This window comes from Aythya marila (assembly GCF_965140915.1).
Source record: "Aythya marila genome assembly, chromosome: 6".
In the NCBI taxonomy this organism is placed as follows: Eukaryota; Metazoa; Chordata; class Aves; order Anseriformes; family Anatidae; genus Aythya; species Aythya marila.
In genome coordinates this window covers 10,247,973-10,392,151 of record NC_139047.1, presented here as the reverse complement: position 1 = coordinate 10,392,151, position 144,179 = coordinate 10,247,973, and the positions used below count along the sequence as shown (strand labels likewise).

General features: G+C 42.1%; 5 protein-coding genes across 12 annotated transcripts; 3 read left to right on the top strand and 2 right to left on the bottom strand.

The window, feature by feature from the left end:
• Positions 1–12,421: 12,421 nt before the first annotated feature.
• On the bottom strand, positions 12,422–54,884 carry TRAF3IP1 (TRAF3 interacting protein 1). 2 transcript variants are annotated; one of them, XM_082762857.1, is made up of 15 exons: positions 54,724–54,884; positions 53,505–53,573; positions 50,000–50,161; positions 48,733–48,873; positions 48,127–48,591; positions 46,910–46,987; positions 39,580–39,655; positions 33,569–33,667; positions 28,533–28,623; positions 27,775–27,861; positions 27,021–27,141; positions 26,835–26,871; positions 26,146–26,222; positions 15,685–15,908; positions 12,422–13,129 (listed from the first exon to the last, which is right to left on the bottom strand). In XM_082762857.1, the coding sequence occupies exons 1-15, from the start codon at positions 54,844–54,846 to the stop codon at positions 12,964–12,966; spliced, it is 2,016 nt and encodes a 671-aa protein (XP_082618983.1). In that variant the 5' UTR covers positions 54,847–54,884; the 3' UTR covers positions 12,422–12,963. The 2 variants fall into 2 exon arrangements, with proteins under 2 accessions (XP_082618983.1, XP_082618984.1); XM_082762858.1 differs by lacking the exon at positions 46,910–46,987.
• Positions 54,885–60,942: 6,058 nt separating this feature from the next.
• LOC309879752 (anterior gradient protein 3-like) lies at positions 60,943–65,142 on the top strand (the record flags this gene model as incomplete). Its single annotated transcript, XM_082763924.1, has 7 exons — positions 60,943–61,081; positions 61,972–62,035; positions 62,370–62,422; positions 62,761–62,837; positions 63,298–63,361; positions 63,927–64,010; positions 65,093–65,142. The coding sequence occupies 7 exons, from the start codon at positions 60,943–60,945 to the stop codon at positions 65,140–65,142; spliced, it is 531 nt and encodes a 176-aa protein (XP_082620050.1).
• A 3,080-nt stretch (positions 65,143–68,222) lies between these two features.
• Positions 68,223–101,779, bottom strand: USP40 (ubiquitin specific peptidase 40). 2 transcript variants are annotated; one of them, XM_082763638.1, is made up of 32 exons: positions 101,695–101,779; positions 99,511–99,727; positions 98,915–98,982; positions 97,840–97,953; positions 97,126–97,290; positions 96,419–96,565; positions 93,513–93,656; positions 92,638–92,766; positions 91,974–92,075; positions 91,531–91,638; positions 90,261–90,582; positions 89,714–89,795; positions 88,455–88,626; positions 87,445–87,529; positions 86,374–86,444; positions 84,993–85,312; positions 83,940–84,066; positions 83,164–83,221; positions 82,655–82,708; positions 81,367–81,455; positions 80,621–80,707; positions 79,303–79,339; positions 77,990–78,054; positions 77,363–77,437; positions 76,145–76,271; positions 75,155–75,249; positions 73,924–74,042; positions 73,467–73,532; positions 73,020–73,230; positions 72,133–72,228; positions 71,233–71,327; positions 68,223–70,824 (listed from the first exon to the last, which is right to left on the bottom strand). In XM_082763638.1, exons 2-32 carry the CDS (start codon positions 99,707–99,709, stop codon positions 70,716–70,718), a joined length of 3,738 nt encoding a protein of 1,245 aa, XP_082619764.1. In that variant the 5' UTR covers positions 99,710–99,727; positions 101,695–101,779; the 3' UTR covers positions 68,223–70,715. The 2 variants fall into 2 exon arrangements, with proteins under 2 accessions (XP_082619764.1, XP_082619763.1); XM_082763637.1 differs by lacking the exon at positions 101,695–101,779 and adding an exon at positions 100,474–100,568.
• Positions 101,780–103,594: 1,815 nt separating this feature from the next.
• LOC309879650 (UDP-glucuronosyltransferase 1A1-like) lies at positions 103,595–139,214 on the top strand. Of its 6 annotated transcripts, none has more exons than XM_082763590.1 (5): positions 103,595–104,496; positions 136,181–136,312; positions 136,580–136,667; positions 137,073–137,292; positions 138,185–139,214. In XM_082763590.1, the coding sequence occupies exons 1-5, from the start codon at positions 103,642–103,644 to the stop codon at positions 138,480–138,482; spliced, it is 1,593 nt and encodes a 530-aa protein (XP_082619716.1). In that variant the 5' UTR covers positions 103,595–103,641; the 3' UTR covers positions 138,483–139,214. The 6 variants fall into 6 exon arrangements, with proteins under 6 accessions (XP_082619716.1, XP_082619718.1, XP_082619715.1 ...); XM_082763592.1 differs by lacking the exon at positions 103,595–104,496 and adding an exon at positions 114,723–115,564; XM_082763589.1 differs by lacking the exon at positions 103,595–104,496 and adding an exon at positions 122,527–123,421.
• LOC309879471 (UDP-glucuronosyltransferase 1A1-like) lies at positions 121,261–122,385 on the top strand (the record flags this gene model as incomplete). Its single annotated transcript, XM_082763204.1, has 1 exon — positions 121,261–122,385. Exon 1 carries the CDS (start codon positions 121,288–121,290, stop codon positions 122,383–122,385), a length of 1,098 nt encoding a protein of 365 aa, XP_082619330.1. The 5' UTR covers positions 121,261–121,287.
• Positions 139,215–144,179: the final 4,965 nt, after the last annotated feature.

Sequence of the window (144,179 nt, the reverse complement as noted above, 5' to 3'; positions counted from 1 at the left end):
CCTCCTGTATGGCACAGGAAAAAGAAGTTAAGGATTTATCTCCTGTCACCCAAGCCAGTCTCTGGCTTGCCTCTCCCTTGCGAGCCACCCTGCATCAGCACTGGGAGTTGGGTTGTTTTCCTCCCCTCCTTCTCTCCAAGGGGTTTTAATTAGCATTGCCATTGGACTCCTTAAGTTGACTGTATTCCTGGCATCCAGTTTAAGTCCTCCCCCCACCTTTTTCTTTTTTTTTTTTTTTTTCTTGTTAGGAGCCCTTTAAGACACAGCTGTAAAACTCTGCAGACCATACATCATAACACTTCATAATCTCACTTACATTTGAGTAACACGAACAGCAATCAGCTCATTCCTAGCGACCCAGAGAGCCCGAAAAGCAGTACGCCACTTAATAACGGAGCTGGGAGCAAGGCGTCAAGCTGGAGCACCACTGCCCGCGGCCACCATCCCCGGTGGCCCTTTGGGAGGGCCCTGGTGAGCCAAGGCTGAACCCAAGGGAGCCAGGCAGCGGGGAACAGGACACCTCATTCCCTGCAGAGCCTCTGCATGAGGGCAGATGCCTTCCGGCACATTTTATCAGTGGGGCTCAATGGAAATCACCCCATCAGCTGGAAAACACTGCTACCCCTTTTCTGTGCAGACCAAGATCAGCACAGGACAGGGTCCCTCTCCGGTCCTAGAGCACTTAGCACAGCAAAGCCCCAGTGTAATTAGCCCCTTAAACTGTAATTACACCAATAACAGCTGCCAGACCTTCCCCTCCTGATCTTTCACAGCTGCAGCTTCCACCTCATCACAACCTCGTTCTCCCCAGGACCATTTCCACCAGTACATCCCCTAGTTTTCATGGCAAAGGGCAATGCAGTTCCAGCCCTTACCAGCCCCTCCTTTACCCCGCAACGTGCTGCAGCACACTGCTTGGGTGTTTTTATTCCTGGCTGCATGTTTAAGGCCCTGATCCAACGCTCTGAGAAGCTTGCAGCGCACTTGCCACTGACTCGAGCAGGTTTTGGATCAGGTGCCGCATGTAAAATTTGTCCCGGCCAGATATCAGCCACTAGGGTGTCGTTTTTGAGGCTGAGTTTATACACTGAAGCCTGGGCCTGGACTTGGCTCCTTTGCTGACCTTTCAGAAAGCCTCTTCTCATTTTGCTTGGCTTCTTTGCTGGTTCTGGAGCCGCCTGTGGGTTTGGTAGTGGTTCAGGTTACTTGCTGATGGCCTGTTCTTCTACCTCTGCCTTTCAAGAAGAGTTCACTCCAGGATTTATAACAAGTTTTTGGTAGCACCCTCTGTACTTAAATCTGTAAAACCATTTCAGTTTAACCACCTGTTTTCACACGCTTATAATTTCACAAAGCATCCACCTTTTGGGATAAAATTTTCCATGCTTCAGCTCTTGCCCAAGGCGCTATTATTTCTTTAAACAAAATTCCAAAAAGAAAAAAAAAAAGTTTGATCCAAATCCTTTCCACATTTCTACACTTGGCCTGAGGCAAGCAACTTTCCCCCATTGAGAAAAAAAAACTTGTAACCACACTCGTTGTTGAAGCCAAAGGGGAAAAGGTGATGCTTGGGAGCTGCCACAAACACCCTAGGAAGACAACTGGAGCCCCGTGGGCTGCCTGGCATGGGGAGGTGACAGCTGATGACCATGACCTTGGGCCTTCTTCTGCTGTTTCCAGCTCACAGAACTGTGAGGGATCTCACCAAGCCTCTTGGGGCCTGGCCTGGCGTCTTGTGGAGCCAGGGGGAGCTTTTCTTACCAAAATGGCCTTTTGGTCAAGCTTGCAACTGCACCGCCGCAGGGGAGGCTGAAGAAGTCAGTGGGAGCCTTTCCAGCGACCTCAGCTATCTGAGCAGCTGGGGTTCAAAGGGTTGAGGGGGTCTGTGGGAGAAGCCAGCACAGCTTGTAAAATACATGCCAGGTTTTATTTTAGTTTGCACTCCCTGCTCTTCGGGACGTCTTAGGAAATGAAATGCAAAGAAATAACACCAGGGCAATACTCGGGCTGTAAGATCAAGCAGTTAAAGTAATCAGGAAATTGTTTAAAAAAAAACTCACGTTGCTCCAGAAATGTTGTCTCAGCTTCACTGAGCCACTTCTGTTTTCCCCAGTGTTAAAGGTAACATATCACTTGTCTTGTTCGAATCTCTCCTCCTTCCTATTTCCACAGTGCTCGGGTCCCAGGCTGTCCCCAGGGCCTGACTGGGGCAGCCTGCCTTCCTGTAGTGTGCTTACAAGAGACACAAGGGCCTTGCCCCCAGCAAAAGCTGCTCTCAGCAATCAGTAAGCAGCTTCATTTCAAGCAACCATGCTGTTCTGGATGCCATTTCTGCCAAGCAAGGCAGTGTCCATTGACCAGCCTCTTCTACACTTTCTAAGGATGGCTTGGGATTTCCTCCTCATGAGTCCAGTAATAAGCCCTGAATCCTTAGATTCTGGCTGCCTGCTTTCGGATGTTTGCAGAGATGCTGATCTTCCTGGCCAGATAAAGCCTAGCATCACATTCAACACCTTTCTGCTCCACGGTACAGCAAAAAAAGCCTCAAGAACCCGAGGCAACCACCTCCACAGGAGTCTGAGCCAATTACATATAAATGTGCCGTGGCTGATTAATGCCTGCTTTTGAGTCTGGGAACACACTTGGGAGGCTCTATTTCCATCTCCCAAAGCATAGGAGAAGACAGCTCAGACGAGCTTAGACAGCTTCAGCAACATCACACTTTTCTGGAGGTCTTTACCTCCCAGAGACTTCAGTGCAAGAACCAGGACTGTCACCAAGTGGTCAGATCAGTGGTTGAGCTGCTCCTCCAACAAAAACTCCTGCTTGACCTTGTAGCTTTCCCAATCAAACATGTCTGCAGCTTTGACAATGAGCGCAAGGGTGTACAACAGGGAGTCAAGCTCCAGGAGACGGCCAGAGTAAGCACTGCAAGTATATGAAGGTGTGGGGGTCCGAAGTAGGAGAGATGTAGAGCCAAAGGGGCAGCAGAAATGTAAATTAAATACCTGACCACGAAGCCTCCCATTCACCTGCCTTTTTCTGCAGAAACACCAGCAAGTGACTGGGACTCAGCCCTGCCACAAAGCCACCCTGCCTGCGTGAACCTGTGCAGGACTTCACCCCAGGCAGAGGGGCTCCTTCCCCCTCCAGGCTCACCTTCTCCCCGGGGAGACACCCTCTCCCTGCAGCACACTGGGGTTTTCCCTCTGAGTGGAAGTTTGTGCGTGCCTTTTATTGTGGGCTGCCATCCCCCCGCCGCGGCACGGCGCTGGAAGCAGCTGGACGTCTCGGGGTGGTCCCGTGCTCTGGTTGCATACTGCGAGCCCGCAAGCCCCGTGCAAACACAGCACATGATACCTGAGAAAGTGACATTTTAACGTAATAACACGTTTAACGCGCGTTCCCACACGGCTTCCGAGCGCTCCTACCAGCAGGTATAAAACGCAGCACAATAGCACAGTATTGAGCTGCAGGAGACCCTGGTCTCTCACCCTCCGTTTTGGCTCCTAAAGACAAGTATCCTATTAACGTGGGCTCTGAGTTTACAGCCCCCAGTCTAACAGAGCTAACCATAAAACCAGCCTTTTCTTGACACTTCTGCGGACGGGAATGAAAAGCTGACACCCAGGGAACACTAAAAGTGGAGGAGAACACCTCTCCTTCCTCCCAAATTACCTGACTGGCACAGGGCTACACGCAGACCACAGCCACTGTGTGGGCCACGCATTCCTCCTGGCTCCAGGGCTGGTCTCTGGCAGGTCCTCAGCTGCCCCTACAGCCACCAGCCCCCATGGGATGCTGAGGCCACCCAGGGGGCATTTTCTGCTCTCCTCTGCTTTGTCCCACTCTATCCAAGCTCCCCTGCATCCAGGCTGCTCAGAACCAGGCACCACTGGGTGTCACTTGAAAACTAGGTCTCTTGGGGCATCCTCCAGCACACCGATCCCTTTGCTCTCCTGTCAGGATCTTCTTGTTTGGACCCATTAGCTGTTCACAGAAGGCACAGAGCATGGAGACAGAGAGGCACTTTTACTCAGCTCCCACCCTGCCAGGAGCAACAAGAAGCATGAATAAAACTCTTAGCGTGACTAGAACAAATAAACCTTCCTGCTACATCAAGCTGCACGCCACGGGAAGGGCTATGCATCTTCGGCCAAGCTAAATATCATCTATCCCTCCTTGCAGCCCTCTTCTCCTCCCTTCTCCAAGAGCAACGTTCACAGAGGAGAATGGCCTGCAAGAGAAAGTGACACGTGCAGAGGATGCTAAACGGAGGCCAGGAAGAAAATCCCTCCTGCAAGAACTGAAGAGGAAAATCCAAACGCAGTTGTACAGCAAAACATCTTGACAAAACAACAAGACATCTTGAAAGAAAGACGAGCTCCACATCAGCTGCAAAAGAATTACGGTCCTTTGCTGATATGTAAAAGGGAGCAATATTTTCCCTTCCTGCTCTCTTTCTCCTTCTCCCAAATCTCCGGAGAGACAATGCACAAAGAGCCAGGTGAGTCTGCAGTAATAAACCCAAAGAGCTTTGGCAGTGCAGGTGTTCACGCTGCTGCACCAAGCACTGCGTCGGCCAGGAGGGGATCATGGGCAACCAAGAACCAATATGGTTATAAACCCCGAGCAAGAAGAAATGAGGTCTCAGCTTGCTCCAGTAAATGCTGGAGTTAGATATGCCAGCTGAGCCAGGTATGTCATTAGACCTACTTGACTCCAGAGCCATTTACCTGATGTCCATTCATCAGACTTTCAAGACACTTCCCGATGTTGATGGAGTCATTCCTTGTTCTCTGCACCCTCAGACATTGTTGTAACTGAGAACTATTAAACCAGCTTGTGTTCCTTTCCCATCTCTGCTCACAAGGAGAACTACTTCGTGGTGATGCATTACTGGGGTGGTCAGGGGAATAATTCGGGTGCTGTAGAGAGGAGTATCTCAGTCTCTCTCTTCCTGCTACCTCTCCAGAAAATAAATAAATAAACAAACAAATAAATATATTATATATATATATAGTTTAAGGGTGTTTGTCTGTCTTTAGGAGGATGTGAAGAGAAAGCCCAGCATACCTGCTCACTCAATCTGTCAGAGTCACTTCTGGTTCCTACCTGCCTGCTCCTGTGCTCCGTGCACTGATGCTGACCCAGGACCTACCTCGGGTTGATTCCAGCCTCCAGCTCTGTAACGTGCACTGCAAGTACCACCGAAATTATTTGAATTGGACAGAAAGACTTCCCTTCTCTCTCAGTTAAAGCCAGAGCAGCTTGGAGCCTCCTGCTCAAAGCAACTGCTTCTTATCCAAACAACTCCTCCTTCCCAGACAGCTCTGCACTACGCCGTGTATCCCCAGCTCCTCCCAAGCACAGCCGACGCTTGGTCTCCAGCATCAGCAGACACTGTTCCAAAAAAGCAGAGAAACCTGAAAGTACAGAAGAAATTAAGCACTTCTAATCCAATGTCAAGCTGTTAGCCAGAAAACAGTCCCTGTGGCTAGGCTGCCAGCCCAGGAGCTGAGAGATACTGTGCAGCTCCTTCACGCTGCCTGCCTGTACCATTTCCCATCCATTTCCTTCTAGACCAAGTCAGTCTTCCGAAACAAAAAGAGCTCTGTTAAAATATGCCTTTTCCATTAAATCAGTACAAGTCCTTTCGGTTTGTATCTCGGTCAGCTGGAACTGGCTCTTCTGGCCTTTTTGGGGAGGGAGGAAGGAATTTATGTCCATAATTAGCCTTTCACACAAAAGCAGTTACACCGGATGGAAACCAAGGGGCTTTCCCTTCCAGGGCAATGCAGCATGAGACCTTGCTAGACATGGTTCAGCAGGAGACCGAGAAAGCAGGTTCTGGTATACCTGGGCACACAGTCTGTATCTGGTATTCTTCACAGGAAAACAACATTCCTCATGCGTGTCTCAGGTTTTGGGGTTGAATCAGTTCTTTCAGGTATTTAAGCAGATTGTACAGATTCTCTTCTTTTTGTTATTAGCATTGTTGACCTTCAGGAGATCTCACAGTAAAGATGGGTGTATGAGCCTGCCGAGCTGGACTCATCTGTTCTTCCATTTGTTACCTACACAGCATCCTCTTGGGATGCCTGGCCCTGTCCCTCTGCAAAGCAAGCACAACTGGAAGTATTTACAGTGCAGAAAAGGCCAGGAATCACAGGGCGAAAAAAAAAAAAAAGAAAAAAAAAATTTTAAAGAGGTGAGAGAAATAAATAAATAGCCATTTCCCCTACTTTTCTTTAAAAGAAATTTCCACTCCTTCAAAAGCTGAAAAAAAAAAAAAAAAAAAGATTTAAAACCCAGCAGAAAGGAGACTTTTCTTTCTTACGAGACTTTTCACTGCGTGGAGACACCAGTTTTCCTTGGAGAAGGTGACCCATGTGCAGAACATGTCTGTTTTCTCTCTTGCTTCAAGGAAAAGGCTGTCATCATCCATGTACGGGGGCTGCTTTTCCTGTAAAGCCACAGACAGCTTTTCCACAAGTGCCTTTGGTTCCGCCACCTTATCCAGTGCAAGGCAGTGAGAGTAAAGTAACACAGCACACGTAGTCCCCATCCTTAATGGCTGGATGCATTTTCAGAAGCTGCCCTGTTTCACAACCCTAAACGTAACCCTAACCGTAACACTAAGCCTAACCCTAATTACGACCCTAAAAAACACGTAAGGCGACACTTTCTCCCATAAAACAACCCTAAGCATGCCCTTCATTTTATGTCCCCCAGTCCATTTCCTATTTCAGGGAAAAGTACCAGGCCAGGCAATGGCTGGGCACCCTCTTTCCACGTATCCTGGGTGTCCCTAGTGCCATACCCAGACAGAATGCCTTGAGCACACTTGCCACCAAGCAGAGACACCATGACAGGATCCAAGGCTTTCTAGGATTCATTTAATCTCACCTCACGTGCCTCCTAGCCAATCCATTTAGATCTTGCCACGTTGATTCTCAAACTTTTGGCTAATGGGGGAGGTGAGCTCCATCCCAGTCCCAGCTCTGATCAGTTTTCCCCTCAGTGCAGAAACAAGGTATGAGTAAGACAAAAGGAGGAAGATGCCCTGTGTCACCTCTCGCCTCTGAGAAAGATAAATGGCCCTACTACTGCTGTTACCCAGAGCCATAAATCTTCCTGGTTCTGCTGAAGTCTCGAGATGGGCAAGGATACCCTAGAGGTCACATCTGGGCAAAGACACCAGGATTGAGAGCAGAAAGCTCCCTTGCATCGACCTACACCATGAGACTGAATGATCCCAAAGGAAGAAGCCTTCTGGGTTCCTCCCCCAAACAGGGAGAGTCCTGTTCTGAGCCCCTCAATCCAAATAAACGTCAAAAAAGGGAAACAGCCTGGGAGGGAGAACCCCACTTTGCAGGGCCAAACATGTGCTCCTTGCCTGTTTGAACACACACTTTGCTGTGTGTACAAAACCAAGAGACCCAGTGGCCCGAAATAGCACCTGAGCACACAAGTGACCTGTGAAGGCAGCCAACAAAATCAGTTCTCAGCCCATTCCCGGGCACACAACAAAGTCAAGTCTGTGGGACCCAGGGCAACATAAAATAACGCTAACCCATGCAACCTCTGCTTCACAAGTCGTAAATCTGGAGTGGAATTTCTCTCTTTTTTCTTCTGGGTAAGCGTTTCCCTCCTGTGGCTGTCGGACGCAATTCGAGGCCGGGCTGCCATCATCGCAGGTTGGGATTTGGGCAGAAGGGGGAGGGAGCCGATCCTTTTTTCATCACATTAAATTAAACTATAAACCATGCCTTTTAATTCCTTCTAATTAAGTTTCTCGCTGGAAAACGGAAATATTATATCTTCATATTTTCTCACAAAACACGTCGGGAAGCATTTTGGAAGGGGCATGCCTCAGCCCTGCAGGCAGCTCCCTGGGGCACAGTGGGACACGCCAGGAGCTCAGGGCTGAAGCTCTCCATGCCTGGCTGCTCCGTGGTCCTCTGTGGCACATTCGGACTCTGGGATAAGCACAAATTCAGCTGAATCTCTCTGCAGCCACCTAGCCCAGCCCCTCGGACTCCACCAGCAGAGAGTGATGCGTTCCCTAAAGCCCTCGAAACTGCCACACAGCCCTGCAGCTGCTGGGCTCCACGCGTTTGTCCTGCCCTTTGCTTCTGCAACTGCAACAGCAACGTCAGGCAGCGGTGGTTGCTTCCTCAGAGGATGGATCCAAGGCGTGTCAGGGAAAAAAGAAAAAAAAAAATCACAGGCACTTTTTCATTTTTAAAGTGAAGCTGCTTGGGAGCCCATTTTCAATTAGCTTTCAATGGGCTGCATCCCCTAAATCACGTAGGGGCTGGCTGGCTTACAAACGCCCGGCTTTTCTCTACAGACACAGGATGCCAGAGCTTTGCAGTCCTAAAGCATTTAAAAGTAATTGGCATTTTCCCCCTTACGTTCCAAGATGTGCTCAAGAGAAGTAACCCAAGAGGCAAGAGACTGTCTTTGAGGCCTCTAAACTAGTCTGACTTCATGAAGGAAGAAACCCAATACAGCAAATTGCAGCGAGGAGACAGCCGAAAGCAAGGGCATGCTCCGAAAGCAGCAACAACGTGTCCCGCTCCCGGTCCTCCTGGCTTAGCAAGCACAGCCAGGACTCTGTGCCAGAAGGAGTTTCCATCTGGGCTTCAGATCTCCGACAGCACCTCAGCACTGCTGAGCCAAGTCAGAGGCAGCTGGAGCCAGGTCGGGCACCGGGTCAAGGGAAGAGAGGAACCCGGACCTGACTCCGGGACGTGTGCTCCTCGGCTCTTTTGGAGATGGGATGTCCTGCGTCACACACACGTGACCAGGAATTTCAGATTTCTAAGCAAACAATATTAATCATCATCATAATGGTGTTCCTTTTTAGATAGCAGGCAGCCTGGAGCCCCAGTTCAGAAGAGATAAACCCCAGAGCACATCGTACCTCCAAGCCTGAAACTCAAGCACTCAAGTGCCACCTCCAGCAAGAGCTGCTCATTTGCAAACCTGTTAATTCCACACCTGCATGCCTCCAAGCAGGACAAAGTGCCATCAGGGCACAAACAGGACTGAGCTCTGCCCTTGAGCAAGCTGGCTGAAGCAGAAAAGCTCTCTCCATGTGGAAGATACCAGTGGGGACTGAGAATCTGGGGGATAAGGGGCACACAGAGCCTGCTACCCAGAGCATCTACCTTCATGGTGGGTGAAAAACCCTGTAGATAGCCCCCACTACATGGGAAGAGACCTGATCTGATGATAGCTAAGGTGCAGGGTTTAAGACTGAAGGACTCCTAACTTATGGGTAGGTGAGGCAAATCTCAAAGGTCAGACACCAATGACCCTACCTGCAGCTCAAGCCCCCAGCACCAGCAGGACATGGGGCTGTGGGAGCAGGGCCAGAGGAGGCCACGAGGATGGGCAGAGGCTGGAGCACCTCTCCTACAGAGCCAGGCTGAGGGGTCAGCATGTGGAGGAGAAGGCTCTGGGGAGACCTTGTAGTGGCCTTTCAGTGCTTAAAGGGGATACAGGAGAGCTAGGGAGGGACCCATTGTCGGGGTGTGGTGACAGGAAAAGGGGTAGCAATTTTAAGGTAAAAGGGGGTAGATTTAGAGTAGGTTTGTGGCAGAAATTCTTCTCTGTGAGGGCAGTGAGGCCCTGTCCCAGGCTGCCCCGAGGAGCTGTGGGTGCCCCATCCCTGGCAGTGCCCAAGGCCAGGCTGGATGGGGCCTGCTCTGCTTGAGGGGTGGCACTGGGGGGGCTTTGAGGTCTCCTCCAAACCAAAGCTTTCCGTGCTTCTGTGAAGTGAACAGCTCTATCTTAGCTTCTTTGCCCAATGCTACATTACAGACATGCAGAGAACTGGGCGTTTCTAGGGAGCCCTGTGTTGTTTTACCTCAGCCTGCCATGAGGTGAATTGAAGAATTTTCAATAAATATACTGAATGTAGTAGGCCAGCACATTTGGACTCAGGACTGTCACTAGTGACTCTGGTGTTGAGGGGACCTCCACAACCACAGCTTTACACCCTTGGGGCTTCAGGATCCTTTCCTCAGCCCTGGCCGACCCCATTTCACACCCCTCAGCCCTTCAGGCCCCCCTTCCCCTGCACTGCTGAACACAGAGCTAATCCTCTTCCATCGCCACCCTAGGGAACAGCCTCTGATGCCCTCAGACGAAGGGCATCCAGTGCCCACCTCAGCTGCAATCCCCCACCTCAGCTCGCCCAGTTTGTCCCCTCCCGGCCTCCTCTGTCCCCGAGTCCCACTGACCTGGGGAGGTCCCATCCCTCCGGACCCCCGGTGTCCCTTGCTGGCTAGCAGCTGTGTTTCAGGGTCCTGCCAAGAGCTGTACTTTTTCGGATGACAAACACTCCTGGACCCTAGACCAAAGGGGTTGGCAGCCACCTCCCGACCTAAACAAGAGGGAGGAATGTCAGGCACATCACGAAACACAAGGCCAGCTTCCCAGAACTGTCAGGCTCCATTAGCCCTAAAGGGGGCTGACAACGAAAGGGTTTTAAACCCCAAACCACCGCTCTAAGTGAGCTCTCCCTTGCTAATGAACCACCCACAAGCTGAAATGCAGGCTCAAGGCACAGGCACGGCGACGGGCGCAAGAGCCGCAGGCAGACACGGCCGCTGCTCTGTCTGCTCCCCCAGAGGCTCTTTTCCCCTTCACGAGGCACAGATGTTTATTTGCTTTTCGCAGTGCTGCATCCTCAGCCTGCCTTTATAACTGAACAGGGCTCAGCTCATCAGCAGTAGCTTCGTTCCACCGTACTGGAAAACAGATCTAGACAAAGAGCAAGCGACGACTGAAGGAGAGGAGACATGTAATTAAGCCCTAACACTGAGGGATTCTTGTTTGAAGTGATATCTGATGCAGAAAGCAAGCAGCGGTCTAGGGACACACGCCAATGCATTATTACTGCTTATTATCTCTGCCAGCCAGGGGCTGGGATCCTCTCTGACAGCAGCCCACGGAGAACAAAAAGGTGTCTCTGGTCCAGACAGCTTCTTCCTCCCTCCCTTTCTCTTGCCTCGTGAATTTTATGCTTATAGTCCCCACCGGGAATGTATCTGGGCTGACGGTGAGGCTGGGCAGGATTCCCACCTCCCTCTTCGTTAAGGGAAAACGCCTGCATAAAGATGCCAGGAGCCATCCCTAAGGTCTCCCAAAAGATGTGGCAAGCAAGGAACCGTATCAGTGCCTCCCACCCCATGTTCACATGGGCGCTAGGCTTTCCACCCCATTCCAGGGGACAGTCACGTCTAATACAAGGCTCACACCACCACACAAAGGGCATGCAGCATCCTTCAGAAGGGGGAGACAAGGAGAGCAGGCCTGGAGAAGGGAACTTCACGAAACGCAGCAACTAAAGGAAAGGAAAAGTCATGATTTAAACCCTGCTTGACCCAGAGAAGAGCTGAAATCACTTTGTGTCCCTGGAGAACATCTGAAACACCCCGTTAACAGGTAAAAACAGGTCTCCTTTTCTCTCTTCTTTCACAAACCCCTGCTTCCTCTCCACCCCCACCAAAATGCTGTGCAGCAAAGCATCCTGCCCTTATGGTGACCAAAGCTAGAATGCAACTCCTAGATACAATGTACTGTTCATTCCTTTGAGCTCAGAAAATGAATCACTTTACACCAACAAAATATTGAATATCTGTCACACTCCCAAGTTCTGGGGTAACTACCTTTAGGCCTAACCCTAGATCACTACACAGCAAAGAAAATAAAAGAAGTATCTTCCCCACTTATTCATTATAACAAACACACAAACCCCTTTAAAACGTCCACATTTGCATGTTAAATACTCACGCTATCTGGTGATTATCCTTTTGGTAGATTTTTTTGAGGTCCAGATACCAGAGGAGGAAAAAAAAAAAAAAAAAAAGGAAAGAGAAAAAAAAAAAAACACAGAAACAGATTTGCCAACCAAAGAAGAAAGAAGAGAGGACACTGCCACTTCATAAATAATCCAAACAACATGGGAGTAGATGTACTCGCACGTTATAAAAATCTTGAGAGAATAGCCTTGCAGAGGACTAAAGCCTCCTGTGCTCAGTGCAGTGTCATATAGTTGTGTCTATGCTAACACGCTTTGCAGATTTAGTAAAGCTGGACTCTAACGTGCAGTACACTCAAGAGGTCATTAAGAAAACAGTACAGACATCTGCAGCTAACTAAAAAAATCAGTGGAATTATTCACATACAAAAAGTTACGGGAACATGCATTTGGGAGGAAACAGGTACTTAAATTAATCCTTTCCAAATGAACATATGCAATAAAAATGGAATTAACACCTGTGCAGATAAAATACTTCTGCTCCCTTACATGGTGATGCTTGTATTGCATTTTCAGTCCTTCCTAATAAGACTCCCGATAGCCCTGAAAACATGACATCATCTCTGTAATGATGCAAAGAACTGCAAGTTACACAAGGCTTTGCTTCTTGATCTTGGGGGACTTTTTATAGCTAACTTTGCAAGAGCTGTACATGATGAACGGGATTCAGGAACATTCTGACCTGCAGAAATTTGGAACATTTTTCTTTAAAAAGGGGCAAAAAAACATCTCGTGCCCATTTTTCGCAGCCACGCGTCCAGAAGTAACCTCAGTGGATACAAAGAGAGGAAGGGGATGCACGGAGGACTGGGTCAGAAACTTTGCTCAACGGCTCACAGACGGAAAGAGGGCAGTGAAGACTTGTTAAGTAATAGCAGTACACATCTAAATAAACAAGTTATTTTAATAACTCTGCAACTTGAGCATTCAAGCGAATATAATTTTATCCTGGATAATATCAACATCTGAAGATCAGTGTAATAATGGGATTTTATATAATTTTTAGGCTTCTGGTCCATAACCATTTTACATCTAAACAGGGCATATCTTGACTTTTCTCCACTATTTTATTTGGTACGAATGTCAGTCAGTCCCAAGGTTTTTCTTTGTTTGTTTCTCCTTCTTCACCTTCTTGAAGACAAGTTTATGCTGAGAACCATCCTCCGGATTTTTTCCTCGTTTTTTAAAATATTAGCTTTTACAGCACAGATCTTGTCTTGCTGGTCTTTAATCAACTGTTCCAGTTCAGCCAGTTCAGCTTTTAGTGGTTCTACAGCACTGTCTGTGATGCTGAAAGAGACACAAAGAGCATAATGTTATTGGAAACATTACGCTGCTTCAGGTTACTTAAGCCTCCAAGAACGTACATTCAATACTTGAAAGCTTGCAAAGAATTTCAGTGGTGCCCACCCTTCCTGAACGAAAGTTCAGAATAAGAAGCACAAAGGCAAAGCTAACAACGTGGACAGAGAAGAATATTGTTCAGGAAAGATCACCCGCAATTCAAAGTGAACAGTATCGTCTTGGTAATGTAGCTTTTCTGCTAAAATCTCCGTGCTTTGCAGTTATTTCACCCCACCTTACACGTGTGTCAAGCACTGCTTTCACTTTACCCAGCCAAGAACTGCAACTGCCTCGCCCAGGGAGGAAGCAACCTGACTCTGCAGGGCAGAACAAAGCAGGAACACCCACCTTTTACTGGGGCCCCTGTTTGTTACCATGGTGTATGTGGTGACAGCGAGCCCTCCGGGCCTCACCGCGAGAGTTTAAGGGAGAGAAGCACATTGCAGAGCAAGAAATTCAACTGCTGTGGGGGTTGCTGGCCTGCTACCTGCTATTTCCTACAAGAAACCAGCAAGCCAGTAGCAAGACACCAGTGGCTGCCAGCAGCACCAAATGACAGCAGGTAGACATCTGATAAGAGGTGAGGTACATGAAAACTGACCCATCGCTAGCTGCTGACAAGGGCAGGCAATCCTACACTAATAGGAAATTTAATAAAAGGGAATTATATGCTTATAAACCACAAGCACAATGGCAAATCTTAAGTGAATGGGGCTGTTTGGCTTTAAAAGCAACGTGCCCCTCTCTGTGATGCTTAGCTGATCTACAGGAATGCTTAACAGCTCAGGAATCAATGGACCAAACCAGCCCGCTGTCATTCTGAATTACCCAGTCACTTTAAGGACTCATTAGCTAAAGTCTGCATCTCATAATCATTTAGTTTTCTCCTCCGTTCTACACCATCAGCATAAATCACAGAAAAAAAATCACCAGAAATTGCACTACCATTCCCCCAGTGGAATCCTTCAATTGTCTTTCACAGAAGCAAAAAAAAAGAAAAAAAAAACAAAGACACGCATCCAAATTCCACTACATATGGGAAGCATTGACTTCTTCATGTCTGATACTGGGTAATTCTTCACGAAGGATTTGACATGCCATAGCACTGCGCTGATCTGATTAGGATCTAATACTGATCTTCATGAAGTGCTGCAATTTGCTGTGGCAGTCCTGGCTCATGAAAGAGAACTGAGTGGCTGTGCTGAAGAGATGCTAACTTGCACGAAACAGCTGTCCATCATAAAGTTTGGGTTGACATCAACCTGCAAACAAAGTCAGGGTGCCAGTTCCTTCCTCCTCTCCTTCGGCATCGATATGAAGGTGAAAGCTTTGTCTGAGGTACAATCTACCAGGGAACTTAGTGGGCAGAAAAAGCCAGTTAAGCACACCTGGAAACTACACTGGGAAACCAACTGAAGCACAGATGACTTGTTTGGCCACAGTGGACCCACCGAGTGAGCACGTGCTTGGAGAATGGTGCGAGACTTGCTCCCTATCCCTAACTCTGGTTTGAGCTGTCTGGCAAAGGGGAGTGGGTTGATGCCTCAGTTTCTCCAACAGAAAAATAAAGTCAAATGCCATTTCCTTTCTCTTTGCAGAGGTGGTGCATTCCGAGGCCAACCACAGTTTAAAACTCTGCCAAGGTTCCTGGATAGAAGGTGCTATGTAAGTGCAAGGAATTAACATCATTACACTTTATATGTGAACCAAAGCCCTAATTCCCACCCCAGTCCGTGGACTAAGCCAGCAGCTATAAAACTTCCAACATTTAACACATTGCTACTTACCAAGATGGGGCTTAGCTAAGAATACCACTCAGAGGCATAGTTGCTTCTACAGGAATTAAGCATAGCGATTCAGGGAAGAGCAAATTTATCTAGTCTCATTATGAATCCAAGAAGATAAAATTCATCATAAACACTTAAGATCATTTTTAAAATCAGAGGACACAGTTGGCATGGTAGTTCTGTTTCCAAGGAGAATAAAAAGATGTATCGGTCAGGCGAGTGAGGCCAAGAAACTCTTTCTAGGCTTGACCTCCTTGACTCTATCGGGCATGCCACCTTTCCTCTCCTTGCTTTCTGATGTTGTTTTTAGACCATACACAGACAATCACCACTGTTATTACCACTGCTGCAGAATACAGTCTTTGATGGCACACAGAAAGCTGTTTGTGATTTGGGAATCTGATGCTTGTCCCAGTTCACAACCCAGTTTGCTCCTTAAATATTCGTGAAGGAAAAAAAGCAAAAACATTAAGCCCTCTCATCTCACATAAATGTCTGCATCTCTGCTGTCATGTACATCGTGTGAAATTGAGCTGAAAAGACCTTCAGACTTTAACACTTCAAAAACCAATTTGGACTGCAAAAAAAATTCCCCAAACCACAAAAGTGACTGATGACAAATTCGCTTTTAAGAGCGAGTAAAACTCTCCCTTCTCCTAGAAACTCAAGAATCTGCCTTGAGAGATAAATCAAACTTTCCCTGACCACACTGACCTTTGCTCTTTCTGCAGAGCTTCTGCATGCTGTCTGTTCTCATGCCGCCACATCTGCAGCTCATTCTTCATGGCATCCATGTCTTCCTGAATGTAATCCATGATCCTGCCAAGTGTGAGGGCACTCCGGCACAGTGTCTGAATGGAGACCTGAAACTTCTCGATTTCTTTGGCTACCAGGTCTCTCTCCTTCTTCCTAGCTGCTTCTGATACAAGAGGCTTCTCCTAACAAAGAGGAATGAATAAGAAAGAAAACATCAAAATTAGGAAAAACGTTTGTTGTACACGAAGTATCGAATGATGAAGGCTTTAGAGACCACCGACTGAAGTATCTGGAGAAATTTTTATGACAGCTTGCAATGAAAGGGAAGAAATGAAGCAATAGTCTAGAAACAGATGAGCAGAAAGTCTACCACATCCAAGTCTCACTGCTAGGGAGAGCTGCTACAGAACTCTGCAATAACATCAGCAATATTAAATTGCTTTTGGGTCAGAAAGCACACAACATTAAAATTAGTGTTTGATCCCATGAATGACCTCATTGATGTTCTTGACATGATCTTTCCCAGAGCAGTGGGGGGGGAGGTGTTGGGGGAGACCACCTCATTTGGTCATGTTTGACTGAATACCTTCAGCTCAACGTATTTTGATGTTAAAAGGCAAGCTTCTGGGGCTTACTGTGGCATCATTACACAGAATCTCTCAACACACACGTAATGCTGAACAACACATTTGCTAGTGATCTGCTGCTGCCACTCTAAATCACACGTCCATCTGTCTGTCCATCCATCCATCTGTCCGTCCATCCTTCCCCTGCACGCCTGGGGGCTGCCCAGCACAAGGGCTTCATGGATTGACGTTCACTCAATACTACTGCAAGTTACAATACAACCACACCAAAAAAAAGGTCACGTTCAACTCCAGAAGACCGTGATCATAGCTTCTGAGGGGCAGTATTTTGGGAGAAGCAGAAGCGTCCCTGCTTATGCTGACAGGGTACCACACCACAAACATTCACTGGACCTGCTCAAGGCACTGTTTTGGGAGCTGCATTGGATGCTCAAGACTACAGCCACCTTGCAGCACATCATTTAGTTCTCCAAATCGCTCCCTTCAAGATGCTTTTCTCTTTCCACCGGCTGTATCTGCAGTTCCACCTCCTAATGCTGGTCCCAATAATAGCACCGCATGCTGCACAGCTGAAATAGGTGGTGGTTATTCCCTTCCTTGTAGTTCTGTTAACAGTGTTTGTAAAGCCATGCCGGCTGCAGATGTGGCCTCAATAAACTGCACTACTCAAAAATAATTTGGGCTTGTGCATGCTTTCCTCGTGAGCAGCCAGCAGACTCTCTGTGGTCAGTCTCTGAAGCCTCACTGCAAGTTAAATACAGGGAAAGCGTGTGCTAAAACGGCAGTCACAAAGAGCAAAATGATGCCCTAAAAAGAGCAAAATGATGCCACATGACGAACACTTTGTCATTATGAACACTTTATTCCAGGAAAGCCCTCCCTGAAAACAATCACCATGGAAGAAAAGCCCATGGTTTTTCACCCCCCAAGAAAAACAGCCAAATTTCTCTTTCTATCCCAGAGCCCTAAATGTCTAAATTCCCAAGCCGAGTTTTTCTTTAAGACACGCAAGGCTTTAAGCAAAGTTTATTTAAAGTAATTTCAGTCATTTAATGCATGCCGGAAAACGAGAAAGGTCTTTCTTTACCACCCCAACCACAGGATCAACCCATTACGAAGCACAGTTCCTCGCGGCTATATAAACACCGGGGTGGCAGCGTGCTGCTCCTTTGCAGGGACACGATATCTACCACACTGTCCCCTCCTGCCCTCCTACCCAATTGGCCTGCCTTCCTGTGCGAGCTGTGGGCTGTTTGTTCAGCTGTGTTTGGAGGCAGCAGGGACTACTGCCAAGCACATTTCAGCAGCCCTTGGCTTGCTGATGAACTCAGATATATATTTTAGAAAAATACTTCTAAAGATTTGAAGGCTGAGATTTACTTACGTCTGATGCTTGTGTTTTACCACACACACGGCGCACGAAAACTGTGGGACTTCTGAGCTGTGATTTTATAACGTTGAAGTTGTTTAATTAGCAACTGGGCTGAAGTGACAAATGCTGCTGAACTCGTGACCTTCGCTTCCTAAGTCAATTCATGAGTGCTGGCTAAACTGTTAAAAACAACACTCATCTTAATTCCTTCTCACTCGACCTGTGCCTCTCTGACAGAAGCAGGTGTTTCATTATGCTACATCACATAAAACACGTTATTCAGATACTTTCCGGAGGCATCCATGTGTTTGCTCTCCTTTACGACGCAAAGATGAAAGCGCTGCTTTTTGACCCATTTCATCCCCCAGGAGCTGGTGAGCACCCACGTTCAGAGCACAGCTTCTTAGGGTCGAGCAGATATTCTCCCCTGGGTCTCCTCCTCGGCAAACCTTGGGAACCACAGCCAGTGGCATCCCCATTGACTTCATCATGTTGTGCTCCACCAAGGCCATCTACAAGGCTTAATCCATGGTACCAGAGTTTCCACGTGTAACTGGGAGGTTAACTATAAGCAAAATCACCTTCAGTCCAACAGTGGAGCAAGGCTGTACCATAATCAACAGCTTCCCAGGAAAACAGTCCTGCTGCCTTGTTTTTCCTCCTACGTGCACCAAACCCTCACCACTTTCCTCTGCCTGCATTGTAAAAATCCATAGCCAGGAGGTAAGGAATTTGATTCAAATACCATTATCTCAAAAGCAAGAAGACTCAATCAGTACTTTATCCAAGGACACATCTGTGTGCGTGTGTGTGTATTAAAAATGAAGTATTATTCTTCATGTTTTGTTTTCGGAGTTCAATATTTTACATTTTTCTAGAGCTGCATGACCTCCCTGATGCCTACACACTCCAAGCAGCCACACCTCTCAACTCCAGCAAACGTGGTATAAAAATGAAAAATAAAAAATGAATGAAGATCCCACAATTTAGTAAATGAGCAAAGCAGAATTGTATAATTTTAAAGCATGGATCCAGCTAACAATTTGAAATATTCCATATTAAAATACGCAGCTGCTCAAAAAGCTCAAGTGGAAATAAAACAGAGTGGAATATTTTCTATTAATCACGAAGATGCCCTTAAAGTATGTTAGAAAATATTAAAAAATAATTTTACTGTCCCTGTAACTTCAGGACATTTTATGTAGCTCAATTCTTCAAAACTAACATAAAAAGCACAAAGTATCATCCTATCTAAAGTAATTTCGAGTAATGAAATATAAAAACATTATAAATCTATTAAATATTCTACAGACTTTAAAATGTCCATCAACAGGGTTGTTAGAAGCTCAGTGTCTTCGAAACACAAAACTGCACAATTTAAGTGGTGTAAGAGCACAAGAGCTTTTTAATGTATCCTTCTTTAAAAGAGAAGCACTTAAATTTCAAGCTCCCAAGACAGATTTCCCAACACCTGAAGGCACAGTCCCTCCTCGAGTTAAAAAATAACAATCAATCCTTTCTTTCTTTCCGCTCAGACTTCTACTCCAAGATGCCACATTACACGTCCTGCAGTCCACAGAAAGCTGAGCTCAGGGCCCAGAATTACCATCAAGCTTCACCAGCTATTGCTGATTATAAGCAACTAAGGGAAGAAAAAAAAAATACAACCACCGTACTGTCTGTTCTCGGTTTCACAGGTACAGCTATGGGTTAAAGCCTGCATGGGTCACTCTTAAATTACTAAGAATTATGGCAGATGGTTTATTACAACAAGCAACGTGGGTGGTAAGAGTCCTGAATGCCACCTTTGCTCATTCTGCACAAACATGTAACAGGATATATTCATTTTTAAGAAAAACGCCAGAATCAGAATTGTTCCAGTCTATTTAATTAGGTCATACACCTCAATGAACTCTCCTTTCACAAAAGCCCAAGAATCAATAAATTATCCCCATATAACAGACTATATCACTTCTGTAGGCCCAACACGCTTCCTTTCCTTCATGTTTTTCATAAGGCACCAAGATAAATGTTTATTTTGGATTCCTGGGAAAAAGTCTGCCTTTCCCATTACCTCAATCCGAACAGAACACAACGTGGACTCAAATGCAGGGACCTCAGAAATTAAAAAGCAGAAATTTTCTTTTTAATCAATACAGGGGATATTATCAACAGGCTTCCAGAAACCACCAGAATTTACCCTCGCTAAAGCAATTATTATAAATATTACAGCGTGCACAGCTCCATAAAAAGGATCATTCACAGGACATCCATTCCCAATATCCATACTGTTGAGGGCATTGGAAATGCCTAACGTCTACTGCGTTAAAGAGGTGGCATGATTTTTTTTCCCCACAGTGTTTGAAAAGTTCATTTCTAGAAACAGGATTTGATTGCTTTTATATAGCTTCTCCTTTGTTTCCACGTTTAAAATTAACAGTTTTTAAATATGAAACAAATTAGAGCAAGCATCCATCAAGCAGCTAATAGTTTCTACAGCCCCTTTTAACAATTGTGTTATGTCCCATTATGGAAACAGACCCAAGTAATCACAGTTTTATTGAGCAGTACCATTTCCCTCCCAGCTCTTTCTATGGCTAGGACAGGACAGAAACTTCATTTTGGACAAGTAATTTTGATACATTCGATGCAAAAACAACAACGTGGGCTTTTTTATTGTACAAAATATTTTCTGATCATAAAGGGTGTTTTCTTTTCCTGGTTTTTACAGAGTCTGCATTTTAAGCAGATTGTAACTATCCACCAGGGATCACCATAAGAAACTCTTTCACAGAAACAGAGGGGAAAATGGTAAATGTTAAATCACTTCAAATGAACAGGATGCTTTTTCTGCTTATGCCAGGTACTGAGTTCAGTAGCAGGCCAAGGCAGAGACATGATGTTCTTTGCTGCTAGACTCACCAGAGTTAGGCTGACCTCTTTCACACTTGGAAGACACCAAAAGACCAAAAAAAAAAAAAAAAAAAAAAAAGGTTGCTCTTTTTAGGGCAGGGAGCTGGAGATTCCACACACACACACCCTTCAGTTCACATTTGACACCTCTAAAAAAGAGCTGGAATTTTCAGACGTGGGTAAACATCCCACCTCAGCCCCCTGAGCCAGCTTGCCTTCCTTCCCGGTAACTTTGTGCTGTGGAGAATAAAACCTCACGTATTTGGAGCAACGTTCAGCACGCTAAGCAGAATCCTGTGAGCCTGACCACACACACACACACCACGAGACAACTCTAGCAGTAATTAATGAGAGCAGATAGCTTTAACTCAGCTATAAGGGCATAACGGGTGCCAGTCCTGTCCCACTTTCCTTTTCTTCCTACACTGTCGAAACTGTGGGTCCGCAACCTCCTTTTCTCTTGAAACAGCAGCCTGTTTCCTGTCCAAAATTTGCAATCCTCATGCTCCTTGTGTAAACCAACTGCTTCCACACCAGTCTGTGCCCCAGGAGAATATCCTAGCCGGATCAGTTGATAAGCTTCTTGAAATACACGAAAATCACCTGCACTGTCTCCTACACCACACAATTGCTACACCACTGATAGGCTGCATCCTTTCCTGGGGTTGGAAACCACAGCTGCCTCGCTGCACTTTTGTACATGCTTTCTGTTTAACATATCCATCTGCTGTCTCACGTTGTATTTATATTATATCCACAGGAGAGAACATTTGTGTTTTTGTGTGCGAAGGCCACAGCAAAGGAGCCATGACACCAGGAATATCACAAGAGTGACAAAAATCCCATTCCTGCGTTCACAGCTTTTAACACACTTACTTGAGGGCCACATTTCTTTTCTGAGAGTTGTTACTAAGAAGCTAAGAAGCTGTGGTCTTCAACCGTGAGCCTCTTCAAGACACCTAAATGGTGGGACACACGAATACATATGGTTAACACGTCACACTGCTAATTGCATTGGCTGGAGGGGACGCACAACGCTGCCCAGCTGATGGATTAATGTAAAAATCAATGTCCTGAAGAACTTTAAACAAACAGAATCAGCAACGATTCTGTTTGTTCTAAGCTCAGAAGTACCTACTTAATTTACAACATCTGTAATTAGGGTTAATATGGTCCAGGTGCTAAGCCATTTTAATATCACTTGTTCCTAGCACAAACCTCAAAGCTGCTTTTCTGAAGCCTACGAACTGCATTTGGTAGTGTAAAGATGGGAATTCCGTGATCCCACTTGCTTAAACTATTTAATAACCTGCCTATATTTTCCACACATCAAATAAATGAAGTGGAATACAAAAGGTACCATCTGTTTCTTTCTCTGTTTAACATAAGAGGATTACATTCTAAACAAATACATTTAGGAATTCTTTTTAGGAATTTGTTAAGCTGAACACAGCTAATCAAGGCAGCAAAAATCTTGTGTATTTCCAGAATGACCTCTTTGTTTGACCTGAAAATTGTGTATATTATTTTAAGTTTCTGCACATGCAAAATCTATGTGATGAAAGTCCCACTCTTTTTTTTTTTTTTTTTTCTTTTTTTTTTCCTCCCTCTTCGTTTTCTTTATTAAAGTTTCTTAAAAAGCAAACGTATGTTTGGGAAACTCAGCACAGCAAAGGTTTGAGATGAATGTTTTTAACACAAATAAGTTCTCTTCTGCAATCAGCAGTTAGAAGCAAAGGGGTGAAACATGCCCAGGAGTGCTACACTTTGATTAAGTATCAAGTCAGCAGCTTCACCTAATTTCTAATTGACTAATCCACAATAAATCAGGTAGATCCACTGATCAGTTGAATGCTGAATATTGGACTTAATAAAGCATCAGCCAAAGAATCCAGAGCTCAGAATACAGATATGTCCTCTTCTCCCTTCATTTTCTCAACTTGCAGAAAAACAAGGTTTTAAAGACTAATGAATATAACTGGGAAAACATTTAATTTCTTTTATACGTATTGAATAGTTTAAGAAAACCATGGAAGATAAACATTCTTACTGACAGACATGAGGATAACCTTCAGCTATAATTTCCCAAAGCAAGTATTCTTTCTAGTTTTCACTGGAATTTAGTTACCTTACTCCAAAATGCAGAAGTAGAATCACATTTTACTCTTCCATGCATAATACATTTTGGAATCCTGTTGCATACTGATGTAGAAGATATTTCTTCTGGAGAGTTTGATGGAAAACAAATTAAACAAAAGAGCTGACAGTCTGGGGAGAAATGGTCAAATCTCAGACTGATACTGTTCCCAGCAGACTGCAGAGCTAGACCTGGCACAGAACATACGGCTATTTAACACAACACGCTGGCCAGAGTTCGCTGACCCATTCTCACAGTCCCAGCAACTTAACGGGACTTGGTTCCACTTGCCTGCCTGGAGCACTTGGCAGGAATACACCACTTGAAACTCTTCTTTCTTTTTAATTACTTTTGCTGCCTCTCCCCAAAGAGATTCCACAGACCACTAACTATCCTTCCCAAAACCGCTGCTCTGCTCTCTCACAGGAATAACTCCCGTCGCTGTCTTCTTGGGATCTCAGGAACGTCTAGGTCACGCACAAGCACGCCAGACCCATACCTGCTACACGCTGCATGTTGGGCCCCTGAAAGACTCCTAGAGACAACATCACATTGGAAATGTTTTTTTTTTTGTTTTTTTTTTTTTGTTTTGTTTTACATTTACTTTATCCCGCATCACAGCATCTCTATCCTCCAAAATAAATCCCCAGAACTCAGTATTCTCTCCAGCTCATGTTTTCTGAGCTATATCTGTCAAGTCCCAGGCACCAGCTCTGAGCATTTTTAATCACCTTGTGCACTGATTTTCCCTCTGCTGTCAGGAAAACTATGCTTCTCCTCTCTCGATCACGACAACTTCTTCAACATAATTTGAAAAGCAGTAGCAGCAAGGAAACCTAACGCAGCAGCAGCCAGCTGCTTGGATATGAGATCAGATGATATTCCAGGAGCTTACTGCTGTATGTTGCACGTGACAGACCAGGAAGTCAGCAGGTTTTTTTTTCCAGAATTAGTCGTCCATTATCAATGCTGCTAACGCAGATCAGTGCTTCAAAAAATGCAACAAAAGACAAACGAGGACTGAATGAATGTTTTAGAGACTGAAACTAGGCAATGGGACTAAACAATGATTGTACGTGGACGCAATTGTCCACGTGCATTTAAAAAAATCTAAGGGGTTAACAGTGAGTCATTTTAGTTAATAAAAATAGGGGGGAAAAAAAAGAGAAAAAAAGTTCAGTACAATCACCAGAGGAAGCTTCCCGAGCATGAAATCCATGAGGTTTTGTAAATCCTCCCCATTGTCCCTTTCTACGTCCAGTGCTCAACCTGACAGGACACAATACAGAACAACACAGCCTTCAGTACAGTTCTGTAGTGGCAGGAAAAATCATGAAATCAACTACTACTGCCGTCCCAAAACTTAGCCTGGAGATTGATGATGGAACAGCACCACCTAGTTATAAAACCAGGAACAGGAACAGCTGCATCTCGTGTTCTCACAAGTGCCAGCTCAACATACACTCCAGTAATGAGCTTTAGAGCTACTGCATAAACACAGCAATATCACCTTTAAACCCTTCTTTTCTCCAAACAGCTATATAAAGACAGAACTTACTCAGCAGGCAAATTTTCACATCAGACATTCATTAGAAATAGCCAACAGCACTTAAATGATCAGTACGTAGGCAATACAGGCTGCATGTTTATAATAAATGGTACATAATTCAGCAACTTAGGCTAAGCTGTGTCAATTTATAATGTAACATGACCAAAGGTGTTTTCCTATATTAAAGAAGAAAATTAATTCTTCCTAATCTCAGCCCTTGCAATACGTGAAAGGGATTTTTGTCAGCCAGGCAGGCCTGGATCTCAGACAGTCTCAAACTTCAGATAGGAAGATAACCCACAGCTCTGATCTACCTCCCTGTTTTTCTCAGCATGTTGGGGATGGCATGAAAAAGGCTGGTTTGTAGGACAGCATAACCTACTACTACTAAACAAGAAAGCATACAGGAATGTCTCTATATAAGAGAAGTGTTGATTTTACCCTCCCAAAACTGCAACCCTAAAAAGTTATGGCTGTGTCCCTTCTGCTGCAGATTGCTAGAAGCAATTATGAAGTAATTGCTTCTGAAGAATGAAGAACAAGATCTAGATAAAAATATTTTTTTAAACAGCCTACTGTCTACCACACTTTTGGTCCCTCAGGGACTTTTTTTTTTCCAGCTGTGCATTTTACTCATTGCCAAATAACTATATTTGATAAAATGAAAAGAGGCAGTGAAATGGTCAAGGCTTCAAAAAGTCACTACTGATTTCAGAGAACTATTTGAAAGAGCTTGATACTCAGCACTGTGAGAAGCTTAACTCTTGAGGTCTGAGTCATGGCACCTTATCAAACTGCAGCATGCCAAATCATGGATTATTCCCCCCCAGAAAAAGAATATGGTTGGTAAAAAAACTACAATACTGAATTAACATTAAAAGAGATGTGCAACTGAAAATATAAGAGTTCTTGAAAAGTATTTGCCTTTCCAAAATGTGGTGTATGTCTGTATTTTTATAACAGCATTCTGAACTGCACTTCTCGGCGTCTCCTCATCAGCACAACAAACTACCTCATTGATTTAAAAATCTGCCAAAGGGTCAATGGACCAAAAAACTCAATCTAAAAATGCCCCCCTACCTTTTGCTGCTTCTTGCAACATGAGCTTTACAAAGCTAAAAGGGCAAAAGCTTTCCAGTTGTGACAAGAAGACATTAAAATCTTGGTGTTTCAACCATTTGCCTTTTTTTTTTTTGACCACTGCTAGACCTTTTCTAGATCCTTTTTAAGCTGTCAATCCCCTCCCTCCCAAGGGGGAAAAAAAACAAAACAAAAACAAAAAATCATAAAAGCCATACACACCTAGTTCTTTCCCTTTCCCAACTGCTGGCTGGGGAAATAAAATAAAATCACTTCATAGATTCAGAGTGTAACATTGGGGTGTGCTAGATGTTACTAAGGTAACATCCAGCGATATGAAAACACTCTATATGGTTAACTGCACCAGAGGTCTTATTTTTTTAGGCAATGATAACAGTTGTCGGGCAACAGGACACTGTTCTTCATATGCCTAGAGGACAATTAAGATTGAAATAATAATGCTGCAGCTGTACAAATGTAAAGTATGTCCTACTACATCTAGGGCAAGGCTGAAATCAGCAGACTTTGTTCCGGAAAAAGAACAGGCTAAAGACTACCTGAAAAAGTTCTGGATTTTATTCAGCGTTTCAGTAAACACAAGAAGTCAAGTTGAGAAAGAGCACAACGCAGAGAATGTAAAGGACTGAAGGAGGAAAACAGTGGTAACATGTGAGGGAGGTAAGTTTGGTCAAAAATAGGAAAAAAAATCAGTAAGGGAGAGAAAAGGTCACTATTACAATATTTAATATTCATTATTCTTTAAAGGCCGTTACCATCTTACCCTCTCTGTTGTCTTCGATGATTTTGGTGATGATTCATAATCTTTCTTTGTTTCTAAGATCTTTTTTACAAGCCCACCTGGTGAAAATCAGTACATTTCTCAGCATTGGTTGACACTATAATATTATCCAGAATATTCAGACAACAACATTAAAACCAACAAGAACAGCATTCTGTTATGTATTTTAATTACTCAGATACAAGGTATTTTTTGATCTATTTTCTCCAGTATCTTTTTATATACACATACATATACATATTCCTTTGATAGGATTTTTTTGATACAGATAAATACACCTGCCTAAGTTACATCTGATTTAACCATAATGAATCAAAGCCTCTGAATCAGAGATCACAAGAAAGCATAACTATTTTAAAGAACCAGCATATGAATTTTTCTAGAAGCTTTTCCATAACCTGCATTCAACAACCAATCCCATCTTGTCTCTCTGAGAGATGTAAACAGTGACACTGCATTTGACATCAGCTGTAAATCCTGCTGCTCAGCTAACAAGGTGGTATTTGATAAATATTTCCTGGTTGTCTTGCAAAAGTTGCAAGCTACTGTCCCTTCAAGAAGTTATCTTGCTACTGTATTCAGCCTATTTTGCGCTCAGCACTTGGTTTAAAATTGTGGTTTTATTCTATACATTTATGTATACAAATATATATAAAAGCAAACAAACATACCGTGCTTTTCATCCTCGACCAGTTCCACTTCTGGCTCCTACACATGCAGGAAAGAAAGCTTTAGTTGCAAAAAGTTAACATTGCTGTAACATACAACTAGTCAAAGAAACATTTAGCTAGAAGCTACTTTAAAAAAGAAAGCTACAAAGCGTGGAAAAAGGTGCTATAATTGCAACATTAACAGACCGTTTCCATCTCTGGCATTTCAGGCACTGGTGGGGCTGCCTCCACCACAAACTGGTCATCATCATCATTAGAAATCTGCTGGTCTGTGATCACATTTGGGACTGTTTTACCACTACCACTCCTGAAAGAGACAAAACAAAAATGAAAATCTATTAAGATCTGTCCAATCCCATTAAGATCTACTCAGAATAAAGGAGACAGCAGCTCTCTCCCTTCCTCCCATAACATAAAGCAGCACGTAAAGTTCTGTCATTTCCAGTCACAATCCAATTCTGAAAACAGTCAGTCATCCTCCTCTCACAACAGGACATTACTCTCCTTCTGGACACACTGCTTTAGTGCTCAGCATTTAATAGAGGTCACCCATAAGCCATTTGGGCCATCATTTCAAGTGGCTGTTTCAGCCTTCTGGAGCATGCAATATTCACTGTATGTTTTACAGAACTCTTCTAGTAGTAGCTTAATGTTCTAGCCTTACCTGTTTCAGAGTTCCCAAAGGCAAAAATAAATAAATAAATAAATAAAATGTATCTTTGAACTTGCAGATGCGGCTACTAACTGTAACTTTTAGATAATGCACTGGATTTGGAGAAACAGTAAACAAATAAAGCAGGCTTGAATTTTCTAATCTGAATCAATGAGCAGTAAGGTGATCCCCCGGTAATGCTATACAGGGGCAGGGGCTAGACAGAAAATATAATACTGTGGCACGAGAGCTAGCAAAGTCTGCTCTGCCACCTCTCACGCTCCTTACCTTTCTGGAAGTAAGGCCTCTGTGCTTTCTTGACGTTTTACTATTCGAGGCGGTGCTGGTCTCGCACTGCTGGGACGGGGAATACGTCTGCAAGAACAGAGATCTTTCCATTTATATTTTAAAAGGAAGCCTCATGTGTCCCCCAGAGAGACAGACATGCATATACAGATGAACTCAGTAATTTAGTTGATGCATAAAAACACTCAAAACATTCACAGCATATAATCCAATATAGTAATACCTTCTATCCTAGTGGGAGTCTAGGAAAAATCAAAATCTAGGAAGTGTGACCTTAAAGAAAAAGATTACGATTTTGCGTAGAACCACCTCTTGATTTGTATCCAGGTTATTTTTTTTTAGTGAGACAACAGTAATTTAGAATTAACAACAAATTTAGCATTAGAAATACATGCTGCGTTGCAAAAGGAAAAAAGCGATACAATTGCAATAGCCTTTCTTTGGGCAAAGAAAAAGTAAATTGGCATTTGAAAGTCAAGTTCATCTTACCCTTAACACAATACTTTGGAAATGCATCTGCATAATGCAATGTTCTTCTCAATAGACACTCCACACATCCCTCTTACTTTAATAAGATTGCATCAAAGCACTTCATGGATTATGAAAATAAGTCCAAAACACTTCAAAATGCTAGTTTTGTTTGTAGAAGGAAAGGAAAATGAACAAAATTTCAAATTGACTGAATTACCTCCTGACACCATCACAGCTTCATTCAGACAGAATAAAGAAAAGAAACAAACCTTTGGATAGCCTGAGGAGGAAGATCATCGGGTACTTCACCATTTTCAGACACTGCAGGCTTTTCAGGAGCAATGTTCTCTGCTTCTTCTTCTATTAAATGAAAAAAAAAAAAAAAAAAAGCGTAATTTTGGCTTAGTTGTCAAAGTTGCAAAGAAAAATCTAACTTTTCTTTACAACAGTACTTCAAATCTCATCAGCACTATAATTTATGCTAATGAAATACATCATATGACAAACTTTATAAATAAAACTCTATTCGCTTATATAAAAGTTAAATATCTTACGAATTTCTAGTTCTTAGACACCTCAGAGTATTCACAATTCAAAAGAGACACAGCAAAAACGTTTAAACTTTCATTTTTTATTTGTTTCTTAATATCGTGAAATTCCCTCATATGTTTAAATGACATCATCTCACTTGGTTCTTTCATAATTTCACGGCAATGTCTGCAGTATTTCAAGCTGCTCATTCTACAAAGTCACGAGAGAAAAAAAAAAAAAAGGTTTTAAAACTGTATCTCTACATTGATTTTTTAAAACCTTGATTTTATTTACATTAATTTAACTCCTTATTTTCCGTTACTGTTGGTCTTAGTTGACCCTGACCTGAACAGGGCTGAAATGGAGCAGCTGACCTCCAAAAACCCCTTCCAACCTGAAGGATCCTATGGCTGGAGGATGAGTGTGTATTCTATCATTCCTCCACTCTGATGCTCTCTGTAGGGCTGACCCATTTGCTGTTGAAACCAGACAGACGATGCAGCTGACAACGTGACCCCGCACCTTCCAAGCTCAGGTTGGACCACCCTCCACAACACAGAGAAGATAAATGGCCTTTTTGCCCTGACAATCTAACTGAGCAGGCATCGTTCACCACTTTCTGCCTTAATGTTGCTACAAAATAATTTTGGTAGGTAAAAAGCATTTGATGTCCTTCAATTCCATCTAGAAAACTTGCTCAGATGAACTACCTGTCAGTAAGCATTGCTCCTGTGTAATGCCACACACACAAAAGACATCTCTTAACACTATTTCTTCCACCCTAGCATCTCTCAGCTCTGAAATCACCAATGAATGGCACCAAAGGCCAAGCCACACTGACTTTTACAGACCCAAATCTAGGTAAAGAAAGAGTTTCCTTTCTCAGAGTCTTGTATTCCACCTCCCTAATGTGTTTGTGTATTCTCTGAACAGCCATTTCACTTGTAGGACCTTCACACTTAAAACTACTAAGTAGTTTGATACAGTATTTTGAAGAAACTTTATCTTTAAACAGTGTATTAATCCTACACATAGTCTACTGGAGAACATATGGAAGATACATAAATACCCTTACCTTAGAAAGCACTAGATGCACTTAACTAGTAAGCACTATGGTTAGTTTTCCCTCACTCTTACTAGTATGGGGAAAGACAACTGTGCCTCACACAAGTGCTCCCTGCAGTAAGACACCAGGCCTGAATCCAAAGGGTTTGCCCAGTTGCTGGCTGTATCATAAACTTCCTATACTTCCCAGGGTGGCTCAATTAGCACAGCTGCCTAATGGGTGTGATAGGGGTTTCCAAATCCTCCTTCTGCACGGCAAAAGGCATTTTAGCACACGATGGAGATCACGAAACAACTACTAATGGCACAGCTTTACTTCTCGTTCCAAAACACCACCACGCATCCTAGACACAGCTGGTTCCTGCCGCTCTGTGGGAAGCTCCTGCAGTCCCCTCGTGCCTCTATACACACCTGACCCCAAGAAAAAATGCCTACAAGGATCCCTATTTCTGTTTTCAAGTCAACAGCTACCATCAAGCAAGGAGTGCACACTGCTAAATAATTTAGCTTTTGGAACAGCAGCAGCTGTACCCAGGGCTTCTGCTGATTTCTTGCTCTCGCTGCACCTTGACACGTATCACGCTGGCTTCACACAGACAGAAAGCCGATGGCTGACAAGAATCCTTCAAGAAATCAGCTACTCTGTGTTAAAAACCTCACTCCCCTGGTTCATCCCAGCTCCGACGATGCCTCAGCACGATGCTGCGACGTGCACAGAGCCGAGCCAGGGAGGCCCTGGGGCTGCCAGGGGATTTCTACACTCACCCTTTGTTACTGGCCCAATTCTCCAGCAGTTGTAGGGGAGTTTTGTTGGAATAAAACTTTCAGCTCTAATCCAAACAGAAGCCACAAACACAAGTAACAGAGCACAGCAATGTCCCGCACTGACATTAAGAAAATGGAAAGTGCACATTTTATTGAACTGGTTATTAATAATAATGACCTGTAACACATTGCAAGAAGCTCCTCACAATACCTGCTTATTGTCAAGCTAAAAACCATAAAGTGCTCATAAACCATTACTTTTTTTTTTCCTTAGCAAAGCACTTAACTGAAGCACAAAAGCACTTTCATAGATGGCTTTTTGCTATTCTTTTAACTAAAAACTACTTGAATAAAGTCTACTCAAAGTATGCAAACACAAATTGTATTTTTATTCAGTTTTTAAAAAAATCTTTAATGTATACCATTAGAGGTTAAGAGTCCCACAGAAGTGCTTTATTTATCAAAAAGCACCGCTTTATTTCTACCAGAAGTTTTTAGCTATCGTTGGTATGCTCACTGCTGGTCTTTTGTCACTCACTATAAGCTCAACTGATCCTGAGTCACTGGCAAATCCACCTGGAAATACCAAACATGCCGATTTTTCAGAGAAGCTATATGTAATCCTTAAAAATAATCTGACCAAATGAGACACGAAAAATACACACTCAACTACAACCAGCTTCGGACTCGAGATCTACTGCCAGAGCCAGGAGAACGGGGACAAACACAAGGGATTGTTTCCAGCAACTTGCACCGCAGTGCTACAGACATCAGTGTTCTTCTGGTCATTAAGCAGATCAAACATCAGAAACAAAACGTTTTTAAGAAGCCAAAAGACAGTGGAGGATCAAAACAATTGCGTGGATAGAATATCTGAGCAGACAGTCCTGAAAGTTAAAGGAGCTGTGCAAAAAGGTACAACGGATGATTAAAGGGGCAAAGCCATGCCAACCTACCTTGCACTGCTACAAGCACAGGGATTGCTTTCCTTCAAGGAGCAGTTTACACAGCCCCAAACATAAATTAAAGGTCCAGAGGAAATTCAGAAACAGCTCACAAATTTATTTATTTATTTAGTAGCCACAAGTACTGTGCACGCTCTTGAAAACCCCATAGGAGAATGGAGTTCAGCTCCTCCCTGACTAACCTCCAAAGGCACAGCTGCTGGGGAAGGACACCAACTGTGGTTTTCAAGCAGTCTCAACACCCAGCTCCCATTTAACTCCACTGGAGTATAAATCTAATGCATAGTTAATCAACCTAAATGCTAACATGGCCCAGCTGCACAAGCAACAGATGCAGTGTTTAAACATCTTGCAAGGACTGATGGATGGCATGCTTTGACAAACAGAGCCAAGTTTCAGTAGCTTCCTAAATGCTTTTACAAGTGTAAACTGGCACTGCCACCAAAAAAATCCTGCTTCCATGCTTCCCACTCCTTCCTGTTAACACACACGTTCACACACTGCTTAAAGAATGGCCTCGACATGACTTGGTGTAAGGCGCTGCCCTCCCAGCGTCTGTGGAAAGGAGGTTCACATTTTGTATGGGTCAGGTGAGTGGCAGGAGCTGTGGTGGCTCAGCTGAAGGTCCCGGCGCCTCCTGAAGCTCCCCAAGGAGGAGCCCCCCCAGGCTCTGGGCAGCCTGTGCCAGGGCTGCGGCACCCGCCCAGCACAGCAGTGCTGCCTGGTGCTCAGAGGGAGCCTCCTGGGCTCCAGGCTGTGCCCAGGGCCTCTCAGCCTGGTGCTGGGCACTACTGGATGGAGCCTGGCTCCTCCTTCATTGCATCCTTTGGAAACTTTCATTTGCAGTTACAAGAATAATACAGAAAGAAGGAACAGGTCACTTCTGACGTATGCTGATTGCTGAAAAAATATGCACTCAACTTAGCTATCTGCAATGACTGCTGTTATAAATTGTTGTAAGTGATTTTGCATTCCAATTGGGAAAGCAATTTAATGTGTGAAAGAAATTTTCATTCCTGTAAGAACTTACAGAAAATTAAGGTTCACTAATGTACCAGTACTTTACACTCTTACTGAACAAAGCTGAAAATACAACTTGTATTTTATACCACCTGAAAATCTGATCCAAATCAATAATGAACCTGGGGGTATTTCTCTCACACACATTCAAATTGGAAATACAGAAATATAAAATTGTATTCCATAGCAGATGCATTCCAATGGACAAGACAGCTCCAAAAGATAAAAGGAATTACCATAGAAGTTCTCCCAGTTGTGTAAAGTCACGCAAGTGTCTTGGCCAACTGTCTACATTTCGTTGGACTGACCCAGCTATGGGGCCCTAAAGGCCACAGGTGGACTGGGAAACAGCCTTTGACCTCCCACATACATGGCATCAACTCTCCTAACTAGGTCAAGCATCTGGATCTGGAGAAAATAAAAACACAGCTTTTTGCTTAAATGTCAGTTCTTTCTCCTACATTTTGGTTCTATTACTCCATGTGTACTGTATCTGGATACAAATAACTCATTAACAATGGATGCCTTGGGAGCCATACACAACTTTAAAAAAAAATGGAGAAGTAGGAATGCAGAGATGGAATTTGCCTCTAAAATCCTGTAAAATGCAAACACTGAGCGAGACTCCCAAACATTTGGGCAAAAAGGCAACATGCAGTGATTCACTTCTTACAAAGAACAAGTCCCCAAGGGATTCAGGTGCATTTTTCCTTGGGACGGTGTAAACTCTGAGAACTTGCATAAGGGTAAGAAAGGATAGAAGGATACAAGACTAGCTTGTTTATCAGGGAACACACGTTTATCCAGCCAGGACATTAATCACAACATTTGATTAAAATACAAGGGAGCAGTTGGATTGAGTCATTTAACTTAAATCATTTTAACTGCATGGATTCAAGCTTGACCCCAAAGCACTGTAGTTAGACTTTCAAAGGCAGGCAAGCTTTTATTCTTCCTACCATTCTGTTTGACTGCAAGTCCTGGTTCAGCTTTCTCTTGCAGTTTAGCAACATTGTCCTCTGAAATCCCATCTGCCACACTCTTCATCTCTATAGTTCCTAAAAGAAAACAGTTTACAGTTAAATGAAACCACAGATACAACAACAATTTTAAATAAAAAGCCCTGCTAAAGAACTAGTAAGTCTAACAGGTATTTAAGAGCTACCCCACTTTAATAAAACATCTTGAATGCAAATAAATAATATCTAAAGTTCACAAAGGCTTTTTACATGACCACTGATTAAACTCCTTATGTTACTGCAAATTGAAGGCAATTTCTTCAACTGAGAACTGATTTAGAGGTATTTATTAGCCAAATAGCCAGTCACACAATACTGCATTCACCTAACAAAGACTAAGTAATTACTACAATATGCAATGTTGTTTGTGCACTACGTGCAATGCACAACGCACTTCTGTTTGTTTCAAAGGGTTTTGCTTTAAATGCATTTCATACTAAAGCCATTAAGAAATTTCAAGCAAGAAAAGCTTATTTCCAGTATATTAATTCCACAACTTGCTGGTAATGCTATAGAAGAATCTAATTCATCACTTTTGATGCTACCTAAAGTGGTTATTTTCACTAAAAATATGTAAGACTCTTATTTACCAATTCTCTTAAGTTAATTCTCCCAGTTGCAACAGAATAATGTTGACAAAAGCAAGGTAACAGGAACTGGAAGAAGAAAGCTGAAGTGCAGGTATACTGGTGATTTCTAAGTTATGTGACAAAGGAAAAAGAAAGATTTGGGGCAGAGGAAGACAAAGGAGGAATGATTCAGCACCATTTGTACGTGATTCCTGAAAACACAGCTGAGTGTTTAATGTGGAAAAAAAAAAAAAACAAAAACGAACACCATATAGTTGGTCACAATACCTACTGAATGGGTAGAATATTCAGCTTTGGTCGAATCAGAATAAATTCAGAAAGAGGAAGATAGAGGAATATATCTGCAGATACAGAGAGAGGGGTACCCAAAGTGCTGCCCAAGAGTTGAACTGAGCATTTCTAAGTCACCTTGTCTGCAAACAAGTAACTGTAACACAAGGGTAAAGGACAGACTCACTGTGCCCCTATCCTCAGGCCACATTTCCACCACCAGAACAAATCAGCAAACAGTGCTGAGTGCTCAGGAAAAGATTTGCCGGACAGAGGCCTGCCTAACACTTAAGGTCGAAGTCTCCAACGCTTCCAAAACAGTGATGCAAGTACCACAAGCAGCATAAAGCTGACGCTTTCAGGACATACAGATCGATAGCAGAGGATCTACCCATGCATCCATAACGCTACATAGCCTGTTGCAGCAGCAATGTTGAGTTCTGCTTGCTTATGATAGAAGTAATACACAGCAGCAAATGGCCAACAGCCCTTTCGTTTACCTGTGCTGACAAAGGCCAGGGTGAGGCACCACTTAATAAATCTGAAACAAGCATTTAAAAAAAAAAAAAATCCTCTCCAGCCTATAGAGCTGTGCCACAAAGCACCCATGAGGTCTGGAGCTTTGCAGAAAAGCCATCCCAACAGTGGAAAGTGAAGTCCTCCACTCCATCAGAAAGGCAGGGTTTAATTCAGAAACTTATTACGTCATGCCATACATTAAAACAATTCCCAAGGCATCTGTTGTTGAAGATACTAACCTGCCACTGATAAACAGCTACTGGCAGAACGGGTACAGACTGTCAGAGAGATGTTGTGGGCTAGACAGATGACTAATGTGATTTCCCAGGGCAGTTCACACGTTTCCTTCTGACAGTCTCCAATTATCCAGACAACTAGACCTGACATGACAAGCACTGCTTTCCCTTACTTGTAGAGCTGGCTCAGCTCTCTCTCTGGAGGCTGTTTGAGCACGTCATGAATTGTTGTTTGCTTCCTTTCTGCCTAATAAACCAATATACAGCGAGGTATGCACAACAGACAGCAGGCACGTGTGGTGACATCTCAAAATTAGCCACTGCGGTCCAGCAGGCTGGCAGGTTGCCATTGGGTTATTCCCCAAATTAGTTGTTTTAATTTCTCAGCAAGAAGACTCTGTTTGGTTTCCTCCTGAACATACAATATAACATCCCTGAGAAACCACTGCATAGGTCACAGACTGCAAACCAAGAGCTCTTTGCATTCAAAAGCTGGGTTTACAATAATGTACTGGGTCTGGTAAAACCACCACAAATAAATTCTCCTGGTTTTCATCTCACCCTCTTCTGTGGCATCAATCCTTACTACAGAACCAGCTTTTAATATTCATAGGTAGACATGCAAGTCTGTGGGCAAATTTCTTCCAATCCACACACGTGGTGTGCACACACGCACACCACGAGCATTAGCTCCAGAAATAAGCCAACTATTTTCATATGCACAATATTCAGTGTCTTAAAGCAAAGTTGTTCAGATCTCAATTAAGAGCTATTGTAAGTTTAAAAAAATATACGTGTTTAATTTATAAATCAACTTTTAAATTAGCAAAAAAGATCTCTACAACATGAAAACAGCTTTGCTGCAAGGCATGTTGCAATTATGAAATAATTATGGCCTTAGTAATAACATTGACTATAAAAAAAATTGTTCTAATGCCACCAGAAATTTGTTCTTAATATATAGATGTGAGCAATGATGTTACAACTTGTTTTCATTACCAGGACAGCAAACATGCTTGTAACTGCTTAACTGTCCTCCATTTTCCACTTCAGTTCTGTTTATCTAATAGGATGAATTGGCATTCACTAGCCCCTTTCTGCTCGACTTGTATGCATGTAATTATCTCCAGTTAGCATTAGAAAATACAGAAAGCTCTGATTGTCATCATCCATCACTACAGAGAACAGTGAGCAAAAGGCATCAGCACAGCTCCAGAGGGTTTTTGCTACCCTCTGGATTACTTGTTGGAGCATCTAAGAGCATTACTCACCTATTGCAACTCTGCCGTGCTAGAACAAAGGGGGTTAATGCCCCCAAGTGCTTATCATATAGGTAAACTGACATTTGAGTGCACCGGCCTGCTGCATCATGAAAAAAGGAGTATTTTAAAATATTTACCTTAAAGACAAAACATGGGATAAAAGGTAAATCACATTTCATTTATTAGAATAACTGTATAATGATTTTAAAGAAGAAAAAGAAGAAATGGCCCCATAAAACATGCCATGTCTGGTCACTGTAGTTTAGGGCCTGTCTAGGCTATAAAGAAAATATTCCATTTTGAAAATAAATAAATAAAGTTGTAGGATCAGCTAAGGATCACTAAGTAGTAAAATAAGACTACATTTAATGGAATCCAGATGGTATTTTTCAGCAACAAAATTATTAAAACCTCACAGCATGTAAGTACATGAGATGTGATATACAATTTTCAATAAGCACTAAGTTGACCTAAGCTCCTAAATAAACACTTGTTTATTTCGGAGCACGCCAAAGTGCCAGAACATTTTAAGGTACTTAAGGTGCCTAAACATCTTTTTATTTTTTCCAAATTCTTTTGAAGACATGACTATTGATTGTTATGAATACGGTATCTGAGCTCTAATACAGCTTCCCTATTTCAACACGGACATTTTTAAACCCACTGAAATGCAAGCCTAAAGAAAACATGGATTCTTGGGAAGATACACAGCAACACAGCCTCTTTACATAAGGTAAAAATAGGGACATTGGGAAAGGGCGTGAAGATGTTTCATTAGTCTAAACAGAATGAGACTTTAGCCAAAATTAGCTCTTGTAACAGGTATCAGTTCACAGGTGTTATTGTATCTTCTGAAATGAGATGTTAAACTGATTTATGTACACTGATCCTTCATTAGGAATAAAACTTCAGCTGTCAAGGCACAAAACCACTGAAAGAAAACTTGAACCATAGTAAATAACCAGGTCACTGACATACAAGTAAAAGGAAAAAGACACTTAGATACGTATGGAAATTGCAGTTATGCTGTCATTGTATGAGCTCTGGTTATTAGCCACTTTTGTTCCTTACCTGTGTGCTTCTCTGGGCTCTTCCTATTGGCTTATTTAAACAACAGGCTAGCTTTACTACGTATAGATCCTTTTATTCCTGATGAAAAAGTTTAAGCACTTGGGATACTCTGAAGAGTATCTAGTTTCAAATTAGGATGCAAATACAGTATCAAATACACTTACTAACAACAGCTGGTGATGTAATCAATTACAATCAATGAACCACTGTAAGAGATTATTTCCTTATTTGCAAGTCTTGCATGACTGTCTATTAGATTTAGTTAAAAACCACCTCAAGACTAAAATCTTCACTTAAATCTTGTCCAGAGACAACAAGTGACCAATGAGTCGCAGATGAGCAGCGATGTTTCTTGATGATTGTACCATTTGCATGGAGCTCCAGCGAACAAAGATTTGGAAGAGGTTATCATCCAAAGGCCAGTACAAAGGCCCGTACTCCACACCTTTACAGCCTGTATCCATGTACTTCCTAACAAACAAAACTTCCTAACAATCCCACAGCACTGTTAGCATGTGTGACAGCCATGACAGACTTGGCACCAAAGCAAGGACACCACCACCAGGGACAACTCATGGCTGGCACGAGGTAGCCTTTTACTGCTTCTCATGTCCTGCTGATAATCCCCAGGTACTAAATAAACGTCTTGCATTCCTTCCCCTGCACTCCAAGCAGGAATGCCACAGGGTTTGGTTCCCTTCTTACATGTGGCTAAGATACTGAGGAAGATGATACGAGACAAGGATTCAGCACTAATGACACCCAGACCACCTTCCCTGCTCCAGCCCAAAGCACAAGGTCCCAGTCTGACACCAGTCCTGGTGCAATACAGTTGACCACACTGGCCAAAGTCAAAGACAACAGATGCCATGCTCCAAAACTCAGAGGAATCTTTTCTAATCAAATGGGTGACAATCCAGGGGTTTTAATTAACAGCTTATCTTCATCTGCTTTCCAGTTTACACCTGGATTACTGCAAGTATCTCAAGTTATGGAAATTACTCAAAAAAAGATTTGGCTAGTCTTGAATTTACCCAACCATTTTTTCACTGAAAAAAGCCCAGAAAGTTGAACACAAAATTGTATGGTTTAATGTACAGCTTATCAAACAAATAAATTGGGTAATTCCTTTCTGCAATGAACAGTAAAGAGTTAATTCAGAGAACGTGCCTTTTTTTTTTTTTTTTTTTTTTGACAAATACGATGTTTTAATCTTATAAAGCCAAGATTTCTGAAAACCAAACGCACAAGGACTTCAGATACTTGAGAAAGGATTAAGAAATTGAGAATATTAATTAAGTCTGAATTCCCTAGCCAAATTTAGGAAGCGCACTCTTCCCAAATATTAGAAAGTGGTGAAGTTAAATATTTCAGGGTTCTTAATTATATTATTAGAACCTACAGAAAAGCATATCTAGCCTCACAAATTTCTTTAATCTTACTAAAACTATCTTAAACAACGTATCATAAGTCTTAAATAAAAATATTGTGCTGGATATTGCTTTATTCTGAGTATTTAAGGAACCTTTACATGTTCCTTTATGTAAAAGTAACATGCAATATTTTAGTACCTGAGACAATACTGTCCACATACCCTCAATAACAGAAGAGAAACAAAAATTAAGCCTCCTAAAGTTGTGCAAGGCACGTTTGTCTAACCTTGCTAGATTATGGAGCAAAGAAACATTTTTTTGTGAAACTAATGGAAAAAGTAATAGCTGTAGAGCAATTAAAAGCACTTTCAGAGAGAAAACTATAAAAATCAAGACGAGGCTGAATTTATATCTGTAATTTTGCTCGCAGAAAACGACCAAACTGAACAAAGTACCACTCTCCACATCCCAAATATATGCAGAAAAATTGCCTATTGGGTTCATAAATGCAGACTGAGTAAAAACAAGCACTGAAAATAATAAACAAGGATATTTAAGTATTTATCCTGTTCCAGGGTAACAATAACCCTCCAGCATATTTAATAGAAAGAATATCCTTCTCCTAGTTACCTTCTCCTCCGGGTTTGGCGCGTTGCCTTGATCCTTTTGTTGAAGGCTGCCTTGATATTGCTGCAGGACTTTCACTCTTAAAAAAAAAAAAAAAGCACAAAAAATATATATATTTTTAATATAGAAATGTATATATTTAGATATAAAATTTAATTACGTGTTGCTTTTCTGTCTACATTTATTATACATCAAATATATATAAAAATGATGCACACATTTAATATCTGAAGTCCTTTTTCCTCACAAAAGTGCAGACGTTTTTGCTGGATACATGCTAGTCATACACATATTTGTAATGAATTTATACGATTAGATTTCACTATTGTAAAGACAACTTCCAAAAGAGAACTAAGCATCTTCAAGGCAGAGAGATTTTGCAAAACCTGAAGCACACATGTGATGCCACCACTGGTCTTAGAGTGCTTTGCTATCCGTGAGCTACCAAAAGGGATAAGATGCTTAGCATCACCTGCGTGTTTCAGTTGTATCAGACTCAGAGTTCTTCTTTAATCTTCTGGGAAATATTTTGAATTTATTTCCAGAATAGAAGCAGACACGAACAAAATCGTGACACTAGACTCACATAGACTTTTACTCAATGGCAACTTCCCGGGACAAGCTAAGAAATGGGACCTGTCAGAAGGACCAGCAAACAAGCAATGGATGACCTGAAGGAACAAGCAGTACAAAGAGGATGATAACGATTCAAAAGTGGAAATGTGAAACTGAAGGAAAAATCAGGACATTCATGAAGACGCTGTCCTAAGTCCCAAGTGATTCAGAGAGGCCAGGAAATGAAGGCAGGCAAGCACACTCAAGTTTTTATTATTTTGTTTTCTCTGGATATAGCTTTCACTGCCTGAAGTTAAGAACAGCTGACTGACAACACTTTTTGCAAAGGCACCATGTTACGTGCTTCAGTGGCCATAGGTCCTTGGAAAGGAGCAAGTTAAATCAGCAGGTGTATTTGGCTGGAAGCTGGGAAGCCGATGTGCACGAGCTGCAGCCTCTTGAGTGATGAGGGCAGCACTGGTTCTAGGGGACAAAGCCACAGGGGTCCTCGGAGGCCCGATGCATGAATGGATAACTGAGCCTACACTCAACATTTGTTGCTAAAAAGGACGCAAACACCTCTGAAAACAACAGAAATACAGCTGATTTATAGAATTTCTATGGATTTGCATTTCTATGCTCTCTATTCCTTGTAATACATCCCCACATCACACTCAAAATCCTGAAATACGTTTAGCACCTCGCTCCTTATCTGCTTTTTTTGTAATCTGTGTGAACTAATAATTCATGCAGTTTGCATTCAAGAACAGCTGCCAACTCTGCTGATAATGTTCACATTCATAACATGAACAAGAATTACATATTCTTCCATTTCTATGCAAATGTTAACATTATGTTCCAATAACACAGGTAATAGAAAACTGCCAAATTACACGATGTAAATGTAATGTTCATTTGCCATAATATCTTATATATATGACAATGTAATATATACACTGTAAGGGAAAATAATACTACAAAATGTTTCAAAATACAGGATACCAGTAAGGAAATTTACTCAGACTAATTTAGGTGACTATACAAGAGAGAAGCCCACCCCTACATGCCTACAACAATGTACCCTCTGGCCCCACAGGCACAGTACATGAAGGAGAGTGAAGATTACACACCAGGAACATGGTTCTAAGTTTGATCCGAAGGCAAATGTTGCTTCTTTATACACTACAACAAACTACCAGCTCAACAGAAGCTCTCAGCAAACAAAGGGGAAGTGACACCACAAAATGATGGTATGCAAACCATGATAGGGAAGCCAGCAGCTAAGCCATAGTCAGCTCCAGCAATTAGTTTGGGTAATTCAGAAACTACATTTCCTTCACCTTGGCAATGTAATAGAATTTGCATGTTGAGAATTTCAGGAATCCGGCATTGAATCAGCCAGAGCAGAGCCCTACACCCTACACTTGGCAAAAGTCTAGCCAAGAGCTTGGTATGGAGTCCTGCTTTGACGTAAATTAATCTTGACGTAAAATATCTCCACTGGATTGTTACAATCGTTGTTTGACCCACAACCAAAGCTACCAATATTTTTGTTTTGCTCCTTGGGAAGCACTGCCACATTTTACAGAAATCAGATAAAAGGCCAAAACGCGCAGCTAATACTGAAGTGGTTCATTGTAATTCCTACCACCTTCAGCAATCACAGCCCTACACGAGGAGGAAAGCAAAGCTCCCGTACCATCAGAGCCGGGCTCTACAGGCCTGCAGGCCACATCTGGCACACTCAAACATTGGCAGCTCCTTAGGTGATGTAATTATTAGAACAGGTGGGGAAGGAGTTGAGAATAGGTGCTGAGGCTTCTGGAGAAGTGGAGTCAGTCATTTATTTATGTCAGGTAGTGGCTGCAAACACCACTCGACACTTCTGTAGCGCCACATGTGCACGCTGGCAACAGGTGCAAAGTAAAAGCTAAAATTTAATCACTATGGTAGCATACAAAAACATAAATCCCACAATATTTATGACTCGAGCCTTTCCAAAGGGAGATAAAGTAGGTCATTCTTCTTCTGACAAATTCAGAGGTTCCAAGACTTTGAAAAGCAGTAAATGCAGCCATTAAAAAGAAATCTTACACTTCATCTCACACAATGCTGGAAAAAACATATTTAAGTGGAATCCGAGATGGATGTACACACACTTCCCCGTTTTGAGTAATTACATTTCTATTTGGAGAGGATACAGCAGTCTGCTGTAAACCTTCCAGTCTGCTACTTTGTCCTCATTATTATATAGGTTGGTATTCACTCTAAGACGTAAGAAAATAATGATTTGTAACATTTCAGCTGATCAGGAAGAGGAATACACTGTGACAAGACAACCCTGCCAAACGGTTCATTCCTCTTGCCTTCCCTGCAGTCATCAACCTCTACATTGATGAAAGGATGTCACAAACAGCTTCTATCAATAACTTTTACACACAGATGCTTTGATTTTGGGAGGAAAACTACTGCTGAAACTCATTGACAACCCTAACGCCTGCCACTGAAGATGAGCAGAAGCACACAGAGGATGAAACTCACGTTACAGCACTCACACAGCCCCTGGGTTTTCTTAAGATAGCAGCTGGGACCCCACAGCAGCTCACCTTTGTGGGGTAACTCTTTTTTCTGTATTACTATCATGCAGTTTGCCTTGGGGGTGAACCCACAAGGGTTTCTGCCCTCCTAACTAATTCCGTACATGCTTACATACCTCTCCAGCCATCTACGTGCATCAACAGTCAATGGGAAAAAAACACTGCCACCAAGCAAATGAAGGGGACAGCTGATTACATCAACCAGCCACCGTGAATTGCTCCCTGTAATTCATCAGAGCCACTGATAGTTCACTAACAATACATAAGAATTACATCTGTGCAGAGGGATCTTTTTCAATCACCTCTGTTTTGACTGACTTTCCTTCTGATTAGATCCATGGTGCCAGGAGGCATGTTTGCATGTGTACTCTAAGTAACATATACATAGAAAGACAGATCTGTTACATAAATAACACTATATATACACATACAAACACACTTTTTATTTTTGTGCAACAGGCTATTCCTCAGCACATAAACACAGCTTATTTCTAAAGCTTTTAACGCAAGCTACATATCCATCCAAGACTTTCATTGCTCTTTCCCTCAAACTGCCTATATTTCCTGTCTTTATTTCTAGAACAGCCATAATTATTAATAGGCAGAATTCGTTAATGTGCAATAGCAACACAGAAGATCTATATTTGCTAGGCTTCATCTGACTGCAGTGGTGATAAAACTAGGAAAATATTGATCAATTATCTTTTCCTGAAATAGGGGCTCACAAGATGATGTTCTGTTGTCCTTAGCTTCTGCTAATTAAAACCTCTCAAATGCAAAAAGAGCCATGAGAAAAATTGTGTTTCTCAGAATGTAAATTTTAATGTTGGATTTCTACTATGGGAGCCAATTATGAATAATTGACACCGAGCAGAGTTCCAGTTCACAGCACTGGAACAAACGTATCTGAGCCATGACCGGGAGATTTCCATGGAACCTTTCTCTCGGCTGCTTCTGGGGCAGTTTGTCTTTTTTCATTCGGTGGTTGTTTCATTATACATTCTAGATGAGTTCCAACAGAAATAGAAGTTCATTAGACGAGACTTAGAGGCTGATTCGAATGACCAGTTCCAGAGCAATACAGTTTGAACAGCAAAAATAAAAGTTATTATAGAAGTGGCCAAAAGTGACAGGATATTGCAAAAAGCTTTAGCCAAAAGTTTCAGCAGCCATCTGTAAAATGGAAGAGACTTTTCCAACGTGTTTTGCCTTAGGGGTAAAATGACATACCTATTCAGCAGCCACTTTCAGATAAACAGCACCATACGCTCCAAAGGTCTACAGCTTGAATCACCTCTTGTTAAAAGACAAAGTTATCTTCGTTATTTTGTAGCATGACTGACTGAGCTTCTAAGTGTCCATTTTAAACAAGATTTCTACCTGGACTGAGAGTTCACAGCTAGCAGTGGTCACAGTGTGGTATGCAACAGCTAGCCTTCACGCAGAAAGGAGTCTCCTTCCATTTGCCATGTGTTAGCCAAATGTTTCTCCTTAATTCCTACTTAGAGTTGCTTTCTTTTAGTTCCAGAAAATCATGGATACCCACATGATGACTATTACATACCGGGTAACATACACTTTCTTCAGTACAAGGAAAATACATTTTAAAAAAATTCAACCTGTGAAATTTAAATTGCATTTTAAGGCTAGCTTTGGATAACTTGCAGCAAGAAAAAATGAAAACTTAATGAGTAAAGATAGACTCTTATCTAGACTTTAACCTCAAAGGAGCAAAGGCAGGAATTAAACTTTGCTGTATGTCTACAATATTAAAAAAAAAAACATCAAAATTAACTTGTTCTCTAAAGTAAATGCAGCCTAGAATCCATTCAGCCTGAAATTCCATGGACATCTCAAATTAAATAAAAGCTCCTATTTCCACATTGTTTCCACATCCTTATGCTGCGAAACAGGCAGCATGTCTGAAGGAAGGACCTGTTTGAAAAATAGTGAAAACAAGACAAAATCAAGTGGAAGATGAATGGCACACTGCAACATAAAGCCAAGGAAGACTAGGTTTGGAAAGAAAGAGAAGCTGTGGCTAGGAGCGCAAGGAGCAGGACTAGAAGCCAGGGATACGTAACTGGACACAACAGGAGCAATCCAGAAAAGAAGAGGTCAGTCCCTAGGGCAGAAGAGAGCAGGCATCATGTTAGGCACTGGCTGTATCAGACACTGCTTGATGGGGGCTGTTTCAAATTGTTTCACTTGCTGTGCATGATAATTACAACAAGATGGATGCTAAAGAATTATTAATTATGCAGCAGACACTACCAAATAATACAATTAAATACTCTTCAAGTGCATAAGCACATAAATTGTTTCCTTTCTTTTTAATACATTTGTTTCACTGCCACATGACTTAAATGGTATTACAGTAAATCCCTGGAAATAAAGGCATTATCCTGCTGTGAAACTACTGAGAGGAAAGGAAGATCAACCCCAGTCCATTAAGATGCACTTCCCAATTATTTCATGCTGGAAATGATTCACTCGCTTTGCACAGCCATCCCAGCTCTCCAGCTTTAAAGATTCATTGGAAACATTCTCATTTCGTTCCTCTCTTCCAGTCTTAACTAGGTGACCATTTGTCATGCACTAGTCTAAAGTGTATGTTTTCATCACCTAAAAGCTAAGCACTGTCTACTGTTACGCAAGCAAGTAAAGGAAGAGCATGTCATCTAGATTTAAGGTAGTAAACCAACATGCCTTGGAATCACTCCCAAAAGCACTTAAGACGGGAAATGAAACTTTACTGCCCCAGCATATTATAGTGGTGCCCAAGAGCACTACGATAGTTTGGGATGAGGCTCAGAATTTCCATTAGAGACCCAATTTGCAGTAAGTTTAACTTGGCCATGAATATTTGCTTCAGGCTAAAAACTATTTTATAAGCTCTCCCTCCAAGTGCCAATAATTTAAAAAGTTTGGTTGGATTTCAGTCAAAGAATGGCTATAAATTTGTCATCTCATGCAGAAGACACAATGATGTCAGTGGCCCACAGACTCCCAACAGAGACTCCTGCTAGACTTGGGATCCTGCCGATTTCTTCCTAGCCTGAACTACTTTAGGTTAATTTATTGAAGGCTCACTCTTTAAACATTTAGCCAGATGGCTTCATAATTCCCCGACTTGCCTCAGGTCATCAAGAAGCAGCAGATGCAGACAATGGTATCACAAGCAACAGCTACTGTTCAGAGGCAGGCAGTGAATTCCTATTCTGCCCTACCATCAGCCAGCTGCAAAACACAGGCTCAATGCAACACTGGATTCATTTTCTTTCCAACACAGCAACTTCTATTAAAGTCCCTCTCCTGGTTTTGGGACAGGTATTCATCTTCTTCATAGTAGCTGGTGTGGTGCTGTGTTTTGGATTTAGGATGAGAATAATGCTGACAGCCCCCGGATGGTTCAGTTGCTGCAGAGCAGCGCTTGCACAGAGCCAGGGCCTGCTCTGCTCCTCATGCTGCCCCCACAGCGAGGGGCTGGGGGTGCACAGGGGGCTGGGAGGGGACACAGCCAGGACAGCTGGCCCAGGCTGTCACAGGGACACCCCATAGCCACAGGACTGGGGGGCTGGCCAGGGTTCGGGGACGGCTATTGCTCAGGGACTGGCTAGACATTGATCAGCTAGTGGTGAGCAAGTGTGTTTTGCATCACTTTGATTTTTCTCTTCTTCTTTTTTATTTTTTTCCTCCTCTTTCTCTCTTATTAAGCTGTCTTTATCTCAACCCAATAGTTCTCGCACTTTTACCTTTCTCAGTTCTCTCCCCCATCTTGCTGCAGGGGGAGCAAGCAAGCAGCTGTGTGCTGCTGGGCTGCCTGCTGGCCTAAACCACAACAGTACCATAAACAAACAAGCAAATATACGACAGCATTGTAGGGAAGATTCAGAAGAATAGGGAGAAAACTTTGAACAAATAAACATTTTTCTGAAGTACTCAACATATCAATAACTAGAACTAAAAATCTGGAAATCAAAATAAACTGATTAGGCTTTTTTGGCCAAGCTATGAGAAATTTAAAAACAAGCAAGAATCAGACAAGCACCTGTTTTAGAGCCCTAAAACTCAGCATCTGCCTATATTTCAATCTGACTTTCATTACATGCAGATTCCCAAGCCATTTTGAAACGTAACACTCTCAATAATCACCTTCCCAGATCTTCTATACTACTAACCTCATTATCTGGCTGGCACTTGCTGTTTTTAGTTGGCTTCTGCAATTTTCTAAGCTTGGATTCCTCAGAATCTGTGGACTAAAAACAAGTAACTGCTTTAGATTCCGTGTGCTGAGGAGCAAGCTACTTACCTGAATTACATGAAAGGGGAAACAAGAATAACATTGTAATGTGCTCAGTTCTGCTGTGTACTCATCCATCTACATACCCTCTTTACCTTGCCTGGCTCTCTTTAAGCCTAATGGAGTAAAATTAAACACTGTTTATATCCAGAAGCCTCAAAGCCAGCAAACAAGTACTGCCAGAAGTGCTTTCTCAGTTGTAACAAAAATTAAGCTACCTCGTAACAGCAGCATCATTGATATCCATTAATCCTGAATTTCTACCTTGAACCAGCAAACAAAAGAACAAAGGCAAACCGCAAATGTTTAGACAAAGATCTGAATATTAAAAGGCAATGAAGAGATGGCTTTTAAGGCACTTTAGGACTTCACACTGAGACCTGAAGTAAGTTGCAGTGGCACATGTGTTCCTTCCCAAGGATGCAACACAATGTGCACAGTCTACCACAGAGCACCCTTGCTAAAAGGAAATGATTTGACCCAAATGGGGCTTCCCAACAGTTCTTTCAATAAAAAAAAAAAAAAAAAATGAAGGTGGAAACAAGCAGCTTAGACTAGAAAGCCAAAAAAAATGCAGACATATGATTCCATCCTATGGGTTCTGCTATGGAAGAAGTAAGCTCAAGAGATAGACTAATGACCAGTTATGGCTCAAAGAAACTCTTCAGTCTCCATCCCAAAAGTGAGCTATGGCTGCAACAACAGCATGCATTATTGGGAAGACGTGAGGATGCAAGTACACAGTTCCAATCGTCGCTGCCACCCCCCTCTGCCAAATAGAATCAAATGTAGTGAGGAGAAAGCAAAGAATTCACACAAGTCAGAAAATAAACTGCTTGTTAGATGTTCAGAAAGCACAGTCCAAAGGCTCAGAGACAGGAAGGTGTACACACAGCCTCAGCCACATTCTTACAAGATCAAATCCATACCCAAAAAAACCTTTCAATTCACGGGAGTAATTGCTGTTAAAGAAAGTACTTAATCGTTAAGTGAACATACAATACAAGACACAACCATTTCCAAAAAAAAAATAATTCAGTCCTTACCACAGCATGCCAGAGGTTATATTTTTCTCTGAAATAGAATTCCAATTACCTTTTTCTCTGCTTTGTCCTTTCCATGTTCTTTTACATGCTCCCCATCTTTTCCTTTGTCCCTTTGCCTATCCCTGTCCCGGTCTTTTCCCCTTTCTCTGTCTTTTTCTCGGTCTCTGTCCCTGGCCTTATCTTTGTCTCTTCCTTTCAATCTGTCTGTTTCTCTTCCTCCTTGATTTTTTTTCTCCCTTTCCTGTCCTTTATCACGTTCAGCATCATCTTCTCGTTCTATGTCTCCTTTCCTCTTGTTTTTTTCTGTTTCTCTTCCTTGTTTGGTTGTTCTGCTTCTTTCTCTTTCTTGTTTTTCCTCTTCCTTAAAGGTGTCCCTTTCAGCGTCTTTTTGCCTGTCTTCATTTTCTTTCTGTTTATCACTTTCCTTTTCTCTTTCTTCACTCTCTTTGGAATCTCCTTTGGGTTTTCTGTCTCTGCTTGAGCTTCTGTCTTTAATTTCAGTATCTCCTTTTCCCTAAAATAAAGTAAAAACTAAAATTTAGTGTCAATACACAGCAAGTTTATAACACGGTTACTTTTTACAGATAAAATGCACACGAAAAGAGATTTTAAAAAATAATGGTAGCCACTGTACCCGAAAGTTGCAAATGCCTACCTCTTTATCCCTATGGGGTTTTTGTTCTTCTGTTTTGGGCTCTCTGCTTTCTTTATCTCGAGATTTAGAGGATGGAGGTTTCCCTTGAGCATCAGCTCTTTCCCCAGCTAAGATCCTTTTTACAGCAGCATCACTGGAGAGCTGCAAGAAACAGAAAAGTTCCCTGAAATGACTAGGTTATTTTGTTATCATCTCCCTTCTTCCTAACTCTGTGGTCAACACGACTTTTTTTTCCTTTTGAAATAGAGCTTGTATTTCTGCTCTTCCAAAAACATTCACAGGCATAATAATGGTCCTTTAAGTTAAACACCTCTTTGTAATTCTCATAACAATTTGACTACATGTACCAGGACTATATACATACACCATGCTTTTCATTAGAATTACTAATTCTGCTAACATACATAAAAAAACCCACACACGCACCATCACATTGCTGAGGAATTCTTCCTGAAACAGGATTTGCTTTTAGATCACTAAAACCAATTTTGCCCTGAGGGTTGACTCCTGATTTGCAAATATAAAACTATGGATTTTTGTGGGTTTTCACATTTGGACACTAACTTCTGCACATTAGCAACAATTGCCTGAACTACGTAAGTCCAAGCAGCACGGTCAGCTTGTCACTGAAAGTATCAAGCTAGAGCCTGAAGCAAAACTTTTTCACAATGCACATCAAGCTTATGCTTTACTAAAAAGCCAAGGGGCTAATTATCTTTGCTCAAGTGGGTAGACGATATCCTTTGGATATTGAATCTCTTCACACCATGCTAAGAGGCTGTGCCATCAAGAACATTCTCTAACTCATCCCATCTAAGTGTACACGTTCATCAACTTCCTCCTTCCTGATCTGAAGCAATCTATGTGGAAGAAGTCTGTATAGAACACTCAGCTAACTAAAAGAAAATAATATACATTTAAATTAATAGATTAGCAGACAAAGATTATCCGAATAAAATCTCCATACAGCTTGTACACATTATAGGACTTCACTGTGAAATATACACAATTTGTTCACATTCATAACTTCAAGGGTTTTCAACTAATATACCCAGAATGTATTTGTGTGGGGACCTGGCTCAAACTCTGCTAAGGATCACATATTATATTTCTGTTAATATTATTAATAATTATTATTATAAGCGGTGACTCAACACAGTATATCTTGTGTAATGAGTGTCAATGTCTGTCACAAATAAGCTCTGAAAGTATGTAAAATAAATAAATATGTAACTATGTATATAAAATATATATAGTGATGTCATACCTTATTTAAGCAACACTTCCCAATCGCTTGAAGAAATTCATTTGTTTTTTCAGGTTCATGTCCAGCCACAACACGTGCTGGTTTTACTGCCAGTGGCTCTCCTGTTACCATTACAACAGCATCAATTGCCTTCTGAAGGAAGCTGATTTTGGCATCTTTATCCTAGAAAAACAACAATTAAGAAATAATATTGAGACTCTAAAATAATTCCATGTACCACCTAAAGGTTAGGAAAGCTCCGATGGGAGGAATGGCTGCAGAAAGTGTCAGGACAACAGGAGCAGCTGAACGAGGCTCACGAGGAAGCTTTGACACAGATGCCAGGAGCCAAAGCATGGCTGAGCTCCCTGGGATGAAGCACCCTGAGCCACTCTGCCCACATGTGGGGATTTGGGCACGTGGTTTGTAAGGTCAGGGAAGTGGGCTACCCTGCTTTAGTTAGCCACTTATTTCTGATAAGGAAGTAACAGCTTCGAGCAAGGATGAATATTGAACTTCAATGACCAAATTAAAAGTAGAATTTTGTGGTTTGTGTGGGTGGTTTTTGTATTGTTTTTATTATTATTATTATTTTCTTTTAAGTATATTTATCATTGAGCTGCAGTACACTTTCTGACACTGTTTTCAAGAGAATAGATACATGTTGCAGAAACTACAATTTTGTATAAGAAATTATACAAGTATTACCAAAAGAAACACTAAAGAATAACAACAGGATTGTTACAAGAAGTTGTTGCTCAGGAAGACAACCATGTTGCCAATTTTTCGACACAGGAGTCCCAGTCTGACCAGACTTGTGAGTCCAAACTGAAAGGCTTACATGCTTATACACGTACTTTACAAACCAGACTTAACAGTGAGTAAAGAAAACATACAAAGGATGGTGGCCAAGAGATACAGGCACATACTTTATCTCCACAATTACCAGATGTGTTTTAGTTTTACAATTACAATCAACTTTCCCCAAGTACCCTTTAGCAAAAGCGATGACTCTTGGTGATTACAGAAAAACATTACAAAAATAAGAGCGAAACAAAACAACACCCACCAACTAAAATGTTATCAGACGGTTCACAGCACAGAGAATGAAATCATGGTGTGAAGTCTCTGCAGCTGCAGAATACTGGTGAGGGGGCGTGGATTTATTCATAAAGCAGAGTAAAATTCAAGGAATTTTACCAGTCCCATCACAGAAGTCTACTTACTCATCCTTTAATTTCTTGAGTGGAGATAAAAGATACCTTACTAGCCTGTTAAAAAGCAAACCCACGTGAGAAGAGTTCTCTATGTGTGTTTTAACAGGTGTTGGTTCGGAAGAGTATCAGCTACAAGATTTAAGCCAATAACCAAAAAGCTGACCACTGACATTTCACTTTACTTCAGCGAAGCGAGCAGTTTTAACTATGCAGTAAAACACCTGATTCTGCACTGCACTTCTTTACCATCTGGGCATCTCAAGCACATGGATCCAGAACGATCTGGACCTAATTTGACAGATATACCAAAATAAAGGAGAGCACCAGAAGCCAGTAATTCCTCAGCTGAGCAAGGCCACTACTCTTTAAAGGCCATCTGGCAGCATTATCTGCTCCTGTGGCACTGGAGCTTTATGTGGCTGTCCGTGTGATATCCCATGTCCCAGAGCTGCTCCATAAACAAGACCTGGGTTGTGCTGCAAGCATGTGAATGATAGCAAAACGCGTGGGAAGACGGCCTCCAGAGCCAGGGCACTTCCCGTCTTCAACTCTTCCGAACAGATTAAAACAAACAACTGCCACATAGCTAGGATTTTCAGATGTCTCCATCAACATCAGGGCCACTTCACCCTCACCAGTGATCCCTGCATTCAAAAACAAAATAGGAAGGAAATGCTGCACCCTCCTTTGATTAAAATAGTTGTCCTTCTTTTCACGGACATATGCAATCTGTTAATTCAGGGAAGGAAGCGGAACACTATTCTAAATCAAACATTTTAAGATAAAAGTGATCCAGAAGACCCTCCGATATCCTTGTATACAGTGATCACAGCGCGTATGCCAGCTGCTGCTCTCAGCCTCCAGCCATCTGCAGGTAGCTTTGGTCTCCACGGAAAGACTTCTCCCCTCCTACCACAAAATGCTAACTCTCCTGATTTTCTTAAACTCCAACAGAAATCACAGTAAGGAAGCATCCCTTGACAGACAAATCTTTCTCCCAACTTGTGCTTTGAAAAGAGGTACACAAGCTAGATACGTTTTCCTCAGCATTTTCATCTCCTTTTCCTGAACGCCTGAAAACAAGATCTTATGGACTGCAGGAAAAAGCTCAAAAAGAGCTACTCAGGAGGTTGGTGCAACTTCACAGATACCATGGTATGTAGATATTTGTATCTACATACAAAGAGCAGCTTAGAGCTGCTAGGAAACGTTTTTTCAATCCACAAAAGAAAAAATGAATAACGCTCTGCAAACAAGAGACAGCACATGCTTAGCTGCTCACCTTCACTGACCCTATTGTAAAGCTTCAACAGGGAAAGTATGAGCAAAACCAACCAATTGTGTAATTAATTTTAGTTATCCCTGCAACAGTCACAGAAATAAACGTACCTATAAGGCCAATTATTAGCTGTGAGCAGTGCATAAACCATTTGTGCAACTGGCTGCAGGGTTGGCAAGCCAACGCTTTAGTTGCTATGTTAAACAATCACCAAAGGATGTAGCTGTTTAACTAGCAACACTCCACAGGCATTGTGTGCCACAAGTGACACAAGTTTTGAATCAAGTTGATTGGTGGGGAAGTCAGCAGCCCTGGCTCAGCGAAGAGGCAGACACTGGGAGAGCAAACACAGCCTGAAGTCATCTGTGCACTTAAGAAAAGCATTTCTCAGTAACAGCATTAACTTCCCTCAGCAATTGGCCATCCACAGACAGCAGTAAAACTGCTGTAGAGTGCCTATAACAGATGAGGGCCTTATTAGAATTGTATTATAAAGCAATAATATTTAATGTATGTGTATACAGCACACAGATATGCCTGTATATACACACATTTTTTAAAAAGCAATAAATAAAAGAACATGCATTCTATCGATAAACCTCTGGACTCAGGAAAAAGCTGTGTGTGGATTTCTAGTGGTTGAGATTTACTATCAGTGCCTGACTGCTTCAAGGCAAGTCCCCCACATAATGATTATCATTATCTGCAGTACAGCAGACGTTTGGAAACCTAGGTTTAGTCATCGGTTAGATCTCTCTGTTTTGAGATGTGCACAGAAATAGTTCTTTAAACATGACAGCCTGTTTGCGTCCACCCACTGAGCTATACCTATAAACATGATCTACAGGTGTTTACCCTACACGTTGCATAATCTAACCAACAGGCTGCAAATATCCTTTTAAAACTTCTTCACAGTGTTAAGTTAAAGGCAGGCAGCAGAAGCTGAACACAAAAAAGACCAGAAAGGCCTTGTGGCAAGTTTCAAAGTGTTCACGTTGAAGCTGGATAAACAGGGAAGTTTCACACCCACCTTGACATTTTCTGATTTCAATTCAAACTCTGTGTAAAGTCCTTTCAGAAAACCTGTCACTCTGATCACCTGGAAGACAGAAGAAAAGGCACAAGTTAGGAGCACTTGAAGGTTTCTGTGGGATAATACTCGGGTGGCAGCAGCAGGCGAAATGGCCTGCTTCACTTCCAGAGGCAGCGCAGCATTTGGGGCTGTGCCTGCGGCAGGATCGGGGCTGCTCGTGTCTGTGCACCAGGGAGACGTAATCCTTGCTTACAGCTCCAGCCTCCCTCCTGGTTAATTCCACCTTTAACCTTGGCAGATGTGGGACACCCGCAGCGTTAACACGGGCACACGCACTTCAAAGGCAGCTTTCTGCTCTTACCTCTGACCTCTTCGTGCACAGCCACGTGTGGAACCAGAAGCTCAAGGAACCACTACACATATATTTGAAAATAAATTAAGAAACTATTATCTCCCCTGTGTTGTCTTTCAGCACAGCCACATATAGGCCCAGAAGCTCGGGAAATTGATACACATATATATTAAAATAAATAGAGAACTACTGTCCCCCTGCTAACGTCTTCGTACACAGTGAAGTATGGAACCAGAAACTTGTGGAATTGACACATATATATTAAAAATAAATAAAAAAACTACTATCCCCCCACTATCCTCTTCATGCACAACCGCATGTGGAACCAGAAGCTCAGGGAACCGATAGATATATATTAAAAATAACTACTAAACCTCCACTGACCTCTTAATGCACAGCTGTGTATGGAACCAGAAGCTCAGGGAACCAATGCATGTATATGTTAAAAGAATTTAAAAACCTACAATCCCTGTCGCTGACCTCTTGGTGCACAGCCACATATAGAACCAGAAACTTTGGGAATTGATAAATATATTTTAAATTAAATTAAATAAGACTACTGTCCCCTCACTCTTGGTGTACAGCGACATATAGAACCAGAAGCTTAGGGAACAGACACGTATATATTAAAAATAATTTAAAAAAAACACTCTTTGCCCACTGAGCAACTCGTGCCCAGCCACGTACGGAACCAGAAACTCGTGGAACCGCCAGATACATTCTAAAAGCTCATGGAAACGACCCGTACTAATCAACCCACACCCAAAATCCCCTGAAACCACCCCAAAATCCCTCCCCCCCCCCAACACCCCCCAGGGGGCGCGCTGCCGGCCCGGCCCCCGTTGCCTAGCGACGGCGGCGCACCTCGGCGATGACGTCGTGCAGGTAGCGGAAGGGCGGCCTGCTCAGCAGCCGGTCGGTGAGCGGCGGCCGCCGGATCACCCGGCCCAGGGCCTCCCGCGTCTGCTTCAGCACCGCCTCGTTCATGGCCGCCCCACAGCAACGCCGCCGCCGTCACCGCCGCCACAGCCCCGCCGCCCGCCCGCCACCGGCCGTCCCGGCCTGCCCCGCGCTGCCCAGCGGCCCCGGTGCGCAGGCGCGCGCGGTTGCTAGGCACGGCGCGGCGCGGCCCTAGCAACCGGCCCCGCCGCCATCTTAGGGGCCCGGGAGAGCGGAGGGGGTAGGGTTGGGGAATAAAGCAAAAAAGAAAAGCAAAAAGAAAAAAAAAAAGGCAAAAAAAGGCAAAAATATGTGCCCTATCTCAGCCATGCCAGAACAGACAGACTATGTGGGAAAGACTCCCTAGAACAAACTGATTCAAAGATCGAAGCCGAAATTCCTTTAAGTGGTATATTCTTTATTGCAGCGCTGGATGCACGGGGGATCTCTCCACCTATCGTGCATACCCAAAGCGGAAAGCAGTCTTGAATTTATACAATCAATCTATCAATATTCTACAAGTGCCTATACATATTCATTAACAATCCCCGCCTTCCCTCGCTTCTCATGCTAATTAGCCTTTTGGCACCTTGCGCCTGCGTAGAGCCTCCCAAGAATTGTGGGCAGGGGTGTTTGGGACGTGGGCAGGGGTCTTTGGGAGGAAGACCCCGAGTCTTCCTCACAGTGTACTTTTCACCTTTGGTCAGGAATCTGCTGAATTGGCAGGTTTCTTAATTGCAAGAGCTGGTTGTTGCTAATTCTTCCGTTTGTTGTATCTTTATAATGAATTCCAATGTCCAGTTTCGAGATTTATAGTCCTTACATTCGTTTCTCTGTCCGTCTGCCGCTTCCTTATCATGAGTTCCAGTGTCTTGTTTCGAGATATACAGTCCATGTCTGGGGATTGTCCTTGCCTCCCCAATGCCTCCCCAATACCTCCTTAATCAAAACCCTAAAAGTATGCTGTCCCATGCAACTAGTCAGACCTCAGTCCCTTACTTGAATAATTATCAAACAAACAGTGAAGTACTAAGTGTTCAGAAAGTTAATATTTCTTGAGGTGATTTTTTTTTTAACTGTTCTTGAAATAAAGTAGAATATAAGAGTGAAGAGCCAACTTTAAAATTCTCTGATCCCACATCACATTCCCTGTCAAAGCCAGGACAAGGCAATTAAAGGGAAGGAGAGCACAGGGTCCCCAGCACCATCACTGTCTCCTGCAGGTGAAAGACACTACTGCCTTCCCACCAGGCAGCTTACTACACCCCTGTGCAACCTCCTTTGTTCTTGCCACGTTACATCCCTTAACAAAAAGGGAAAACTTGGCTGTTTCCGAGTGTTCATGCTGCTGCCAATTGTCCAGACCATGACTGGGAACCTAAGAAAGAAAATACTACTTTTCTGCTTGACCAGTCATGACCCCTAATGTGTGAGACTGAAATTTCAATAGGACTGCACACAGTCTGAGCTGCTGTGTGTTGTGATTGCCCACTTGTTTAACAGCCCAAACCTGCAGCTCGCCTGAGTCGCTGCATTTGTGCATTTTGTTTCTCACATCGGTTGTAAAAGGCAGCGTTACCAGCTCTCCCATGCCAGCTCCAAGTCTCAGATAAAACAAAGCACAGACTGAGTTAGAAGAACAAATCAGATTTAGGAACAAGAAGAGACACATTACAAAATAGATTCACCTGGTATAAAATAGATTTATCTGGTTTAGGATCTGGTTTATGCAGGGAAAAAGGTTGTTCTTATGCAGAGGAAGTCAAGTGGACCGCTTCCACACTGACAGAGTAATTACACCTGGGCTTCTGAGAGCAGGTAGTTCAGCAGGAAGAAGTTGCAGGGAAGAGACAAGTCTCTTCCCTCAGCCTGACGCACGCATAAATTGATGAGATTCCCAGACAGACTGTGACTACAGGATCTGGTGAGCCTGGGAAGAAGAAAAGGTGTTGACAGCTTCTACATACAAGGGCATCAGAAGAAATCTCAGAGGAAGCAAGAAGACTGGGAAGAAGCTGCTCTGGGGAAGAGGGTTGTTTGTTTTGGAATCGTGGTTTATCTGGATTTCTGCCACCAGCTCTCTATGAAGCGTCTGCAATGCCTGAGAATGAATCTTACGGGGTTTGTTAAATTTGACCTTTGGCATGCTCATTTTGCTGAAGAGGTAGTACCCTGAGGAGGCACAGATCAATTTAACTGAAGAATCAAAAGCCAGCAACCCACAAAGACTCCATGAATCCCTGTGGACCTAAAGGGAGGCACTGGAATTTTAAAAAGTATCCTAAGGCTGTAAAAGATAGCTTGAGGTTTAGTCTCCAGATGTAGTCCTTTTGAGGACCTTGGACTTGATTTGTTATTAGAAGCTGGGCAAGTTGAGACATTGTCACATGAGGTGAAACCAGGGAAAGAAAATATCTGAGTAAACCTGGCACAAACACAAGATGGCTGGTGAACCGTGGAAGCAGTAGGAGCACTTACACATCTTTATGCTGCTACATTAAGAATCTCAGGCAGTCCTCCTGTCAGTAGAAAATTCAGCTGGCTGCACAGTGTCAATTAAGAGACAAATCAGATTATCAAACAACCCAAGAAAAGAAGGGGGGAGAGGGAGGTTAGAAGATCCTACTGCTTTTGCTGCAGCACCCAGAAAAGGCACACCAGACTGATAGTCTGTAATCATTTCTTAAGACATAGGGAGTTTGTGTTTCCCTTTCCTAACAACTAAACTTCTCTGAAGTGAAACAGATACAGACCCTGTGGTTACCTACCAAGAGCCAAAGCTGCTACAGCACATGAAATGCCCACTGGCTGTTCCTGTAAAATGCTCTTTTTCTGTTGCAAGAACAAAATTTGGGAGTCTGAAATCCTCTTAGCTTTTTTTTTTTTTTGGTGACTCTGACATTTTTTTTTTTTTTTTTTTTGTCCTTTACTGGGTCTCACAGTTTTAAGACTTTTAAAAAGATAACTGGAGGCCAAACAGTTTGCAGTTGTTCAGAATCCTAAAGCAAGGGTGGATTTTTTTTAATAAAAATCTCCATGGTATAAGATTTGGGAAGTTTACAATAAAATCAATTCCTGAAGCAGAAATAAACATGCACAGAGTACCCCTTACCCTAACGTCAAGAACTGCAACCAAACCACATCCACTGAAAGCGCCTGAGACGTGGAAACAATGGCAGTGCTTGGGGAACAGCCTTCCCCTGAACATACCCTTGAAGTCTCTAATTCCCTCTCCTCCTTTAAACAGCTGTGGGCTTGTCTGCCTTTTAAATTACTACCACCCCTTAGAAGTCAGGTTTTGCCTTTTGAGCTACTGCTCAATGTGGGATTTGGAATTTTGTCCAGCGATCCTGCACATTTCAGATTACCATCAACCATCAATGTTACTCTCAGCCCGTCAGGTAAACTTCAAAAGTAGAGTGCAAATCACCATGAAGACAGGTTGGTTTTGAAGTCCAGCATGGTGAGACACAAACTACTGCTGTGCTGCAGCCCATTGCCTGGACATCGCGTGTCCTGGTGCTGGCTGATCCTGCCTGCAGGCTTGCTGGAGCCTTTCCATCCTTAAGGGGACACAAAGATGCTGTGTCTCAGGAGTTCTGCATGCAGAGCAATAAAATGAGTTGCCTTTGTGAGTTATTTTGTCAGATATAAAGACATTTGATTAGTAAAACACACCTTAAATTGTTATTATCTCATGTGGAGATAACAACTGGACAAACAGAGCTGTGTGGTTTCCTAGATAGATACTTCCTGCTGTTTTCAATCAGTTCATTACAGATTGTATGCAAACCTTAATATATTTTTTTTCTTATCTTTACCTGCTTAAGATAGTTAATGGAGGGACTATTCAGAACTCTAGCACAGATTTATTTTGGCCAGTTGTATTTGGGTTACTGGATAAGATAAAACCACCATGAGCAGGCTGCAAACTGCAACATGTTTACTCCATGGAACGTTAATGGAAAACCTTGATTGATTTGGTTGAATCGAGTAGAATTAATTTTGCAATGAATACCAATATGTTGCATGCTCAGATTTGTTTTATCAAGAGAAACAGTTCCTTTTCAATTGATCAGTGTATTATATACACATCATGCCTGCTGTTCTGGTATGGATCTATCCTATCCACCCTGCCATAACTGGAATCTTTCACAAGAGCTGGGTCTCAGCAGCATCACTTCATTCCCTTGACCCACATATACCCCTGCTCCCCCCATCCCTTCGCCTACTTTTCAATTCTGGCTGTACACTAGTTTTATTTTCCCAACCTCTTCCACAGCTGTCCATGCTGGCTTTTATTTCTTCTGTAATTCAGGAAGGTTTATCATTCAGAGCACAGCAGCACACATCCATTTTTATCTGCTAGTTTTGCAGATGAGCTCAGCTTTTGAATTTTACTGAAGTGACCATCAAATTTCTTCTGCACAATGCAACTTCCCTGTGTAATTTATATCCAGATTTCACGCAGTTCAGCAAACATGTAACGCTTCACATTTCAGCAACTCTCTATCCCCTGTAATCCTGTAAGCCTCTGGTGGTGAAACACTGGTGAAGTTTCCTCAGTGGCTCATTTATGCCCATTTTCCCCCTGAGATTTGCTCCCTTCTTGAAGCACAGCCATCACCATCAAGGTCCAGCTTGCTAGCAGCCCAGAGCTGTTTCACTGAGGTCTTCAAAGGAAGATCAAAATCTGACCACGTACAGAAGCAGAGCTGGGATTTCTTCACAGGCTGGTGGTTGGTTCCACAATGGGAATTTTGGTCTTTTTCATGTGAGACCATAAAAGCTTTGCCCAGAATTATCATCCCTCCACTGGAAGTCGGTGCTTCACTTAAGATTTATGATGGGGAAAGGCCATCTCCCTCAGGCCGTGCAGCAAGCCCTGCTCATCCCACACGTTCACCTCTCTTATCCTTGCATGACCCTTTCATTTTGCTGCTGTTCCCTGTTACTGTAACATGGCTCAGTCATACCACGTTGTTGCCTTTTACATTGTGATTTCTTATTTTCTGTAGTATTTTTTATACAGGAATATGCTAAGGCTCTTCTAAGAGTACTATTCTCTGCCCCACTCCTGGTTTGAAGGCACTGAGAGGTGTATGCATCTCCTCTGCATCTCTCCGTTTGGCTCTAGGGGACTTCACAGTACCTGGAGACCCACAGATCATCCCCAGGGAGCCAGGCGTGTCTAGCACAGGCTGTGTGAATGCTTCAATAAATCAATAAGCCTCGATTAAAAACATGCATGTTGCTGGGCTGATTAAGGACGGCTTTTGTAAGAAGGTTGTTCTGCACCTTGGCAGGAGCAGGATATCCTGGAACTCCAGCTCACATCCATGCCCAGCCACTGTACAAATACAGAGGTATAAAGGGACCTTGCCTTACCTGGGCTGGGGGCAGAGACAGCGACAAGGACACTCTAAGGCATCAACGGGAGCCACCAGGTGAGAGACCGGTTCCATGGAAGTGGCTTTTTAGGCTTGTTGTTGAGGAGGACCAGGCATTTCATCCCCATCAGTACAGCTGCTCTTTGTGGGTGGGCTGCTGCTAGATTTAATTGCTGATGATTAGACCAGTGAACAGCACCCAGGTGAGGACTGCTTGGCCAAGCCAGGTAACATACACAGAGATCTCACGTGTTGAAAAGGATGGCTGGCAGGACAGACAGCACCTGCTGCTCCATGGCTACTTTTCCCAAGTCACCCAGCAGGCTCCAGGTGCATTCAGACAGAGCTGACCTTACCTGCCTTGCTCCTCTGCCACCCTACCTCCCACCAGAGCTATCTGGAGCTCTGGCTGATCCATCCTGGGCTGAAAATATAGACCACTTCAGAGTGGATTGAGCAGCTTATCTCTACGCGGGTGAGTGTCAAGAAAAATGCACACAAATGCTGAAATTCAGCAGCAAGGCAAGCTACAGAGTTAAGCAGTTGCTGCTGCTGTAGATAGATGCAGTTGTTTTCTATTGGTGAGATCAACCAGCTAGACAAACCCTCAGAATCACTTTAAATGTTCCCTAAGCTTTTGCTCTGACATGTGGAGGTAAAACTATTTCTAACAGGGAGATGAATGTTTCGAGGGCTTCTTCACAGTATTTGCCAACTTCTGCCCAAGTCAACCCTTTCTCTCTCAGCCAGAAGCATGCACGGCTTTCTATTACTGTGCTCCCTCCTCCTCTGCAATGGCCTTTTGGTAGCTGCACAGGAAAAGGTTCAGAAGCTGCCCAAAGAAGAGGAAGGGAGCCCCGCTCAGATACGGATCCCACAGACTCTCTCTCGAGGTGAGTGACCTGGATGCATGAGGCAGCCCCGAAGCACTCATATTTCCCTGTCACAGCACCTAGCATGTACCTCCAGCCACTCATCCAAGCAGGACATGTTCTGAGAGCAGCAGCTGGGAGCCCTGTTGCATTCAGTAAGGGAGAAATCCTCACGCTCTGTACTTGGGAACAGGCACAGCTTCTTTGCTCCAAACCTGGGCTGTGGATGAAGCCAGGAGCCAGGCTGTTAGGCTGGCTGCTGATCAGCTTTTCAGAAGCTGCGCCCAACAGGCAGCCCCACCAGCAGCTCTCAACCCTCCCAAAGCACGCTAAGTTGGCAGGAGACTGCAGTCTCAGAGCCAAGCAGCAGCCAGCTCAATTTTTCTGCTGTCCTTTTTCCTGCCAGCATCATAGGTCAGCAGGTACATCCCCTTTCCATAAGTTATGCAGCTCATGAGCAGGGCACTGATTGGAAGGGGTTCCAAGCTTTGCTCCATCAGGTGAGCACATCCAGGCACATCATGCCAAAAGCACGCTTGCATCCCTACCCACCCTAACGCCAGCCCATCAATCCCTTACTGCAGGATGCAACAGGGAGCCTGGTTTGGCTTTTTGGGAGGGTTTTCAGGGAGGAACTCAGGGCTCCAGCTTTTGATGGGCTGGGAATACCTGTCTGTAATCCTAATCCATCATCTGAAACCCAGAAAAGGTGGAATTTCAGCTCCCTCTCCCTGTCATCTGTTTCTTAATACCTTTCTGCTTGGGACTCTCCTGGTACCCACAAGAACTTGGAGTGTCTGGCTACCCTGAAGGAAGGGGTGTAGTTTGTGGCACCTGCACTCATGTGTGACTTTCAGCAGAATGTCCTCATCCAAACTGAGCAGTAAATTAACTAAAGGTTCTTTCAACAGGCTGGGGAGATGACATTGAGTGGGTGCAGACATATGAAGAAGGTCTAGCACGATCAAAACACAGGTAATCTCCATTCTTTCTATGCTTATTCATACGTTCAACAAAACAGAACAAAGCTGTGCTCTAACATGATGCTCAGTCTGGGCACTGTGTAAGCAGCGTTCACCTGTATGGTAGAGGCTGAACAAGATTTTGGTGGGAGCTCACCTTCTGGGAGATCATTTTCTAGGGCTGAGTCTCACATCCTTCTCCAAATCTTTTCTAATCTGCTGCCCTGGAGCAGCAGGTGGTTTTTCTAACATGCTCCTGGAGCAGCTCAGTGGTTTAACTCCTTACAAGTGCTGTTTGTAAGAGCCCTGAATTGCCTCCCCACTCCTTTCTTGCAATGTCATTTCAGCAAGAAGCCACTGATGGTTATTCACCACTTGGAAGAGTGTCCCTACAGCCAAGGTGAGCAAAGCAAACCTTTCCAGACAACACTGGGGATCAAAATCTCTCAAGCCATGCACATTCATGATGTGTTCTGTCACTGAGAAGGAAATCTCTCCAAACACCAGCATTTCAGTGTCCCAAGGACTAAATGTGTTCTGCATTTTACTTTACTACAACCAAGTCCTCCAAACTTTCTGTGATATACACACATCAGAAAAGTATTGCTTTACTGGTAGGTTTATGATCAATGTAGGATACTGCAAAACCATGAAAAGCAGCGATCCTTGGTTGTTGCTTTTTTTTTCTTCTTCCCCCACCCAAATAAAGCATCTTTTTTTTTTTTTTTTTTTTTTAAGCTTTGAGGAAGGCATTTGCTTCCAGCCCAGAGATCCAGCAGATGGCCCAGGAGGACTTCATCATGCTTAATCTGGTGGTAAGCTTGTAATTTAAAATATTAATCTAAATGTTTACTGGGGAGTGGAATAATCCATATTAATAGTAGAAATGGATTCTCTTTGCACAGCTTTGAAGCTGTATTTGAAACTCTCTGGTTTGCAGAACACCAGCACAGCTCCTCCTTGGAGAGAGGGCAGGGAGACTCTTTCATACACACACTTACTGGTATGGAAATACCATTCTGTATACTGCAAACAAGTAATACACTGATAAAAGTTTTGTTTTTTCTTTAAAAAGTCATCAGGCTTTCTCAGTTACCTGCCTGGTGTTTCTGTCCTCCCCAGGCATCTAACATGGGACAGCTTGGACAGAACAGGGTAACTCCCCACTTGATCATACCAGAATTGAAACTAGCTTAGCTGGTTCAGTCCATTTCTAGCACTTGGAGGAGCTTTTTGACAGTTACCCTTCACTAAAATAGGTTATCTATCTGACAGCATTCCAGCAGCGATGACAACATGGCACCTGATGGCCATTATGTCCCTAGGATCCTCTTTGTGGGTGAGTCTCTGGGTCCAGGGGAACAATCACAATAAAACAACCATCTGGCAGCATTTTGTCCTGTATGGTCTCCACTGAATTCATGTTACTCCAAGTAATAGCTTACATTCTTTTCAGCACTAAAGCTGTGAGAATAGCCCAGACTTTCAAAAGGAACATCTCATGTTGAGAAACCCAAATCAGGCCTTATTTCACATTACTTCTTTAGCAACTAAAGTCAAACATCCAAAAAACACTACCACCTTTTTAAAGAAAAAAGCAGGACCATGACAGGCCCACTCCACTGGTGGAAACAAACAGCATGGCACTCGTATTAACGAGCATACATCCTGTAAGAGTCTGGTCCTGTCTGTGACACCCTGCACCTGAACACAGCCCCTTACTACGAGCCTGTCCTCAGATGAATGGCAGAGGCTCTGTCCAAGCCTGGTGCTTCAAGATTACCTTTCTGACAATCAACACCACTGTAAAAGCCCTCAGATTTTTCTCTTCCCTTATTATTTGCCATTGCCTCACTTCATAAACTGTGCATTACTAATGTCCTGCATTTTTTTCCTCTCTCAAGACCCTTCTTTGACAGTTCGAGCTGATCTAACTGGCAAATATGGGAACAGGATGTACGCTTACGAACCAGAAGATATTTCGACCTGTGAGTGAAATAAATTGATTCCCTTTTTAACCACCTAAAGTTTACACAAAACAAATACAGGTAAAGGAAGGCTATATAAGAGAATCTTGAGATATATTGGGTCAGTTTCTGTAGTAAAATCCATTCTCAGCACTTCAGGAACATAATATAAATTTAGTCCAAGCATCATCTGGGAAGACAATGTTGAAAATTTCTGAAGAACAGGGCACTAAACTATGGGGAGTTGTCCTTGGTGTCTGAACCTCTGAGGACTGTTAGGGAACTGGTGGAGTTTTCAAACACTGTAGTTTTGCCCCCAAAACCCACCTGCTTTGGTCAAAGACATTTGCAGACTTCAGTGCACTGCTGCTCTGCTTCATAATCTGAGCCACTGAAGTTGTTTCAATCCGGTCCTAGGGGTAAACAAGGTTTAAAAAATACATACTCCACTGAGGACTGAAGTTAATGCCTATGGGTTGGTGTCTCTACACTCCCCTCTCCTGGCTGTCCACTTCATTAACACTTAGAAAACTGCATTTTTCTGAGGTCTCAACCCCTAGATCATAGTAAATTGGGGTAAACCAGATTCAGAAATTATGGGTAACCAAAATGCATTTCCACAGACAAGCAGGATAACAACGAGGCTGTGATTTGGGTTCACAGTCCTCTATTTTTTCCACTTCAGCAGTACACAGATTTTTGTCTGGCACTCAGACAAAGCTTTGAAGCTCAAAGGACACCTGCAGAGGAACACAGAAAACAACATCTGTGCAACCTGTGAACTGCACTAAATGAACCCCAATCAGTATTTCAATGGCACTTTGTCACTCGACTACTAAAACAGTATAATATTTGTTACCAAAAATAGTCCAAAAAAAAAATCTCTCAAGCCAGTTATTTAATATTTTCTAGCAGCTAATTCCAGTCAAAACTTTGCTGCTGAGACAAAATAACTAGTCAAAACTACCCATTAAAATTGAAAGAAATATTAAGACTCTTTAGAAGTCCAGCTGTCCTGAATAGCTTTAATTTCTGATTTTTGAGCTCTACAGATATAGGAACCTCTCCTGTCATCTTTAGTAACTTCAGTGCTCTCTCCACAGTGATTGAAAACATGAGACAAGCAAAGTTGCTTCTGCACACAGAGCTCTGAGTAAGGGGCACCAATGACCTGCACATACACAGGTGGAAAGAGCAGCCCCGGGAGCACTGAGGAACATTACTGCATGATTTATATTCATTAATAGAAAATAATTTTGTCTACAAACACTTCTTCACCCCAATTATAAGTTTGAAAAGGATACTTATATCATAAATGCATTTTCTAGGTTTGCCCTGTGACTGACTAGCTTACTTGTACTTGTAGAAGTTGCGCTGTGGAAAAACTGCTCTTTTCTAAGCCACAGGTCTTTTAGTTTGGGGTTATTTTTCATTTCCACAAAGGAGCAGAAGCAGTTACTGGAAAAAAACAAAAAACAATTTGTTTGGAAGCAGGCAAAAGTTCCAATGACATCTGTGAAGAAATCAGGGCTGAAGAGGTCATCTGTTTCTCTTTGTGCCATTTGATCATGAACTATATCAGAACGTAAGCTAGATATGGCTATCATATCCTGATTTTACAAGATCTAAAGGCTTTTGTTTTGCTTTTCTCAATACAGAAGCCTACATTATACACACCTTCACAGATTTTAAATGCGCATAGTAATAAACAAGCATAAAATTACATTAAGAGACACACGTTTTACATTATCACTTTGTGAATTGCCATGCTCATTACTGTATATTTCAAAAATGGTTTTATTATTATGTTAAAGCTTTCGCTGTGTAATTTAAACAATAAAAAATAAAGAATCAAACTACTTGCTTTCCAAATTTCCTTTTCCTTTTTCACTTTACATGTATAGCCAGTAAGAAAGTGACGCTGTAGAACTGAATGAATCCCTGTTATTAGAATTACATCATTTAAAAAGTTCACTGAGCAAACTACATCTAGGAAATAAAAACCAAGAATTCAAAACTCACAAGTAAATTCTGACTGGGGAATCTTTAGTGGTCCTATACACCATCCTCAGTGAGAATTCACTCCCTGCATACCTTATAGCTAACAGCTGTAACATTTCTGCAGAAACATTAAAGTTTATTAGCATTACACATTTGTTAAGAAACCTAAACAGGCATCAATTTAGCAAACCATGGTGGCTGTACCTAGTTAAAACACACACAAAAAAATCACGAGCATCCAATGGGAACAAAATAAACCATGCTATTAAAAATCCTTCCCTTTAAGAGCCAAAGGAAAGGTGGGCAGAAGAGTTAAACCTGTGTTTTTAATGCCCAAAGGAGTTTAATTCACAGAAGTCACCCAGGAGCTGTTTTACACCCAAAATGTGGATCTGGCTAGCAATGGTTAGCCAGCTGCAAGAGGAAACTTTAGAGAGAGCAGCGTAGTTACTGTGCTCTCATCATCTGCCACATTTAACACAGATCACATGCACTCAGCAGTGACCAGCATTTCTTGTGACCACTAGGAAAAGTGCGACCAAAGAGGAGTTTGAAGGCAGGACCCGTCTTGGTGGTGGTCACTGGGGAAGATCCTAGCAGATCTGCATGAATGATGCTGCCAGCACAAAAAGAAAGAAGGCTCCTCAGAGCCCCATGAACAATAAATGCCCAGGGCTTAGGGCTATAGCAGAATAAATGCACACAGGAAACTAAAAGTGGTTAATTGGTGGAACAAAAAATATTTACTGAACTCCAGTAGAACTTACCACTCATGAGCTTTAAAGTATTTTTAGAACACTTTAAAAAAAAGTTTTTAAAGTATTTCTCCCTGGCAAACAGGAATTTTAACAGAAGCAGGTGTTTAAGCCCCACTGATCACCATATGAATACAGAGTAAAAACTCGTTTGAGGTCCAGTTAAAGTCTATAGGAAAGCTTTGTAGTGCAAGGATTCGGAGATTTGTTAACCAAGAAGCTGCATCTCTCTTAGCAAGAGACATCCAATCCAGCAAGAAGATTGATGCTCTTAGAAGCCACAAAAAGGCTTAGATAAAACAGGAGCAATGGTACTTGAAAACTGCATTCAACAAAACAAAGCTGATGTGGCTTCACTTACCTGGCTATAACACAGATCTTTCCAGGGATCTTTGAGATTACTGTGTCATCTGCATGTCTGCACAGTGCTGCGCTGCCAATTCACTCCTGACCAAGCGTCGGTCAGTCAAAAAATAATTTAGTTGTTAGCTTTCTAGATATTGGCTCCAGGGCTGGAAGCTCCCACATTCTGGTTTCTCTAAGCTTGCTTGCAAACTCAGCTTGGTTCTATTACTCATCTTGTAGAGACACCATGTGTATGGCAAGGGCTGAACAATTTGCCCATGCTGGTAAAGAAGTGCTGCTAAAATCCCCAAACTCCAACTAACCACACTAGAGGGCACTCCCAGCACCCCTTGCTGGGATTTTTTTTTTTTTTTTTTTTTTTTTTAAAGTTTGCTTGCTCTGCTGGGCAAACAGCAAAACCAGCAAGTCCCAGAATTGAGCAGCTTCCTCCAACTACAGTCTCCCTTGGCCATCACTCACCTGTCCCAGCTACACACACCTGTGCTACCCTTTGTCCTTCTTGTACCTGTACTACCCTTCACAGCACTGTGGCTCAGTTCAGTGGCTTCTGAGGGAGAATTAGAGAGAGAATGAGCTTGCTTTTTAAACTGTCCACTTCCTCCTGTTCTGTAATCACTTCAGCACACTGGAGCAGAGTGAGTTCTGAGAAAAAGGGAAAAAAATAAAAGCATTCCCATAATAAGATCCCTCAAATTAAGCACTTTTTTTTTTTTTTTTTTACAAGGACTTTACCTGGATCAGCTACCCGAGACAACTATTCTTTAGCAATCTCTTACTTTGTGCAGAGATACTGTTCTCTGGATGATTTATGCAACTTCTCTTGAAAAATAGATCAGATTAATATATCTGTGTGCACACACATTATTCTAGCTCCCAGCTAGTGTAAGTACTGGAACATGCTTTCTGAAAAAGGAGAAAACATAAGTTAAAACCACCAACTTGCACAAAAATTTCAACCCCAGCTGGGTTGAGGAAATTTCTTGCACCAATATCAGAATGCAGGCTTCCAAAGAGATTTGAAAATTTAAGCTTAATGAATGTTGTGCCCTGTCCAGCATTAGAAAATAATTCATGCCATTCCCAAACGTATCAGTGAAACACATATAGACAAATCAAATAGACATCTATAAATCACTCTTTATTTTGTGAAGAACACTTGAAAAATAAAGACAAAAGCTTTTCCAGGCTTTGGAATATAACCATCACAAACTGTGGAATCACAAAGACTCCATTTTAAAAAGGTATTCCCTCTCCCCACCCTGCTTTTAATGAACTCTCATTGTGGAACGGTCCACAATAGCTTTAACAAAAAAAAAAAAAAAAAAAAAAGCATTTTGAGCCAACATTAGAAATAATTCAATACTGGTTCAGTGCAGAAGCTGCTACATTACACTTCAAAGGCACATACTAGAACCCCCCCTCCCCCCGTTAGTCCTTGTAATTCATAGTTAAATTTCTCCAAACCTCATGTTTTCGAGAAGAGACTAGAGTTATTAAGAAGTAGTTGGGAAGGTTAAGCCCAATACAGCTGTCCAGCATGGAACTGTAGGAAATAAAGTGACAGCACAGGAAGTGCAATGCAATGTACTTGCAAATAAAAAAGTTTTCTTCTTTACCTTACTAATTAGCATGTGCCACAGTTTCTGTAAACCTTGGCTCACAAGACGACTTGCTGACAGGGAAGAAGGTTTCACAAAATAATTTGGATACAGCAAGCTGAGTTGGAGAGAAAGAAATTGGTTGCCCTCAACTCTATCAGAAAAAAAAAAAAATCTATAAGAGTAGGATTCCAGGAGTTCAAGATTCAAGTAAAGCCCATCTATGACCAAAAGAGTTAGGAAATTAAAATACCCCCTTGATTGAAACATCATAAGAAAGCACAGAAACTGCTGAATTTTAAGCCTATCAAAAGGATTAAAGACTAATCACATGCTTCAAGATGAGGTACTTTTGACTTTTCTTCCCTTTTATTTTGTTCATACTGTCAGTTTGTCTTGAAATTGTCAAAAATACCAGCATATTACTAATCTACAAAAGGTGAAGTCAGTGAATTTTCTCACATTAGTCAAAATTTTAGTAGTCTGCTGTACTCACATCTTCTACAAAATCTTCTCCATACGTGAAACAGATTAAATACAGTAGTGTCCAAAAATTACTTGTATTTTGTTCACCCTACTTCAGGCGATGTTGAACAGTTGTTTTTAAAAGTTGCCTTGCTCATTTCAAAAGATTTCCAAACATTTGTGCAGTTCAACAAGGCTACGTAGTGTGTTTAATAGCAGACTCCATTTGATACAATAATCAATTTGCACAGGCTCCCAGCAGCAAAAGGCAAACACATTACATGCCATCAGCATTTTACTGCTGCATGGAAATGCTTGTGTTATCTTCTGCTATTCCATGGTCACCTTATCATTCATAGTGTGCTTAGAATTTGATTAGAAACAGTTAATTCCATTAAGAGTTTGAGTACAACTAGTACTGACAATTTAAGCCAAAGAAAATTCTGAACCTGATTGGAAATTAGGTAATGAATAGGCATGTGCAGTGGGGGAACACAGTTTAAGTATTATAAGCACTAGAAAAGTTTATCTGAAGATGCTAAAACATCAACTTTTAGTAAACCCTGATTCCCAGCTTCAGGGGTAAGAAAACACGGTCTCATTAGGTAGTTACAGGCACTCTCAATCTTGAGATCCAATCTTACAAGCATTTGGTAAACATTCCACTTCACATTTAAGAACCTTTGATACTGAGTTCAGCTGTTTGTTAGTGGGCTGCCTACATGCCCTTCTATTGTGGAGGCTGTAAATCAACCGTCTGACTCCAAGAGAAACATTTTCTTTTTCCTCAAGTGTAACAAATATTAGCCTTTTTCCTGAGTACACTAGAACTCATACAAGACCAAACAACAGGTCCACCCAATTTTTCCATCCTTTTGTTTAACGAAGCTTGCGAATAATAAAAAATCACCAGCAACTTTAAAATGTAGGGCTACTGCACTACTATTTCATATCAGAAAGGGTCTTCAGGTTTAAGAGCTTGACAAATTCTGAACTTAATCCTTTCTTAGTCAGTTTACTACCCTTTGTCCAGAGACTTCCACATTTCCTTCATTCCTGAAATTGGATTCGAGTTACTACAGATTTAGGTTTATATATAAACAGACAGAAGTAAACTCTGGTATCGCTAGTAACTTTAGTGATCAGAGAGAGAAGAGTAATTTCTAAAAAGATATGTTTATGACCGCATTAAAAAAGGAAGCAAACTTCGTAGTGATGGTGCAAGACATCAGCATCAGACAAAAAAGAGCATTTAGAGTGATTATAAAAAGTCACCAAAAGGTAATACAATATATTATTCATTTTTCTCATGAATAAAGTGCATTTACCTAGCCTGAGAATAAGTACCACATTGACAAAGGGATGCAAAAGCACTTCCAAGAGAGATTAGAAGAAAATCAGTTATCTTAAATCCTATATCCAGTTTGTCTCAGTGATTCTTGAAGACGCTTTGAGAACAAGCATCCCTCTTGCTGGTCCAGTTGAGGTACTCCAATTCAGTACATCGGCAGTAGGTTCTTGTCAGCAAAGCATCTCCTGTGCTATCTGAAAACTCCCACATTGATAGAAAGAGCCACTTCTGGTTTACGTTGCTTAGTATTCAGTTTTTCCTCAGACAAAACATGGTCCTGTAAGCGTTCAGCTTGCCGACTGTTAAAAAAATTAAGATGCATGAAATTAGTATGAGCTTTAGCACCTAAAGCAGAGTGAGACAGCAGGACTGGAAACCCAATTTCCATTAAATTGTAAGAATGATACTGCCAGTTCCCACTTATGACCTCCATATGGCCAGTGCAGCAAAGGGGTTCGTTTTTCATCTCCAGAGGCAGTGTCAAACTGTCCAGCGTATTGCAAGAATAAAAAAACTAAGGTAGGAACATGGCACTTAAAGCCAGAAGACTGAATTATCTGAGCGCTTCTTTTGGCACTACTAAAATTGTACACTAACAGCTAGCACTGTCCCAACAAATTATCCACGTAATAAGGTACTCTGAAAGACTAGGCTGTAAAGAACAGCTTTCACATTTGTGAACAAAAATACAAGTAAATATTCAATACCTTTTCTTTTTTTCTAATGCAAGCTGCCTTTGTTTCTCCTTTCCAAGATCATCTCTCACTGTGCTGAAGTCCTTACTGTCATCAAGGAGAAGATTCTGTTGTCAAAAGAGATTGAGTGGGTTCATTTAAATTCCATCTACCAAAACTATTTCCTACATATCAATGAGTTTAAACAATAAATTTAAGGCATTTCCTCTAATTTTTCCTCTAATTTGATTTCAAGTTAAATGCAGATGATTAAAAAAGGCAAAAAAAAATCTTCAGCCCCTCTGAATTGGCCTTAATCAGAAATTTTTCTCAATACATCAGAATAGGACACCAGACCTCTAGCACACTGCCTGATAATTCATCAAGTATGTTCTTTCAGAGGTCTCCTAAGTTAGTTTTATTACCAATTCAGAGCTCAATATACTGCTATGTAATTTAAGTACTTAAATAGATCTGTAGTAATTATTTGGGAAATGTAATGGATTTAAATTTAGGATATGTTTTTAATGGGCACTGTTCTTGGATTTTATTCTCAGTTGAAAAAACAAAATGAGGGCAAGAAAAACTCAGTTTCTTCTGGATAGTGTACAAGCATAGAGCAGAAACTGAGTGTCTTACACTGGCTAAGAGAGCACTCCACAAAAACCTCTAAGGTGTTGCCCTCTAGTGCCAGTAGCAGGACATAAGCAGGGAAAAGCATGGAACTTCCACAAATGGTTAAGAACAGGAAGAAAAAAACATCAGTACCAAAAAGGTTCCCCCCTTTACACCATGCGCAGTCCAGATTCTGATGTTAAAACTTTCATAGCAATGTAGCACGATACAGGAAGACCAGAACGAATTTGATTTACTGCAGAGGGGACAGTGTCTGAACCTAATCCTTGGGCAACAATTAAAGCCACATTAATTTACCTTCACCCCAATGGTATCTCCATCTTTCAGATGATAAGGTGCTGACTGTAAACTCTCCTGTTTTTTCTTCCGTTTTCTCTTTGAAATTTGCTGAGTCTGTATAAAAATCAAAGTAGAACATTCATACACAGCTGATTTCAGGAATTTGTTTAAACTGACATCTGCCGGCAGTCCCTGAAGGTGTAGGGTCCCCACTAGCTATTCTTACTTAATCAAGAGTCCTATTGTCATGAAAATTAAGTCATTTTGTTTTTTGTTGCTTCCTCATGAGAAAAATACTTATTTCTCTTTCCTCTTCCACACAATCTCTTGCAGCTCACCTATACGAAGTAAATGACACTTTGTGATCAGGGACAACTCTCAGCCAAAGGACTTCTCGTATAGTGAAGGGAAGAAATGCTCTGATTCTGTTACTTCTACAAATGTCTGTCATTTCCATTATCTAATTGCAACAGCAACAGATTGAAAAATTCAAGCAAAAGATACCTTTGCATAACACCCATACTCATGAACTGCAACTAAGTAATGTTTCTCAACCTATACAAACAAATTTAGTAGTACACGAGAAACCTTGAATGAACTACAGATTTATCCCATGCCAACCACAACTACTCTCTTAGCCACATAAAAGTCTTTTGGGGGAACTTGTCAAAATTGCAAGTTCCAATGACTTGTGGTGTAATTAAAAATCCTAATGTCTTAGCTGTAATTTAACGAAGACCTAACAGACCCTTGAAGAAATAAACCACTTCCACCAAATTTACCGCACGTTCACATTGCAGGAAGATAAAGATGTGCCTTCAAATATGCATGCTGAAGAACTGTAACACAAACCAACATGTACATTTCTCAAAACAACTGCTAGATTCTGTCATTCCAGATCTTACCCAGCTAGATATTGGCAGCCACTCAAATTTTTCAGGGAAGTATTTGGCTATTTCAATTTTATCTACAGGGAGACAATAGTGAGAAGCCACTCTTTGCCTCAGTGCCCAGGTAGTGCATTCTTTGGAGATATCCCACACCAAATCCACGGAGTCATAGTAGTCCCTCTCCCCTGGTATGCCCATCTGTACTCGAAGCAGCAGTTCATGTGGGCTGTCACAAGAAAGAAAAAACACTCCTGTGAATCATGCTTTTAGAATCCAGAATAATTAGTTTTCACTGCCTCCCACCCTCCCTTATTTTAGCCAACAGCTCTACCAGAGGAAAATAAAAGCACTCAAGCACAGCGACATCTGTAATCTTGACTAAAAGTATTTAAGTAAAAAACTGCTACATTAAGTGATATCTCAAACACATGCCAGTAAGAAATAAGTGTTTTCAAGACTTACCCCAAGTTTTCTTCTTTTTGCAAAGGTTCTATGCAGACTGCCACTCTGGCACCCAGTTTATATTCACTGAAAACAAAACGAAGATTATACACATTTTCAGTCATGTATTCTAAGTTCACAAGTAGAAAAAATCATGCCTCTAGTCAAGTAGATCCACACTGATCTGAACCAAAACAAGAGGCTATTGGAACACAAAAAAAAAAAAAAAAAAACAGAAAACTGCCAAAACTGCATTTAAAAATATAAAATAAGGCTTAGCATAACAAGTGTGATATGATCTACTTATGTTCACACTTGCCCATTCCATACCACTTGAGTTGAAAATTGTGTTGAGCAAAAACTTGAAATAACCAGAGATGGGCTTTATTTGGCTGAGCTGATTTACCTCTCCACCAATCCATCTCACAATTCAGTCAGTCTCTTGCAATACTACTTGAGTGTTCAATAAGAAACCTACTTGAGTTGCTGCTTGTTGTGTCGTAAAAGCTTGCCTGGGCGCTTACTTTCCACTGTCCAGGCTCTGAGAAATGTGGGCAGTGGGACAACGTGCTCCTGACGGCATGGTAAGGTCATAGCCTGAAAAAACAAACATTTCTTCAGTAACTTCAGCAGCCAGTCTGCTTGGAAAGAAAGTGATTCTCAATGCTATATTGAAGCAATTAGACACATGGCAAGGTATTTAGATTTATTCCTGCTTTTGACTCACAGGTAGTGAGCAGGATCAACGTATTTGCTTTACGACCTCAAAGCGAGTTGACCTTCACTCCCTCCCAACACTTCTCAGTTTGTCCTAAGCTTCTAAAGTACTCAATTTTTTTTTCCCCAACCAAAATTTGTCTAACTGGGAGGGAATGAGGCTGAAAAAATCATTACCACGATCAAGTGCTGTAAAAAGCTTCCTCAAGCCCTTATTGAGGACACAATGCTGTTTCCATGCTAGGACAAATCTTGTTCGTAAGATGCAAATGGGCAGTTTTACACAGCAGCAGTTTGGATGAGACTGTGAAACTGAAGTCATAACCAAAATGGCAAATACTGGTATGGATCAGAAACTGGAGAAATATCCTTTCCCATGCTGTTAAGTAGAATGGCCAACTGGCTAAATAATAGAATAGTCTTATGATAGTTGTGTTTTTTTCCCTTTAAAAGTGTATTAAGCTTCTATTTTTCTGTTTAAAAAAGCATTTAAAATCACCTTAGTTTCTGGCCAAAGAAACTAAGCTATATTTCCCTGAATGACAAACATGACCTTCTGTGCATCTAAAGCAATTTTTTTATTCATTAGATTCAACATACAAAAAAACACGCAGAAAACTAATACAAGAACAATGTGGAAATGAAAAGTGGCTTTTGGGGAGTGCTTATATATGTGTTCTTGTCATGAATAATTTGTACATTGTGAAATAAAAGTAGGGCTGCAAGCCAAAGTTCCAGATGAAGTGCAAGAAAGGCTTTTGCAGCTCAGGACACATGACAGGTAGAATGGCAACTGCAGGGAACATACTAAGGAATTATCTGAGCTACATGCTCAAACTGCCTCTTGGTACTTACCACTGAACATGGCATATAAGCAAATGCCATATCAGAACATACTAGAGACAAGGGAAAAGGAAATAAAAAATATGTATTAATATAGCTCAATTAACCACAGTGTTGCTTTACATTTCCAACACAGGAGAGCATCTAACCTGCATCTTCAGATCTTCCAAAGTGGCTTCGCCTGCTATTTCTATACTGCCAGCGTAACACAGATCCGTGTCTGTTTGGATGCATTCTGGTGAGTCTTTAGATGGGGGCAGGAGGGGAAGAGGGAGGAAGAAAAACAACAGTAAAGTGAGTATGACATTGTCCATGGTCCTAAGAGATGGGTCACTTGTAGGTGAGATTTCACTTCGATACCTGACCTAAGGTTTTTTATGGTAGTTTAAGAAACCTACTGAAGTCTGTAAATGGTATTAATTAGTGGTTATGACTCTGAAATGCAGGGTGTCTTGCAAGGAAAATTATAACTGTTCTTACCTACACTACTGGACTCAACATGGAAGTCAGACTCTGACAAAGCTTGAGAGAAAAGGAGGAAAAAATGGAAAAACAATCTAAACTTCTGCAACACAGCTCAGTAGCAAAGGAAGAATTTACTCTTACTATAGAGAGGAAAATCGGTTAGTTTTCCCTTTTCCAGTTTGTTGTTTCCCCAACTGCTTTTCTCCTTCCTTTTCAACCCTTTATGTAGATGTAAAATGTACTCATTCTCCAACTTCTCCAAAATCAATTTAGCTTGAAGTGAGATAAATGTGATATCAAGAATCTGACATTTGAAGCCAAATCACATGCATGCTCTTTGAGTTGATGCCTTATAATGCTGCCACTGCCTTAAGTATGGAGAAGCAATTTTATTTGCTGGCAGGTAAACAGCCCAGGCTTCAAACTCCAGTGAAAATCTTTGTCCTTGACCAAATATATCCAAGAAGCATGAACAGTCCCATCCAGCATTCTTGATCTAATAAAAAATTAGATCTCTTATGTCTCCTTTCACCATAAGCTTACTGAAACTTGTACAGTTGCCCACAGGTTTCAGGAGGATTTTAAAGGTTTGGAATAAAATTTAGATTTTTGACCAAAAGCCCTCATTGTTATCACAGGCAATACGACTCCTTTTGAAAACTGATCAAGCTCACCTCCAGCAGGAGACACCTGCAAATCGTCCATCCTGCAGGCCAACCCATTCACTTGGTCTTGTCCATTTTCTCCATGTTTCATATGGCTTGAAGGCTTGAACCACCAGATGGGAATTTTCAGAAAGCCCTGAAAAATGAACAGAAAATACCAGTCACCCCATGTGTTCCAATGCAAATTAAAATTTTTACCTTCCTCTGGTGAAGAAGGAAAAAAAACTCGTTCAAGTCTGAGTTTTTGTAAAGATACTGGCATTCTTTTTACAGGCACTTCTCAGTGAAAAAAAAAAAAGCCTCATATCACATGCTATCACCATCCTGCTCTGCCATATGGCATCTAACATTACGTTTTCAACTGACTGACATTTGTCTGGAGATCCAGACATAAATATGACCTTACCAGAGGAAGCTGTATTCATTTAGCTGCAACGTTGTTTTGCCAGTTCAGAGATGCTCCTGATTTTCTTACCTGCTTCTTTCTTAGTGTCCCTTCCAGGCTGGAAGCAGGTAAGTGGATGTTTCCCTCATTTTCTGAGCAGGATATAGGCTTTATTTCTTCTCTTCAGATGCAGCTCTGAACTGCTCTATCACCCATTGTACTGTTGCAGTAAGTTCTTATCCTACATTTTTGTCCTCGCAATAAACTATGCTAAAAGTATCTGTTTTTCTTTGAAGAAGCTTTATTCACCACAAAATTGCTCAGACCTCTACTACGTGCCCAGTGCTTCTTGTGGACTTTTAGCCTCCTGTTTCAACTTACAATGCTCTATATCACTTGAGGTTTGCCTGTGCAGAGAACTTCCAGGACCATTGCTGATGAGAGTTTCCCAGCAGGGCCCTCCATTTTCAAGCACAACCATCAGTACAAAACCGACTTTAAAAAGAAACATTTAAATTCCTTTATTTTTTTAAATGATTTTATGAGGAAACAGTAGCATAAGAATTGTGCCTTCACAAGAACCTTGCACTCCAGAAATACTGGTTTCTTCCAGATTTGTTAACCTTGACACTTCTAGACAAAGCTGCTGCAATGGCCAAACTTTTTTTTTTTTTTTAAAACTACAGAAGGTTAGAGCCGTAAAACTACAAAAAGCATTATTCATTATTTCTGACTAAAAATATTTCAGTTGAAAAATTCTAGAATAAGCAAGAGAATAATTTACTTTCATATTCAAGTATCAAGATGCAGTCACCCGACTAAAGGACATAATTTACTTTTACCTTTGGTGGAAGCTTTCCTTCAGTTATAACCAAAGTATCTCCTCTACAAACATTAAGTTCCTTCAGGGTGGCATTCTGCAGGAAGAGAAAGCATAGTGCACATAAGTCTACATGTTCTTGTGCTTTGTTTTCTAAATTATGGTTTATCTTTTTATGCAATGTGTGCCAAAGGTTTTTCTACATCCACCACTTGGAGCTAACTTTTCAGCAGGACACAACTACTACATTTACAGGAGTCTGCACTGCAAGAGGCCTTCCAGTGCATCCTGCTGAGCTGCACATTTCCTTCATACCTCTTACCAATTAAGATCTCATGTTTGTTTGTAATGTACTTAACACGTGCTAATCCTAGAATTCAGGAAAAACTATGTGGATATGGCTTAAAAATAATACCTGAAAACAGCAGCCAGGTGTGTAAGGTTTCCATTTCAACCTATTGTTAAAATGCCTTCATAAGGCCTTGTGAAAACAGAACACTGCTGAGTAAAGTAGCACACAAGAACACCACACATTTGCTTTATAGCAGTTCTCTTTGGAAAAGTCCCTAAAGAAAAATGCAACAGACACTGTTGTGTGTTTCAAGTCAAAACTATCATGTGATTCAAGTCAAAAATAGGATCCTCTTACTTCCTGACTTAATGCTTCCCCTGCTTCATAGCACCAGTCAATCCTTCTCAAATGCCAGCTGTCACCTACCAAAGAACAAAAACACACACGGAAAACTAATTAGCCAACAATACCATTTCATGGAAGAAAAGACACACATTACAGATCTCTTAATTGTAGTCATAGCTAAGGGTTGTTGCTCTTTTTTTTTTTTTTATAAAGATTTAGCACCTATGCATAAAGCATCAAGTACAGAAGGAAGAAGTACAACTAAACTTTTTAATTTGATTAAAAGATAACAGATGAAAATGCACTTCATTCTTTGCAGAGTACAAAATTTGTTTTTCACAACTAAACCAAAGCACATAAGGAATCTCATCAATAATTTATGTGGAGAAAGGACTACTTTGCAGTCTTTTTAAACAACATCGAAATTCAGTGAAGCCTGACATTTCTTTGAGAGAAGTCAGATCGCAAAGCTCTACACAAGGCCAAATTTAATTTTCCACAAGCAGTAATATAAAAAGAAAGCAATGAAAACAGAATTACTGTTTCTTGGCAGTAAACCTATACCACAGGGAAATGAAAAAGGTTAAGCTTGTATTTAAAACATCATTATGTACTCCACCCGTATGTACATGTAAACAAGAACACAATACTTAATTTTATCTTGGGCTATTCAATGTGTATTCTGACAGTAATGTGTTTCAGGTGAACATTTTTTAATGGAGTATGGCTTAACATGCTGCCATCACTCCACCATAACACAAATTCAGCATTTAATGAATGTTTAGAAGTAAAACTAGAAAACAGCACCACTCCAAGTCTGTTGTTCTTCCTCCACATTAGCATCAACACAAAGACGTTCAGCCAGGAAATTCACGTGTGATGCAAGTGCTATCTATATCTCTTCCTTAATCCTCATAAAAATGGTCAGTAACAGGAACTCCTACCACTCAGATTCCCAAACAGTGACCAAATTGTGATCTCATTTTGAGCTTGTTTTTGCCAAGTGACCTAAAAATGCCTTTTTCTTAAGCAGTTCATCACATGCAGTGGTTTCCAATGAAACTGATGTCTAAACAGCCAAACACCTTCACCTGTACGCGCACCCAAGTGTACATTTTAGAAACTGTGGGTTTTGCCACATTGCAATTAAACAAAGCTGGAAGCTGCACAACCAGCTTTTATCAGAGCAAAACCATAAGTTCATAAATCTTTCCTCTCCCCTCTTCACATTACAACAACAAATAAATCATTTTAATAAGTTTTAGGGTACCAAGATCTGTCTTAAAAGCCTGGAAAACACATTATTAAACAACAGTATAACTAACCTGATAATCCAGATTTTTCCAGCATTAAATTTAGACACTGGAAAAAAAAGAGAAACATAAGTTGAGACTTCACATTCTCAATTCATAGGTTGGGAAATAAAGTTTTCAGGAAATCTACACTAAAAATTCCTAAGACACATAAACAGAGTGACTGATTCCTGTTCAACTCCTATAGCAATATAGTTATGTAGACACGGTGCATTTGAGCTAGATATTATACCCTTTAAATAGGGATTTTTTTCTCCTGTAGGAAGCTTACTGAGTCAGGTGACTAGGCTCACACACACTGTTAAAAGAAGTTTGTGCTGTCAGTTTGTTGGTTCACTAAAAGAAGTTCTGCCTCTGAGCTCAAAAACGCACCTTTTAGAAATAAAACCTGCAAAACTCACTTTCTACTACTATATATCAGCACTCTGGACCAGAAAGAGGGATTTGCAGTACTGAGGACTGCTTCCCTCACTGTCCACAGTTCTTCCTGACTCCTGTCACTCTAATTTCATCCATTCAGAGTTTGATAAACTACAGAAGTGTTTGCAGCAAAATTGTCTGTAGCACTGTCTGAATCCAGTAACCCTCACTAGCTCTCATTCTCCATAAGCAATGTAAGATGATTGTCTTAATTCCAAATTCTTTCCAGTCCATATACAGCCATCCTCCACAAACCATGCAACTATTGAGTCTGATTGACTGGTCCAAGATAGAGTTATAGTGCTCACTGCATTTTTCTGGATTTTTCTGTTCTGACTGTCAAGCACATTAGAACAACTTTTTGAATACACATTCCCAAAGACACTGCCTCATCTTCGTACACTACATTCTATCTCACCTGGACTTGGCCATAATTATCATCAAAAGCTGCCCTGTCCTCTTTGAGCAGTGCTGTCAGTCTAACTTACAGACCTGTTTTTTAAAACCTAATTGCACAGCATGACTCAAAAGCATGCACAGAGAATCATTCTGGTTGTGTAAGACCTCTAAGATCATTTAGTCCAAAGATTAATCTAGTACTGAGAAATAAATGTAAGCTACCACATAAAAAATTTAACTGGCAGTCTCTGCCATGATTACATCTCGTTCTGAGTATTGCTGTTTATAAAAGGAGTGGCTAGTCACGCATAAAGTAGCAAGACTACATTCATTTGAAGGAAAAATGATGTCTCTTTACTATCTGGTGAAAGCTCAAGGCAAGTTCAAACACTTCCTTTGACACAATGTCTGCTGGCAAGCTGAAGCGACACATGGGTACAAAACAAGGTTCTCTATGAGCAGCAAACCTGACCCAAGCATGACATAAGCTTTGAAGAGCATCTAGACTTACTTCTTTCACAGAGGCAGTCTCTTCTACAACTATCTCCATCTCAGGGCCCATATGTTGGTCATCCCCAATAATAAAATATAAGAAGAGCTAAAAAGGCAAGTATAAACTGTTTAGAATACATATTTAAGTATGGAAATACTGAGAGAAAAAAACTCTCCCTAATGCACTTGGTAATTGCATGCAGTACCAGCTATTGCACTGTTGCCATCAGTCAAACAGCACTGCAACTACAGAGAACAGAGGAGCACATGCAATTGAGTTATGGCCATCAGTAGAGCTTCATTAAGCAGCTGTATACGTGCTTTGCCTGCTGCAAATGAGAGATAAAACCTGCTAGCTTAAGCCCTATTCTGGCACTTTGATCAGAAATATACAGCTCCCCCACTATGTTTACAACTTGCAGATATCAAATATATTATCATCTCCCTTTTCTTACTTTATGCTCTCTTGCTCACATGCACGTGGAAAACTGCAAACAGATCAATTATAAAAAGTGATTTACAATTAGTCAAATGAGCTATATTAACTGTTAGCGTATAGGCTCTTGGCCTTGAGCACCTGAGATAAGTGACGTGAACATTCCTGATAACGCGTATAATTCTTCAGACTAGTAAGCAATTTTTCCCCCATACCAATTATCACTACAACCATTATAAAAGTACAAAGAGGACCACATGAAATATTGGGAAACATGAACAAAGCAAAAAAGCAGCTCTAGTCCCTTTTCAGTCCCAGCCCTTTTATACCTGTGTGGAAGTTGGAGCTTTTCCCCGACACAGCCCAAGCAAGCTTCCCATTTTCAGTTCCGCCTCCTTGACAGTATAATCTTCAGGCACTTCAGGGAAAAGAAAATAAGGCAAACATCATAAGCTGTTGTTTCTTGAAAGTATCCATTCTACTACGCTGCTCTTTAGAGAAAAATAAAGTTCAGTGACATTTAAGGAGCTTAACTTTTCACAGTGTTTACATTAGATCCGTAAGCCTTCTATCACTAGGGCAAATCTGCATAAGGGTTTCTCCCCACCACCCCTTGTATGGGCTGACAGAAGACTTCAGAATGGAACAGACATTTCTAGGTTATCTGGCTCAACCTCCTGCTCAAAGCAGGACCAGCTATGATGAGGTTTTCTCAGTCAAGCTCTGAACACTTCCAAGGATGGCTAACGATGCATCCCTGTGCCCCGTTCCTGTTGTTTAACCACTCAGGGTTAATTCCCTTTCCCCTGCTACCACACATAGTGGGAATTTCCCTTGCTGTAATTTGTGTCTGCTGCCTCTGATCCTTTTATCCAACTCTGTGAAGAAACTCTGAGAAAAATCTGACTCCACCTCCTCCACAGGTCCACACTGAGGAGTTAAAAAATGACAATTATTTTCTCCCAAGCCTCCTCTTCAGGCTGGAAAAAAAAAAAAAAAAGCTTCCTTTCCCTCATGTTCCAGACCCCAAACCATCCTGGATGCTTTCCTCCAGACTGGCTGTAGTTTGTTAGGGTTTCTCTCTCATGCTGGGGAGTCCCTAAAACAGATACCACACTCCAGATGTTGTCTGACAAATGCTGAGTAGAATGGAATTAATCTCTTTGGCCTCCTGGTTGTACTTTGCTTTAGCAGTGTACAAGTAAGATAGTAAAAATAAAGAAAATATTTTCCAACAATTGCAAAACTGATCTATAGTCTCTCACAACTGCCTGAACAACAGTGAAAATAAAGCTTGGGTTTCTATTCTACTAAAGTTGGTCATCAGAAGCAGGGCTATACATTGGCAGTAGTATTACACATCTAAATCACAGACCAGGCTGTGGCATGAACAAGTTACTCTATTCCTGTGGAAGCAAAAGTCCACACATTACTCTGTTTAACATCAGATACAAGCAGCCTTCTCACAGTGAGCAGGAGCATAACAGTGCCTCCTCCATTACCACAGGATTGAAGTCTGTTTCAGCTGCACTAAAATCAAACAATCAAACCTTGCACATCACTTCAAGTTTCCCAATTTAATTTCTTAAAGAATTATACTGAAATAAGTAAATTTACCTGGAGAGAGAAGTTTCCCATTTCCACTAACAGGTCTAAGACAACTGTCACTTGCTGTAACAAAAAAGGGTGCAGAAGAGAGGCTGATATATTAAACAATTCAAATAAGAAATCTGGCTCAGAAATTTAGACAGCTAACATATTTCAGATTAATGACAACAACACGTTTATCCCAGAGGCCTTCCTCTGGAGATATTACATCAAAAGGAATGAATTCCTAGGGACTTCACGAACAAGTTTTTATCCTTTCAGTGAAAGATTACTTTCTCTTTGAAGCCACCTGTTAGCCACAATGAGTAAAATATGAAACTGGCCATGTTTCCAAAGACTTTTCTTGGGGAGCTTTAGGAGGCGCCAGGATGTGGGGCTGGGCACCCTGCTCGGGGTGTCCCTGCTGGAGCAGGGTTGGGACAGGTGGACCCAGGGGTCCCTCCCCACCTCAGCCAGTCTTGTCATTCTATGCAATTTTAACATTATCAGATCTGTAAGTGAAGCAGTTGAACACTTACCTAGCTCTTCGTCTAGTTGAAGCTCCTGTATTGCTTTCATTTTGATATCTGACATCACCTAGAAGAAAGCAATATTAACACCTCCAATACAAAAAACAATGTCAGCTGTTCAAATTCAAGTCCACAAAAGGTAGCCTTCACTTTAAATTCTTCCCAGTTATGTTCGTATTCCTGCTAACATTATACACAGCTAAGAAAACATTTCTTTAATATTATCACCCAGAAATATGATATCTGTGCATTTATTACACGCAACATATTTGGAGAAATTTTTCTTATAAAAAGTATTCCAAAGAAAATGGTATTTAACTTTTGCATTTATCAAAAGACTAATATTTTGCAAGTATTCACTTTGTAAGCAGTACGCGCTGTAACAGGAAATAACTTAAAAAGCAGAAAAAGTATCAGAGAAATCCACCCCTTGGCAAAAACAGCATTTCTTTCTTATCCTGTTTTGAAAGGAAGAAATAGTATTTTCTTCCTCTTTCAGGTTTTGTTACTGGCAAAGCCTCAATCCACTTACAGGATGGTCCAAAAAGAAAACTGTTTCACACAAAGACACTAGTGTAGACTGCACTGTTTTAAGTTACCAGCGTTATGGTCTTATTACAGAACAAAAATATTCCAGTAGCTTTAACTCCAAGCTGCACACTTTTCCCTACAGTAGCTTCAGTTCAAATGCTAAAACCAGTCTTCGTTAACCTGCCCAAACTGCACTGGCCAAACATCTCAGGGAAATAGCCTGTCTTAAATGCCTGAACAATCAGACTTCTTACTGTTTCAATGGTGGCAGTAATTTTAACATGTTTCTCTTCATCTTCCGTTCCACAGAAGTTTTTAACTTGGAGCCAGCTGATGTCGTATGTAAAAGCAGTCAAATTGCCACTTGAAACGTTCACAAAGCTGTAAAAATGAGCAGTACAAACATAGTCAAAGACAGGAGAACTTTGTATTATTTGGGCTAGATTGCTAAATACCAACGCTCTTAAATAAATCAAAAATTCTAAGGTCATTAATAGCGATGGCCTCAGGAAGAATTCAGGCACCACTGGGCTGGCTATTGAGTAAACCAGGAAAAACTGTTTTGGTAATTGTCTTTCAATGGAAATATAGCTTTTGAAGGCACTCAAAGTCACTTTGCAAGGCTGGATTTAAACCTTCTGGAAAAAATATTTTAAAAACAAACCAAGTAATAACCAGGCTTTGAGACTTTGTCTATGTGTCTGCTACTACACAAACAGAAACAGGTCTTTGAGAACTCACTGATGTAGTTGCAATTTTTCAGAACTGTTTCAGCTAGGAAGTTAGAATTTATATAACAAGCACATATACACATCTCTAAAAACAGGAACCTAACCTCAAGACTATGCACTTGGAAGGGAAATGAGACCAGAAACTTGCCTCTGGCAACTTTAGATTCAACTTGGGAGATTCAGCAGAGCTGGATACTCTTCTGATACTGTACAGTTCTCTCATTCCACCAAGTCTCTCAGAGAACCACGAAACTCAAGGCTTAGAAATTGAAGCTACTCCAAAAATGTGCCAGCACACTGGGCACAATTTGTTCTCATTAGGTGTTCCCTATTTAAAGTGTAAAGGATGTGACTGCCTCTGCACTTTAGGAGCAAAATATGTAACAGTTGATAAGAGATCCCAAAAACATTAAGACTACATTATCTTGAACTTAAAAGGTCACAAAATGAAAATTAATTTGAATAATGTACATAGAAACATGTATACGTACACACACATCTAGCATAATTTTAACTGAACAGGTTTTGCCACAACTGCTTTTTTTGACTAATCATACTTAAAATCAAAACGGTTACCTCTGGTCATGGCTGTCTAAGATTAGCACTGAACATCCATCTGTCAGACCAACGCTTCTGATTGTTTCCTTCATCTGTTCTTCAAGAAGTACTTCCCAGTTCTTGCCTTCTCTATCAGGTCCTGAGCCATTCTTTAAGATGATTCCTCCTGACGGTGCTAAGGCCCTGTGCAGATCCTCCAGTTTTGTGCTGCACGGAAAGATGTGCTGTGATTCTGTGAAGTGTTGACCCTTCCCTCCTTCATTATACTCTGCCAGACGAAGAACGTTTATGATCACAGGTTCATGATCAGGGCCTGTCATCACCTTTGTGCCTCCAACCTGAAGTAAGGAACACATGGTTTATGTAGAGTTCAATAATGCACATTTTTGTAAACAGGAAATACTATACAGCAGTAAGTGACAACAGCAAAATTATTGAAGCAAAAAGGTAGAATCTCTCTGATTAGAAATAAGCCATTTTTGACCAAATGCCTACTGAACAAACAACGAGAGTAACTCAAACTTACTGGGACAGAAAAGCATGCTGCTAAAGTCTGTTCCATGTTTGTACGGATGGTATATAACGTTGGTAACAGTAACTGAGTAAACAGTGGGTGGAAAAATCAGTCTCTACCAATTTAGAATAGCTGACTTTAACCCTTCAGGATATTAAAAAATTAGCGTGACTGAGGCAGGTGAAGAGTTAGATTTTTAAGTCTGTGCTTTCTGATTTGTTATCAAGGCCAAGAGTATAATTACTTACTGAAAGTAATCTGATTGTGTAAGAAGTTGGATATGCTATATATATATCCATAGATATATATATATAATATATTGATATATATATAAATACTTTTACAACAAAAATCTGTTTAAAGCAATATTTTATTCCATAATAGAGATGGAGGGCAAACTTCTGCTGTGTTACATAATCACTGAAACAAGCATTTGCAAGTTAAGCAGAAGCCTGGATATTGAGGGGACCCGAAAGAAGCATAGCATTTCAGGGAGACCACATGCAAAAATAGGTGACTAGTTCACCACAGGGCATTAGTTATCACATTATAATCAACTGATCTCCTACCAAGAGGCACCAGATCTTCTCATGATTGTACTCCAGTGCAACTGGCATTGGATACTTACAGGCACCTATTAATCTGACCATATCACATTCTGCATTCTGTACAGTTCTACCGAGAACCACACTGTACATCACACAGAAGGTTAACAGTGACAAATTGTAAATATACTGTATTCTACATGAGGCTGAAGAGGTGTCCTCTAAGCCAATGTTAGCATGTCAGCAGCACAGCTGCAAAATTGACTGAAGCTTCCAAAACCATGTTTAGAGACTGCATCTTATCTCTTGGGAACTGACAAAGAATTTGTTTTTCACTTACCTCTTTCCCATTCCACACAAAAATGTCTGCTCCATCAGCCAGCCCAAAGCAGTCCAGTGTCAGCTCATCTCCTAAGAAGAACAAGTCATCAAGTTCTTCTCCCCCAAAAACAGACATGCAGGGTCAGCTGGTAACTGCTATATGCTGGCACATTCTACCCTGGCTCAAGTCCACCACTACAAAAGCTGCTGTGTGATTAGAATTTACAGGGGGTAAGTTAGGGATCACCCAAGTAAGAAGGGCAACAAGAGTAGGTACAGATTGAAGATGGCCAAAGCACAAATGTTTCAATTCCATTTCCCTTACAAATCAAGGCTCACACTAGCAGTTGATAAAGCTACTTGGTCAGGATTATCTAGATAAGCTTTAACAGCCAATAATTAGATTTAAAACAAAAAGGCTGGACTTAACAAGTGAGTTACATACAATGTGTTTCATGCATATTCTTTGAAATACTAACATCCACACTGCAATTTATTTTACCTTCCTACCATAAGCCAGATGCAGATTTTTTTTTTTTTTTTAAAGACTGTCATTTAAAGAACCATATGAAGATCTGAAGCAATACTAACAGCTCTGAGTGCATCTGCATTTTGATGTCAATATTTTAAAAGTTGGGCTATGTTCCAAAAGATCTGAAAGAACTCTAATTTTCTTAAGCAGACCATAAATCCTATAAAAATCTAAAAATAACCGAGTAGATTTTTGAAGACTTACACCTAGAATTACATGACAAAGCTGGAGATGGAACACTGTTTTAAAATAAAAATTTTAATGTTGAAATTAATGTTTTTATGTAATCATTTACATTTGCACCATTCCTACTTCAGCTTAAGCCTAAACTAAATTTTTCTTTAGTATCACCCTGGCTCCTCTCTCTATCATCTCCTCTACCTATTAGGTAATTATAATGAAAACAAATACTCATAAGCAAATCAAACTCAAAACAGAGGCCATTATCTTTCTGTCAGCAAATATACTTCTCCAAGATGTTTTACTTAAGAAACCCTCTGTGTCTTCAATAAATACACCAAACAAATAGCACAGAACCCCTGTACGTGGTAGTCTTACCATCAAGAATCTCGTAAAGATGCAGTCCTGCTGGTAAAGGTTTGGCATTACTGAGAATCATGTCTCCTTCCCAAGATTCCAATATCTAATTGGTTAGAAAAAAAAAAAAAAAAACAGAAAAAACACACATACAACTTCCAATAAGCAGTAACTTAAACCACTCAAAATTACAACTTTGCTGCAAGCTGTTACAGACTGGCTACCAAGCTCACTTTGGCACTTAACAGGTCCCTGCTACTTCCTTCTACTGAACTAGTGGCACAGAAAACACAACCTTTTTAGTACTCATGCATTCACACTAGTCACCAGACTACAACAGTTTCAACTGGATGCTAACTGAAAATTGTACAATATAAGTAAACGATGTTTTCAGGGAGCAAGTTAGCTTCAATTTACATTTTCAAAGTCAGGTTGGGTTTTAAGCAATCTCATGAACAGGAGGTATCCCTGCCCATGGCAGAGCGGCAGAAACTAAATGGTCTGTAAGGTCCCTTCCAGCCCAAACCATTCTATGATTTTATGACAGATGGACACTTTGTAAAATGCTTCTTGTTGGCCATTCCTTTAACATAGTAATTACAAAGACACCACTTTCAATACTTTAAGAAATAAGAAAAGCTTAAGATTTCTTTTAACTCCTCTAAGCATTTCTTGTTAAGGCCAGCCAGCTCCTTGAAAACACAAATACATGTCACAAACTAAAATGTTAAAGATAAGTCTAAAGTTTTGCAAAGTGGCTGCCCAAATACAAATAATTAGCTTATGAACTTTAAAGTGTAATTAATTAAAGTTTCATCTATCAATCAAAAGCTTCATCAACACATCAAAAGTTGACCGCAAAGCAATGTTTCCTTCTGTGAAAATCCATATGGCCCTGAGCCTCCTGAAATTACATTTATGGTTAAAAAAATTCTCATTAAAATAAAAATTGTGGCATAGACTCATACATAGAAAGCAGTTGTATCTCAATTAAAATTAAAGTGTTTGAGTTCACTCAGTATAGTAAATACCTGGAATATTGACTGTCGAAGATCTCCTAGTGTTCTTCTTCTGTCAATAGTCAGATCCAGAACACTCTCTTTCCAAGTAAGTGAAGGATGCAAAGCTCCATTGTAAAATTTGTAACACGAGCTCAAATGGAGATGCAGATCAATACCGTTGTTTGCTGAGTCACATTCCGCTCTTTGAAAGAAAAACGCAATAATGAAATGGTGAGTTTAATGCTGACAAACAGCTAACTTATTTCAGAGATGCTTCTGGCAGTTGTCATGTAAGTGATAACCTCATGACTAAATTCAGTGTCAGATTCTCTCCTCTATTAAGAAATATGCAGAGGTGTTCAAAAATGCCATATATGAATATATATATATAGTACATACAATACAGAGCAAGCTTAGACATCCTCCACACGCAAATAAAACACTGTTATAGGACTTGTTCCTACACCTTGCTTCAACTTTTCTGAACAGGACAAAAACATTATCTTTAGGGATGGGGAGACCATAGCACCTTATTTGTTTTTTAACTCTCCAGACTGTGTTCCTCTTGAAACAAACACAGAAAAAGAGAAAATTCCTGGAAAACTACCAGGACAGACACAGCCATGCCTTCCTCCTTTATAACTATATTCGATTCTATTAGCAAGAAGCTAGATGTAACAGCAAATGTCACTTAAAAATAATGAAGTTTCCACAGCAGAGAGGCATCGCACAAGACATCCATCTCTTGCACATGTCTACATTTTGACAGCTTAACTGGCATTCAGGCACATCATCAGCTCTGTATGCTTCTCACCAGAAGGAAAATTTTCTACCAACCTAGATACCACCAGCTCTTTCTTTCATGTTTCAGGCAAAGGATACCATTTATCTGTTGTCTCACAGGAAAGCAAGCCATTCCCCCTTCTCCCGGTGGAGAACTCCCTCTGGGAGTGTAATTTAGATAACGTATTCCATTCTCCTTCCAGAATTGTACTTTCCAATGAAAAACTGGTACAATTTGAGGCTGTAAACAAATTTCCTCTGCAGTTTTGCAGAATTAGTAGGTAGGCGACTAACAGGGAGGTAGGGGACCAGTAGAAGACAAACTGAATGTACAAATTGTATTCCTTGATTAACCTCTATGGTATTGAGTCATTTTAGTATCTAATTCTACATCTGTTCAATGACTTTCTTTAATTTTAGATCAATTCCAAGATCTACAGATCAAGAATGCTGTTTAAGAGATTCATACAGTTACATTATATACCTCTATACATTATATTATATACCTCTTCTTTTGCAGCTCAGTATTAGCAGCATTCATTTCATTCAGAAGATGTTCAGGAATTTGGTATCTTGGATTTCCTCGAGCTGCAACAAATAATATAAGCTAGTTTGGCCTCAACTGCTTAAAATGTGCTTTGGTAAACAAGAAAAGTGAGATGAAGCATTACTGTAATAATTGAAAATAACATTGCACTCTTTCTTAATGGAGTAAATTAAATTGCAAATGATACAACAGTCAAACGTTTTTAATTCTTCCATGTTCACATCTATCTTTCCCTAAGGGGAAACAGATACATGAATGCCTTTAGCAACAACTTGTTTAAGTAGAAGATATTTCGCTAGTATTTGTGAAGCATATGAGAAAATACTGTCAGCTACAACCAATTAACCGTTCATTAGCTCCTTAGAGCTCCTTCCATCTTGAGTCAAGCCTTTTTTCCAGTTAGCACTAGAAAGTTTGGTAAGGACAGAAATGCTCAACTGCCTTAACCCTCCACAAAAAGCGTCAATGAAGGAAACCCCCAGCACATAAAGATGAGTTGTGCGTACCTTCAGGAGGTCTTTTCAGCCGTGACTTTCGATAAAACAGCATGTAGGCACTCTCTTTACCCTGAAATTGTTGCTCAATATCCTCCTCCTTGATCGGTTGGACTTTTGAATCATTCAGATCAAACCAATGGCGACCAACAGAAGTCTCCTCTAGCCTTGTAGGTGTTTTTTCTAAATTCCACTGGATATCATTCTTCTGAGAAGGGCTTTGGAGATCAAGTCCTTGAGAATCTGACTTAAATGGGAGCTTGTATTTTTCCTTCAGACCAACCTTATTTTTGTCAGGACTGAACTGAAATATCTGAGGATGGTTTTGCAAATACTAAAATGAAAGCAAGTACAAGAAAGAACATTTTAGTAAAGGAAGATACTCTGGATTAAATATAGCAGACTACATTAACTACGTGACCTGATTTGTCCTTGAATTCATAGCCAAACTTTCATTTGTGGAAATCCATTCCAACAAAGACAAAAAGAAAACAAATAACAAAGATCTGAATTAGTTTTAGTCATAATCAAAATCTCATTTGATAGATCAAAACATGTAAACTAATTTACAGTTATTTCAGCTCTGCACTGCCCCGTGTGATTTTGAAATATATTTGGCACTTGCGAAAAGTCACTTTTAGTAACATTCACAGTAACACAAACTTTGAAACTGTTAATACTGGTTTACCCCGAACTTGTTTCTATCAGTTCTCTGTCAAAGTCAGAAAAACATCTACACCCCTGTGGAAGACCCATATTCAGACTTTACAACTACTTTTAAATACTTTGTTTTGAAACCTATATGGTTGTTCTTACTCAAAAAAAAAGAAATATGGATTTTCCACATATCTGTAGCACAAATGCAGAAGTATTTTTCTTAAAGCATAAGAAAATACAGCAACCAACTGGATAACTACAAGACTTCATTTCAAGGGTTAATTTTACAGACGCACTAAACAACCAGAAAGGGTGTTTTTTTTTCCCTAAACAAAACTTATTTCACTTATTTGTGTTAAGACAGAGGTGTAAAGTTGTAATAGGCAAAGCTGGTTATTTTCTAGGTCAGAAATATAGATGGAAAGAGACGCACGCTTTCAAGCAGATGATACGTTCAGAGAATCTTGTCCCTGTTCCTCAGTCTACTGATTCGTCTCACTAACCTCTTATATACACATTACCTTGCTACTCCAAGTGCCAGCATTTTCATCCACCATCCTATTGACTATTCGTTAGGAATATAAAGTTACCTTAATAATCAAAAACTAACATACATACATATTACCTTTCGTAATGCTCCATATTGTTTTCGGTATTTCTTATTCCAGGACACCTTTTTTTTCTCCAGTAACTTCTGCCCTAATTGATCCACAGGTATTTGTTTAGATTCTTCCTAAAGAGAAAATAAGAAGTAGGATGACAGACAAGTGTAAAAGAATCAATACAAAGTAGGTAATTCTGAAGTGATTAAATAATTCCTGTTTGTTAGTAAGCCAATTTAACATTGCTTTCTCTAACAGCTTAAGCAAGCAACTTCAGGAGTACTCCAAAAATGGCTTTTTTGCTATGAATAGTCACTATTTGTATTGAAGTTAGGTTAAGTTACAGTGCTTCACAATAAGCTCAGAAGAGTTCTATGTTCTAAAGCCTGTCTCTTGCATACTTCACCCTGCCCTTCTGGGTTCCTTAATATCAAAATAGAAGCAATAAACTCTTTACATACCATACCTCTGATAAAATCCCTTTCAACACTGCCAGTGGATTTTCTGCTTCTTTGGCATTTTCATTCTCTCTTAAAGCCTTATCTTCAATTAGCCTATCCTCATCTTCCTGCAGAAGAAAAATAATATTCACAAACACTTCAAACACAGCCAGCAGTCTTCCAGTCAGTACTAACAACAGCATGTGTGATTTAGAAGTGTAAAGGAAATCCTCTGAATATTTTTGAGCAAGCTGTGCATAGTGTTTTACACAGGATTGTTTCTGCAGCCTCTTTACATAGGCATCTGGATGCTGTACAAAAACATCCAGTTCATCATATGACACTCAACACATGGTAAAGATGCACTCAAAGATTGCTACAACAGAGCTCAAGCAGCTTACACTCTGACTGGAGTGTATATACACCCACACTCTATCTGTGCACATGCCATACAGCAGGCAGTAGTAATACAACAGCCCATTAATGTTCAGCAGGTCAGAAATATAAACTTTGCCCCAAAATCCTGAGAGCTTCCAACTTGAAGAGATAGTATACTGCCAAAAACTAACCTCAAGGAGGTGAAAGACCAAACGTCTCACTAAAATATTAACTTGGATGTCTGTTTCATTCTCTTAATACTTTTTTTTTTTAAATGAGATAGAGCAAGAAAAATAAACCTTTAGCACTTACTTGTAATTGCCAGTTTCCTAATTCGTCCACATCTTTGATATAAACATGATAGTGTCCTCCATAGCAGCCACCTTTATGTATAATAACAGAGAAGAGCTCATACATGTACTCTGAATCATCCATTTCAGTCTTCAAAAAGAAAAATAATAATAATAATAAAAAATATCAGCAAGTCTTCCACATAAGGACAGTTTTATACCATCAGCATAGCTTCTGATACTTTTCAATGTGCATTTGCACATGCAAAGACTGAAGGGGCTCTTCAGTGATGGGGAACACTAGCAAGGACCAACACGAAGCATGGACCAAGGCACAGGCTTATAAAGCAACTTTTTAGATGTGATTCTGAACAGTGGTGGAAATTCAAATATTTCAAATTTAAAATAATTAAATATTGATGCAAATAATAGAAAGGCACAAATTGTTTGTAATAACCATCAGCTTATTTCATATTCATTTAAAAGACTTGAGGAAAAACAAACATTTAACCTAGGAATTTGTAAGAAAAGTAACTACTGACACAAAATATATGTAGCTAAATTCATACGTGACAACATTATATATTTGTTAACATATATATCTGTTAACAGGCATTGCCAATACAAAGGTAGATTTAACTTCTTAAGAAAAACTCAGATTAAGTTGTAGGTCATTATTAAATCCTTCCACTTTGTATAGCTACAAAGTATTTCTCACTTTTAGAAATTAATCTTTTGAAGACATTTTACAAAAGCTTTGGAACTAGGGACATCGGAAACCTACAAGGTTTCCTTAACATCTGGCTTTGACAAAATGCAAAATTAAAGATACCTTGTCCTGAGATATTAGTTTTCTGCTGAGTATATAGAAACTTTAACAAATATAACAGTACAAACCTGCTCACAAAAAGGCCTCAGGTTTATCTGGATAGGGAACGTATAGCAACTAGTTTCCTTGTATCGTTCACACTTCTCAAAGTCAAAGTTAAATCTCAGGAGAGAAATGGTGAGAAAGGGAGGCAACTTACGTAGTTTAGCAGACTGCAAAACAACAAAAAAAGTTATAAGCATATTGTTATACAGAACAATGCTTCCACCTTGCTATGATCAAACCTTTATTTTCCAGCAAAGCTTTACAAGGAGGCAGACATGGCCAGTGTTTTCATTACTAGAAAATGCCTTCCCTAATTCTCAATTTCCCTGTCAACAAGCTATTCTAGAAAGCAACCAAGATCCTTCACTCCTGTGACACCCTACACCTTCCCTGATCATCAGTCCCACACTTTATCCTGCTACAAAAATGAAGCAGAACATTGCTGAAATTTAAGTCAGTAGTTTCCATTTCCAAACACCACGTGTTCTTTGTGAGAGGATTTTCACAAATTTCACACTATGAAGCAATTGCTTCAAATCCCTGGGCTTGTGCTCTCCCACGAGGTCAGGCTATGCAGTGTTTTCCCAGCAACTTTGCTCTTGACCCCTTGCACAGTACGCGCCATCACCAGACCCACACAGCTCCCGGGAGCCCAGAGAGAACACACAGGAACTCAGCTCCCACTTTGCAGGTGCTATAGGGGAGCAAGAGCTTCACGATAGCTTTGCTATGCTCTGAACATAAGCATAGGTTCGGTGGCCTCTGAGCACTGCCAGTGTCTCTATCCAACTCTCCATTTACACAGCCATAAATGGGTTTATCAGGAACACATGCGTGGCTCAAGAAAACTAGAATTAGGTATTCCATTTGCATCAATTGCGAAGACTGCTTTGCAGAGGCACAAAGGATTTTGCTCTTCCAAGCAACTCTTCCAAGTTTAGAGTGCTAATCCGACTGTATGATTAAAGTTTGATCAAGTTCTTGAACTCGAGATTTTTTAACTACTCTTTTTTTTTTTTTTGGAGGTCAGGACAAAAGAGGGGAGAAAATAACTTCCAAAGACCCACAAAAAACTGAAGGAAGAGAGGATAGGTATGGATCACCTTGTCTTTGAAACCAGCTAGGTGCACGCAGAGGGTCATGCTGTTAGACAACTGCCTCCCTAGTGCCAGCTACATGACCAAATTTCAGAGGTAGCCAACTGTTACCTTGCACTCCCTTGAACCCAGCAAATTTTAACTGAAACCCTCATAAACAAGCCACATGAGGCACTGGCAAAGTTTCATGAACTCTCCTAAGGTACTGATTAACTTCACCTGTCCTGAATTTGCCTCTGCACCTCCTGCCTTCCACATTAGGCATGTTGCAAGGTTTGGATCACACTCATCTTGGCACAGAAGAATGTCCAAAGCAGGCCAAAGCGGTTTGCTGTTGCGAAGAGGGCAAAACACATCAAAGGCAGGGTGCGCTAACAGGTATGACTGCCTCCCCTTTACAAAAAATACCAGGAATATGAGGAAAAAACGAGCTACTTTTAAAAAAAAATCTTTATGACATCAGAAACAAGCACAGAAGAAAGCCAAACACCATTTTGTCCCATCCTGAAGAGACCTACAATTCTAAGACCTACAGCTCTAGTAAAGCACTCACACAACTGCCTTTCCCAGACCCTGGCTAAGAGCACAAACAAGACACAGAAGTCTTAACAAATTTGATTACTCCAGTAGGGAAACTACTCTGAATCATAAAACAACAAAACAAGAACTGGTTTTTAGCACAAGGATGCTGTAAGGTACTCTGGCAGACAGAAAGCAAGCCTATCATCATCCATGCCACCACTTCAGAGCATTCAGGGTCACATATGCAACTCCTCTGAAGGACATCAGTGTTAACAAGCGTCAAGCACCTGAAACTTTCCAGAGTGCCCAGCAGTGAAGGCAGAAAACCAAGCCAAAGGAAGGAGCTCTCCCATCTGGATGTCGCTACACTCCTAGGGATTGCTCTCAACACAGGCTTAACATGCACAGCTCTCAGCTGAACACTGATGAACTCCAGTGACTCAGCAGAGGAAAGGGCTGCACACTGCACTTAGCTTTACAAGCAATTAAAAAAAAAAAAAGCAGCAACAGTAAATCATTAACTAGATAGTGACAAAGTAGCACAACTCATCAGAAAAACCATCTACTTCCTCCAAAAGCATCTTTGAGCTACAGCCTGAAGGAGACACTTTCACAGTCACTGCTTTGACCACAGGAAGATGACTTTTCGACTCTGCTGTTTGCTTGCTGCCTCAATTTTTATCCTCCTCATTCCTGGCCTCTCCGAAGGAGGCAAACTGCTGGTGGTGCCCATGGATGGAAGCCACTGGCTGAGCATGAAGCAGCTAGTTCTCAAGCTCATGGACAGAGGACATGAAGTGGTGGTGCTTATACCAGAAATAAGCTGGCAGATGGGAAAGGGACAGTCATATATTGTGAAACCATACACATCAGAAGACCTGGTTAGTTCCTTTCACAAGTCTGTTGTTACTCACCTGAAGGCTCTAGCACTATACAGCACCACAACAGATGCTTTCAGTATGTTAATGTATCATTAACATAATGTATCATAAGCAAGAGTTGCTTATTATCTGCGCTCTTCATGTGAGAATTTCCATGTAGTTTACTTTGTTCTTTTCTATATGGCCTAGCAACCTATTCACCACTGGCTAGATTAAAGCCAGCAACAATACTCAAGTCAAGAAATGAGTCACATAAGGTTTTGATGACATAGCTGCTGAGCTTTAACATGCAGGTCCGTTTTTGGTATTCCAATCTGGCATTATACAACAAGAAAGGTGCAGATTTTTTATCTGAGGGTTATAGGGTGGACACATGTAAGTGAAGTTCCTTTGTTAGCAGATCAAATACTGAGTGACCTAATGCATTACCTTTGAAGCTTCAACAAGTTTATCACAGGCTCCGCATCGATACAAGTTCTCATTTTCAAAGTACTCTTCCTCCACATACATGTTCCACAGGGCCTCCTCCAAGCCAGCTACACCTTTTACTGCCACTGTTAGGTCTAAGAAATCTTCCTACGCAGAAATACAAAAAAAAAAAAGACAGTAAGTAGTGTAAATTTACAGTACATTAGAAAGATGCTTATCCCATTTGCTGTGGCAGATGTGAGCACTTATTTTGTTTTCATCATTGATGGGACAGAACATGCACCTTAGATTTTATTTTTTATCACAAAAAGATTATTTTTAGATTATTTTTTAATCACAAAGAGCAGTAAAACAATGTAAAGATATGTTTTACTGTTGTTACCCCACTGTTCAGCTGTCTGCTCTCTACTATAGGCAACATTTGCAACACCGATCTAATAATGCCTTTTTTCCTTTTTCCTAGTGAGTCACTTTTTGATGTAGGTAGTTTAGCAAATGGCAGCCAAGATTTAGCAACAAAGTCATGTATAATTTTCGTGTGTTAGCAAGCCTGCAGTGCCCTAATCAATACACACTACCTAGATTCAAGAAGACTACTAGTGACACTTCAGAAAATTGTCTTTTTTTTTTTTGAGTTGGGAAAAAACATTTCAAGCATCTTCAAAAGACTGAACAGAAGCCTATCCTGGGAAATCCTCCGGCTTTACCTGTCTCTCGCTGATATTCTTGCATTCTTTACAAACAATCTGGTTGACAACAGTTCCATGGTACAATCGATTAATAAGGTCGTGACCCGAAGTCCCCACAAGAGAAGTCTCCAAAGCACTGAACAGAATCCGATTTAATTCCTGCACATCGTGCTGCCTCATTTCCTGCATGATAAAAAATAAACTTGAAGAAATAAAAGTGCCATCTGCTATGCTTATTGCTTAAAAAACAACTTCCATTAAGTGTGGCAGAGAGCTGCCTCAATTGTTACCCATGTATTTACTACACCGAAAGAAAATTATTGCTACATTTTTAACTTGTGCTTTTTGTAGAAGCTATAAGTATGTAAAATATACCATACAAAAGACACTTTTACCTATGTAGATTTCCACTAAATTCTAAGCAGAGTTACACAGTAACATTTTAGGTAAAAATTTAAGTAAATAAAGGGCAAGCAACTTAGTTACTGCTGGAAAAAATGTTCCTATAAAAACAAAGGGAAACAAAGGAGAGCTACTGAAACTGTATCTAATGGAAGAATTTATTCTGTTGCTCACTGAGAACAATTAAGACATCCTTCCTGTGGAGGCACAATAGTATAAGACAACAGTTGACCTAATCAACTGCTACCTCCACAGCCTGAAATATTCTAAGAAATTTTTTCCATGTCAGACTTCAGTATCAATGATGGTGACACAGGTGCCTGTTTGTACCTCATTGCTGTTCCACCCAAAGCTCTCAGTAAGGTCTGTTGTAGATGCAGCCTGCTGGTCTAAGAGCAGAAGCTGAGCAAATAACCGTTGAAGTTGCAGTGGAATTATTCGAACCTAGAAATAAAGCAAAATATACCTAGTACATCAGAAAGTCTTCAAGCCAATCATTTTGATTTAAAAAGAAAACTAAAAAAAGTCTAAGAAGCCACAATTGTCTATGGCTTTTATAAGTCAGGTTACTTGACTCTCACCAAAACATCTGCCAACAGTGGTTACCAAAACTGTACAAGGCCTCACCTTACTCCATACAGTCATGGAATGTAAGGTTTGTGATAAAGCAGAACTGTGCAGGTTAAAATTAAGTCACCACCAAAATACACAGTGATAACTTTATCTCCTATTTTTCATAATCCTAAAACTTAAGAACTTGTTACAAGGCATCAAGACATTGATTTATGAGCTACTCCTTGATCAGTAAAAATAAAAATTACAAAATGGGTAATGAGGTGGAGAGGGGTTAATGTCAACAAGCTTGATCAGCTGCCTATATTTATCTTTGATTCACAAAGATAAAATGTTTCTAAGCAACCAGCTTCAGCCCAAGAGCTGAAGAATGAAATTCTGTAGTCAGCATTAGTAAGCACTCTTAAAATAAATAATAAATTCCAGTCCCACAACATCTTGTGTATGGGTGGGCTGTTAAACCTTCAGAGCCTCAGTGCAGTCATCTAGTCTGCACACTTTTTTAATTGGTGAAAAATAAGTCATAGCATTGTAGCTTTAGTTACAGCATAGAAAGTACAAAGAAAAAAAAACATTGTATAAACTTTGGGATTGTTTTTGCTTTTCCTGAACACAAAAGAATCTCTACTATCAAATTCAGCAGAAACAAGCTCAACATCTTGCTTCTGAAGGAAAAGCTTACAGCATCTAAAGCTTACTTCTAGTGTGCAAAAAAAAGAGTATTGGCCAACCAAACTGTCTTCCAGTATCATCCTCACGAGAGATTTCAGAATATTGTTTCAATTCACATGAATCAATGCTCAGTGACTAATTACAGGAAAGTTTTAAATACCTTTGCGTCTGGTTTATTGATATCATCCAGAGTTCCAAGCTCTTCAGGTCCTAGAGAGAACAGTGCCTCTGTAATTGAAAAGAAAAATTCCTATTTAAGAATAAATGATGTCTTCTCTTGAGATGTTTTATCCTAAGTGTTAAGTATCATGTTTTTTCTTTTATCAGATTAAGACATTAAACCACATATCTGAACATCATTCATCATTACAACTGGTTCAAGCTATAAAGTACCCCTAAGCACAGAGGCATTTAAATGGCAAAATATACATTTTTTTCAAGAATTGTAGTGTCTGCATTAAAAATGAATAGCATGTTATGAACAGCAATACCCTCTCTTATCTACACAAGCAGTAAATGGCTACCTCTAAGAAAATATAATATACATATTACTTATATTTTCCGTAGAAGTGGCAATACTAATTTAAGAGATAAAACTCTTGAATATCCTGTAATAACTTATTTAAATTGAAGTGAAATAAACTGTTTGTGAAAACAATCTATGGTTGTGGTGTTTCTTTAACAAATAATTAGAAATGCAAGTCATTGCAAGATATCAATTCCAAAGTTACTTTAAGAAGATTTTGAACACAGTACCTCTAAATTCAGGTGTGAAAAGCAGCGTCTGCAGAAGGGAATTGAGGTAGCAGGTCCCACCTTGATTTTTGATACCGCTTAGGTTGGTGAAATCTCTGGGAGCTGGAGGCTCAGAATCTCTGGGCTTTGATTTCTTCCCTTTTCCACAATGATTGTTTGAAATAAAGGAAAAATCCTCTTCAAATAAGTCCCCAAACATTGTGAAGACAAAACAGTCCTATAAAAACACAAAATAATCAATTTAACAAAAAAATGTACCCTGAATCCACCCACTTCAAATCCTCAATGATGAACCTTTCAGTCCCAAATCAAGAAATTGCTTATACTATTTTCTTTCATGTTCTGTTCACTTTAAAAAGGGAGCGTCAGATCCATGCAGAGATATGCACTAATGTGACAAAAAGGTTCAAGTAAAAGCATTTGTCTTCACACAGGTCTGAAAATACTTCTAACTAAAATCAAACACTTCTAACTAAAATCAAACTCATCATATTTTAATTTTGCTTCAGCAGGAATATGCATACAAAAAAATAGGTCCTTCTCAACACCTGTAATTAACTAGCGCTCCATTTACCTGCAGGAAAACTTAGTAAGGCCCCCAAAATTTTGTCAAAATGCCCATGCTGGGTCTCAACAAATTCATCTATGCAAATAGTCTGTCTCTATTATTGGCTGGTTCAGGTGGGAAGAACTTAATAAACCAGTAAATACAAAGCAATATTTTACCAAAACATTTTTTTCACTTCCAGATATTGAAAGCCAGAAACTCAATGGCAACAAACTGGTGCTTCTTCTTTTTACCAGTCCAGTTTCATAGCCCTGTGATCTTTTAGCACGTACCAAGATTCCCTACTAGCTCCTGCTTCCACCCCATAGTTCCATGTGGTATGTTGTAATACTTGTTTCAAAAGTGAATAAACAGTGAGCTATATTGAAGCAGTGAATAATCATTTCTGTGCCTACCTTCACCTTCTTTACCATATTCCACTCAGGTATCACCTCCAGACAAAAGCCCCTAGAGCGACATAATCATTCCTACAACTGAAACTCTCCCCCATCTTCAGTTGATAAGGCCAACTTCCCCTGATGCCTTTACACTTTTTGACATGAGAGGACCACATCTGCATGCAATATTCAAGATGGGTGCAAACCATGGGTTTCTATACCTAAATTACAGTGTGCTATTTTGTTCTTCTTGTACAATGGCTGAGCATTGAGCTGCCTTTAAAGCAGTCTTTATCATCCCAAGGTTTCATCCCTGTACATTTGTTCCAAACCCTGCCACTACACAGTTTCCATAAATATGTGGGTGTATGTGATTGTTGTTTGTCTCTGCCCCATGATATCCATCTCTTTTGACTCATCTACAATTGATGCTGTCAGCTATTGTATCGTTCAGCTGTTCAGTAGCTTAAAGACTAGAAAATTTCACTACTGGGACTTGACTACACCACAATACACCAGCCAGCTTCACAAGAAAAATTAACCACCTGACTTCACTGTGGTTCCCTGTCAGTTTATATGCTGAACCCTACAAAACAGGCCCCAGAAAAGGCATGAAGTAACAACCCTCACTCCTCTCTATGAGGGTTCATCTTTCGTTTCTTATCATTTAGCGGATTATTTAATCAAGCAATAATGTTCTTCTTCTCCTGCATCAGCTTAATTTCTTCAGGAGCCATCAGTAGCAAACCTTGGTGTGCACCTTTTGAAATTCCAGTTGTGGTTTATGGCTTCTCATTCAACCAGCTGCTAGTTCCTCTGATACTGGCCCAAACTCTTTTTATTAAGTATCATTACATAAAGCATTTTCAGTCCTTCTCACGGCAGGGCACCTTTTAAGCGAAAGGCTGTGCTCTGAGCAGCATGGAAACACTCACTATTTTTCTGTAACGCTTCTTCAGCGCTTCACATGATACATATACACTTCGGACCCACCACAGAATAAAACTATGCGGTTGGGTTCGCTAAGAAGGAGCTCTAATGGGGAAACAAACCCTTCTGCTCTCATCCCAACAGGTCTCTCTGCCCTGAGCACACCTCCAACACCTGGATCCCACCTCCCACGCTTCGGGACGCAACTGCCGAGCTTCCAGCTCCCTCCAGCCTCTCGCCCTTGGCTCGGCCGTGCTGCACGTTACGATTTAGGCACACAAACCCCCCAGAAATGCTTCTTTTCCTTACTTTCCTCGCCTCAACGCGCGCTCAAAGATGCCCCCAGACCCCCGGCCGCCGCCCCGCCGCCGCCGCCATATTTGTTGGGGCGCCGCGCGAGGCACGCCGGGAGGCGCGGCCTCGCCGCGAGGGCTGCTGGGGGTTGTAGTTCCCCCCCCCCATGGCGGCCATGACGGGGTGCCCGCGTTAGTCAGGTGTTACCTTACACAGCCTTGAACCCGACAAAGTTTAACTCACAAACAAACCTTCCCCGGATCATTAAGCCAGCCGAGGGTGATAGGGGCGTGCTCTAAATGCTCGGAAGCTCTCCTGAGATACTGATTAACCTGTCCTGAGCTCGCCTCTGCACCCCCTGCCTTCCTTCGCCGTTAAGCACCCCCTGCAGTTCTCATTAAGCACCCCCTGCTTTCCTTCCTCATTAAGCACCCCCTGCCTTCTTTCCTCATTAAGCACCCCCTGCCTTCCCCATTAAGCGTGTGGCAAAGTTGGGACAACGCTCACCCTGCCACTGAAGGGGCCCGAGAGGAGCCCCAGGCTTCAGGACACCTTTGCTTACATGTACACCTCTCCAGCAAATTTGGGAGTGCCATTACCAAAGCATTTTCAAGAGAAAATGCTGTTTATTAAACTTCTTGTGCTCCAGAGGATCATTTTTAAGTGTATTTTGCATAAATGTAGAAGTAGTAACTTGTTCTAGTTATTACTCACCTTTTTTTTTTTTTTCTTACACTTTTACCTAAATTAAAGGTAAAACTCCCCCAGCTCTAAAGTCCAAAGATTTTGTTTTCTGTAAAGTTACCAAGTGCCTAAAAGAAAAATGCTTTCTGTCACTTACTCTGTAGCTTCGCTACACAAGGAAAGAAATCCAGATGTTGGTAAAGTTGGAAAAGAAAGTAAAAAGACTGACAGGAAAACCATGCAGAAAGCTCTACATAATTAACATCATTGCATTGACAGTGGTGTGGAAGGGAGAGAAATACTGCCTCTGCGTCTCAGTTGTGTTTCTAAGAGGACCCAAGGGAATGACGGGGATGCTTCAGGCTGGGTGTCACAAAAAAGAACCGGACCCAGAGGGTGGTTGGGCACTGGGACAGGCTCCCCAGCGATTTGGTCATGGCACCAAGCTGCCGCAGTTCAAGAGGCATTTGAACAATGCTCTCAGGGTCTGATTTTGGATGGTGGTGTGTGGAGCCAGGAGTTGGACTCAATGATCCTCGTGGGTCCCTTCAAACACAGGATATTCTATGGACCTGTGGTTCTAAATATCCTATGTTTCATTAGTTTTCCATGTCAAAGTGCCATTTAGGCATCTAATTGTTCAGGCACTGATAGCTCCAAATCTCTGCTTCAGATGCCAGGTCAGCCCTTCTCAACGTCTCTTGGTGTTACTGTATGCCATAGGAGGGATGCTCTGTTTCCTGCTAGCTGAAAAATTGTGATTCATCTGCCCTTTCCTCTTATCCTGATGTTCTCCTGTTCTGTCTTCAAATAAATTCTGTGAACATCTGTGACTCCAACTGTGATGAAATGTGTTGAAGCTGTTTTCATTTGTTACTGTGTTATTGGAGTTGTTCTCACCAGACTCGCCTTCCTTGGCCCTGTCTAAGTGGTAAGACAAGACACAAGAGTGATAAAGAGGGAAGTCTTAAGAAATCTGATTAGGATGTCGAGGAGCTAGTTCTCTATTAAATGCTGAAGAACTCCAATGACTCAGCATGGGAAAGGGTCACTCACTACATTTGGCTTTACAAGCAATTAAAGAAAAAAAAAAAAAAAAGGCAACAACAGTTCTCATCCATAGCTGAGCCCAGATCAAAGCAGTAAATCATTAACTAGAAGATAATGACAAAGCAGCACAACTCAGCAGATAAATCCATCCGCTTCCTCCAAAAGCATCTTCAAGCTACAGCCTGAAGAAGAAGACGCTTTCGCAGTCTCTGCTCTGACCACAGGAAGATGACTTTTCGGCTCTGCTATCTGCTTGCTGCCTCGATTTTTATCCTCCTCATTCCTGGCCTCTCCGAAGGAGGCAAACTGCTGGTGGTGCCCATGGATGGAAGCCACTGGCTGAGCATGAAGCAGCTAGTTCTCAAGCTCATGGACAGAGGACATGAAGTGGTGGTGCTTATACCAGAAATAAGCTGGCAGATGGGAAAGGGACAATCATACACTGTGAAAACATACCCAGTGGATTACACATTAGAAGACCTGGATAAGTCCTTTGCAGAGTATTTGTCTGTTCACCTGAGTAACCAGCCTTTCCCAATGAATGTTCTGACACTCTACAACATCTCAAAACACACTTTTGGAATGTTCCTTTCTCAGTGCAAGAACATTTTCAGAAGCACAGAAATAATGCAGTACTTGAATCAAAGTGACTTTGATGCTCTCCTAACAGACCCTATTGCTTTGTGTGGAGCAACACTTGCTAATTACCTTTCTCTTCCATTTGTGTTCTTCATGAGAGGATTTCCTTGCAGTCTACACTATGATGCACCACAGTGCCCAAGCCCTCTGTCGTATGTCCCAAGACTGTTTACATTCAACTCAGACAACATGACCTTTTTCCAGAGAGTGGAAAATGCATTGATTGCACTCCTGGAGCTTGTGTACTGTAATGCTTTCTATGAAGAAGGATTAAAGCTTTCCTCTCAAATTCTTCAAAGAGACGTATCCCTATTAGACCTGCTGAACGGTGCTTCCATTTGGCTACTGAGATACGACTTTGTGTTTGAGTATGTCAGACCGGTGATGCCCAATATGGTCTTCATTGGAGGTGTAAACTGTGCTCCGGGCAAACCACTGCCTAAGGTATGTTCTTTTTCTCCAAATCATACATTTTCCAAAGAAATGTAATTACATGGCTTATGGGCTTTTGTGCTCTTGAATTTATTTATTTGTTTGTTTGTTTGTTTATTTTATATATTTATTTATCTGGTAGTGATTTCATACATCTGGTTTCTGGCAGTTGCTTTCCATGGGCTGAAATGGCTTTATCCTGATGGAGGCACATGACTGTTATTTGAATTAGTAAAGATTTTCTGACAAGTCCAACAAAAAATGGACTTCATCAGCCAGCTACCGTCCTCAGTGAATATTTATTTTATTCTTCAGTCTGATGCAATTTTGGTTTCACTTTCATGAATTCTGGCATATATTTCTTTTATCTGACTAAAACTCCAAAGACCACGCATTGAGAGTCTTTTGTTGTTCCTGTTGTCATTAATTCTAGGCTCAGCAAAGTCAGTTAATTTGCTTTCGTTGTATTTTCATAACATACGGTTTCCTAGCTGGAAGTCTATGTTATTTCTGTTTGTAGATCATGGTGAAACATAAATCTCAAGCTGAAACTGAAAGAATTATTCCAAAATAGCAGATTTTGTGAAACACAAACGCAAAATCAGAGACATTTTTATTAAGTGTTTCTTGACATTTATAAGAACTGTTCTGTGGGATTTGTAAAGCTAATCTAGAAAGTTAAAAACAATTAATAGCACCAGACATTTCTTTCCAGGCACATATTACATTCCTGTGAAATTACTTCCTCACTTCTGAATTGTGGTCACACAATATCACTACATGATTGCACTACAGTATCTTTGAGTTGATTTTTTTCTCTTTTTTTCCTTCTTTTATATTCTCTGATGGGCTTACACAGACTCCCTCAAACCGCTCCTAGGCAAATAAAAAATAAGCTGACTGCATACATTCTCTAGTATTAAACTCGAGGGAGTGGCACTTAGTAGTTTTAGATTTAAGAGGTACCATGGCACGTTCTTTCTGATTGCGTGACATTAGTCTTCTATTTGTTTTTATAGCCTGAAGGTCTCAGAGCTGCAAACACGTTGTAGCTTGCTGCTTTCCAAAGGGGTAGAACCATCCTGGCTTTATTTTATACCTGCCGTCTCCTGTCCTCATACTGATGTTTGTTATTGAGTGGAAATCATATGTTCTACATCTTTAAAAACCTTGTGTATTCCTCCTAACTTCACTCTGGCTTTTCTGCCTACATTTCTACAGAAGAATCGCTCCTATTTCACTCGGAACTGCCCAGCAGCAAGGCCATAAAGTAGGGAAGTGTAAATATGCAAAGGGAGTCACATGGGTGAAAAAAATCTGCCTATCCATACACAGTTGTAAACTCGAGGTTAATCATCTTTGTTCATAAATACAGTCATGATAAAAATAGGTGGCTCTCTGAAACCTGGTATCCCATTGCTCAACAGATAGGAAAACAAAAGGTTAGAATGACTAGGAAAGAAAGGGAGAAAAAAAAAAAAAAAAAAAAAAAGAGAGAGAGAAAAGCTCTCCTAGCTACTCAATAAGTCCATGGCATACTTTCATTCTGAATATTGTCTGACCCCTCATCTCCAAGGAAATATGGTAGAACTGCAAAAGTACAGAAGAAGGTGAGAGGGCCGGTAAAAGGTTTGAGCAAGATCTATTTTGTGATCGAAAAAAACAGATCTATAGAACAAAGGTCTCAGAAATTGTGAATGACATGGGCAAGATGTGTGAAGAATGATTGTTCTATGTTTCCTGTCAGGCAATAACTACGGGATGCTTGGAAAAATCAGGTATTGATTTAATGGCTTCAGAGAGAAGACAGGAAGGTGATTTTTCCTCTCATGTATTTCTCCCAAGCTTTGAAATGCCTTGACAGTGGCCATTATAGATGGAAAAAAAAAAGTTACAGGAGTTCAACAAGGGAATAGACAAGTTCATGAAAACAAACAAACAAACAAACAAACAAAAAACCACACCATAGAGATATGTAATATAAAGATGGAAACAAAGACAATATAAACAATATTCAATGGCAGCAATACAGTTTGTTTCAAGAGCTCCCTGAGCCACTTATTGCTGGTGGCTGCGAAGCTGCTCTGCATGCAGATTATCGCTGCTTTCTTACAGCATTCCTCAGCATTACTTGATGTCCGGTGTCAGGATGACAACTCATTTTGTATGCCAAATTGAGATCCAAGATGAGATTTGGAAATCATTTACGTGGTTAAGCAATAAGCTCAGCAGTGTGCCCAGAGGTCTTATGATAACTACTAATTATAATGAAACCAACCCTGTGAATGATTGACTTTGGGTGATAAGACCTGCTCCCGAACTTCCCTTCTTGAAGAGTTTTCTTTGGGATTTTCTTTGGGGTTGCATACAGACCTAGAAGACATTAGTTGTCTTATTTCTTCATTGGCTTGCTACGCAGGTGCTTTTTATGACATTCCCTGAGCTTTCAGATCAGTGGGATACTTCTAGTACTGTCTAAGGTGAAAGCCACTGGCTTAGCATGAGTCCAGTATTGGAAAAGCTCAACCAGAATGGGCACAAAATACTGATGATCTACAAATCATTATGTAGACGACATGCTGGAAATATATCCAGTGCTTTACACAAGAGAAGAGCTGGACAGGTGAACTTCTGTAAGGCTCTGCGGCGACAACCTGTCCCACTTGATGTTGTGGCAGTCAGTAACAGCTCAGTGCAACACTGCCAGGGTGATATTTCCTCCCTGCAGGAGTCTGTTCAGTAAGAAGGAAATGACAGTGTCCTATTCACGGTGGCTTTGATGCTCTCTTTTGATGCTCCTGTGTGGAGCGAGAGTTGCTAATTGTGCTTTACTCCTATCCGTGCTGTCTGGGAGAGGATCTCCAAGTGGTTCACACCAGGAAACAGCTCTAGGAATCATTCTGCAGGTTCTGATGGGCTGCAGCTGTAATTACCCAGGTTTTGTGCAGGAGAATCATTAGATGCATAGGCCTGTGCATCCAAGAGAAGGGTGGTGGTGCTTGGCCAGGCATTGTCACTTTGTCCTTTAGCAAATCCAAGCATTTGTAGTTCTATCAGGCTGGCACAGTGACAGCCACAGGCTTAGACCTGCCTGTAGGTGGCCCGACATGAACTCCCTGAGCTAGGAGGCTGCTCATCTAGCCATGAGGTGAGCAGGCAAGGCTGTTTAGGATTACAACACTCACAAGTTTACTGCATCTGCAGGCAGCCTCTTTGTGGCTGGAGATGTGTGGCAGCAGGCAATGCAAGCATCCAGCCACAGGGCAGTGCCACTCACAGCTCCCTTGCTTCCTTTTGGCCCTCTCTCAGGTTTTCCCCTCTGTCCTGCTGTACCTTAATAACCACCTGTAGGATAGTGACACGGATCCCCTGTTTCCCTGGCATTTTTTTTTTTTTTGATCACTCTGAAATACATTTTATCCTCTGTAGGTCAAAAATGCATTTTCTATTTCAATGTCAGATGTGGAAGTGTGTCTATAAAGAAGCAAAGTGACAAGAAAGGACAGGCTGGCACTGAAGGCTTCTGATGAGTAAAGCACTCCTGTGGTGCAGCTTTCTTTTCTCAGTCAGCGGAGTAGTGGCTCCAAATGAGGTTTCTTTTCTTAGAAGAGCAGCTTAAGCCACAGACCTTTCTATTGCAACACTTCCCATAGCTTTCCACAGGCAGAAATATCTGGTATTGACACCCAGTTCCAGAAGAGGGCTCCTTCGTGCCACATCTGACACTGCCTGACTCAGTACCTGTTCAGGAGCTCAAGGCATTGCTGAGGAGCTCAAGTTTTCACAGAACTGGGCAAATGTGTCATATGCAGCACAGAGCTGGGAATGAAATCCCCAAATCCCTGACCCTCCTGAGCCATAAACATCATCCTGAAATACTCTCATCTAAGGTGGAGTGGTAGAGCCTTTCCTCCCTCAACTCCTGACCACAAGACTATGCCTGGGGGAACACGAACTGCATTTATTCATTGACTAAGATAACTGGCTGCCTCAGGCTGTGTTTCCTCTTGTCTTGCAATTTGCATTGCCATCTGTTTCAGTATCAATTACATATTCATTAACAGACGCATAACTCCAGTTGCCAAGTCCCACTGTCATGCAGGTTTAATACAAGGCTTGCAGAAAACAGGCCTGGTATCTCAACTGGGCAGAGGTCCTATGCCAGCATCATATTGACTCCTGAAGTACCTCAAGGTTGTTGTGATAAGTGTTCCCTCATTAGGGAGACCAGAAATGAACTCGCACTGTGTGTCAAGAGACACTTTGATGAATATCTTATTCATAACCAAAGCAAATGCGAAGCTGCTTTTTTTTTTTTAGGCAGTTCACAAAGTTTGTGTAAATTGATCAAAGCTCAGAGATGTAAGCTATAGCAACCTTTCAAAAAAGTTTCTAGCTTTTTAACCCAAACCACTAAACACTTATTTAAACAACTGGTCAACTTAAAATAGTAAAATAAACTGATTCAAGAAGATACATGTAGTTGCTCCAGTAAAGCAGGAGTAGAACTGAACAAAGGCGCTGTGTTTTGTCCCTCCAGCAAAGGGGTTAAGAAAACAGGCCCTGCTCTGAAACCCTCTTGCCAGAGCCAGCAGCATCTGAGAAGCTCTGATAAGGAGACATTTCCAACTGGTCCTTTGAAATATGCAACTGAAGTGGAATTCAAAGACTTTGGCAAAAAGTCAAAGGATACAGTAAGCAATACCACAACACACAGACATACCTGGTACACAGACACACTTTTCAAAACCTGCACAACCAAATGTCACCGTGTGTCCTCAGAAGGGACTCACATGTCTGAGGGTACCATTGCTTTTCTAACATGGGTAGGTACAGGGCAACTCTTCATTTTCAGCACTGAGGTAGCAATCATCACTCTGTTCATAAACCAAACAACAGGCTCATCTTCAATATTCAAGGTGTCGATGAACTTACTGACATTTCCGAGCAGTCTTATACCATGCCAGTATTTGTAAAGTTGTTGAACACCTCTAAAAGTAGCCACACTGCTCATCTGCCTTACGTTGCAATGGCAAAATACACATCAGGCAAATAAAAGCAGTGCTGCTTGTGGGGGAAAAATATTAAGTGCCATGTATTGTGCATCTTCATTGCACAGCATGCATCAGCCTGAAATGGCCAGTCTAACTAAAGTGTTCATCTCACTGTCCTCTTCAGTCTGTTCTTGTCCACATCACTGTGCTTCCCATATTTCAAAGAAAAGATATAAAAGGAGGCTAGAAAACACTTCTTTCTACAAAAATCCCTTCATATCAAGTGGAACTACTGCCTTAGTTTCCCTTCCCATGACAAGTTTGTCTTCTGGTCAAGTTAGCCTTCTCTAATATGATTCTAAAGGTGAATGTAAAGCTAAAAATATTTGACAAAGGTCTGCGCACAAAAATCGAGAAATGTTATAAGAGTATAGGATACAGTCAATAATTTCAGGATCACATACTGTTGTTCTCATATGATCTCTATTTACTGCTTAGAAGAGGGCTGCCCTAAAAACAATCTGTGTTCTGTGGCTTCCTTAGCTGCCTACTGCTTCTTGCTACTGTGAAGACTTAAAGTTACTTCCCAACTTGCAGTTTGATGAGTTGTTTTCCCTCTGAAGCCATGCTAGGCATACTTCCTCATTCTGTGCAGGGGAATAACAGTGTATGTCCATAGCTATGAAAGGGAGGAAATCAGGCAGGTTCATGCTAGCAGCTACCAAGCTACTGTAATCCTTTTGCTTGACACTTGAGCATCAAAAAAGGACTGGGTTCAATTACACAAGGATTCCTTCTGATAAAATCTAAAGCCCTATCCATCATCCAAAAACCTGGGAAATCAAATTGTGCTGTCATCACACTCAGGTGTTTGAACAACTTTTTACTGCTTGCAAAGCCCAGAGCATAAGGGTGTGAGCGACCTCATCTAACAACAGGAAAACAACTTGAGTAGGTGAAACAACACCTCTAGATTGCTTCTTCCCTAAGTGCCACTCGCTGTTTGCTGCTTAGATGAGAAGGAATCCACGTGGCAGCCAGTCTGTCCTGGTGTTATTAACACCTCTTCCATCTGAAGCAACCCCAGGGTGAACGGGAAGCTCAACTGCACCCTAATATCTTAACATGACTACTGATCCAAGCTTAAGTCTTGTTTAATTTCTGTCCCTCTGCATGCAGTGGGGAAGGCTTTCCTCCTACTGCCAAGAGCTGGCACACAGCTCTTGTACTTTGAGGTCTCTTTTCTTGCAAATTCTCCGAGGTGTTCTTCCGCAAATACAAGTGGAGTCAGTAATGAGCAGCAGAGCATTCAAACCTGCAAGTGACACCAGTGCCCTTTGCTACTGGATAATGAGCAGCAAACACGTGTAAACCTACTAAGTTATGTTAAAAAACAAGCCAGTATGTTAATTTTCTGAATACCAATTATTTGGCTTAGACCTGACCCCAGCTGAATCTGTGCTAATCTAAGAACTTCAACCTTTATTTGTCTGTTGTACTCTGTGTCCTGTTAAAATGGTTTGCCTTTAATTTATCTGGCTTTTATTCTGTTCTTTCTTTTGCTTCCTCACCTCTTCCACAGTTTTTGCTCTGATGGTCCAGTACAGAAAGTAGGGAGTCTGTTGGGTCCGTAAGAAAGTGTAGCCATACTAGCAAGAGACTTGTGCTCATATAGACTGGAAGATGAATATTTTATTGTCTGTTTACAGCCATCTGATTTTGCTGTTGAAAATCATATCCAAGAGCAGAGAAAAATCACACCACGTTAACAAATTCCAAGTGGATTTGGTCAGTTCCCATTACTGCACTTGCCATAGCTAAATCTCCAATTTGGAGATTTGGATTTATCTCCAAATGTTGGGCATTTAATCAGAATTACCTGTAAATCTGTAAAGTTTCAGCCTGTGCTTCACAAAACTGACTCCCACCCCTCACTCCCCTGTATGCATACCTAAGACATGGGTTCAGTACAGCTCCACACTGTCACACGGGGGCTGGTTTCTCTGTTTCATCATGAGAGTGTGGAGCCGTGCAGAGCACTGCTGTCACCCTTTGGGTATGTTCTGAGGCAAACCACTTCACCTAAGGGGGTAAGGGTTTGTTTTTTCCTACAAAAGATGCTGGGAATTCTACCACTACTTATGAGAGAAACTCTTCTTTAGCACCAGCCCAAAAAGACTTTGGTCTGGCATTGCTTTCAGTTGCATAAAGACAAAACATTCCTCCAGAAAAGCCCTGAGGGCACACAGGAAAGCAGTGAATGCCAGCAAAACAAGGGGTCTGCACCATCTGCTGGCATATTAGCATAAAGCACCAGGCATTTTTTTATAATGGCCCAGCAATCGGATCTCCCTCAGGCAAGAAGTAATTTAATCAAGAGAGGATCTGTCTTCCCATTAAAGCTGGGCCACTGGATAGAAGGTTTACACAGGCCCACCCAGGGCCCTCTGGATGGCATCCCTTCCCTCTGGCATGTTCCCAAAGGCTCCACCAAGGAAGTGTGTGACTACCTCTCCTCATCTGTCAGCGCCTAGATTGGTTACACCTTCTTCTAGAGTCCATCTGACAGCCTTTGCAATGGTTATGAGCAACGGGTCTGTGTCTGTGTATCGGCTTCTCCTGAGCTGTTTCACAATTCGCATTAAGTTACTCTTGTCTTAAGCTGCTGATGCAGGGATAGTGCAGATGATGGAACGAGATGCTCCTTTTGAAGGTAAGTTCTCAATAAGGTTAAAGCACAAGGTTTAGAAATGTGCAGGCAGAAAATGCAGATAAAAGAAAGAAACAGCAGCGATGCAGAGCCTTGAAAGGCAAGGACAGCAGATAACACCTGCCTAATTACCTACTGATACATAAACCTTTACTGCGAGAGGTGACCACCATCATTTAATGACTCAGCAGTACACAACCAAGAAGGATCTGGCCCCGCAGAGTTCATGAACTGTTTGAGTCATGAACTGACTTGACACAGGCCATGAACTCCTAAGTTCATGCACTAGAACCCTGTTGGTTTATGTTATCTGATGTTCAGCTGTGAACTTCTGTTTTGCAACTTAATTTTATGCCCGATAGGATGAGGGGTTAGGTGGAAGTTATTTGTAGAGATAGGGACAGATTTTCTGTTGGCTGGTTATCTTCAAAAATGTGGTTTTGCCTCAATGGAAAAAAAAATCACTTTTCTCAATTGCACCAACTACTCTTTGTTGTTAAAAGAATGAGACAGGTAGTTCAACATTGACTTTTCATACTTATCTTTAGTGTAAGTTGTATTTCACTGTACCGTTTGCTTTAGTTGAATTGGAAAAGAAAATGCTTATAAAAAATTAGTATACTGTAATAATTTGACAGCCTGCAGTGGGATGGAGAACTCCAGCACTGTATGAATAAGTGTAATTTGGTAGACTCTGTATAGACTAAGTATGTCCACGTGGGGTAATCCTAGCAGTCCACCTGTTCCGTGGATGCTTTTCTATCATGGGTCCCCATGTATACTAGATTATCTTGCCAGTAAATATCCAAATACCACTTCTTATATCCCAAGGGGCTCTACCAGCTGCACAAACCATGTGGCAGTCTCCCTGTGGGTGCTGAACCTCCTTCTCAGCAACAGAGAGAGCCTGCTTTCTAAGGACATTTGTGCCAGGTTTAAACATTGCTTTAAAGTCTGGAGAGATGTCCATCCACCATCATTTTATCAAAGGGCTCTATTTGGATACCAAGATACCACTCCTTTTATGCCCCACCTTCTTTTCACTCAAGGAATCAGCTGCAAGAAAGGGAGAAGTCTGTCGAAGGTACAAGGATCTGGGGCAGATATTTTGTGCTTGATGGGAGAGGAAGCCTTACACAGGAGTAAAAGTTTCACACAGGTTTGTAAGAGAATTTTCCACTCAGACAGATCTTCTTTGGGCAAGCTTCTTGTTTTCCCCTGTGCTGGTGTTGCTGTAGGATGGTTTGGATGGTCCTGCCCTACTTCATGAATGTGCTGCAGTGAGAAGTGATCAGAAGACCAAAGCTCTTAGCTCATGCTGATAAAAACTATGAAAAGAAATTAGAAAGGAGACAAGTTCAATCCAATCACATGGATGAACAAAACCTAGGCATGGGACCAATTGAAGGTGGCCCAGCACCAGTTCTGCAACCCGGGAAGTGTTCTTAAAAGTAAGTGAAGCTGCAAACCTGGATTTACCTGGCATTGCCAACAAATACTCTCCAGCTGTATCTGAGACTGCTGTGGCATGTTCACATGTTGTGACAGCTCATACAACAGCCGTTCACAGCCCTACATCCTGAGACCATCCCTGGGAAAGGAGCAGACACAGGGCATATAGGGTGCCCAGATCCCACAGTCCGACCTGGGCAGGGATGTGGCAGATGGGTCCCATCTTCTTTCCACATCAGAGCTGCAGTTGTGCTGCACTGAGTAAGCGCTGCTGTAAGAGCACAGGGAGAGATCATGGGGGACTTGGCTTCTTATGGATTATTCCGAATGTGTGGTCTCTAGAGAAAAATGCCCAGCTGTGGGAGGAGTAGCTCTAACAAAAAGCCAAGCCTTTCTGGGCAAAGAACAAGGGACAGGCAGGAGTCATTCCCAGCTGCCTGCGTGACTTGTGCTCACGTGTCCATAGCTGTTAATGGGTGCTGCCTGCCTGCATGTGAGGCTAAATGAGCCACAGGCTGAAGCCGGGCTCTTGTTGCCTTCCCTGAACATTTCTGCTGTGGCTCAGTAACAATAACTGCAGACTCACCCAGCAGCTTGCGGTCCCCTACCTCCCAGCCTGCTGTGCTTGGAGGCAAGAAGAGTGAACAGGAGAGACTGCTGCTGTGGTTCAGGTAAGGAATATGAGATGAGACGGGGTCTGCATGGCTGGGCTGCTGATGGGAGGAAGGATCATCAGTCAGTGGTCCTAGTATGGGACAAAGAAGAGCAGGCTGAGGCACTGAGCTGTAGGCACAGCCTGGGAGAGCCACGTTTATGGCAGAAGACACACCTTTCTCATGGTTGTGCAAAGCAGCTTTTGAAGCACAAACCCCAGTTCAACCCTTTGTAATCATTAATCTTCCGATGTGAATCCCATTGCATGCAAACTGCGAAACCCATGAAACATGCGGCAAGTCAAAAAGGGCAAAGGTATTGTGAAAAAGCATTGCCAAGTGGTATATTTGCGTAGGTGGATCGTAGCTACAAAAGCTTGCGAACCACCCCTGGCCTCTCTCTCACTTGGGCTCCGGTCTGTTCAACTCCAAACATGCTGGTGGCCGTGCTGCTCCCCTTCTTGTGCTGCCTGGGTAGCGCTGCTGCTGGGAAGGTGCTGGTGATCCCGATGGAGGGCAGTCACTGGCTCAGCATGAAGGAAGCGCTGATTGAGCTGAGCAAGAGAGGGCATGAAATAATTGTCATGGCACCAGAGATGAAAACGATTGTAGATTCCTCAGAGTGGTACACGCTGAAAACATACCCTGTACCTTTAAAAGAGGAAGAGATGGAAGATCTTCTGCATTCACTTACTGCAAACAGTTTTAATGACCAGCCTTTTATTTACAGATTTTTGAATATTTGGGATATTTTTAAAAAGAGTTCTGCCGTCTTTGAAGTTGCTTGCAGTTCCCTACTGCACAACAAAGAGATGATGAAATTCATTGAAGAAAGCAAATTTGATGTACTGTTTACAGACCCTGTGACACCCTGTGGACAAATAATTGCTTTGCATTTTTCTATCCCTTCTGCTTTCTTCTTGCGGGCTATCCCATGTGCTATAGACACTCACGCCGCTCAGAGTCCGGACCCACCGTCCTATGTCCCACGAATGTTCTCCCTCAATACAGACCATATGACATTTCCTCAGAGAGTCAAGAATGTACTGATCGCCATTTCAGAGGCTTTCACCTGCAGAATCATCTTTTCACCATTCGAAAGACTGGCCTCGGACTTTCTCCAAAAGCCCATCACAGTTACAGAGCTTTTAAGCCACGGGTCCATTTGGCTGAAGAGACTGGACTTTGTCTTTGACTACCCCACACCCGTGATGCCCAATATGATTTTCATTGGAGGCATCAACTGTGCACGGAAGAAGCCGTTATCTCAGGTCAGTGACTGGCTGGGAAAAGTATAACAAGGGAGAAGTTCCAGCAGTGTTTGATGTAGAGTTTACTTACCTAAAGATTAGCTGTTTGTTTTGTTAACAAGTTGTGGTTCCACCTCCTTTTCTTGGGCCTGCCCAACACAGGGATTTTTTTCGGTCAGGTGCACAAACATTGCCTGGTCCAGGAATGAATGCAAAAAGGGCAGGAGAATTATAGCAGCTCTTCCAAACATTCCCTGCCCCACGTGGCAGTGGCATATTTCTTCTAGAGCACTAGCTGCTTATCTGGTCAAAAAGCAACTCACCGGGTTACGTGCAGTAGCATTATTTGCTCTTCTCTGTAACAGCAGTGTTGTGTTTGAGTTGAAGGCTAATAATTTTTTTGTGGTGAAAGTTATGGTCTAACAACAGTTTCCATCACAAAAACTAGACAGCTGAATTCTCTACTGCATTTTTATGAGACATCCAGCTTGGATAGGAAAATGTTGATGGGTGGTTGCTCAGGCATCTGTGACCTAAAAAGCATGCAATAAAAGCACATCCTTTGTGTCCATGAATTCCAGTAAATATTGTGGGATCTTTAAAGCTGATCACTTGTTGCATGTGTATGATACATGAGAGCTTGCTGGTGCTCATGCTGTACATGTAGCCCATAGCTGCATGTGATGTATCTGAGCTTCTTGCTTGCTTGTGGTATAAGTAGAACAGTCTCATGTTGTGAAGCCAGAGATTAACTAGAAAAAGACAGCTAAGAAGAGACAGCTCTCCTCAGCGGCTGATGGATCTGTAGTTAGTGTCATCCAGCAGTTTCAGCAATATATCGCATCATTTCCTGGAAAGGATAAAGTTTTATCCTTTACAGATGCTCCTTAGAAATAAACAGGCACCTCTCTACTCTTTCCTTGAACTTCTCTCACTAGCAAGTCTTCTGTGTGTCATAAGGAATGCACTCCTCCTCTGGCATTCAAATGTCTTTGTGAATATGAATGAATTCAGGATAAAACAGATTTGAATTTCCCAAGCATAGCACACCTTCCCCAGAGCCAACCTTAAAGCCCTCGGGCTTTGCTTTACTCCTCCCAGTACTTCACCTGATGCTGCCCATTGAAAGTACCATTTATTTCTGTTGAGCTGCTATCATTCAGATCTTGCTGTCTCACAAAAGTGTCTTTCAAATTGCCACCCCCTCCCTGCATGGGCACTTCTGTCAGAGTAGTGCTTTTTCCTATCTGTTCTGTCCATCCAGCTCTTTAATGGCTCCCTCAGGGACAAACCGAGGGGGACCCTCTGGGAAAGCAGGGAGACCAGCTCTGCCTGCAGGCCAGGCCTTGTGGCAGTTCCAGCTTAAATTTAGGCTCTCCTCTAAAGACAGAGCTCGCTCTCACCTTATCTTGCTCAGGGGCTAAAGTTCACAGTCCAGCAAGAATAGTTATTACCAATTCTTCAGTGGTGCTGCCAGCCCTGATTTTTTTTTTTTTTTTTTAATTTATTTGCTGTTTTCTGGCTATGGCTGTGCATCACGCAGTTGCATCTAACAGTACAGTTTAATCCTGCAGGTTGACAAGTGTCTATAACAAATACTTGCTAACTGCTTAGAGTTTTAGTTCCTAGTCTTAGCTTTTCATCTGCAGTGAGAACACCACCACTTACCATTCACAGCCAGTTCTTGTCCTGAAACAAAAGGACTGTTATTTTCTACTCCTGTCCAGCCTTTCCTGTATCTAATTGGGTACAAGGGGAACTGAGTGGCTTTTCTCATAACTCCTGGAAGAAGAAAGTGTTTCAGAAAGGCACAGGATGAGAATGAAGAAGTGTCATGCATGGCAGCACAGATTTAGTGGTTTGTCTTGGCTCATGCAAGTCTCTGCTGCAGCATTGGTTCTTGTAATACATTTGTACCTGGTGTTGCATCTGGACCCAGGACTTAGCTCTGTGTAAATCACAGAGCATTCTCCTTAGGATTTGCACAGGTATTGTGTAGTATAGTGGCATAATTTTATAATTTATTTAAACATAAACCTGACAGACATTTCAGAACAACTGTAAAATGCTTATAAGAAAGCAGCAAGCAAGGAAGAAAGAGGAGAAGAGGAAGAGAAATTAGAAAGAAAAAGCAAAGCAAAGCAAAGCAAAAGAGGGAAGAAAAGCAGAAAGAAAGGAAAAGGAAGGGAGAAAAGGAAAGCAAGCAAACAAGGAAGGAAGGGAGTGGTTTGTTTGTTGTTGGTTTTTTTTGTTTGTTTGTTTTTTTTTTGTTTTTTTTTTTTTCCAATCTGACATGAAGCATCACAGAGAAACAATCAGAAAGGACCCGTCCCAAGGGATTCTCAGATACCCAGGCCAGTTCTGCCCAACAGGAGTTGATTATCACATTCCCTAAATGTTTCATCAGTACCATGAATGGTTGCTAGTGACTGGTTTCACTGGAAAAACCAGATCATTAAGTGGGAATGTGAGAATCTGGCAGGGGGCTCTGGGTCTACTTAAGATCTGTCAGGTAAGGGCAGAGGAACAGAATCTGGATTTCTAGAAACATGGCTCTTGTAAGTAATCACGGTTACTTAGCTTCTGCAGGGGTTTGGGTTTTCCTGTCTCTGTTTTGCTTGGGCAATGGTGGAAAGCTGTTGGTGGTGCCTATGGATGGGAGTCACTGGCTCAGCATGCGCTCAGTGCTGGTGGCCCTTAGTCAGAAAGAGCACGAAATTGTTGTCGTTGCACCAGAAGTCAACTTGAACGTGAAGGCATCTGAATACTACACTCTGAAAACATATCCAGTGCCTTTAACTAGGGAAGAACTAGGAGCAAGCATGCATTTGTTTGCGAATGATCTTTTTGAGAGAAGACCTTTTCTTCAAAGAATTACTGCACTTTATGAAAAAGTTCACGTCATCTCCGATCTCTACTTCTCCTCCTGTGCCAACTTACTGCACAATAAGGATCTGATGCAGGATCTTGAAGGCAGTAAATTTGATGCTGTTCTCACAGATCCTGTTGTACCATGTGGACAAATACTGGCTTTGCATCTCTCGATTCCATCAGTTTTCTTTTTACGAGGACTCCCCTGCAGTTTTGATTTGCAGGCTGCTCAGTGTCCAGACCCCCCTTCTTATGTCCCGAGAACATTTACAGACAACTCAGACCACATGACATTTATCCAGCGCGTGGAAAACTTAGTTCTCAAGGCGTCAGAATCCTTTCTTTGTAATTTTGCCTATTTGCCATTTGAACTGCTGGCCTCGGATTTTCTCCAAAGACAAGTAACAATGACGGATCTTTTAAGCCATGGATCCATTTGGCTTAAGAGAATGGATTTTGTTTTTGAATATCCCATGCCACTGATGCCCAACATAGTTTTTATTGGAGGTATAAATTGTGGAAAGAAAAAGATGTTATCTCAGGTCAGTGATTTCCCTGATAAAATATTTTAAGCTTTGAATGGAAAATGCTGTTTGCAATAATAACCTTACTATATGCTGGGTCTGTATGTACTTGTATACATGAGCATGTGGTATTTAGATTTGCAGTAAGGTGTGTTGTAAAGAAAATACGTGAAAAACTGTGTTAATATTAATTTTCCCCCACTATTGCAGGTACTCTAGTGGTATCGAAGCAGTTTTGCTTATATAATTGTTTTTTTTTTTTGGACTAGGTGGAAAAAGTTGTGGTTTATCACTGCTGTCTTGCTAACGAGGCACACATCTAGGCAGGTCTGCTGCTCATCTTTGCTAGTTATTATTACCTCAAACCGTTTTACCGATTCTTTTCAAAACTTTTTTTTTTTTCAGTTAATACAACCATCCTTTCAGAGTTTAGAAATAAAGTGTCATAAAGTGTCAATTGGCAGGTAACATTCTGATTGTTCTTTCAGTCTGGGGTTATGCTTGCAAAGCATGGATGCCTTGTGCAATTTTCTGCAAATCTGTTGGAGGGTTTTGCAGCTGCTAGCCAGCACCAAGCCATGTACAACAGCTTGCATTGCCTACTGAAAGGCTTCCCTAAAAAGAGTTTATCTAGAGCTGATCTAGATTGCTAAATGTCCATTAAAAAATAAATAAATAAAAATCTGGTATACTCTATCAATCTCAGTAGTAAATCATAGTATTGTCTACAATATTTCTGTTTGATCATTTTTATAACCAGGGCTGATTGTCTATGCATGAAGGAAACAACTTTTCTTTCACAGCCCTGGGGTATGCTCTTCCCAGGCAGAACCAGAAAGGTATTCATGAGTTGCTAATCCAGCTTTAAGTATATCTGGCAAAAAACGTGGCCTAATCTTTACCCCTTCCAGCCCTACTTCATCCTTCCAAAGACAGACTTTTCAGAAAAATAGCCAACATGGGTTCACAAGGGGTAGGTCCTGTTTAACGAATTTCATTTCCTTTTATGATAAGATCACCCATCTAGTCGATCAAGGGAAGCCAGTTGATGTAATCTTTTTGGATTTCAGTAAAGCTTTTCATACAGTTTCCCATAGGATCCTACTGGACAAAATGTCCAGCATACAGCTAGATAAAATCATCATACGATGGGTGAACAATTGGCTGATGGGTAGGGCTCAAAGGGTTATGGTAAATGGGATTGCATCAGGCTGTCGGCCAGTCCCCCATGGCTCCATTTTAGGGCCAGTTCTTTTCAATGTTTTCATAAGCAATTTGGATGTGGGACTATAAGGTCTTTTGATGATGTTTAAGTGATGTTTAAGGTTTGATGGTAAATTTGCTGATGACACCAAACTTGGAGGAGCTGTTGACTCTGTTGAGGGTGGAAAGGCCTTGCAGAGACATCTGGATAGATTGGAACGCTGGGCAATCATCAACAGTACAAAGTTTAACAGGAGCAAGTGCTGGGTCCTGCACCTGGGACGGGGCAACCCTGGCTATACTTACAGACTGGGGGATGAGGCACTGGAGAGCAGCCCCACAGAGAGGAATCTGGGGGCTGTGGCTGACAGCAAGTTGAATGTGAGCCAGCAGTGTGCCCTGGCAGCCAGGAGGGCCAACCACACCCTGGGGTGCACCAAGCATGTCATTGCTAGTTGGTCGAGGGAGGTGATTGTCCTGTTCTGCTCTGTGTTGGTGTGGCCTCACATTGAGTACTGTATGCAGTACAAAAAGGATGTGAAACTGTTGGAGAGTGTCCAGAGGGCTACAAAGATGGTGAAGGGCCTAGAGGGTTAGACGTATGAGGAGTGGCTGAGGTCACTTGGTCTGTTCTGCCTGGAGAAGAGGAGGCTGAGGGGAGACCTCATTGTGGCCTACAGCTTCCTCACGAGGGGGAGCAGTGGGGCAGGCACCCATCTATTCTCTTTAGTGACCAGTGATAGGACCCAAGGGCATGGTGTCAAGATGCAACAGAACATGAATAGAACATGATTTGTATTGACAGGAACAGAAGAATTTTCTTATACAGAAAATTCTGTTTTAGAAAATTGCTGATACTTTTATCATAGTTTTTTAGCAGATCTCTTGTTGAATGATCCCTTATTTCCTTAAATCCCAATGTTCATCCAAAACAAATGGGTGGGCGTCATCCCTGCAACCCTGATAACTGCCTGAGAGGTTCAATGAACTTTAACACCTCTAATTTGTGTTTGCTGAACCTGTGATTATACATTTACCAAACAGTAAATAAGTCTAAAGATCATCAGGGAAAAGCACAGCACAACTACCTTAAAAGCGTGGAGGTGGTGGTACCCTGTGTGCAGCACGCACCGGGTTTCTGCAGGGATGGCCCCAGTGCCTGCTTCTCATCCACAAGTCGCAGTGACGCTGGGTCTGCTCCTGTCCGTGCTCGGTCTGGCTGCTGGTGGGAAAGTGCTGGTGGTGCCCGTAGATGGGAGTCACTGGCTCAGCATGCGGGAAGTGTTGGACAGCCTGAAGGAGAAAGGGCATGAAGTAGTCGTCGTCGCACCAGAAGTGAATTTACACATAAAGCCATCAAAGAGTTTTATCATGAAAATGTATCCAGTCCCCTTCACGCAGGAAGAGCTGGATAGAGATTTCCATGCATTTACACAGGATACATTGAAAGAAGGTTCCTTCCTGGAAAGATTTGTTACAGTTTATCAACGGTTTGAAAAAACCTCTGCCTTGTTCCTGTCTACCTGTGAACACTTACTGTACAACAAGGAACTTACGAGATATCTTGAGGAGTCTAAGTTTGATGCTGTCTTTACGGACCCTGTAATACCTTGCGGGCCGATAGTGGCTGAGCACCTTTCAGTCCCTTCTGTCTATTTTTTGCGAGGAATTCCATGTGGCTTAGATTTTGAAGCCACTCAGTGTCCCAGTCCCCCTTCTTATGTCCCCAGGATATTTACAGAACACACAGACCATATGAACTTCCTCCAGCGTGTGAAGAATCTAGTCTTTGAAGTCCCCAATCTTTTTCTCTGCAATTTTTTTTTTCAACCATACTCCAAACTGGCTTCTCAGTTCCTTCAGCGAGATGTGACTGTGTTAGATCTCTTGAGCAAGGCTTCCATATGGCTTCTGAGATTAGACTTTGTGTTAGATTATCCAAGACCGTTGATGCCCAACATAGTTTTAATTGGCGGAGTGAATTGTGCTCACAAGGAGCTACCTCAGGTAGGTCGTGCTCTATTCTTAATTCTTATTCTGATTGGCTTCTGTGTTCATAAGAGTGTAGTTTTGTGTAGCAGAGAGATCTTAAGTTCCCATTCAGGGAAAGTTAGACAAAGCCTGGTGAAAGAAATGCTATTTATGTCATTTCTTCCTTGCTTTCTTTCTTTGTGTGTGTGTGTGTTTGTATGTAGTCAGCTACATCTTTTGGTGTCCCAGGTACACTCTGGGACTGAACTCTAGTGCAGGTTATCTGGCCTTTTATCAAAACGATTATACATTTACCACACAGGAAACACCTCCAAGGATCAAAAGTTAAGGTGTGACACAGGTTGCTTAAAAGCGCGGAGCTGGTGCTATTGCTTCAGTGCTGCCTGCAGACTTCTTTCTGGGCAGCACGCACCGGGTTTCTGCAGGGATGGCCCCGGTGCCTGCTTCTCATCCACAAGTCGCAGTGACGCTGGTTCTGCTCCTGTCCGTGCTCGGTCTGGCTGCTGGTGGGAAAGTGCTGGCACTGCCCGTAGGTGGGAGTCACTGGCTCAGCATGCGGGAAGCGTTGGAGGGTCTCAAGGCGAAAGGGCATGAAGTGGTCGTCGCTGCACCTGAAATCAATTTACACATAAAACCAACAGACAATTTTACTATGAAAATGTACCCAGTCCCTTTCACACAGGAAGAGATGGATAAGGACTTCCACGCATTTTTAAAGGGTGGGTTTGAAGAAGGATCCTTTCTGGAAAGATTTGTTAGAACATACCAAAGGATGAAAAGACTCTCTGACTTTGCGTTCATCAGCTGTGAACACTTACTGTACAACAAGGAACTTATGAGATATCTTGAGGAGTCTAAGTTTGATGTTGTCTTTACAGACCCTGTAATACCTTGCGGACCGATAGTGGCTGAGCACCTTTCAGTCCCTTCTGTCTATTTTCTGCGAGGAATTCCATGTGGCATAGATTTTGAAGCCACTCAGTGTCCCAATCCCCCTTCTTATGTCCCCAGGGTATTTACAGAACACACAGACCACATGAGCTTCCTCCAGCGCGTGAAGAATCTAGTCTTTGATGTCCAAAATTTCTTCCTCTGTGATTTTATGTATCAGCCGTACTCCAAACTGGCTTCTGAGTTCCTTCAGCGAGATGTGGATGTGTTAGATCTCTTACGCAAGGCCTCCGTATGGCTTCTGAGATTAGACTTTGTGTTAGATTATCCAAGACCACTGATGCCCAACATAGTTTTAATTGGCGGAGTGAATTGTGCTCACAAGGAGCTACCTCAGGTAGGTCGTGCTCTATTCTTAATTCTTATTCTGATTGGCTTCTGTGTTCATAAGAGTGTAGTTTTGTGTAGCAGAGAGATCTTAAGTTCCCATTCAGGGAGAGTTAGGCAAAGCCTGGTGAAAGAAATGCTATTTATGTCATTTCTTCCTTGCTTTCTTTCTTTGTGTGTGTGTGTGTGTGTTTGTGTGTAGTCAGCTACATCTTTTGGTGTCCCAGGTACACTCTGGGACTGAACTCTAGTGCAGGTTATCTGGCCTTTTATCAAAACGATTATACATTTACCACACAGGAAACACCTCCAAGGATCAAAAGTTAAGGTGTGACTCAGGTTGCTTAAAAGCGCGGAGCTGGTGCTGTTGCTTCAGTGCTGCCTGCAGACTTCTTTCTGGGCAGCACGCACCGGGTTTCTGCAGGGATGGCCCCGGTGCCTGCTTCTCATCCACAAGTCGCAGTGACACTGGTTCTGCTCCTGTCCGTGCTCGGTCTGGCTGCTGGTGGGAAAGTGCTGGTGGTGCCCATAAGTGGGAGTCCCTGGCTCAGCATGCGGGAAGTGTTGGAGGGTCTCAAGGCGAAAGGGCATGAAGTAGTCGTCGCTGCACCTGAAATCAATTTACACATAAAACCAACAGACAATTTTACTATGAAAATGTACCCAGTCCCTTTCACACAGGAAGAGATGGATAAGGACTTCCATGCATTTTTAAAGGGTGGGTTTGAAGAAGGATCCTTTCTGGAAAGATTTGTTAGAACATACCAAAGGATGAAAAGACTCTCTGACTTTCCATTCATCAGCTGTGAATACTTACTGTACAACAAAGAACTTATGAGATATCTTGAGGAGAGTAAGTTTGATGTTGTCTTTACGGACCCTGTAATACCTTGCGGGCCAATAGTGGCTGAGCACCTTTCAGTCCCTTCTGTCTATTTTCTGCGAGGAATTCCATGTGGCATAGATTTTGAAGCCACTCAGTGTCCCAATCCCCCTTCTTATGTCCCCAGGGTATTTACAGACAACACAGACCACATGAGCTTCCTCCAGCGCGTGAAGAATCTAGTCTTTGATGTCCAAAATTTCTTCCTCTGTGATTTTATGTATCAGCCATACTCCAAACTGGCTTCTGAGTTCCTTCAGCGAGATGTGGATGTGTTAGATCTCTTACGCAAGGCCTCCGTATGGCTTCTGAGATTAGACTTTGTGTTAGATTATCCAAGACCACTGATGCCCAACATGATTTTGGTTGGTGGAGTGAATTGTGCTCACAAGGATCTACCTCAGGTAGGTCGTGCTCCATTCTTGCTTCTTGTTCTGACTGACGTCTGTGTTTGCAAGAGTGCAGTTTTGTGTAGCAGATAGATATGATAGATATTAAGTTCCCATTCAGGGAGAGTTAGGCAAAGCCTGGTGAAAAAATGCTATTTCTGTCATTTCTTCCTTGCTTTCTGATTTATTTATTTTATTTTTTATTTTTATTTTTTGGTGTGTGTATGTAGTCAGCTATGTCTTCTGGTGTCCCGTGTCCCAGGTATGCTCAACTGAGTGGCAGTAAGTGAAGTAAGTGGTTTCCAAGGTATTTTCTTTTCCTGCACAAGAAGTTACTCTTCTAGTTGGCTGAGGAGAGGTAACTTTGCTTTTGTGTATGCCATTCAAGTGCTGCTCCTTAGTGAAAGCTTCAGCTGGGGCTAGAAGGAAAATGTATCTTAGGTACCTTCACCTGTAAAATGATTGCTGGATTTATTACAGATGTCTTTTTCATTATATATCTTCAGTTCAGTTTTGCAGGGTGTTGAGTAACTTGGTTCTCTCTTGTTCTCATAGTGAGTGATGGAAGAGCAGAGGCAAGTCTGCAGGTCTGTCAAAGCCTCGCAGTCAGGCATAATCCATACAGCTTGGCACCTGCTTGGAGCAGGGTCTGGTTTTTACTGAGAAATGCATATCAGGCTTCTCCCTGGGGTACCCCTGCTTCCTTTCCACTTCCTCTGTCTTCTAGCACAGGTCTGTGATGGGGTATTGTATGTACCACCCAAAGGTATTGTCAGTGCTTGAGGAAAGTCAAGATACTTCAGTCAGAGCGAGTCTATCAGAAGCACAGTCCTGCCCAGAACCACGCCTGCTGCCTTCCGTGATCAGCCTATGCTGTTCCTCCAGTAGTAAATGTTTCAGCTTATCTGCTGCATCCACCACATTTGCACCCGCCTGTGTACATTTCTGAACTCTAGTGTGGGTTATCTGGCCTTTTATGAAATCAAGGATTATACATTTACCAAGCAGTAAATATTTTTACGGATCAAAAGTTACGGTGTAGCACAGATTGCTTAAAAGCACAGAGCTGGTGCTGTTGCTTCAGTGCTGCCTGCAGACTTCTTTCTGGGCAGCACGCACCGGGTTTCTGCAGGGATGGCCCCGGTGCCTGCTTCTCATCCACAAGTCACAGTGACGCTGGTTCTGCTCCTGTCCGTGCTCGGTCTGGCTGCTGGTGGGAAACTGCTGGTGGTGCCCATAGATGGGAGTCACTGGCTCAGCATGCGGGAAGTGTTGGATGGTCTCAGTGAGAAAGGGCACGAAATAGTCGTCGTTGCACCAGAAGTGAATTTACACATAAAGCCAGCAAAGAATTTTGTTCTGAAAATGTACCCAGTCCCTTTCACGCAGGAAGAGCTGGATGAGAATTTCCATGCCTTTTCACAGGAAGCATTTCAAGGAGGATCCTTTCTGGAAAGATTTGTTAGAATATTGCAACGATCTAAAAAAACCTCTGCCTTGTTCCTGGCTACATGTGAATACTTACTGAACAACAAAGAACTTATCAAATATCTTGAGGACAGTAAGTTTGACGCTCTCTTTACAGATCCAATGCTTCCCTGTGGGCAGATACTGGCCGAGCATCTTTCAGTCCCTTCTGTGTTTCTTTTACAGCAAATACCGTGTAGCTTGGAATTTGAAGCCACTCAGTGTCCTAGACCACATTCTTATGTCCCTAGGCTATTCAGTGCCAATACAGACCGCATGAACTTTCTCCAGCGTGTGAAGAACGTGTTATTTGACATTCCAAATAATCTCCTCTGCTATTTTATGTTTCAACCGTACTCTAAACTGGCTTCTGAGTTCCTTCAGCGGGATGTGACCGTGTTAGACCTCTTACGCAATGCATCTATTTGGCTTATGCGATTCGACTTTGTATTCCATTATCCCAGGCCATTGATGCCAAACATGGTCATTATTGGAGGAATAACATGCACTCACAGGAAGCTAACTCAGGTGGGTCATGCCCTATTTTTTGTTGTTCTCATAAGCTGCTGTTCTCATTAGAGAACGATGTATCACAGAGGTTGTTAGAAAGGTCTCTTTTACTGCCTGAACATCGTCAATCTGCTTTTCATTTACCGAGAAGCACCAGTACTTGATTCAGTGAAGACACTTGTGTATCACAGTAAAAAATGGTGTTTTGAACAGGCAGATCTCTTCTGACATCCGCATAGAGTTGTGGGGGGTCTGAATCTATCCATTTCACTCAAAACCACCTTCAAAATATGTGCCACCAACTGAAGAATTCAACTTCTTGCTAGATCTATGTGAAAGAAAAAAACTTTCTTGTTTTATTAGACACACCAACTTGCCTTGGTGTTGCTGTATGATTGTAATATAAATGCTCTTAATTTCTTGACAAAAGCACCTGTTGTTTATCTGTGCATCGCTCAGCATGTTTTGTCTGAGAAGCTGCCACTTTCCTCCCTAATCTCAAATCACTGCAGGGCTGATTCTCTCCCACGCCTCTCACCCCACACAGGGAGCTGCTGATGGTGCTGCTGGATTGGCATCAGTGGCTCTGTGTGACTGCTAATGATCAGAGGCGGGGGAAGTGTGAAATAGTTGACCCTGCAGGTGCAAGAGCACATCTCCCAATAAATGTCAAGGAGGAGAGAAAGGAGATGGACCCAGCACTGATCCCAAAGGAAGACATTGATGGACATGTCCTATGGAGGATCTCAGAGGAGAAATCATTCTAGAAGAAGTCTTAAAAGGCCTAAGTGAGAAAAGCCCTGTCCTCCAGTTCTCCCAGTTCTCACAGTCTGATGTCTAACAAAAGAGCATGTAGCATGCACCAGCACCAAGGAATACTAATTATTCTTTGGTCTAGTACTTCAGGCTGTCACACATCTTGCAGGGAAACTTAATCATAATTCTCCTTTAGCTGTGTCTTTGCAGGGACTGCTAGTACTGCCCTGATGTTTAGGGTATGAGAACCACAGCCCCACCCAGAACCACCCCTGCCTCGTTCCAGGGTCACGCTTTATGGTTCGTTTTCTAGAAACAGATACTGGTTCTCTGGTGTATTCACTACATGTGCCACATTCCTATGGAGTTGGCTGAACTTAGTACTTGTTATCCAGCCTTTTATGAAATCAAGGATTATACATTTACCATACAGCAAATACCTCTGAAGATCAAAAGTTACGGTGTAGCACAAATCGCTTAAAAGCGCAGAGCTGGTGCTGTTGCTTCAGTGCTGCCTGCAGACTTCTTTCTGGGCAGCACGCACCGGGTTTCTGCAGGGATGGCCCCGGTGCCTGCTTCTCATCCACAAGTCGCAGTGACGCTGGGTCTGCTCCTGTCCGTGCTCGGTCTGGCTGCTGGTGGGAAACTGCTGGTGGTGCCCGTAGATGGGAGTCACTGGCTCAGCATGTGGGAAGTGTTGGAGGGTCTCAAGGCGAAAGGGCATGAAGTAGTCGTCGTCGCACCAGAAGTCAGTTTATACATAAAGCCATCAAAGAGTTTTATCATGAAAATGTACCCAGTCCCTTTCACACAGGAAGAGATGGATACCACTTTCCAGAGAACTGGACAGCAAGTATTTGAAGAAGGAACCTTCCTGGAAAGAATTGTTAAAACATATGAGGGTGTGAAAAATACTTCTGCCATATTCCTGTCTACCTGTGAACACTTACTGTACAACAAAGAGCTTATCAGATATCTTGAGGAGAGTAAGTTTGATGCTGTCTTTACCGATCCAATACTACCCTGTGGGCAGATACTGGCCGAGCATCTTTCAGTCCCTTCTGTGTTTTATTTGCAGCTAATACCGTGTGGCTTGGAATTTGAAGCCACTCAGTGTCCCAATCCCCCTTCTTATGTCCCCAGGGTATTTACAGACAACACAGACCGCATGAACTTTCTCCAGCGCGTGAAGAATGTAATCTTTGACATCCCCAATTTTTTTCTCTGTGATGTTGTTTTTCAACCATACTCTAAACTGGCTTCTGAGTTCCTTCAGCGTGACGTGACTGTGCCAGATCTCTTACGCAAGGCTTCCATTTGGCTTATAAAATTAGACTTTGTTTTACACTATCCAAGACCACTGATGCCCAACATGATTTTGGTTGGTGGAGTAAATTGTGCTCACGGGAAGCTAACTCAGGTGGGTCATCCTCTGTTTTCTTCTTGTCATTCTTGCAGGACTTTTTGCACACTGAGAGGTTGCAACACAGGGTTTGTTAGAAAGTCTCTTTAAGTGGGTGATAACAAAAGCATTTCAAGCTGCTTTTCCTTTACCAAGAAGTGCCAGCACTTCTTGCAATGAAGACATCTGAATATCTCGGTGTAAAAACGAAGGAAGTGTTGTAGATTAAATTAGCCCTGGGAAAGTCCTCAGTACTCATGTGCCCTCTGCTCCAAGCCAGCTTTGACTCTAAAGCAGGTTTCTCATGGTCTCTTCACTCAGGGCTGTTGTTGTGGTGTTTGCCATTTACAAGCATCTTCTGCATGAGAAAATTTTGTTTAAGGTGACCTTTGCTTAGCCTATGGCTTGCCTTGTCATTGCTGATTTCCTCTCTATCCCTCCCTCTCCTTTAAAAAAAGATTCTCGATGTTTTGAGTTGTAATTAACTCAGAAAATACCGGAGCATGAAGGACGTTTGCAGACCTCATCCAACAAGAAGGACTGAATAAGCAGGAGTCAAAGCATGTCCACTTAGTTCAGGTTGCTCCATTCTGTGTACTCAATGTGTACTCAATTATATTCTGTGGTTCACAGACCAACATCGTACCGTACGTTTTTAGAAATAAGTTCCTATTAAGTAAGTTTTGCAGATATCGAGTTTGACAAATTGTTGAAATAGGGCTTAACTTTAATAAAAAGTTGAACCTCACACAGTAAAAATGAAGCATTTTAAAGAGTATTCAAAATAGGCACTCAATCTAGAAAGGCAGGGATAAAATAAACTGTATAGTCAAACCTGTAAAAAGGATTATGACAGAGGATCTATAACAGTGGCCTATAAAATCCTGGAAAGTGTAAAGAAGGTGAAAGGGGAACTGATATGCATCATTTCTCCCAGTACTTAACCTATGACTAGCAGTGAAATGAGGAGACAGCAAGTTTAAAGCAAACAAAAGGAAGTACATCTGACATCATGTACTGAAAAAACCTGGCTCACCACCAACAGTTTTCTTCTGTAGACAAAAACTGGGAATGAACTTAAAAAAAGGATTTTGTTGGTTAATAAGAGGTACATTGTGACTGCCAGGATTTGTAGAATTGCAAATAGATAACCATTGATTCTTACAGCTGGGGATATTTACAGTGTACAACCTTGGCACTCAACTCTGTACTTTAGCTTTACTTTCTCCTGATAAATATCTTTTTTTTTTTTTTTTTTTTTCTTTGCTTTCAGGAGAGCTGAATTTACAGTTCCACTAGGGGACTTCAGTCTCTGGACTCATATAGACATGGATCAGTTGCAGGTGTTAGCATATTTCTCAAAATCCCGTGACACAACTTTTGAATTCTTATGAACATGCTGTTAACCTTATTTTTTTTTTTTAATGTTTTTGTTTGGTTGTTTTTAATCTCTTTAGTGTTGTTTTATGGCATTATATATTAGTGTTACACAGACAGATACATGCTTGGCTGAAACGTTAGCAGAGCTTAAAGACTATGTGGAAGGGACTATACATCAAATACGAGATTTGAGGGCCCCTTCTATGTTAGCATAGGGTAGTGGTAACAGGATACCTGCAACTCTGGGGTAACTACCTGGTTGTATACTGCTACCTCAGGGTATATGTAATTTGTTGCATCTCCTTGTCACATTGAGATCTCTTCCTCTTTATCACTGAAATGTTATAAAACTGCAGAGAGGTGCTGTAGAACAGGGTGAGGAAATAGTGTTTCCCAAAAATGTTCTCTCAGTTTCCTGGCTGTGCCTTAGAAATATTATTGTTGTACTCAATAGGCCTCTAGAGAATTTTTCTTCTACTCTAGTTTGTCTCATAACTTTTGTAAGTTTGCAAACTTTTGGCATCCACCTTTTCCCTTTCCATGACTTAAGGGTAGATGAGACCTGCTTGGTCAGTCCCTTCTTTTAAGCACAGACTGCAGTTATCCTCTCTCCTAGGTTTATCTCGAAAGTCTTAATGTGCTTTTGCATGTTCTCCCTATCTGCAGGCAGTGCTTTGTTTACAGGCACCTATTTCATTCACCCACCTGTCCGTTGGGTATCCACTTGGCATCCCTTGCATCAGTTGCTGCAGCTTCAGTCCAGGTTCTCAAGAGTAATAAGGGACTGAAATCCTACTCACATCGACCTGATCTGGATATCAAAAAAAAAAAAAGTCATTGGAGTGGGACTATCCTCAACATTAGATCAAGGAATCTCTGGTGTTATACAGGCAAGCTTACTAAATACTAGAGGTAAAAAGTATTGGAGCATTTTCCAAATGCTCAGTCTGAATCTCTTGTGCTCATGCTCTCGCGTACCACTGCTACCCAGAAAAACTTGACTCCATCATCATCGTTCTCTCTGTAAAGTAGTTGTAGGCTACTGTAGTGTGTGACAGGGAACAGGACTTCCAATGTAGTTTTTTTTTTGTTTTGTTTTGCATTAAAAATCTTAGCACAGCACATGCAGAAGCAGCTCGGAAACTCTGTCCTCCCCTTTTTCTGGTGACCTCAGCATTCTGTCCCACGTCCTACTGGCTCATACCACAGCCCAGCCTTACTAGCTTCTTTTGAAAAGTTGCTATTAAGAGCTTTCAACACAATTTGGCCAGAACCTCTCACCTACAAACTCTAATGCCCCCTCTTGGCCAAGGACTGTGTTTTCTGATGCATCAGTACTCTCAAAAAGCAGTTTCACCTCAAACCACTCACCTACGAACTCTTGTGGCACCTCTTGAGCAAGGACTCCGTATTCTGCTTCGTCATTGTTTATATAAAAAAAGCTTTTGGTTAATATGTTACTCAAACTTTGGTGACACCACTGCTTAGCGTGCTAGCACCCGCTTACTGCTGAGGACAGTGTGAACTCCGGGCACCTCTCCTAGCAAAGGTGCAGGAGGGAAAGTCAGGGCTTTGGGACTTCCATATCAGTAGTGCAATACTGCTGAATGATACGCTTCTTTTAAGGTAAGCTCTCTGGAGAAATTCAGTGGCCATGAAAGCTGGGCGGTCTTGAATCTGGCAGAGGACAGTAAGTCACTTCAAACTGCCCTGACCTACGAAAATCCCTCTACAAACAGCTGCTACCTCCCTTAATCAAAGACCCTGGTGAACTGTGCTAAATCATTTAAGATAACTTAAGTACATGAAAATGCTTCTTGCCTGACATCCTTTGATAGCACTCGTATCAATGCTTTTATCGCAGTGTAAAAATGTAATCTTTGAACTCCAACAACCTGTTTTAGCAATCCTTTTGTAGACAAAAAGATTAAAGATCAAGGTATAAATGAGGTACAACTATTTTTTGCTTTCATATACTGATTGGGATAAGTAGGAAGGAATTCTCTTCCTGCCAGCAGCCCCACAGCAGTTATGTAAAGGTACCAGATATATGCTAGGCTTGTTCTCTTTCTTTCTGGAGCTTGGCAGCTTGGTCATGCCTCAGGATGGTAGTCAATGTCTTTTTCTTATGTGCCAAGGACTTTCACATCCAGTTCAGATCACACCACATTTACAGAATGTGTGAAAAACCTCCTGGTTAGGTTTTTAGATCATTTAGTTTGCTATCTGTCTTATTTAAAACAAGAGAACTTATAACCCAAATGGATGCTTTGCTAGAGAGTTCCAGTACTATTATTTCTCTGTGAAGAAACTCGAAAGCTATGACTGTGTTTGAGTATTCATGGCCAATAAACCCAAAATATGGTCTATATTGGAAGCATCAGCTGTGAGCAGAATAAACCATTACCAGAGGTTTGTCATTGTTTAAGTTGAGAGTATTGCAGCATTTATTAGCAATAATTTAAGATTTGCTTTTTTTTTTTAAGTGCTTTCTATATTCGTTCTACATTTATGCTTGAGGTGATACATGACTGACTACCAGGATGGCATGATTCAGAAGTAGGAATCTCAGGCTCTGATAGATGGCCACCAGAACCTAGCTTTGTTGCATTGGAAGCACACAAAGGGTTTCTGTCAGGGAAAGGCTAGGCGGAGTTGTATAAGGTACATAGCAGCATGCGTATGGCTTAGCTTGGCCTAAGCATATTGCCATAAAATTAAACACAGCATGCATGCCTTGAGTGTCTAGATAAATGACAACATAATTCTATGTCAGAAGATTTAATATCCGTAATGGAAGAGGAATATTGATTAACTGCAGGAGACTTGATAGGACAAAGAGTGAAAATGTAGAACTAACTCTGCGTAAACCTAGGCACATATGGTGTGCCATAGAGATTGATAATGTGGCTGAACACCCCAAAACCTAGCAGGGCAGGCAACGGAACACAGGAAAGGGAGCTCTCCTGACTCTGAGTTTGTAAGAAGCAGAGTAAGACAGTGTATAAGAGGATGATTTGAAAAAGAAGCCTTCAGGTTTGTAACTATCTACCCTCTCTCCCTGACTTGTCTAAATCTCCCTAGTGGGCTGCATAAATAGTGCAGATATCAGTCATTTATTTTGTGTTTCAGACCACAGCGGTGTTGCAACTGCAGAAGTGATGCAAACCTAGCAATTACATTTACTACTGTAGACCCAGGGCTTTCACTTTGATAACTGCTACTATATACAAACAAATCTGAAGGTAAACCTTATCAGCCCCCTGGCTATCACATCTCTATCAATCATTACTTCTTGTTTAGGCTGCCTCGATGGCACAAAATATTCCAAAGGTCAGACATCTGAACAGACTCAAGGCTGGGAGTTGATAATTCACTGGATATCAGCCCCTGGATAGTGACAGTGACTGCCTGGCTAGTGCTGCCTCCCATTCATGACTCCGTTCAGCTTTTCAGTGCAATGCATCGCCTGTTGCTGGGCGTCCCTCCCTCAAGCATCTGAATGCTCTAATGTTCATTCAAACGTTCAACTTTACCCCGCGGTACCCGTTTGCCTAAAGCCTTCACTGTGTGCACAGATAATATGTGCAACCTTTACCCGAAGTTAAAGATTACCCTAATTTCTGCTAGTGTTCAGCCCACTGGGAATTAAACATTTACCTTCAAAAAAATTGAAGAGCAAAGTACCCCACCAGCCATTATTTGTCCCTCGCAATAGTTCTGCATCCACTTAAAACCTTGCTGGCTTTCTGCAGTGCAAGGAAAATGGCCTTTGTGAATCTGGGATTTAATTTTCTTACCTCCTGGGCTGCGTTTTTCCTGCTCCTGTGGAATTTTTGTGAAGGTGGAAAGCTTTTGGTTGTACCCATCGATGGCAGTCACTGGCTCAGCACGCGCCCGATTGTGGAGCGGCTCAGGCAGAGAGGACATGAAATAGTGGTTGTTGCGCCAGAGATAAACCTGCGGATAGATTCATCAGTGCACTATACCACGAAAACATACTCCGTGCCTTACACCAGGGAGTACGTGGAGGCAGAATTTAAAAAGCTAGGCTATAGGAGTTTCACACCTCGACCTTTCTTGGAAAAATTCTCCAAAGTGGCAAATATTACAAAAATGTTTTTTGATTCCTGCAAAATGCTTCTTTCTGATAAAGAGCTGATCAAATACCTTGAAGAAAGCACATTTGATGTTGTTTTTATGGATCCTTTTTTCCCATGTGGACAGATTCTGGCTGAACATCTCTCCATACCTTCCGTGTACCTCGTGCGGGGACTGCCGTGCAGCCTGGACTTCCATGCTACCCTCTGCCCAAATCCTCCTTCTTACATTCCTAGGTTCTTCACACGCTACACTGATCGCATGGGCTTCCTCCAGCGTGTGGTCAATGTCATCGTTAGCTTGACCAATTCCCTAACCTGTAGTCTTTTTTATTCACCGTACGATATTTTGATCAAAGAATTCCTTCAGAAAGAGGCAACACTGCTAGAAATCTTAAGCCATGCATCTATTTGGCTCATGAAATATGACTTTGTGTTTGAGTATCCCAGGCCTGTCATGCCTAACATGGTCTTGATTGGAGGCATAAGCTGTACTCAGGAAAAACCATTATCAAAGGTTAGTTAATTCTTTTTCTCCGTTTGTCTATGACTGCACTGCTTCCTCGCACCGTTAGATGGGGCTCCTATCAGGGACAAACAGCAACAGGCGAGCAAACTGGAGGTGTCTGAGGAAAGCTCTTGGCACCAATTCATCCCTTGTAAAGTGAGGAGTAAATCTCTTTGTGGAAGACCCTTAAGATGCCCAGACAAATATGCATGAAAATCTGGGCTTCTTCTTTCTTTCCTGGGGAGGATTTTGCAGTGCCCAGATGTCCATGAATCCACACAGAGCTGAGCCCTAAATTCCCAACCAGCTATCTGCGATGACTTAATGGAAAATCTGTCTTCAGAGAGAGCTGGTATGACAGAACCAAGTCTGAATTACATTCCACCTTGTTTGCCTTTAGGAGAGCATCAGGTCAGCCGCTCAGCATGCTGGTTATCAGCAAGCTTTCAAAGGTTCCTTCCATTTGGGATTCAGCCTACAGCAAAGGGTCAGCCACAAAAATACAGAAGAGAGCAAAACCTCAGGGAGTCAGTCTCAGTTATCCCTTCAGAGATTACATTTCAGTCGCTAGACTCAGTTCATTTTATTCCACTTGTTTAACTCTGATGCTCGCAGCAATTCCCTCCAGTTTCATCTTTCCTTCCCTGGCTTTACCGAATATTTTTCTATGGCACAGGAATTTCACTCCAGCCTTCGTCTGTCTTTGTATCAAAATCCTTTTGCTCTTGGATTCCAGTGACAGATCTTCTAGTCCCTCTTTTATTTAAATAAAGCAGACAAAACAGATAATAAAATTGGTAGTGGTTCAATACTATCATAGTCAAAATAGACCAAAATTCCAGATATAATAAGTTAAAGCTATGTACTTTCAGAACACTTAAAAATCTTAATTCTCTCTTGCAGCTGCATGGTCTGAAAAGAAGAACATTGACTCTAAATCCAGCTCATATGACCTTCAATAAATGTGAAAATAAAACACAACTTAGAGATTGGTTGGCAGGAATAGTATGATAATGAATTGATCCACTGAATTGGTACACCATCTTCTTAATTTCACAGAAACTGATGTCTTTGAGCAGGCAGACTTTGCTACACAGCTGTTTTAATTTTTTTTTTCCTCGTGTCCATTCTGAACCTTGCTTTGGTTTCCAAATCTGCAAACACTCATACTCCTACATACCTTCACCCAACAGCCTGCGCCCTTTTTTTTTCCCCAGGCCTCATTTTCTAAATAACCAATTTTCCTGGTCCTAGTTTTCACTATGTTGGCTATTCATTTTGTTACCTTTCTAGATGCTTTTGTGGAAACCTGACAAAAATTACTGCATATGACACAGTAAGGATTTTGACTAAGGATGTGCTTTGTGTTGGCAGGAATTCGAAGCCATCGTCAATGCGTCTGGAGAGCATGGCATCGTTGTCTTCTCACTGGGCTCCATGGTCTCTGACATTCCTATGAAGAAAGCCAGAGAAATCGCAGATGCTTTGGGATCAGTCCCTCAGACGGTACAGTTACCCTCTCCTGCTTCCAGCACAGCAATCCAACACTGTACTCAAATGTAGTGTAAGATTAACTTTGGCTTTCGGGGTGCTCAGTCCTTCCTTACTCCTGCTCCTTGATGCCAGAAGAAATCATCCCTGCTGCTCTGCACTGCTGTCAATAAAAGAGGTTTTGTGCATCACAAACGCCTTCAGCTGTGCTTTTCAAACCAGCTCAGGAGCATTAAGATGCTCTTTGCTGAGAATTGACATTGTGTTTCCTTTCCTTCACAGGTTTTGTGGCGATACACAGGAAAGGTGCCCTCCAACCTGCCACAGAACGTAAAGCTTGTCAAATGGCTGCCACAGAATGATCTTCTAGGTAGGTCTGAGATGCTTTAGGTTATGCCAGCTCGTTTCTTTTAATCTGATAATGTAGGTGCAGGGCCTCGTTACCATCATCTGCGCTGACTCTTTGTATCGCTGTGGGTCACAGGACTTCCCGACAGACTTGGCTGTTTGAACCACAGCTTGTCATTTAGAAACACATCTGCTTGCAATTTCAAGATTGCAAAATTATGAAAGAACGCTGTTTGGAAAGGTTTTCCAACACTTGATTATCTTACTGTTGAAGATGGGGGGCATTAAGTTTGCCCATAAGTAATGATGCATGTGACTGTCTTGATGTACACCCATCAATGCCATGTTTGTGTAAGTTTTTCCTCAGGGATGTGTTACCATGACTTAATGGATCAAATAGCTAAGCAAGTCTCTCTTTCTTCCACAGCTCACCCTAAGACTCGTGCCTTTATTACCCACGGAGGCTCACATGGTGTTTATGAGGGCATATGCAATGCAGTGCCAATGGTACTAATGCCTTTGTTTGGAGACCAGATGGACAACGCGAAGCGAGTAGAGTCACGGGGAGCAGGACTGACACTGAATATACTTGAAATGACTTCAGAAGACATGTCTAACGCCTTGAAAACAGTTATTAATGATAAAAAGTCAGTAATAGAAGCACAGCCTTTTTCCTTCTACTCTTGTATATCGACAGCACTCTTACTTCCAGCTTGACAGAATGCTAATCTGTTCTTATATCCCTTCTTATATCAAAGCTACATTGCTGAGAAGCCAATGCTTGACCTTGTTCTGCCCCTGTACCAGCATCACCCATCTCACTGTCTAGGATTGTAATCCTAGATGATGAGAACAGGCTTGTGGACCAGGCCTGCCTCCTCTGCTGTCTCAGTGCTCCCACAATGATAGCATATTGCTAGCCTTGCCCAGCAATGCCATCTGTATAGCAGCAGGAGGGAGGAGACAAGTGGTCGTGCCACAGTATAGTCCAGGGGCTGTATTGCATCTGAAGGTAGGATTTACTCAACAGAGCCATGGAGCAGTTTTCTTAGTCTTTTTTTTTTTTTCCTTTCTGGCACTCATGAAGAATTGTATGAGCACAGCCACTGCCTGGCTCAGTAATGCTGTAAATTCCAGCACAGAGCAGGAGAAATACACACAGTATGCTGAGGCGATACAGGGAACCCCCCTAGGCAGCACAGTATTGCTGTCAGCATGCCCAGGGTGTTTTGAGTCATCACAGCAAAGGGGGGCTTTAAGACACACCCTCCACCTTTCATCCCAGGATTTTGCTAGCAGCTCAAGCTAAGCTTTCCTACTTCTTTTTCTGATACCTTTTCTCCTTTGTTTACCCTTGAAAACAGGACTTCTGGGGGTTCATAACTTTGCTATTTTACCTCTCATGCGGTGGTGGTGGTGGTAAATATATGGAGAAGCCCCCAGTGGGCCATCAGACAACTGACACTACATCCTTTTTTTCTGGGGACTGAGTCTCAGAAGCACAAGTCATTGAAAACACCCAACATCTTGTCTTGGCAGGTACAAGGAGAACATCAAGCGTCTCTCAGAACTTCACCTCGACAGGCCCATCCACCCCCTGGACCTGGCTGTGCACTGGGTGGAGTTTGTCATGAGGCACAAAGGGGCCCCACACCTGCGACCTGCTGCTCATGACCTGAACTGGATCCAGTACCACTCCCTGGATGTCATCGCCTTCCTCCTGGCCGTGGTGCTCCTCTCCCTCTTTATTTCTTTCAAGTGCTGCATGTTCTGCTGCCGCAGGTGCTGCTTTAAGAAGGGAAGAACAAGCAAACCAGCCAAATCAAAGTCCCACTAGCGGATGAAAACAGTGCTGGGAGACAAGACCTCTGCTCCAGACCAGAAGGATCAGAGAACATCTCAAATTTCACTAAAATAATTACTGGTTTCCAATCAGGAAATAGCATCGTTCTTTGAAACTAGTGCCGCAGGAAGAGTTGTTTCATTGGTATAATTTTATCTTTAATTAAGAATTAGTTTTTAAAAATAATGTGTATAGTAGTACTTCAGTCACTTGGGAAGATATTGTGAAATCCAAGGCTCCCAGCTTCCACTTCTTGGTGTACAAGGGACTCATGGTGACATTTTTTTTAACCTCTCTATATAAGGGAGACATACAGGGATTTTCACAAGCCCTTGCCCTTTACAGGGGCTTTGGGAGAACCACTTACTTGCTCTAGTGTAAGACTGTCAGGTTTATCAAGCACTTTGAAATCCTTCTATCGCTGTTATAGAAGAGGCAAATGTTATAATCTGACATTACGTGTCACATAAGCCAAGCTAGACGCACATCTTAAATGGGCTTTGTGTGTGTTTACAATACCCTGAGCTTGATCAAGGCTTCAGCATGAAAGCGGTCATAAAGCCACTGGTGTTTCACCAAGTTGACTAGAGTTCTCTATCTGGAGCTTACCACTTGGGTGATATGATCTGTGGAAGTATTTTTAAAAACCCATCTGATTTTGTAAATGATGCTAAGGTAACGACCCAAACCCCAGCCCTATAAATAAATCCCTACTACTAACAATAACGGTCCGTGTGTTTTCTGGCTTGAGAGACATGGGGCTTAGAAGAGAGCCCTATATCGTGAAGGGAGAGCTGGAGAAAGGAAAGTTTTGGTTTAACACTGTGAGGTATATTCAGGGAAAGCCACCTGAGCACACAAAAGCTGGTTCTCAGCATTACCATTTCATCACTTGGTGAAGCAGCGCTTGCTGAGAGGTTTTATCCTGAGGCTGCCATACTCCCCACTACTAGTTATAGAAAAGGCACGTCCAGGCCTCAGGCAAAAAAAAAAAAAAAGACCTTAACCTAAGTTAAAATTTGGGGCTCAGAACAGGATGGGGCATCCCAGCGTGTCAGTCCTTCACAAAGGAGCCCCGGCAAGTACCTGGCGCTGCTGCTCTCTAGCACAGACTGAAATGGCGCATACTTAGTGCAAGCCACTGAGCTGGCTTCGGGAGCAATCCTGCTCCTCCTCTCAGACACACAGGCCATACATGCTGTGAGAGGTGTCTCACCCACCACAGAGCTGCTGGCAGTGTTCACACGTGTGCATAACAGAGGAGAAGGCAAAGGAGGCAGGTGGAGCCTCCTTCAGCCTTTCCTTTTGCCTGATTCTCTTGGGTGTTTGTGCCATCTGCAGTCTGCTGGCTGTTGCTTTTTATCCCCTGTCTTTCCCTCCCCTCCTGCTCCTGGTAAATACAAGGAAATCTTTTCCTTGGGACATGGGGAGGGAGTCCCCATGGTGCATGAGCTCTGACTCGCTTCCAAACCCCAGCTTTCACGGCTCCCTGCGTTTGTGAAGTGACAGCTCTGGCTGTCCCCATGGTGCTGGCTGCAGCCAGGTGGCAGCAGCACTGCTTGGTGCTCCTGGACAGGAGACCCAGTGAGACCTTGCACTGCCCCCCCCACTACGGAATACGAACTGAAAGGGCAAGAAGTGGACAGGCGAGGCAGCAGGAAAAAACAAAGCAGCTTGGTGTGGTTTTACAGCCTTCTACTGGCACATTGTGCAGAGGATTCGTCACTGCGTGGCTAATGGGGGTAGAGGGAAATCGAATTGAACCTGGTTATGGTGGTTTCAGCCTGGAGCCCAGGAGGCTCCCTCTGAGCACCAGGCAGCACTGCTGTGCTGGGCGGGTGCCGCAGCCCTGGCACAGGCTGCCCAGAGCCTGGGGGGGCTCCTCCTTGGGGAGCTTCAGGAGGCAAATAGGAACTAGAAATCCCATTCAATTTTAGGGAATTGCCCTTATTCTTTAGCTGACAATTTGGTAAAATTTGGCTTCTCACAAGCCCCAGATGAAGGAGGACATTTTGGGATGGAAATCACCCAGCCCATGGCCAGCTCTGGAGATAGCCCAGAGGAGACATGACTGCACGTAGGAGCACAAATTGCTGTGCAGGGCTCCGGGTGCCACTGAGGGAGCAGGGCTGGATGGCGTGGTGGTGCGCAGGGCCCGGCCACATCCCATCATTTCAGCTATGCCCAGCAGAGGACACTACGGCATTGCTAGCACGCTGCATCCTGCAGGGAGAAAGTGAGGAAAAAGCCAATTTCCCCTTCCACGGCAGTGCAGGCAGCTCAGTGGAAGGTGACAGCTACTTGTTCATCCCCCTGGCAGGCAGCGATGCTAACGAACCTTTCATCTCAAGGCTAGCATAGGCAGGCGCCAAAAAAAAAAAAAAAAAAAAAAAAAAAAAAGAAAAGAAAAAGAAGGTTAGCTGCAGGATTTTGAACCGTGATGCAGAAAGGTGATTTTTTAGGGTAAATTAGGAGCCAGGCTGTGTGGGCTGAGCAGCTTCAGGGCAGAAGAGTGAAGCAGAGGCCACAGGGAAGCCTCACAGCTATTCTCAAGGAAAGAGCGGTGCTGGGGCTGAGGATCCCTCTTCTCACCCTTAGGTCAGGTGTGGTACAGAGACACGCTGCCCCTTCAGGAGCAGTGAGACCCTGTGTCCCTTACTGGGAAAAGAATAAATTCTTGGCCGTGATGCATTTTTTTTTAACCAGCAAGAGTTGAGATCAGGTCTTTTCCCCAAGGGGAAACTGAGGCAGGACCAGCAATCGCTCCTTGCACTGCCCTGCAGCTCCAGGAGATGCAGTCTGAGCTCCCAGAAACTTCTCCAGAATTTTGCTTTTAGCTATCAGCCGTAGACTTAGAGCATGCTTCAGGTGTGCTCTCAGTAGCCCTCAACCCACTGCCACTCTTGGGAAAAGGACAAACAAACAAAACCTCCTGCAGCCACAAGCCTTACAAAGCTCTCATCACCTCTGCACGCCCACGGTGGCACCTCCTGGGAGCTGTGAAAGGAGATGGGAGCTGTTGCTTTCCGCTCTAGCCTGGGGACTTTTTCAGTGTTTATTATTTCATTTGCCTGGTTTTTAACACTCGAGGTGTGACCTGCTGGTGAGAGCAGCGCTGCTGGTGCCCCTGAGACTCCTGTCCCCAAAATGAGGGATAAACGAGGCTGCTTTGGGGTTGCTGGTGTGGGTTTGCCTTCATGTGAAAGCCTGGGGAGCTATGTGGGGGCTCTTGGAGCCTGTGGGATGGCAGGGAGCTGACATGAGCTGGATCAGCCATGCAGCTCTCCAATTAATTATCACCCACAGAGGTGTTTTTAGGAGTTATTTATAGGCGGGAGCGATGAAATCCAGGGAAAACAATTGGCAAAGCAAACCCGCCACGGGGTGCAGGACAGCCTTGCCCTCCCAGGAGAGGAATGTGCCCAGCTGAACCTGGCGAGAAAGCAAACAGCCACAGCGTTGGCATTTCAGCTCTGTGGGCGAGGGAAAACCCAAGCCAGGCTCGGTCCATAACTCTGCTGCTGCTAGCTGCTGGGACTGAACCAGGCTTATGAGGGAAAGAGGAGGTGAAATCTCTGTGCACAGGTTTCTCCCCGCTGCCTGAGCCAGCTCAGGTTGCTGGCATTTCCTGGGGAGGCGATGCTGCCTCCGAGCTCATCTTTCACAGACCGAATTCCTGCGACGCCTACGGCGGGTGTCAGAGATCAAGCACGGCTCACGCTAACCAGATGGGAAGAGCTGCTGTCGCGTGAGGCTGCTTTGATAGGTAGCAGCAGGTGCTCCCAGCACCAGTTCCCTTTCTATTAAGGACAGGAGAAAGGTTTCATATGCCAGAGCTGATGGCTTAGGATGATAAAAGCAAGTCACCACTACAGGCTGTTTAGGCACCATCAGATCCTAAATCCCCCCAGCGAGATATTGCCTGGCTCGCCTACTGCGTGACCTCTCTTCAAAAGCCAGCCTGAACAAATGGAGCCGGCGGATTTCTTCCCAAAATACTCCCAACCCACATTGTCTGGGGAGCATGGTCCCCCTGCCCTGGGGTGGATCAAAGCAAGCTGCGTGATACCAAGCAGCCCCATTGCTCTCCCGGGGAGGGACTGAACCATGTCCCAGTGACTCACTTTGAGCAGACGAGACTTTGCAAAGCGGCTGCTGGAAGCTTTAATTAACATTCAGCAGGGGGTAGTCAAAGAAACCCAAGGTTAATTATCCCCCAGAGGCTGCCGAAGATACGGTGGGGGGCTGCCCTTTGGGTTTCGGTGACAAATGGTTGGTCTGAGATGATTTCAGCATACCACAAGGGATGCTGAGGAGGGCAGGATGCATTAAGTAATGGGTGGGGGGAAGGAAGGGGACACTGAAACTGGCTGTGCTCCTGATGTTGTAGTTTAACAGGCTTGCTCAACAAAAGTAACACCTTTGTTGCTCCAACCGGAGGCTCCTTCCTTTCCACAAAGGGCTTCAGGGTACCCCCACCCTAAATCAGGCCATCAGTCGCCAGTTGCAGAACCGACCACCCTAAATGTGGAGCTTGCCCCTCTTTTGGGCATTGTCCCTTGGGAAAACAAGCAGTTCTGCCCTGCACCTTTCCCCCTGTTACGAGAGAGGAGGAGGTGAGCAGGTCACGCCACCGATGGGAGCTGCGTGTCCCAGCAGTGGCCACCTCGAGAATCACAGCCACAGCAGCTTTTCTGTACAGATACTGATAACCCAGAGGTGACTTCCCTCCCTCCCTCCCCCTTCTGCCATATCTTCTTCATTCATTTAGCGATGAGCTGAGCTGATGTAAGATGATCACTCAATTTTGATAGCTTAAGTAGAGGAGAAAATGGTGCGAATGCATTTCCAAGGGGGCCTGTGCTGAAGTAGGTCACTCCCTTGATTGAATCTAGAAAAAAAAAAAAAAAAGACAACTTCTCAGAAGCTGAAATGTTAGAGGGAGTCAGTCATCAGAGAAGCAGCTAATGGGGAACTGCTTGAATTAGATAGCTAGTGCCCTTTCTGCCCAGACTACACAGGAACAATAGGTGTAGGACTGAAATGTGTAATCAGGCAGCTTTATCAAGACATAGGAAAAAAAAAAAAAGGCTGCACAGAAGTGGCCGACCACAGTCAGAAGTCAACCAGAAGAGGATGAAGTGGCAGTGGAGCAGCTGGCCTCCCCCAGCCCCATGGCAATCCCTGGGATGCACCAGGTGCTGGGGCAGGCAGGACGGGACCAAGAACCCCAGCAGAAAGCAGATCCCCACAGACACACAACTGTGCAAAACTAAAAACTGCAGAATGGGCAATGGGAATACCTGAGGGTGATCCTCTCTGGGTGGAAAACAGATACAGAAGACCAGCAGCATGGGCACAGAATCAGAAATAACTCAGACAAGCCTCACAGCAGACCTTCAGTGGGATGTCACCTCAAATATGCTCCCCCTTTGCTTTCTCAGCAGCCATACCTGCAGAGGAGGGTGAGTTTTCACACCACACTGCATCGCAAAGCTCCCAACTTCAGCCACTGCCACATCCCAGATTACTGGCACTGACCGCAAGGAGGAAGGGGAATAAGTAAGGACAGCTGAGTTAAGAGACTTTATTAGCACAGGTTTGCTAGCAGCTGAAAATTGTTAGCAAATTGAGGGAGAAAAAGAAAGGCAAGGGGACAGCAGCTATCTGCAGCTTTAAAGGAAGTGAGCC

Coding starts and splice junctions, on each gene's coding strand:
- TRAF3IP1 (XM_082762857.1), bottom strand. CDS start 54,846: ATGAACGAGGCGGTGCTGAAGCAGACGCGGGAGGCCCTGGGCCGGGTG. Junction 39,656..46,909: donor AGTGCCAGCCAGATAATGAG/GTTAGTAGTATA, acceptor TTTTTTTTTAAG/AGTGAAAGTCCTGCAGCAAT. Junction 28,624..33,568: donor ACTTGCAGTCAAACAGAATG/GTAGGAAGAATA, acceptor TTCATTTAATAG/AAGAAGAAGCAGAGAACATT.
- USP40 (XM_082763637.1), bottom strand. Junction 92,767..93,512: donor TGAGGCCTTTTTGTGAGCAG/GTTTGTACTGTT, acceptor TTCTTTTTGAAG/ACTGAAATGGATGATTCAGA. Junction 92,076..92,637: donor TAGGAAACTGGCAATTACAA/GTAAGTGCTAAA, acceptor TTTCTTCTGCAG/GAAGATGAGGATAGGCTAAT.
- LOC309879650 (XM_082763589.1), top strand. CDS start 122,561: ATGGCCCCGGTGCCTGCTTCTCATCCACAAGTCGCAGTGACGCTGGTT. Junction 136,668..137,072: donor GCCACAGAATGATCTTCTAG/GTAGGTCTGAGA, acceptor TTTCTTCCACAG/CTCACCCTAAGACTCGTGCC. Junction 137,293..138,184: donor ACAGTTATTAATGATAAAAA/GTCAGTAATAGA, acceptor TTGTCTTGGCAG/GTACAAGGAGAACATCAAGC.